Source organism: Myxocyprinus asiaticus, chromosome 1, assembly GCF_019703515.2.
Source record: "Myxocyprinus asiaticus isolate MX2 ecotype Aquarium Trade chromosome 1, UBuf_Myxa_2, whole genome shotgun sequence".
NCBI classification, from domain to species: domain Eukaryota; kingdom Metazoa; phylum Chordata; class Actinopteri; order Cypriniformes; family Catostomidae; genus Myxocyprinus; species Myxocyprinus asiaticus.
The window spans coordinates 9,666,107-9,773,861 of NC_059344.1; the positions used below are offsets into that span (position 1 = coordinate 9,666,107).

Here is a 107,755-nt window from a genome sequence, read left to right on the forward strand (position 1 = left end):
AGCGCATATTATGGCCACATATAGCATTCGTGCATTAACACCATGAATGCAAAAGGTAAACATTACAAATTGCACATCATCTACAGCATACAGTATATATTACTTTAAATCATCACCTAGTAGTCAATACATCTTTACTGATCTCATGTGAATTCTACTCATAGAATGAGGCATTAAGTCATTGATAACACATTTTAATGTCAGATTCGTTGATGTTTTACATGAGTGTGCAGTGGCCTTTAGTGTTTACATGACAAATACCAAGACACCTGTATTAAGCACTAACCACTTGTCATCAGATTACCCAAAACTGATGTTACCTGGTGTGAACAGGGGGCATAGTATCTTTGTGGAGCAATTCTATGCTACATGCAACATCTCTGAACATATTTGTTTCTTATGCTTTGCTAGTTTACTACCCTGTTTTTTGTGTGCGTGTTTTTTTTTTTTTTGTTTGTTGTTTTTTTTTTATTTATTTTTTTTATATTTTTGTTAAAGTGTTTAATTTGATCTTTTCTCCCAACCTTATGCACAGTGAGGACTGTTCATTTATGGTAGTCTGAGAGAGATGCACACATAGTCAGAGAGGAAGACCCTTACAGGCAGGTGCAGAGAGAGACAGTTAGAACATGACAGAGGAAGATAAGATAAGTGTCTTATTCACTCCATGACACAACAACCAAACATCTGCACAAAGCGTAATTTAGTCGTACACTCAGTGGTCAAAGCACAGATTGTATCCTCTAAGCTCTTTTTATGTGCAACAGACCATTAATTTGTCAGTTATGCATTCACTTTACTAATTCAGCACCCCAAAATTCTGGATTATGATGTCAAAATTGCTGTTATCCTAGTGTAACATTTTTGTAAGTCATAATGTCAGAGCCATCATTCTCAAAGGAATTTTTCACTTAAAAACAGAAATTTTGTCATTTTACTCTCCCAAAGTCATTCTTAACCTATATATGCTTTTTTATTTTCTGTAGTATACAAAAGGAGATTTTTTTTTTCTTTTCCCACTGCTCTTTTCAATACAACAACAGTTCATAGTCACCACTGCTGTCAAGTTCCAAAAAAAAAGAAAAAAAAAATCGAGGAACCTTAAAAGTAGTCCATAGGACTTGTGCACTGTAAGTCTTCTGAAGTCATACAATAGCTATGTGTGAGGAACAGAACAAAATTTAAGTCATTGTTTACAACTAATTATCCCCTCTGTCTCATCCTCCTTTTTCAAACAAGCACATACTGTTTGGTTTAGGACACATGAGAACCAATGGCATTTTGCTGCCAATGACATCAAACCTGGTGTGAAGCATTGAGGTGCAGTTTATTTTATCTGACAACGAATAACAGTTAAATGTTTCGCTACAGGCGAAGATTATCAGTAAATAACTCCTTAAGTGTTAGTCTGTTCCTCACCCAAAGCTATAGTATGGCCTCCGATGACTTACAGCACACACATTTTATGAACTAGGCTATTACTTTTATTGGGATTTGTGTGTGTACTGTATGCTTTTTTTGTCCAATTGTATGGAAAAGAGCAACATGAAGATTTTCCTTGTGTGTTTCATAAAACAAATAACAGCATATGGGTCTGGAATTACATAACGAGAGAATTTTCCTTTGATGTGAACTAAAACATTGGTTAAAAACCCTTTTACCAAACAGGAATGTCACATTTTAATTGTAATGTTTTTCTATGCTCTCTCCAAATGAAGGAAATGGCTCAGGAGTCCAACCAGACCCAAGTGCTCTGTGCGACTGGTTGTGGGTTCTACGGGAACCCACGTAATAATGGCATGTGCTCAGTGTGCTACAAAGATTCCTTACAGCGACAGAACAACAGTGGCAGATCCAGTGACACAGGTGAGGCAGACACAAAGCAAAGACTAATTTACAGCTGTTCTGTTTTGGCAAATGCTGTGTTTTAAACACAGGGATTGGGTGGGGGGGGTTCATAGTTCTGTAAAGGCATCAAGTTTTTTCTCTATTAATGTAATAGCTGTCAGAGTGCATCATTCAGTTTTAAATACGGATACTGGTAAAAAAAAAAACGAATAAAATGTACTGATAACAAACGAGAAGTACACAATTTCTAAACTTAAATGTACATTATACGCTATTTACTCCAAAATTTTCATCTGTTGACAAAGTGGTCTGTAAATATATATATATATATTTTTTTTTTACTGACACAAAGAGTAAATATTTCTGTTAATACGCACCATGATCACCCGATGCAAATATGGGCCGATAGTTTAAACTGGCCTCAACAAAAGACATGGGCATTTTGTCGCTCACTTGGTTTCTGTTTTTTGTGTGTGGCACTGCTTAGCCCTGCCCACAGTTCATCACTGATTTCATCTTGCTCCACATAGCTGGAATATCAAAAGCATTCTGATTGGCTTTAATTTGGTCATTTCTCAGCAAGAAAAATGTCACTTTCTTTCTGAACTAAAACAAATAATTACCTGCCACTGAAAAGTTGAGTGTTGAACATTGATGGACACTGCAACATATCTGTCTCTCACTATTCAGATAAAAAAATAAAAAAATAAACTAAACATTATAAGTGAGCGCTGGCTGTTTTATCTTCCATATACTTGAGCTTTTACTTCTGAACAATGAGTAAAAAACAAACACTCATTTGCTCTGTTAATTTTGTCAGCTCTGAAGAGTAAGAAGTTAAAATGGAAGTGTTGACATTTTGGATTTCCTACTCTTTCATTGCCTGCAGTGTCTTCTAGCAAAAGCAGTATTGGAGAATCTATGACGGTACAATCGACGTCACAGCATGAACAACACAGGTATCATTCTCCTCTTTACCAGCCTGCCATCAATTTTCATAGCAATTGCATAAGTTCTGGCAATTCCACAGACTGTTTATTTATGTATAGTTATAAGTGTTTATAAAGATGCATCTCTTCAATTATCCTAAAGGGGCCAGTTACACTTTTGAAACATTTCCCTCTTAAAAGTTAAATCCATTTACAATGTTAGTCAAGGTTTCTTGCATAAAAAAATTGACCTAATTTAGTGACGTGTAAAAATGTTTTTTACGTTTAAAAATTGCAATACTTTCTTTTATCCCAGTTTAATGTGCAGAGACAACTTTAAATACACTCACCGACCACTTTATTAGGTACACCTGTACACCTACTTAAATTGTACACCTATCTAATCAGCCAATCGTGTGGCAGCAGTGCTAATGCATAAAAACATGCAGGTCAGGAGCTTCAGTTAATGTTCACATCAACCATCAGAATGGAGAAAAGTTGTGATCTCAGTGATTTCGACCGTGGTATGATTTGTGGTGCCAGATGGGCTGGTTTGAGTATTTCTGTAACTGCTGATCTCCTGGGATTTTCATGCACAACAGTCTCTAAAATTAACTTGGAATGGTAGCAAAACAAAAAACATCCAGCAAGCGGCAGTTCTGCGGACGGAAACGCCTTGAACCTTGAGGCGGATGGGCTACAACAACAGACGACCACGTCGGGTTCCACTTCTGTCAGCCAAGAACAGAAAGCTGAGGCTGCAGTGGGCCTACCATCTGCTTGTCTCAGCAGAAATCAAGATTTTTCAGACCAGGCAATGTTTTTCCTAATTGTCTACCATCCAGTTTTGGTGAGCCTCTGCCCACTGCAGCCTCAGTTTCCTGTTCTTAGCTGACAGAAGTGGTACCCGGAGGGGTCTTCTGCTGCTGTAGCCCATCCGTCTCAATGTTGGATGTACTATATGTTCAGAAATGCTTTTCTGCATAGCACTGTTGTACCATGTGGTTATTTGGGTTACTGTCACCTTCCTGTCAGCTTGGACCAGTCTGGCTATTCTCCTCTGACCTCTGTCATGAACTAGCTGTTTTCGCCCACAGAACTGACGCTCGCTGGATGTTTTTTTGTTTTTCGCACCATTCTCTTTACACTCTAGAGACTCAGCAGTTACAGAAATACTCATGTCAAGGTCAAAATCACCTAGATCACATTTTTTCCCCATTCTGATGTTTGATGTGAATATTAACTGAAGCTCCTGACCCGTATCTGCATGATTTTATGCATTGCACTGCTGCCACATGACTGGCTGATTAGAGAATTGCATGAATAAGTAGATGTACAGGTGTACCTTATAAAGTGGCTGGTGAATGTAAATCATTCATAGGTTGACTTCCTGAAGAGTGTAATTACTGTGTCATTTTGGTGCTTTCGAAACATCTCTCTGTTTGTTTGAGTAGACCAATAACTTCTGGCATAACCAGTGGCATTAGTTTAAAAAATCTTTAAAAAATGGTATTGGTGCATCCCTAGTTTTTCCCACTGTACCTGGTCTGAGAGGGAGCTTTACTTTGTGAAATACAGTATGTACTATTTAAAGATATATATATATATATACTACTGCACATAAATATATGGCCCCTTTAAATGACTGGGATAAACTTTAAACTTGTTTATACATGACATGCATTCAGACTGTCATTTTACTTAAATAACACAGATCTTCTCTCAGCATCCTCTCCAGTCAGATTTTGTCAACACCAGCAGCAGCTGCGCATAAAGGTGAAGCTTCAGGAGTTGCTCAAGCAGCTCTGAAAACACAGGAAGTACCAGGTACGTTCCCATCTCTCTCTGACCTGTTTATCATGTCATGCCCTGCTCCAAAACTAGACACTGAGCAGATTGCCATGACAGCGAACAAGATAAAAGCTCTGCCCAACACCATACAAACAGCCAGACGGCAGCCTTTTTTTAGTTGCTGTAACTCTTAGGGCTGCTGCTCGCCTTCCATATTCATGTGATTATTTGCTTTGAAACCAGGCCAGTGATAAAACTAATCTTAATCTTGAATTTGGACAAAATGCCTTTGTATTCTCCAAAGCAATTAATAAGTAAGAAAAGTACTAAATTTTTTGATAACTTGTTAATATTTATGCAATGTCAGGGTGTTTTGGGTGGCTAGTAGGGCATTGCTAGTTGGTTGCTATTGTATTGCTTAATGGTTGCCTAATTTTTGACCAAGTCAAAAGAGACCATCCCTTAGTCTCTATGAAATTATATTCTGATGCCTAAATATGTGTGGGGACTTTTTAATTGAAGTCTTTTTTTTTCTTTTTTTTTTTTGCTAGTTTTTCATCTGCCATGTGTAAATTATATTATATAATCTTAGAATATAAACATGATTCTGTATTTGTTTCAAACATTTACAATGTGTAAGCTTTTCTCACCCAAAATAAAGAGGTTACTGTATATCTATTGGGAAAGAATAGTACCACAATTGACATAGGTGGTGCACTTTCCAGGTAAAATGCTGCTTTAAAAGCTTATTCAGTTGGAACAACAAGCCTGTCAATGTTCATGTTTATAATCAAAAGAGTATATGTTTGGTAGCTGTATATCTACTGTACTCTTCTGGGTCTTTTTTGACCCAAACAGAAAATAAAACTTTGAGCCTAATGGGAGGAGTTCTCTTTTTTTTTTTTTTTTTTGAGAGAGAGAGAGAGATGATGGGTTAATGGACTTTATGTGGTGTGGTCAGACAATGAAGCAACTTAAATAAACAACAGTGAGAGACTGTAGTGATAAGTGGTACAACAGCAGAGCCAAAACAGATGGCATGTCTTCAGTGGAGATAAAAAAGGATCAAAACAAGGGACTAAAAATGGTTCAAGGAGTGTAAACCGAAAACGAACTAAAATGTTTTCAGAACGTAACCGAAAACGAGAACTAAGTCATTTAGAATTGTTCCGGAGTGAAAACTATATTTTTAAATGCTGGTAACCAGTTATAATGGTTAATTTCGTTTCAGTAATTTTTTTTCATGAAACCAAAGGTCAATCAGTTTATCACAGTAAATTTATTATCAACTACACCACTTCATGTTGCTCGAAAAAATAAAACATGTGCTTTGATCCTGAAGGAAACTGCTGCATCACACATTTCTTTGCCTAATTGCCTGCTGTGAATGAAGAAATTTTTAACAACTATGTATAATTACTACATATACTCAGGGTTGGGGAGTAACGGAATACATCTAATGGGAATACATGTTTAAAATACAAAATATAAGTAACTGTATTCCACTACAGTTACAATTTAGATCGTTGGTAATTAGAATAGTTACATTTCAAAGTTTTTTGATTACTGAACAGATTACTTTGCATTTTATTGTCATTTAATTTAATATTTAGTCCTTTCAGATGGAAAACATTTATACATATAAATGATGCGATCCAAAGTGCATTTGAACAGCGGTGAAACACTTTCTTATGATGTGTTACATTCATACGAGCAGACAGAGAAGTAAGTTTGAAGTAAGTTTGGAGCAGAAGAAATCGAAATAAACCTTGTGTAAATTGTCAGCTTTACGCTAAGCTAACTGCCCAGGCTATCCATCTCATGAACAGTTAAAACTGCCCCTTTGAGCAATAATTAATGTGCAATACACAGCTTTGTCTTTTTATATTATCCAACACATCCTACCTCTTCTGCCATTACATTCCCTTGCACTGTATATAACAGATTTGTACTTAAATTTGCACTACGTATGTATATATGTGTGTGTGTGTGTGCGTGTATGTATGTATGTGTATGTATTGTCTATTGTGTATTCTATATATACTTTTTTCTTACTTTATATACTTTATTCAATTTTAATTATTTTTTAAAAGTCTTGTTGCTGTTTTTGTATTGTTGTATTGTACTGGAAGCTCCTGTCACCAAGACAAATTCCTTGTATGTGTAAGCATACTTGGCAATAAAGCTCATTCTGATTCTAAAATGCTATTTCTAGCCATTTTACATGCACATGTTACCAGGCACGATCGTATTTTTTTTTAATCAAGAAAATTCACGTTGGATCATAATTTCTTTTTTTCTAGTATGACCTTTGATATTAGGGCAAAAATCATATTCTTGATAATTTTTGTATTGTTTTCCTGTAAAATATCTAAAAATCCTTAAAACAAGATCAGTTTGATTTATCTTGTTTTAGAAACAACACTGCATAAGATATTTAGATTTTTCAGAGAATGTATTTTTAACATGTATTTTGTCTTACTGTACTGGCAGAGTTTTTAATAGTCAAAACAAGTAAAAAAATCTACCAGTGCTGAAGAAGTAATCCAAAGTATTTAGAATACGTTACTAACCTTGAGTAATCTAACGAAATACGTTACAAATTACATTTTACTGCATGTGTTCTGTAATCTGTAGTGGAATACATTTCAGAAGTAACCCTCCCAACCCTCATATACTGTACATGTACGGCTAATCCAGATACAAGGAAAACATTATTGGAGGTCAAAAGTACCTTTTTACCTCTAAAAGCAGTACCACTGTGAAAACAGTGAATCCAAGTCTTCACTGAATTATTGTTAGATATGATGCATTAATACAGATTTTATGCTATCAGGTTTTGACTGAGAAGCAGATATGTAATTAGAATTATACTTGACTGTTAATTAACTGTATGCTTGTTATGATTTCTATGCTGATTAAAAAAAATGTATTGCCTTTAATTTGGGTGAGGCAAGTGTCTAATTTTGGGCTTGTTTTTCCAAACCAGGTTGCTAGTTTCTCTTGCGAGATCTGGCAACTCTACAATTGGTATTTCACCCACCCTTTAGCGCAGAGTACTGTCATTTTAAAAATAACGTTATTAATCATTCTTTTATTTTGCTATAACCGGTAAACTTTTAGAAAGGAGACTGCGAAACTTCTGAACCGGAATAAAAAATAAAAAAAATACAGTTTTTGCTCAGAACGAACCGAAATGAAAATCATTTTGTTTTTAGTCCCTGATCAACAGATGCAACATATCCACAAGTGTGCTCAAACCACAAATGCATAGAGCAGATCCACACATCTGCTTAATTCACAAATGCATTCATGAGAATGCACAAATATAAGCTATACGATGATTTCTTTGCTGAATGATTTCCATTGCTATTCTGTCTTGAAGATGTCAGTGAATGTGCTTTTGAATTTGTGAATCATTTTCAGACTCTTGTTTTGTGGCCTTGATTCACAAATATGAGCAAACTGATCTCCAATGAATGTGTATCGGCCTTCTTCCTTCTTCATCGCAGACTAAAATACCACCACCTGCTGTCCGCTTAGACCAGAGACATTCTGTTTTCTTTTCTCTATTTCCCTCCCCTTGGAACCATTAAGGTGTATGTTTGGCTCTGTTGCGTACATTTGTAGATTGTTGTGTGTGCATTTGTGAGATGTTTTAATACTGTTTTATCTCCAGAGTCTTCTGTTGCAAATGAGCAGTTTGCTTGCAAACAGGCGAGAGGTGAGAATGTGGCAAGTTAAGCTGATGTCTAGTTTTGTCAGTCAAGAGAAAGTTGGAAAATAAAAAGGACCTCTTTTTTTTTTTTTTTTTTTTTTTTGCGATTTTAAAATGGCATTTTAACCAACATGTCTGTCATACGCTGACATGGTGTGTTTGTTTGGATGTGTAGATGAAGTGTCAAGCAGCAGATTGACAAGAAACATTCAGGAGAAAGCTACTACAGACCAGCTGCTTACAGCAGGTATCTCAATGGAGTATAGCATATCAAGAGGAAAGAGAAAACTAGAAGAAACTTCTGTGCAAGTAGACTTTCGACTGTCTGGTGAGTATTGCGATCAGAAATTCCATCTTAGACTCAGATTTTCTTAATGAGGGAAAATATATTCCCTGCTGATCAGTGTCGCATGTGTTGATTTTGATCGGTAATGTCTGTGGAAAGTTTCAGTTTCAAACCAGAAGTCGACCAACTCCAAGATGTTCTTCATGTTTCAGCATTTCTAAATGTTTGACATCTCTGTTGTAACAACCTCAGAATCAGATGCAGTCTCAGAGCAGACCTCTGACGTACCAGACCAGTCAAAACCCAAGAAGAACCGCTGCTTCACATGTCGCAAAAAAGTGGGGCTCACTGGTACGCAAAAATTACTATCTATGTATATTTTATAACAAAATATCATAGCAAGTGGTATTTATTTTAAAGAACTATAGCACAAAGAAAATTATTCTAGTGGTTAAAAATAGAAAAACATGTCTGTAGTTAATGTGATGAACTACACCTGTGGTTACTCTGCTGGGACACCTGTGAACTTGGGGAACTGACTTCATACATCAACTTAAAGACACAAGTTTGTTACAAGTAATTATAAAAATGGTGAAGAAAAGTGATTTTAGTTCTGAGAAAGGCCACTTGGTGTGATATTTTGTTATCTATTGAAATTAAATTCATACTCTGTGTGTGTGCGCGTGCGTGTGTGTGTGTGAGAGAGAGAGAGAGAGAGAGACTTAGTATCCCTAATGTTCAATACTTTTATGGCACCACTGTGAATGTATAGGCCATATACAGGTATACACATCGCTTGAAGACTATGACTCCATTCATAGTGACCTTGTGAGCTAACTTGCTGTCTACTGCCTACAAAAGTTCTAACTGAAATGGAACCGCCTAAGTGAGCGATTATTTGGGATGCTCTCCGTTGCCAGCAACCTGCATCATATAAAAAGGGCTTCTCATGCGAAGCACGCTGGAGACTCTACTCGTGGTTTCATAGTTTGGTGTTAGCATGTAGCTAAGCTAACGCAGCATGAAAATACATAGCATACACAAATATTGGGTGAATTAGTCAGAGTGAACTATTTTTATTGATATTATTCAGTATTGAATCAAATATACCTATAATCAACATTTTCTTTTGCATCGTACACCTGACTTCTCAGTAAAGGATACATGAAGATTTTGGCCAAAAGAAGGTTTCTTAGAAGGTACAGCCTTCACAAATCCTTTTTTTTTTTTTTTGCTAAATGGTAAGCTAAACACTATTAAAGTATGACGACACTACGGTATAGCAGAGACTATTTAGCCAGAGACTGACTACTGGTATTTAAATGAATGGGAGAAATGGGAACAGCCAACTGGTGTTGAAAAGGAAGACTTACCTTAGAAAAGGAAGTCCCACCTTACAGGTAAGAGTCACCTTTTAGATACAGACATCGACTGTCCGTCAACTCGTGAATGCACATGTGCATTAGCTGAATTGTGTGTAAAAGTGTGAGGTTTTTTTTGTTTTGTTTTGTTTTTTAGCATAGTCTGAGCTAAAGAAGCACAAGTTATGATGCCATCATTGTCAGATTTTACTGCTGATTTTAAATATGTTCCTTGATTGTAATCTTGACCAACCATTTTAGAGATTTTGGTCTTTTCCCCATTCAAGCAGATAGGAGCTTTACTTTTATGCCGCTTGTTTACATAAAAAATAACTGCCCAGCCTGCATGTGAGCATTCTAAAGATGGCTGCCAAGCGGATTGACTTGCCTTGAAAGGGACTTTGGGTATAAGCCATCAGACGGTAGCAGCAAGAGCAAGCCATTCGCTGCACAGATCAATTCAGCTTCAGATGAATCGCGCAAGTAAACGTTTAGAGGATGACCGCCTACATATTCGTTTTTTATTTGTTGTTTTTTGCTTGCAGAACAACACATGATGTAATAAGAAGACACTATCAATCCTTGAGATTTTCAACCCAGCATTCACCCTCCTTAAACCACAATGACGGTGACTCTCAAAACTACATTGAACGATTAAAAGAGTAAACATAAATAGTGTGGGGTTCAAAAATCTTGAGTCTGATTCGAAATATAAATTAAACTTGGAAATAGTTTCAGAATTTGAAAAGTGGAAGACATTGGCACAGCCATTAACGAGGTAAATTAAAATGGGACTCCATGTCAGAAAGGTTACTGGCCCTTGCTATATAATGTAGAGACTATGTAAGATTATAATAAATGTGTTATTGGGAATTATATTGCTGTATGTATAATGAAATGTGTAGCATGCAATAGATTAGATTTTAAAGGGATAGTTCACCCAAAAATGAAATTTCTCTCATTTACATGCATCCTGGATGTGTATGACTTTCTTTTGCAGAACACAAATTGAGATTTTTAGGAAAATATCTCCGCATTGTAGGTCCTCACAATGCAAGTGAATGGAGAAACAGAACTTTGAAACTCCAAAAATCACAAAGTCAGCATAAAAAATAATTCATTTGACTCCAGTGGGTAAATCCATAAATTAGAAGTGATATGATATGTGTGGGTGAGAAACAGATCAGTATTTAAGTCCTTTTTTTAACCTATAAATCTCCACCTTTGACCAGCCTCTACCAGTAGGTGACGATTGCACAAATGCCAATTACCAAAACAAAAGAAAAGGAATGTGGAAGTGAAAGTGGACATTTTTAGGAAAAAAAAAAAGACTTAAATATCTATCAGTTTCTCACCCACACCCATCATATTTCTTCAGTAGATATGGATTAAACCACTCGAGTCTTATGGATTACTTTGTGCTCACTTTGTGATTTTTGCAGATTCAAAGTTCTAGTCACCATTCACTTGCATTGTATGGACCAACAAAGCTGAAATATTCTTCTAAAAATCATAATTTGTGTTCTGCAGAAGAAAGAAAATCATACACATACGGGATGACATGAGGGTAAGTAAATGAGAATTTTTATTTTTGGATGAACTACCCCTTTAAGATTTCTTTTTAGATTTGAGTTAATATGTCTTTGTCTCTACATGACAGGCTTCGACTGCAGATGTGGACACTTATTTTGTACCGTTCACCGATACTCTGACACTCACAACTGTAGTTTTGATTACAAGGCTGATGCAGCTGAAAAAATAAGGAAAGAAAACCCTCTCATCATCGGGGAGAAAGTCAAGAAAATTTGAGCTGTGGATTGCAAAGATGTTTTGGCCCTCCCTTCCCCAACACCTTTTTCAAGACCCTTAAAGTTGTATGTGCCACAATTAACCACATCTACGCAAGTTTGTTTAGTGCCTTTTTTTGTTTTATTTGACCTCTCAAATATATTTACTTTAAAAATACTGTGGTTTGTCAACTACTAAATATTTATATAATTGCAGCATTAGGTTAATTCCCTAAATGAGTGTTTTTTCTGATATACTGAGACAACTTGGGTGGCTGTGCATTGTGCAAAGCTTGCATTTTAAAACCATTGCCAGATTTTGCCTTCGTTTTTTGTTTTAGATTCTTGAAATCAGGAGTATAAGCAATACAGTTACAGATATTTACTTTCAATTAAAAAAAAGGTCCTTTTCAACCTTATTTCAAATAAAGGGGCTCATACAAGTAATTTCAAATATACAAACGATTATGCATGTGCGACTGCGTTCTCCAAATTAACACATTTTTTGCACTTCACTACAGACTGTGATTACTTTTTTATTGTTCATATATGAGTGAAAGTTTTATTTATATAGTTCATTTATGAGTGAAAGTTTTATTTATGTTTGTGTGTTCACTGCATTCATGTTCAATAAAATGACAAATCACACTGTAGCAAGGGGTATAGTGAATCAATTCATCTTGCTATAATATCGCTGTTTATTATTATTATTATTAGTCAAATGCTTTATAAGACACTTGCTTTGGAATCTGAGCTCTGAGATAAATGAAATATGACTGATTTTAATACAAGACTGGAATAAATGGTCATTTACATATTACATGCCTCTGTTTACTATCTGAAAGTGTTGCCAAGTCTGCAGGTTTCCTGCCAAATTGGGCTGCTTAATTTGTTGCAGGAAGATATTTTTTTCAGAACTCATAGAGGAATCGTATGATTTCGTTTGAGTTGGCTAAATTGTGGCTAAATCGTAATCATACGAGTTGGGTTGTATGACTTTGTGTAACTTACACCAGCCCATCAGGTGACTCCATCTCCTAAAACTACTTACAATTACTTTCTTCCATCATACACAACATACTCTTTATGCTTCAGATCATGCTTAGGGACTACTTTATGGTTAGGTTTGGATATAGATTTTGGGTTAGGACATAAAATTAATTGGCATGCACACAACGTCTGACCTGCAGAACTTTTGCTTACAAAGGCTAATTTATACTTGCTATACTTTTGTTCTGCCAAATGTGTTCGTTTGGTGATATTTTTCCTGTTCACTCACATCTCTGAAATTCTTGACCTGGGAGAACTAGACTGGTCGAAGAGCATTGAAGATTAGTTAAAACTAATCATGGGTGGGGTTTGGATGTGACTTTTTTTATTATTATTATTTACAATTAAGTGTGCCAGCTGAGGAGTTGTTGCCTTGGTTACTGTCATTAAAATGGATAACTTTGAAGCCTGTCTCTCAGAGATTGTGCAGAAGTATATTTTTTGTATAATTCACAGCGTAAACTCCACAAAGACAGCATCGCCATGACAAATGAGTGGAGAAAGATTCGAGTTTTTAAAAGTGGAAGGGGCTCTGTGACTAGTTTAGTAAAGCAATACAGTGTTAAAAGGGTCAGTCAATGGAGAGAAAACCCTGCATTATAGACTTTATTCCCGCTAGCACCATCTTTGTTTTTTTTTTTGTTTTTTATGGGAATGACAACAAGACTGTGAGGGATATACTTACAGTCTCTTCAATGGGCTGTACTGCAGTTTAAAATATTATTTGGTGGTTAAATCCATATGTTTTGAAGTGATATAATAGGTGTGGGTGAGAAACAGATCAGTATAGACCTTATTTACGCTAGCGGCATCTTTGTTTTTTTTTTTAATGGGAATGACAACGAGACTTTGAGGGATAGAATTACTATCTCTTCAGTGGCACGAACGGTATAAAGCTCATAGATTACATATGTTTTTCCACAGCTCATGTTGTCTGGAGTTCCCCTACGACTCAGTACACTCGACATTGCGTAGTAACGCATATGGGGAGTGCCTTCTTACACAACCTAGTTGAAACCTCTCTACAATAACGCCAATATTCTAATATTGGCTATAGTGTTTGAACCCCGCCTGTTTTGGCGCGAAACTGCCCGCTATAAAAACACCATACAAATTTCCTCAGAATTTCTTCCTTCAAGACAGCGATCTTGTCTAGAAGCCCTCTACCTTCGCCATCCATATATATGAGTCAGTGAGCGGAATTTTTGCAGGAAGACTTTCCGCTCCCCTGCAGTGCTCTGGCGAACATCACACTGCCTCGCCGATTGACGCTTCGCTGGTGAACGGGCCTCAGCAACCTGATTCCCCGCAGCGCTTCGGCAGGGTTTGTGTATCCTTACAAAGCAATTGTAGATTGTGTATTGTATATTGTGTGATATAAATATATATTTATATATCTAAAAGAGTCACTTACGTGTTCGCATCTTTTTAAAGATGTCGTTCCGTAAGTGTTCCTTGTGCAAGAGGCACTCAGTTGGATGCTCCAGTGTCTCCAGCCGGCCTCTTTGGCGGCTCTGTGAATGCTGAGCGTTATGTCGCGACTCAGCAGCAGTCACAGGCTATGAGACACTTTATGCCCAAATGGAGTATATCACAGCCGGTTCACCCTCGCTCTGTTTCGTGCCAGCACCCGACTAAAAGCCCCAAACCTGCTGCCTCACCGGCACCTGCGTATCAGCACGTGCAGAAAAAGCACTCCTGATGGGCACAACCCTTTGAAGCGGAAAGCAGAGCCCACGGTTCCCTCCGGGTCTGCTCCAGAAAGGCTCGATTGGAGACACAAAACACTGTTCCCCATCTCCCCACTATGTTTGCCGGGAAAGGAATATTGTTGTTCACAATATTGTTCAAAATGTTGTTTCTGTGTCTTGCACTCAAATAAATGCAATAAAAAATGCAATAAGTGCAAAAAAGAATACAGCATTCATTGCAAATGCACGAGATGCTCACACATTATCAAAAAAGAGCCCTTTTCCTTTTCAAAGCACAAACATTATGCGCAACCACTTCCCTATAGTGAGCGTCGCATCATATCATACAGTGAGAAAACCAAACTGCCCTCTATCCCATTACGTGGATGCGTGGCGAGCCCTAACAGGTATTTCAGAATGGGTGCAAAAAACGATTGAACATAGTTATACGATCCAATTTGCACGCCGGCTACCCCATTTCAACAGTGTTCTGTCTTCCACGGTTTCACCCAAGGATGTGACAGTGTTACGAGCTGAAATACACAATCTCATCATGAAAAACGCAGTAGAGATTGTGCCAAATTGTCAAGCACAAAAAGGGTTTTATTGCCGTTATTTTCTTGTTCCATAGAAAGACGGTGGACTTCGGCCCATCCTGGATCTGAGACATTTAAATCGCACACTCATAAAGCGCCTATTCAAAATGATTACTCAGAAACAGATCTTATCGCATGTATGCCCACACGATTGGTTTGCATCGATAGATCTGAAGGATGTGTCCTTTCATATCAAAATTGTACGACATCACAGGATGTTTTTGAGATTCGCGTTCAAGGCAACAGCGTATCAATTCAAAGTACTACCCTTCGGACTGTCTCTGGCTCCTTACACATTCACAAAGTGCATCGATGTGGTTCTCGCCCCTCTGAGACTGAGCGGTGTACACATCTTGAACTACCTCGACAATTGGCTGTTACTGCCACAATCAGAGGCTTTGTTATGCCAGCACAGAGACTTACTGCTTCAGCCATTCTACAGTGTCTGTCTCAGTTCAAACTGGGGAGAACACTTCCACTGAAGCTGTTTCAGAAAGCATTGGGATTTATGGCAGCGGCATCTAGAGCTATCGGCTGTATTTCTAGCCTTAAAGGCTTTTCAGTCAGAAATAGCAAACTGTCATGTCCTGGTTCGCACAGACAACATGACAGTTGTGGCATATATAAACCGCCAAGGCGGAATTCAGGAGACTTCATCCTCAAAATGTATTGAGGATTTGAGAAATATTCGGCAAAGCAGAAATCCAGCTGTTTGCCTCAGTGGAGAATACCCACTGTCCCCTCTGGTACTCGATGTCAGGTGGAAAGTGGTGACCACGGATGCTTCCAACACAGGTTGGGGGGCGGTGTGCAATGGACGCCTGACTTTCGGCACCTGGACAGGTACGAGGAGGGCGTGGCACATCAACCGCCTAGAGCTATCGGCTGTATTTCTAGCCTTAAAGGCTTTTCAGTCAGAAATAGCGAGCTGTCATGTCCTGGTTCGCTCAGACAACATGACAGTTGTGGCATATATATACCGCCAAGGTGGAATTCATTCACCACCACTGTTGAGACTGATGCATCAGCTCCTCCCATGGAGCGAGCATCATCTCCTCTCCCTGAGAGCGACATATATCCCAGGCCGCCCATGTCACACCAAGGGGGGATGCCGGGCAAATGGAGACTTCATCCTCAAACTGTATTGAGGGTTTGGGAAATATTCAGCAAAGCGGAAATCGATCTATTTGCCTCAGTGGAGAATGCCCACTGTCCCCTCTGGTACTCGAAGTCCCAAGCCCCGTTGGGAATGGTGCAATGGCACACAAATGGCCAGTGAAACGCAAATATGAGTTTCCCCAGTATGCCTGATTCACTCTGTCATATGCAAAGTCCGAGAGGACAAGGAAACGGTTCTGTTAGTTGTGCGAAATGGCCCAACCAGCCATGGTTTCCGGAAATTATGGAGATGCTGTACAGCTCGCCATGGGAAATACCGCTGAGGAGGGATCTCCTCTCTCAGGCGCAAGGCACAATCTGGCATCCTCAGCCCCAGCTGTGGAACCTGCATGTGTGGCGCCTGAACGGGGCACACTACACACACCAGAACTGACGTGTTCAGTCATGAACACCATTTTACAGGCCTGAGCACCGTCCATGAGACGCCTCTACGCGCTAGAATGGAAAGTGTTCACTGATTGGTGTCTCTTACATGGCAAGGACCCAGTAAACTGCCCCATACATGAAATTCTATTATTACATAATTACATATATACATAATATTTCTTCAAGAGTGATTAGACGCAGTACTCACCCCGTCAACGCTCAAAATGTGTATGGCAACTATATCTGCGTATCACGCACATGAAGCCGGCGCCTCTATTGGTAAGCATGATTTAATCATAATGTTCCTTAAGGGAGCAAAGCGATTAAATCCACCTTGGCTGGCTACAGTCCCAACTTGGGATTTAACTTTAGTCCTAAAAGCTCTCGCAGGGCCTCCCTTCGAGCCTTTGGACTCTGTTGATTTGTGCATGCTCTCCATTAAGACCGCACTACTGCTGGCTCTGGCCTGAGTAAAACAGGTAGGTGACTTGCATGCACTATCAGTTGACAGTTCATGTCTGAAGTTTGGCCCCGGTCTTTCAAGAGCCACTGTCAAACCCAGGAAAGGCTATGTACCCAAGGTCCTAACCACGCCCTTCAAAGCGCAGGTGGTTCACCGTGAGGAACAATCATTGCATTTTTTATGCCCTGTGCGGACACTACATACATACATTGAGTGTACTTGCCAGTTCAGACTGTCTGATCAGATCTTTATATGCTATGGAGAATGCACAAAAGGAATGTCAGTCTCCAAGCAAAGGCTCTCTCATCGGATTTTCGATGTAATTGCCCTGGCTTATGAGTCGCAGGGTAAGACTTGCCCAATTGGTATTAAAGCACACTCAACTAGAGGCATGGCCTCCTCATGGGCATGAACGAATGGTGTGTCCTTACAAGTCATATGTTTTGCAGCAGGATGGTCCTCTCAAGACACATTCGCAAGGTTTTACAACCTAGACGTAACATCTCTTTCTTCACAAGTCCTCTCTGTTTAGAGCACTTGCTATTTATTGGCCAAATATATATTTATGCCCTTCCCTTTAAGTATGGGCTCCCTATCATTTACACAACCGCCTGCATTCAGGCAGTTATAATTTACCATAAAGTCACAAGCGCTTTCATTATAAATAAACTCCCTTCCCGACTGGGTTCATAAGGAGTTAATTCATACTATATGACTATAGTTCATATATTCGTTATGAGTGCTCCCCTCCTGACCAACACAAGGATCACTCACTGCGGCATACTCATGTCGGTCACCGTCCCACAAGACTGCGGCGCCATGTTTCCTCTTGGGGAAGTTATGTCGTGTAGTGCGGCGTGATGGGATTCTGTTCCCCATATGCGTTACTACGCAATGTCGAGTGTACTGAGTCGTAAGAGAATGTCTCGGTTACGTACGTAACCAAATGCTAGCCACACTACAAGACTTGGAGTTCTTGAGGTACGAGCAATGTGCTCCTTGTTCTCAGTCAGAAATTCTGAGGAAATGGTGTTTGTGCACCTGTTTTTATAGCGGACAGTTTCATTTCGCTGCCCCCTTCCGCGTGGCTGGCCCACCGGGAAATGTCCCAGTACTCCCAATGGCAAGTCCGCCACAATCGGAACTTTTCCCGTTATGCAGAGCGGGCCACAAATGGCACCGCGATATGCCGAAGGGGACAGCGACAACTTTTGGGCCAGATTTCTCTTTCTCTCTTTATTATAGACTATATGCCACTAATGCATTTAACATGCAGTGAGTTTACAGGTGAAATAGTGTGTGAGCAGAAACGATAACTGCTGTTAATACATACGAAATAAAAGCAGCATGGTATTGTATGCACTTAAACTACCAAAGAAGCCCCTTTATTTTGTTTGGGCTGTCTTTGCAACGAAGACCTGGCAACCCTGCTTTATGAGCGTATTTTATGCTGAGTCACTTTGAATAGGTCTCACTTTATTTACAAAGTGTACTTGGAGTAGGGAGGATGGAAGGAGAAGCATCTGATTGGCTCGTCGCTTCGACACTGGAGGCGGTATGTTCTGGAAGAGGTTATTCGCGCTGTTGCTTACTCTGAAAAGTATTCCGGAGTACAACTGCAACTTGAAAATGTCTTTCTTAAAAGTGGACGAGAGCTCTGACTTTTCTTATCATAACTTGCCTTACGGAGTTTTTTCCACACCAGATAATGTAAGTAGGCTATAATGCACGGCTGTTTCTGTTTATTCTATTCAGGCAATTACATTACTTTTGTTTGATTTTATTATTTCAGTCTTGTGAAATGAAAGGTTTCAAGTTTAAATCAAGTTTGTGTTTAACTTTCTAAAACAATGTAGCGATGCTGCTCCATCGCTTTTTTGAAGCCTCACAACATCCATCGCTCTGTCTGTCCTGCATGTATACAATGGGATCCAGATGTCTAAGACCACACTGAAAACGTGGGGTTTGAAATCTAATTTAAACCTGGAGGTTTAAAACACAGAAACGTTATGACGTAAAATTAATAAGAAATATATATAAGATTCTGCACTAGTTCTAAGTCACTGATCAAATAAGCAATTATTTACATGGTAAGCCACTGACCATGTTAAAGGAATAGTTCACTCAAAAATGAAAATTCTCTCATCATTTACTCACCCTCATGCCATCCCAGATGTGAATGACTTTCTTTCATCTGCAGAACACAAATTATGATTTTTAGAAGAATATTTCATCTCAGTAGGTCCATACAATGCAAGTGAAGGGGTGCCACAATTTTTACGCTCTAAAAAGCACATAAAGGCATCATAAAAGTAATCCATATGACTCCAGTGTTTTAATCCATATTTTTAGAAGTGATATGATAGGTGTGGGTGAGAAACAGATCAATATTTAAGTACTTTTTTGCTTGAAATTCTTCTCCCTACCCAGCAGGGGGCAATATGCATGAAGAATATGAATCACCAAAAATGCAAGAAGGATGTGAAAGTGATCTGTTTCTCACCCACACCTATCATATCGCTTCTGAAGATATTGATTTAACCACTGGACTCTCATGTATTACTTTCATGCTGACTTATGTGATTTTTGTTGAGCTTCAAAATTTTGGCACCCATTCAATTGCATTGTATGGACCTAAAGAGCTGAGAAATTCTTCTAAAAATCTTCATTTGGATTCAGCAGAAGTAAGAAAGTCATACACATCTGGGATGACATAAGGGTGAGTAAATGATGAGAGAATTTATATTTTTGGGTGAACTATTCCTTTAATTATCTTGTACATAACGTCAGATTTCCTTGCTTCAGTTGAAGCATGCAAGATCTCAATCATATTGTGATAACATGGATCATCAGTTTTTTGCAAACTTTTGGATTCCAAAAGTACTAGTGCATAGTATCATTAAAGAAAAAAGGGAAATATCAAATACATTTTGAATTCCCGTAGATTTTTCAATTCAACAACTTTTCACTCAATTGTTATTCAATAATAATAATTAAAAAAAAGTATTAAATTAGGAAAAATGCAAAAGAGATGCATTTCCACTGTAACTTATATACCATATATGGATATAACAGCCCAGGAACAGAATTGGTGTTGCCATTGGAGACCAAATTTTGGACCTTAGTGTTATAAAGCATCTTTTCAACGGACCGGCTCTTGGGCCCCACCAGGATATTTTTGAACAGGTGAGCTATATGCATTTAGTTTAGAAATGTTATGTGTTCTTCTGCATAGTACAATGCATATATATATATATATGCAAAATATATATATATATATTATTTTCAAAGCCGACACTCAATGCTTTTATGGCTCTGGGTTATGATGCTTGGAGAGAAGCAAGAAAGTATCTCCAGATGCTTCTCGCTGCCAACGAGTCCACACTGCGTGATGACGTCAAGTTAAGAAGCAGGTAAGCACATTGATTATTATTCTTCAAACGTGGAAGAATTAGAGCACTGAAACAAATTCATTCATAAGCAGTTTGAATAAGTTTCAATGTTGGCAGTAACAGGAAGCAGTACAAGATTTAAAAAGCATTTCTGAGAACTGAAGTTTTAGGGTCAGCTCCACTTCCTAGGTCATCATTTCAATTATTATATTAAAAACTAATTCTAAGATCAGCATGATCAAAATGATACTTGTGTTTGTTCCTGAGCACATTTCCAAATTTGCCAGATTAATTGTACATTTATTTATTTATTTCAGGATTTTAAGGAATAGTTTTTCTGTGGAATATAAAGGGAGAATTCATGAAGAATCATCACACAGCTCACTGAGTTTTGTAATGTTGTTGTATGGAAAAGAGCTGTGAAGATCACTCCAAAAATTAAAGAAATAATAAAGCATACAGGTTTGGAATGACATGAGAGTGAATAAATCATTTTTAATGCATGACAGAATTAACAATTTTAATTTTAATTCTGATTTGTTATCTCCAGGGCAGTTGTTAATCAGAGTTCTGCAGTGATGCATCTCCCAGCAGAGATTGGTGAGTATGACAGAGATACAGACAGCTTGTCACTCTCAAGTGACAGCATCTCACAGAGAGTATCTCATTTTGAACTCTTCTCTTACAAAGGGTATCTCATAACTCTTCTCTTTTTTCATTTCTCTTACTCAGTTTATTTTCTATGCAGTGGCTTTTGCTATAGATTTTTTTTTTTTTTTTAACTGTGCTCTTCAATATAAATTTAAAAAGTAATTCTCTTTGACTGGTATATCAATCTGCTGTTGTTTAAGGTGTTAGTCTTTAAGTGGTGCTGAAACTGTACTTTAGAGACTAGTGTTTATGTGCCAAAATAGCCACAAGAGGGCGCTATACTCTTTATTCTTTTACAGCATTCCCATGGTCATGAAAAAACAAACAGGAAATATCAGGGAATTTAAAAGAAAAAAGATTTCCAGACCATGGAAATTTCTAATCAAATTTCAAATCATCAGTATAAAATTTCAGCATTTCAAGTTTATGTTCAAATGTTAGTTTTGTAAAGGAATCTACACATAGGAACACTTTATATTTGTCTACAAAATGGATTTCAAGCATTTAAGGGTAACCTTTCAGATCAAAAAAACTTTTCAATATAATGAGAAATATAAATTAAGACAAAAGTGTCCAAACTTGTGACTGGTATGCTCAGCTGGAAATAATTTTTTATTTTATTTTTTTACTAGAAATGTCTATTTGTCAGTGCAATTTCAGTAAATTATAGATTTATTTAAAGGGGTAGTTTGCCCAAAAATTTAATTTTTCTAATCATTTACTCACCCTAATGTATGCCAGATGTGTATGACTTTCTTTCATCTGCTGAACACAAATTAAGATTTTAAGAAGAATTTCTCAGCTCTTTTGGTCCATACAATGCAAGTGAATAGGTGCTGAAATTTTGAAGCTCCAAAAATCACGCAAGTCAGCATAAAAGTAATCCATAAGAGTCCAGTGGTTAAATCAATATCTTCAGAAGTGATATGGTAGTAGGTGTGGGTGAGACAGATCACCTTCACATTCTTCATCTTGTGTTTTTGGTGATTCACATTCTTCATGCATTTCCTCTACTGGGTAGGGAAAATAATTTAAAGCAAAATAGTACTTAAATATTGATCTGTTTCTCACCCACACTTATCATATCACTTCTGAAAATATGGATTAAAACACTGCAGTCATGTGGATTACTTTTATGATGCCTTTATGTGCTTTTTGAAGCGTCAAAATTTTGGCACCCATTCACTTGCATTGTATGGACCTACAGAGCTGAAATATTATTCTAAAAATCATAATTTGTGTTCTGCAGAAGAAAGAAAGTCATACACATCTGGGATGGCATGAGGGTGAGTAAATGATGAGAGAATTTTTATTTTTGGGTGAACTATCATAAAAAGTCATAATCAAGTAATCATGGCTCACTGGAAAACTCATGGAAATGTATTGGTCAGAAAGTGTGTGAAGTGTGTTTTTACAGTTTATTCTAAATCAGTGTAGATCTAGAGAAGGTGATACTTGAAGCTTCATTTAAATGAGGCTGCAGAGTTTTGGAGAGAGGCTGATTTAGTTACAGCATTTTGACAGTAATTGATTGACATTTTCTTCAGCCAATGAGGAGCAAGAATAGAAGTTCATGGTCCTGGGTTGAATCCCAATTTAATACTGCACTGAATGAAATGTATGTACTGTGCTAATGATAATACCATGCATGCTTTGACACATGAAGACAGTAAACCAGTATTGTAATATACAATTGTATATTGTAATGTGTCCAGTATTGTGATATGTAATATAAGCATAGCAGAAGCCTGAGGGGTTGTGGGCAATATTTGCCCAAAATGTATGCACGGATGCACAAAATATCCACCGGAAATAGTATACCATCTGGGAACCTTTGACATGCATGTCCTGTCTTCTACTCTAGCTGAGACTGGCAGCCAGGGACCTTAGCATATGTCTAATATAGAGAAATTAAGGTTTAAAGGGATAGGTCTCCCTAAAATGTAATTATGTCATCATTCAACCCCAAGTCGTTTCAAAACCACCGAGACACAAAATATGTTTGGCAGAGTGACAGCCTCAATCAACATTCACATTTATATGGGATAAAATATGCAATGAAAGTGAATGGTGAGTGAGGCTAACATTCTGCCTAACATCTATTGGGTTCCACAAAAAAAGAGAGTCAAAAGGGTTTGGAAAAACATTTTTTTTTGGGGTTGAACTATTCCATTAAGACTAGTTGAATGTTTTCATGTCTATCACCTCTTGTGTGCATCCCTCATTAAGTGTTCCAATCATTTCCCATCATTTTTATTTTTTTTTCCTCTGTTCACTCCAATAGGTGACTACACAGACTTTTACTCATCAAAAGATCATGCCACCAACGTTGGCATAATGTTCCGTGGAAAAGAGAATGCTTTGATGCCCAACTGGTATGTGACAGGCTATTAATATTCCTCTCCCTCATAAATGCTAACATCTGAACTAAGTTTGCTGCCATATAAAGTATATTATTTTCATCCATAGCCACAGTAAGGGGCTGTATAGCCAGAGGGAACTAGCTTCCCCAGCTGAGCCTGGTTTCTCCCATGGGTTTTTTGTTTTCTTTTTTTTTTCTCTCAATTAACTTACATCTTATGGAGTTTTGTGTTCCTTGCCACAGTCGCCTTTGTTTGCTCACTGGAAACAAATAGTTTTAAGGCATTATTTTCAATGATGTTTTTCAATGAAACTGCTCAATGAGGGGTCTTAGACATTTAAGACATTACATCCTAATTTTCTGTAAAGCTGCTTCGAGACTATGTTTATTGTGAAAACGCTATACAAATAAAAATAACTTGACTTTATCATGCTGACTCACTAGCCCCTGCTGACTTTATATTTCCTGCATTTTCTGAGTTAGAAACCATGTGTGTTAAAGTTTTAAAGACCCAGCAAAGTTCCTATAAGTTATTCCCAGTGTACGCCTATCAGACTGGCTGTGAAAAACATCATCTAGTAATAACTCTCCCCTCCAATACAGAACTATATTTCTTTCCTCATTTTTTTCTTAAAAGGCCCAGAGAGGGAATTATTCACCCAGACAAGGACTTTGTGGAAATGGAGAGGGACCCGGAAAACAAAATAACAAAATAAGTAAAAAAAACCCCAAAAAACCAATTCTAGTTTCTTGTGAAACACCTCGCTAACCTGAATTCCCCCACATCTTTGTCAAACTGTCAGTGCTTTCAAAATGCCTGTCAGTTCCTCAGGAAAGAATGAGAATTAGTCTGGAAGAAAATCTATAGTTGATTTACAATACATTTACATTTTGCTGCTGGGCTTGAGCTGTGGTTCCATAGACTGGAGTTTGTGGCTTTAATTTGATGTGAAATTTTAAGATGCCTGAATGAGAACTGGATTAACATGTATTCTGCTTGTCTGAAGCAAAGAAAAGATTTGGCTAGTTACTGTAGATTCGATATGGGGTGGCAAATGTAAAATTAAGGTTCCCATGGTCATAGAAAACCTAGTCTCAGACGGTTCGCACATGGACGCCCACACAGTCTATGCTGTAACTGTCAAAGGTCTGGATATGCAAGACTGTAGAAAACCTGGCAATATTAGGGGATTTTTAAATCTACTGGCTTGAAAAAGTCAGGACAAATTTTTTTTTTTTAGTTATGCTCATTTCTAAACTATTTCATTATCTATAAATAGCTTTTTGTGAGTGAAATCTATATGAAATATATATATTTTAAATACTTAAATGGAAATTCTTTGTTCAGTACATTTATCAAAAGATGTGTGAACCCTGTAAAGTTTGCTACAAAAAAAATCTGCCCGTTTTAGCAACAGCAAATAAACTTACTGAAGTACAGCTTTTCACGTATTACTTTATTCAGAATGTAATGTATAGTATTTTAAACATTATACTTAGAGTATATAGTTAGTAGTGCTTGCTAAGTCAAGTATCTTTATTACTATTGCTTATACTTAGGGTTAGGGATTTTAAATAACACTAAGTATTAAACTTTGCCACATAAGTCTTGCACCGTTTTTGCTACGGACATGAATGATACCTCACATCATGAGGAGAGGTGTGTTGTTACCCTGACCACCACATACAACACCCCAGCATCATGGCAGCAAGTTTTGCACAGACAGGCACAGTAAATGTAAAAGTCTACTTTAATCCTTAAATGCATGGGTGTTTCTCCAAACATTATTACATACCTCGACCCGACACGTTTATCTATCACAAATTGATCTACTAAATTCCCAGATATAGTCTCCAAAACATTTTCAAGACAGATAGAAAATAATAGAGAATATATACAGGATATTCTTGATAATGTTTTGAACTTCATGAATTCTCCCTTTATATTCCACAGAAAAACAACTTCAACTTTCAAGATTTCAACTTCCACACTTAAATTACATGAGAGGCAACTGGCTGTCAAACACATACTGAGCTACACATAACACATAAGATGCTCATATGTATTTCCTTCACAACTAAAATAATATCAGTAGTACACCCACATGGCAATAGCCAAATCATACTGTTCATGAGTTGCACTTGCTATAGTATACTTCCATGTTGCTTTTTCATAAAATAGAAATGTCAAATGTAAATCAAGCCATTTACTGAAACATTAGCGGCACCTAGAGCAAGAAATAGCTTGTATAATATGTATGTGAAGATGCAAATGGATACTGATTATTTGCCATTTTTGCACAGAAAATCAATATGACATAGTAGTCATTTGTATGAATATAGCACTTATTTGTTTTGTAATAAACAAAGAAATTTATATGCTGTGATAGTAAACTTATGAAGTAATCATAAAGATATGACACTTTAAAAAAAGTGGCACTATTACATATCTTGGGGTTTTAATGACCCCATACACTATAATTATTATTATTTGTAACACTATTCAAAAGAGGAAGGTTGAGGAATACTAAAGAGATGTGGGCATAACTCAAAATAAATAAATAAAAATGGATGAGGTACTGGGTCACTAAAGACCCAAAGTATGCATTAAAGGGTTAATAAATTAACTATTCAATTTAAAGTTGCACTCAGGTATTTCTTTCCTCATTAAAAAAAAAGTTGACCCCTAAAGTAAATTAATAGCACTTCTTGAAAATATGTTGAAAATCATGTAAACTCAGATGAGATGAAGACTCCAGTCATTGCAGCCTTGCCTTATAAAAGCCTCATGGGGGCTAACATACTAAGATCATATGAACAGCCAAATATTACTTGCTTTATATTAGTAACCCCCTGTAATTGGACACTTTTGCTCACAGAATAATCATGGCTGATGGCAAATTGCACATTTCTATAATGGCATCAGTTACTGAAACTATCGCTTTTGGGTGATATGAGACCATATTTGTGATTCTCCTTGGCGATCTTAACCTGGGATGTTAAAGTTTGGTTTGAAAGTTTGCCATTTGTCATTTGTTGTTGCTAGCACTGCTGAGAATATTTATTTGATCAAAGATTATTTTATGAAAATATTTGTTTGATTATTTCAATCTAAACCAATAGATATTTTCGATCCACTGTGTAAAGGAATCATAGAAAGGTATGATATTCATTTATGAATGGAAAACAAGCACACATTACTTTGTCCCATAGGCTGAGGCTGCCAGTGGGGTATCATGGGAGAGCTTCCTCTGTGGTAGTTTCTGGAACACCGATCAGAAGACCTCAAGGACAGATGAGACCAGACCCAGGTAAACATACACACCCACATACAGACACATTGCTACACATACTGTGTGTATACAGTACATACAGTACCCACCAATGTTTCATATTAACCATTAGATCTCAACAGTAAGTGACAGCCCACTTTTTTAGCATCCTTGGTTTCCATTCAGGTTTTCCATAGGGATTTATGGCCATAAATCAAACCAACGTACTCGGAGATGATTCACAACATTATAACTTTTGATTTGAAGCACACACACACACACACACACACACACACACACACACATACACACAAAAAGACTGTGTAATTTATTATATGGGGGAATTAACTACTCATCCCATGAAGCAGTGGCGTGACTACAAGCAGTGCAGGGTGTGCAGCCACACTAGGGCCCAGGGTAAATGGGGGGCCCGCGACAACCACCCGACCCCTTGAAAGGCAAAAAATGACAGCAAAAACAATTTATTTTAGGATTAGTACAAAATATGTAGAAAGTTTAGGGAGATGGACTTTATCAATTTGCAGTGGTTTATAAGAATGGGCAGACACTGCTTATTTATTATTATTATTTTCACATTACAGTAATAAAAGTAATAAATGTAATTTTTTTTCACAGTACAGTAATCACTATGAGATTTTATTACACTACAGTAATGAGTATGAGATTTAATCGCATAGCAGTAATGAAAATGATATTATTTAGCATTATAGTAATCAGAATGAGATTGTTTTTGTTTGTTTTTTTTTTGCATTACAGTAAGAGAATTTTGGTGAGGAAATGTGCTTAATTGTTGTAAAAATAATTGGACGATGCAAAAAATCCTAATGTTCTTAATAATATGTTTTATTTTATTTATGCAAAATTACAATTTCTGATTTTGGGGTGAAATGTGACCTGGACATTTTTTCATGAAATTCACCTATTTATTTAATCAAGTAAATGCATTAAATTGATTTGCACACATTATTCTCGCCATGAATGAGGTGTTCTGCTTTATCATATAGTACAGTCAGCACAACCAAACAAGGCATGGCCATTTTTCTCATCATAGCAAGAACAGGCTGATTAATAGGATAATGTTTCTAGCAGGACCTCCATGTGGCTGTTGTTTAATTCTGTTGTTTTTCCTTTTGCTAAATGATTGCTTTCACTAGCCGGCACCCACGGTATTATTACAGCCTCGACCGATCTGATGCTGTTTAAAAGTGATGATGATAAATATTATGCAAATACACGCTTTACTGAACGCTGCTGTGTCGTTCATCAAAATAGCTGTCAATTTGTGTTTGTCTTTCTCTCAGCTCAGCCACCTGTGTTCGGGCCAAGCAAGCAGTTAGACATAGAGCTAGAGATGGTGAGTTTATGTTTCATTTGATATAGTTAATTAGTTTAATTATAAAGCATCTGGCTGCACACATGTATGCAACTAAGAGTTATGTAGACCACACTCTTTCCCAATTGTTCCTTTTAACAAGATTAATAATCCCAGGAGAAAAGTCTTTACAATGAATATATTTTGAACAGAAAGTTTTGCACTCAGTTTATCATTTTCTCCTGCAGCAGCACTAAATCATCGAGGGATGGGCAATAAACACTACCAGTCAAACATTTGGATACACCCTCTTCTTTATTATTACTATTATTCATATTTTAGTATAGTCAAGTCATCACAAAGAACACAAATGGAAGTATGGTAATGATATAGTGACAAAAAATATATCTCATATTTTAGCTTCTTCAAAGTAGCCACCCTAAGCATTAACAGTATTAAAGGAGTTCCCATGGCTGTTTTTCCTTCACTATCTAGTCCAACTCATCCATGTAAACCAAACAAAAAAATAAAAATGTTTTGTAAAGAAAGTCGTATATAATATAAATACAATTAACATCTGCTTACAGAGCTAATTTCATGCATTTAAGCATACGTATTTATATCAAAAGCATTTTTAAAATCATGAAAAATTTAAATTCATTCTACAGTGAGTTTTGAGGTGTTTTTCTTCTTCAAACAGAGGAGCCATCATTATGTTGAAACAGCCAATTCAATTAGATAAAAAATGTGTAATGCAAGACATAAAATACGGTATATCTAGTAAAAAATAATCCAGGAATCGGATGTTTTTGTAATTGTCTCTCAGGCGTTCTTTGTGGGAAAAGGGAACATGTTGGGAGAGCCCATCCCAGTGGAGAAAGCTCATGAGCATATCTTCGGCATGGTGCTTATGAACGACTGGAGTGGTAAGAAGCAACAAGACATTTTCTTTTCATTTTTAATGAGCTTTTAGCTTTTTTGCTGTTCATTTAAATAGTCGTGCGGTGCGTGTGACAAATAATTGTTTTTAAAGTACAAATAATCCATAGTTTCTCAATTAATATGATCATAAATACTGCATGTGCAATAAACATTGATAAAGCATATTGTTTAAAATGGTTAAAATGAACGTAAGTTAAAAATTGTTGTTTAAAATAGTTATGAGTCTCATAAGTCTCATGAGTCTCTTTTGTTAATGCAACCTGCTTGTGCACCAGTTCACAAGTCTCAGCTCGCTATTTTTGATTTAGTAAGTGTTAATTTCATCAAATCAAACTGAGTGCTTTTTATTTTAGTGCACTGTATTTTATACCACCTTCTTCCCTTTAAAACCTCAAACCAGTTTTTCATTTTCCAATTTCATTTTCAAGTCCGACATATTGCCAAAGAACATAACTCTTGTTCTTCAGTCTTGTCCTGTTGTCTATACAACAAACACAGTGAAATATTCGATGTAAATCTCAGTTTACAAATGAATCTTTTGAAAATTGTGCCAACAAAGACAAAATAACCCTATATTGCTAGAGAAACCTCAAGCATAACTCTCCAGGTTTCTCTAATCATTCACAGAAGCCTGGTGCTGGAAGCCTGACGTGCCAGTGATTTAGCAGTGTTTCCCAGTCATGCCAGAGTGGCATTTCTGAGCAACAACTGGCTGTCAATTCTTTTTTATATTCCACTTTCCCTTTTCAAACACTCCCACTTCAAAATACTGGCCAATATTGCTTTTTTTATGAGCCATCAAAGAGACTTAGGAAATGAGAAAGTCCTGCAGCAAAAGATGATGGCGAACAGTAATGCTGTGTAAAATGCCTCCATTTACCCAACATCTGTTTAGCTGAATGGCTTTCAGAGAGAATGTTATGTTTGTTTCGGAGTATTAAAGGGATAGTTCACCAAAAATTTAAGTTCTGGCCTACTTTTTACCATGGAACACATAAGATGTTAAGCAGTATGTTAACCTCAGTCACCATTCACCGAAGTGATGCCTAACATCTCCTTTTGTGTTCTATGGAAAAAAGAAAATAATAAGGATTTGGAACAACACAAGGGTGAGTAAATTATGTCAGAATTTTATTTTTGTTTCTTTTTTCTTTAAGACAGGAGGCTAGTCAAGTCATTTTTATTTGTATAGCACTTTTCACAATGCATAACATTTCAAAGCATGACACACTTTTTTTTAATAATTTTTTTTTTATCCCCTTTTCTCCCTAATTCCCACTTAGTAGGTCCTCGTGGTGGCGCGGTTACTCACCTCAATTCGGGTGGTGGAGGACAAGTCTCAGTTGCCTCCGCTTCTGAGACTGTCAATCCGCGCATCTTATCACGTGGCTCACTGTGCATGACATCGTGGAGACTCCGCACGTGGAGGCTCATGCTATTCTCCGCGATCCACGCACAACTTATCACGCACCCCACTGAGAGCGAGAACCACTAATCACAACCATGAGGAGGTTACCCCATGTGACTCTACCCTCCCTAGCAACCGGGCCAGTTTGGTTGCTTAGGAGACCTGGTTGGAGTCACTCAGCACACCATGGATTCAAACTCACGACTCCAGGGGTGGTAGTCAGTGTCAATACTCACTGAGCTACCCAGGCCCCCGCCGACTCACACTTTTTTAGTATTTTATTTTGTCCACTCATAATGGTTCTTGCATCAAAAGCAATCATAATTTAGTATTACACAACCGTTTTCTATCCTCTCTCTGACCCACAGAATTAAACAGGCTGTTTTTGACTTCAGTACGTAAAAAAACCTCTGTTGTGATTGGCTTATGACTTTGCATGGAAAATGAGTAACATCGTTTCCGACAAGTTGCTGAATAGCCGTTGATCTAAATGAGGGAAGTCAAATGTGCTGATAGGTCTAACATCATGACTGTGACACATTATGAAGGACTTTGTGTTGCAGTTTAGCTTCCATTAATTGTCTGGATGGACTGGGGTGGGAGCTTTGTATTGAAAGTTATGTCTAAAATAGTAGATTGAATTATTTTCTTACAACAGTATTATTTTATTATAACAGTTGTTTTTAATTGTCAAAACAAATAAAAACTGTTTAATACAGTAGCGAAGCCACAAACAAGACTCAGGGTGTGCCAAGGGAAAACATGGTGCAAGAAACTGAAGCCTGATAAAGTGACATGTAAGGGATAATGTACAGTACAATAAATAAACCCCTTCAGGGTGATACAAGACCCCTCCGCTTCAGAGTCCCGATCACCCTGTAGGGGTTTATTGTGCGATAACAACTGGCTCACTGTACATTATCCCACTTATTACATGGCTACTAACCAAATAAATAAATACATGGACATAAAATATTGATTTGTGTTGTAATTATGTAATTTAAGATCTTGAATTTTGAGAAATCTCTGAACAGCTGGAATCAACCTCCGGTTTGTGTCGGAGTTCTGTTGGTGTTTACTTTGTAAAAATGACCATCTGACTCCTTAATATTCAGCCTATTGCAAGACTACTTGCCCGATAAATAAATAAATGGACATGAAACATTGATTTGAGTTGTAATTATTTTATTAGCTTACTTGAAGAGATTGCACAGTAGCTGGGTTTCCATCCAACTATTTTTATGCACATTTTGAAATTGCGCATAAGAAATCCTGAGTGGAAACGCTTGATATGCAAATAACCTCTCAAAACTCGCATAAAATTAAATGCGCTAGGAGGAGGTGGATTTTCTAGAGTTTTGCTTTAGATCAAAATGCGCATTAAGGTGACGGAAATAGTTTATTTGCTAAATGATGACACGTTTTAACCATTCATGCACATGTTATGAGTGTACGATATGTGACTGGCCCAACGACAGAGCTTGGCACACAATTCAATGAACAAAGCTCCTGGACATTCAGAAGTGACTAACCCCTAGCTGGTCTTTAAAGTGGGTCCTCACAATCCGCCAGAACAGTTTTAAACGCAGGCGCTTAGGTATTCAGAGGCTGGAAGCGTATGGACATTGCATCCGTTTCAGTCCTCATTATATGAGATTTTTCACTTTTTCTGCAATCTATCCTGGCAGCATTTTAATTACTGTACAATTGCTCCGAGCAAGGAAATCGTTCAGCTGCTCCATCATGACAAGGCGGCTCCCTGAAGATAATGCGCATGACGTAGTGGATGGAAACGTGCAACGATTCATATTTTCTTTAGCCAAATTTTTTGAAATGTGCATAAAAAATGCAAAACATTTTGATGGAAACCCAGCTAATGATCCGAGAAGCAGGAGAGATGGCTTGCAGAACCCAGATGAGCGGTCTGATACGTCTAAATCCTCAGATGTGCGGTTGTTACAGAGCAATATCTGACCACTGGATGGTGCCATTGACCAATCAGAATCAAGTATTCCAGAGAGCCATGTAATAAGTACCATTATCAACCTTTGCGTTAATGTCTTTTTAGCTCTAAATATATAAATATGTATTTTTTATGAAATAATAACTTATTTAAAATAATAATAATAATAGTAGTAATACTTTTGAGATAGGTAAGCCTGTTAATGTATCCAAATATTAGGCTTTATTTTCAGTCATAAAAACTGAAATCAATCACAAATGTATTCAGTTATTTTAGAATGATTCATAATTAGGCTATTTTCCAAAATATGCTGAAGAAACACAATGTACATGGAGGGACAATTTGCACTGTATGGGAATATTGATTAAAAATGCACAAGGTTTTATTCACTGGCTCAACAAAACAAATTTTGATGAGAAATTAATTTGTGATGCTTTGTGGGACAGAAGAACAGCAGTCAGAAGATTGAAAATCTTTACTGAACATTATGTACATGTTGGGAGAACAGGGAGTTTGGTTTATGTGTGACAGCAAAAATAAACAGAAAAATAAAACTAAGAAATGTAACATTAATCATTAACCCAATATATGAATAAAGGATAACAGTGTCTGACGATGTGCACTTGTTTCCTTAGACATGCACTCTCGCAACAGATGCATGTAATCTGAGACAGCTTCTGTAACACAATAACTATTATTATAGTCATTATAATCAATAACTACATTAATTTGTCGATGTGTCAAATATTCATCATCATATGGATGCAAAAAATCATTTGGGTGTGCAAGCTGATGTTTTGGGTGGAATTTGCACACCTGTGGCAGTGCCACTGGTTTACAATGAAAAGTCTAAGGGGCAATTAATGTACTGAAATACATTTTAAAATACACACAAAAGTTTCGAAAGTATAGCCACAAAACTTGTGACTAGTGTGATAAAAGACTAGTGTGATGAAATCAATTACTAACCTGATCTGTGCAGAGTTATTTGAAATTTTGTAACCTCTGCCATGTCTACGTAAACCGCTCATATATTACGCTCTGGAGTACCATGAATACAATCATGTTGAGTGAAACAAACAATGTCTGCAAAATTCCTTGGGCAAAAAAGGTGTGGATGAATGGTGAGCTAGTATGAAACCCGCAAAAATTACTTGCCAATCAGACTCTTTTTCTATGCTGAACTTTATTATATAAAAAAACGTGTAACGAAACTCACCGCTAAAATTATTTCCTTGTCCATTGTGAATATTCAGTTTAGCTATGTACGAAGCACTGCCCACACAAAGGTCACTGCCAAACCAAGCAACTAGCTACAAAATCGCTACGAAAGTACACCAGACTTGAATCCCATATGAGATTTCACCAAAATTCAGAAAAAATAAAACAAATCGAAAATCGGCGAAATTCCTGATTGAGTGTATTTCCATAGTGATTACTGTATTTCACCCATGGAGATTTTGCCAGGCAAAAGTTAATGTGACAAAATCTTAAGGCCACATTCACACTTCTTTTGAAAACGAATTGACTTTGCTATATATTTACACCTCTCAACCACACAAGTATGGCTTTTTCCTCCAGCAGAAATTTAGAATAAATAAAAAAAAAACATTCTCTATTACCCCATACTTGGAAAACAATGTTGCTAGAAAACTTAAAACTGGGTTTTCAAACAAGAACGGATTAGTGTGGATCTGGCTTAAATATCAGCACTGGATTTGAAACACAATGAATAAAGAAATGAGAAGGGCAAATAGGGATGCCGCGTTGTGAGTTTTTGCAGTTAGATTACCGTTGAGAAAGAATCGCAGTTAACCTCCTTTACAGTTATTGCAAAATTTCTTATTATGCAACAGTGCTGGGGCAAAAAAGTTATATCCCAATTGAACGTGTTAGTGAACACGTTTCTTAGGAATACAGTATATGGACTCTTAAGCGCAGCCATACAATAGGAAAACTGATAAATACACAATCAATTAATAGAAAGTACAATAAGAGACGCTCCAACATCAGGCACAACATGCATCGGGTGCAGAATTATGCACTTCAGTGTAACCAGTGCGCGTAGAGTCCTCGCTGCACTTTCAAAAGTGCAGAACTGTAAGATTATTGTGGGTGTGCATGTGCAACATGTAGTTCATGGCATCGAACAGTTTTTTTCTTCTGCAACAGTTTATTAAAGCAATCCGTTGTCTGTCAGGCTCCCCACCATAAAGAATCGGCAACAGACTCCATTCTTTTAATCTGTCTACAACACCTCACAAAAAACATGTGGACTATGTATAATAATAACAGGAACATTGCTTATATCAGGCGATTTAATGTCTGATAATGACTAAAATAGAAATTTATTGTTGAATGCTGTGAATTTGTACACAAGCTGTCACGTTCCGGTCACCTTGTCAGGTTTAGGTTCTACCTGATGGGACTGTGGCAGTATCAGCCTACCTTTGTGTTTTGTGTTCCCCTTTGTGTGAGCGCACGGGTCCAGTTGTTTGGACTGCCATCCGCGCATCACCGCCTTGTTTCTCTCCGGTGATGTCATGGTTTTGTCAACTGGTCAGGTTGGGTTTTGTCTGAGGAGGACCATGATATCATCTGTCTGTCTCGTGTTTTGTGTGGGCGCACGGGTCTGGTGCAAACGGGTCTGGCAGTGGGTTATCGCTGTGCTCGATTTGCCGCTATGTGCCTTCCGGTGATGTCACAGTCATGGCACCTTGCCAGGTTGTGTGTTCATCTGTTTCTGTCAAAACATGTTTGTTTTGTCCTTATGTGTTCAGCATAATCAGCATTTCCATGGAAACTCTGATTATTACAACCTTCAGCTGCGAGCGACACCTTCCCCATGTTTGTTTCTCTTATTTAAACCCCGCGTGTGTCATGTCTGATGTTGGATCATTGTTTACTGCCACTGTGACTATTTACTGTTACCGTGTGTTTGTACTGTCATGTTTGCCACTGTGAGTGTCGATGTGAATGTTTTGCTGCTGGGTTTCAGAAGTGTGGTTACCTTTTGCTTCGCCCGTGATCAGCGCCCATTCGTTGTAGGAGGATTCCTCATTTTTGCCTGCATGTCAGGGGAAACCGTGGCCTGGGATTTACTTTGCTTTTCGAAGAACCTTTGTGTGTTTGATTAATAAATCCAGTTGAACTTTCCCTCTGCTCTTGGGTCCTGTCCTTCCCCACATTCTGACAGAATGATCCGACCATTTATGGACCCAGCGGAGGTGACTGACCTTCACTCCGCCCTCTCGCAGCGAGAAACCCAGCTGAGGCTGCACCAGGATCAGCTCTCCACTTCGAGCTGAGTGTTGGAGAGGATGGCTTCGCAGCTTGCGGTGCTCACCGCAGCGGTTCAGCAGCTCCGCCCAGCTTCTGATCTCGGCTCACCCCAGGACACGCCCCCATCAGTTTTGGCAGCTCCCCATGCCTCCTGGCGCTCAGAGGCACACATCTTTCCACCGGCTCCCTTTTCAGGTGAGGGATCTTGCAGCACCTTTCTGTCCCAGTGTGTGCTGTTCTTCTCTTCGCAGCCCTCTGATTTCCCCACTGAGAAGATGAAGGTAGCTTATACCATCCTGCGCCTCACCGGAAGGGCTGCTGACTGGGGAATCGTCATGTGGGACAATGAACGTCCATGCTACGCCTCATTCCTGGATTTCGGCACAGAGCTCTGTCGAGTGTTCGACCCAGTCACGCTGCAGTGTGGTGATCCGATTACCGCCCGGGAGAGGAGGAGTCAGACACCTGTTTCTCTGCCACAGTCAGTTTCCGCTGCCATGGAGGCTATTTCTCTGCCATTGCCAAAGTCCATGGCCACAAGGGCCGTTCCCCCACAACTGGCTGCACCCACAGCCACGAGGGCCGTTTCCCTACCACTGCCTATGTCCATGGCTACGAGGGCAATTTCCCTGCTGCAGACAGCGCCCACGCTTGTCACGGCCAACGAGCCAGCGCCCACGCCTGCCACAGTAAACAAGCCAGTTCTTGAAGCCTCGTCTGTCCCAGAGCCAGCGCCTGAAGCCTCATCCGTCCCAGAGTCAGCGCCTAAAGCCTCATCCGTCCCAGAGCCAGCGCCTGAAGCCTCAGCCGTCCCGCTGCCAGCACCCAGAGCCATGAAGGCTGTTCCCCTGCTGCCGCTGCCAGCACCCAGAGCCACGAAAGCTGTTCCCCTGCTGCCGCTGCCAGTACCCAGAGCCACGAAGGCTGTTCCCCTGCTGCCGCTGCCAGCACCCAGAGCCACGAAGGCTGTTCCCCTGCTGCCGTTGCCAGCACCCAGAGCCACGAAGGCTGTTCCCCTGCTGCCGCTGCCAGCACCCAGAGCCACAAAGGCTGTCACTGTCCGGTCACCTTGTCAGGTTTAGGTTCTACCTGACAGGACCGTAGCAGTATCGGCCTGCCTTTGTGTTTTGTGTTCCCCCTTTGTATGAGCGCACGGGTCCGGTTGTTTGGACCACCGTGCGCATGTCACCGACGTGTGCTCACCGGTGATGAGGACTGTGGCATCATTGTTCCCTTGTCTGTTTCTGTCAAAAAGTGTTTTTGTTTTGCCCTTATGTGTTTCAGGGGTCGCTGGCATCCTGAGTCAGCGTTTCCATGGGAACTCTGATTGTTTCTGTGGGAACGCTGATTATTACAACCAAGTGACACCTGCCCCATTTTTGTTTCTCTTATTTAAACCCCTGCTTATTTAAGGTGTGGTTACCATCTGCTTCGCATGTGATCAGCGCCCATTCGTTGGAGGAGGATTCCTCATTTCTGTCTGCGTGTTACTTTGCTTTTCAAAGAACCTTTGTGTGTTTGATTAATAAATCCAAATGAACTTTCCCTCTGCTCTTGGGTCCTGTCCTTCCCCACATTCTGACACAAGCAATGCTTAAAATAATGAGAATTTAATATGCAACATCTCGAAGTTTACATGCTGGCATGGCAACTAAACAGATACAAGAGAAAGGACCATCTAGGCAGAGACAGTGAGGTAAGTTACTTCACATCAAACAGCTTTCTATAATGATAACACACAAACAATCACTACAGACTACATTCATTCACTAAACTACCTTCACAATCCAGCCAAGACACGAAACACGAGGGGATTAAAATAAGCAGGAAAAAACAAGGGACAGGTGCCACTCACCAGCTGAAAGTTGGCATGATCAGCATTCCTATGGAAACAATCAGGGTTCCCATGGAAACGCTGATTTTGCGTGCCAGCGGTACCTGAAACACATGAGGGAAAACGTCAACACATGGAGCATGAGTGTCCGGATCACGACACAGACAGAAACCAAACCAGACAGGAAGTCAGGATCCAGACACCATGCTCCTTACATGAAGACCGACCGAAGACACAGCGGTAACTCACAACCAGACCTGTGCACTCACACAAAGACAGGACACAAAACACAAGACAGAACATGGGGCGATGATGTTATGGTCCCATCAGACAAAAACCCAACCTGACAAAGTGACAGGACCATGACAGAATTCATCATGAGTTAAGGAATGGACTGATCGGGGCCTGGGTAGCTCAGCAAGTAAAGACACTGACTACCACACCTGGAGTCGCAAGTTCGAATCCAGGGCGTGCTGAGTGACTCCAGTCAGGCTTCCTAAGCAACCGAATTGGCCCAGTGGCTAGGTTGGGTAGAGTCACGTTGGGTTAACCTCCTCGTGGTTGCTATAATGTGGTTCTCGCTCTCAGTGGGGCGCGTGGTGTGTTGTGTGTGGATGCCGTGGAGAATAGCGTGAAGCCTCCACATGTGCTACGTCTCCGTGGTAACGCGTTCAACAAGCCACATGATAAGATGCATGGATTGACGGTCTTAGACACGGAGGCAACTGAGATTCCTCCTCTGCCACCCGGATTGAGGCGAGTCATTACGATCAAGAACTAATGAAGAGCTAACCTTAACTACTACTGGAATCACATGCATAAATAACGGCCACCTTAATTGCATGTTAGTACATGTTTGATAGTTAATGCATTAATTAACATGTGGGAGTAAATAAATCAAACAGGTTTTATAAGAATGTAAAATACTTCAACCTTGAATTAAAAGTGCATAATTGAATAGTCATAATTAAAATATTTGATACATTTTGCTGTCTGCAGTTTCACTACAAACATTATTGGATGATGCAGGATTATTCCGCCATTTTTTACACGGACATGAAAAACACTAATAATTATCACTAATAATTTAATTTCAACCTGTTTTGCTTGATTCTCCATCCCTTTTCCCTTCTTCCTCACCCTACCACTCAATTTGCTCATCATCCAGACCATAGAAATAGGAAAGAGTGTCCTTGTGTTGCTTGATCAATATTTGGTTTTATTTATTAATAATAATTAATTATTAATATTTGGTCAAAGACAAATTTCAACCACGGTTGACAATAAACTCGTATTGTACTGTATTATTGGTTTGAGCTTCTAAATAGGTCTATTTGTCATTATTTTTCATGGTTACTTTGTGAGTTTTATTAGAAGGTTATTTCTTGATCAGTCCATTCCTTAACTCATCATTAATTCATGCTGAAGTAAGTATTAATTCAGGTATTAATTCATGATTATTCATAACGTTATTATAAAGTGTTACCAATAAGCTCTTACTGTTTTAAAGTCAGTAAAATACTCATAATTAATTTGATAACTTGGACCGTACATTTAACACTGTCATTACTGAAATTTTGTTAGTCCCATTCCCCATTCCCTTGCTTCTGTATACAACAGATTTGTATTTGTATATTGTACATGTGTGTGTGTGTGTGTGTATATATATATATATATATATATATATATATATATTGTCTTATTGTGTATTTCAATATATACTTTATTTTCTATCCACTTTTTATTTTTATTCTATATTTTTATTTTATTTATTATTATTATTATTATTATTATTATTATCTATTATGTGCACTGGAAGCTTCTGTCACCAAGACAAATTCCTTGTATGTGTAAGCATTCTTGGCAATAAAGCTGATTATGATTCTGATAAATACATGGATCAGTAAGTATTAGCTAGAAAGATTGATTAGACTTTTGGGAAAGTTTTCACCTTTAGGATGAGGAGTTCTGGGTTATAAACCACCTTGATATAACTTAAATTAATAAACAAAGATTGCATCTACATGTCGGTGGATGTATATTATGAGCGGGGACAATAGACAGAGGGTGAACGAACTCCAGGGTAAGGTTCCCCCTTAAATGCAAAAGATTTTTCAAACTGCAGGTAAAGTTCACACTCCATAAATAAAAAAAATAAAAACAATACTCCAAAAGAAAGTTTATTGTTATTTACACAGATACCATTACTCATATTGATTATAATTTTAAAGAAGGTAGAGCAAGCATATTCCTGATTTGTTTTGTTAAATCAGCATAACTGCAAACTTGAATCATAAGTAATAAGCAATGTCTTTCTAACGGCAGTAAAGTGAAATTGAAACAACCCCTTGGACCTGCATACATGTTTGTATATAAGTGGTCCCACACCGACATGAATTTGTGATGAAATGATGACTTGAAAAGTTTTGAAGTTTAGAAAAAATCAAATGGACAGAGAGAGAGAGAGAGAGTCTTTTTCACAAGTTCAAGGAATGTGTCCGATTAATTTATTTTCACCAAAGTCATATATCAGCGCTGGCTCATTTCGAGTTTGATGTTTATTGATATAAAAGTGAATTGATGTAGGTTAATTTAAAAAAGAACATTACAACTTGGATGAGTTTGCTATCATGATATTAAATAGGTTTTAATCCAAGAATTACACTAGGTAATTTAATATTTATTTCAAAATGTAAAATAATTTCAGAAATGAAGACATCCCACTGATCTAGAGTCTGCTTTTCCATTCTCACTAGTAATTGAGGTTTGGACTTGTGGTTGGGAAATGGATACTAAACCCAGCGTCATCCCTAAGCGACATTAAGAATTGTATTATTGTATTAATACACACATGCCCGTGGACAGGGGGAGACTAAGCCTTCCCACCTTACACACGGGGACACATCTGTTTGACTTTTTCTTTGCAATTTAACTGAAAATTAGTTGCTCAACAGTGGTACGGCTAGAACGCGTGTCTCAGTGCATGAGAGATTATCACCACCCAATGTCATTCAACGCCACTGATAGCATCCACAAACTCCAGTACTTGATCGGCACTTATTATAACACACACAAACTAAATGAAAACTCCTGTTCAAGAACTGGTGATGTTTCTTCTGCACTAGACACTTACCTGACAAAAGCCATTCCAAAAAGTGGTCGGGACAAAATTGGCGAAGGCAAAAAGTGGTATAGGGACATATTCCACCCATCCCACTGGTAAATTATGCCTGTGCTGTACTGTTTTATGGTCAGATGTGAGAATTTTTACTTCAGGAAATGATTCCTTTAATCAAATTCTTGATTATCATTGAAGTCAAGATTAATTTAAAAAATAATCTTGTTTACTTTCTTAATGCACATTTCTGGTCTTATTGGGCATAATTCACATGTCAGTCCAAAAAAAAAGGTTTATCTTTGTAATCTTTGAAATGATTTTCTTTTTCAACCCGGATCACCAACAGTCAATTCACGACTGATAAAATCAAGTTGAGTGGTGCTTGCTAATGCAAAAGTAATTGCCATATTACTAAGATGTTGTGGGTAATTGCTTACTTGCCAAGTCAAAAGATCCCACCCCTAATTTTCTATGATATTCTGGTCTTACGATATGGCTCAGGTCCCTTAGGAAAATAATAACACACCTCTCCATAACAAGCAGCACGATTTGAGGTACAGTTCATGTCTGTAACAAAAGCCATGCAGGATGGGTTACATGCCGAAATGGGTTTATTCCAATGCCTAACTCTAAGTAAGAGCAATATTATAGTGATACTTGCCTGAGCAATACCACCTAAATACTTTTCTGTCCATTCGGATGATTTTTAAGATAAAATGAATGTTTAATGGTGTACTCAGTAAAAAAAATATTCCTCATAAAAAAAGTTTTCATTCTAAAGAAATTTTTATTTTATTTTATTTTTTTACATATGTATAAAATCATGTACACCAATATGAGATGAAGATTCCAGTCATATCAGTAACATTATAAAAGCTGTATTACTCTACATGGAGAGCGTCCTCTCATGGGGGCTGCCAGATTCTTGCTTAATCTCAGTAACCACCGTTTTGGACACTTCCACTCATGGATTAAGTTAATGGCTGCCTTTGAATAGGTATTAGTAACTGAAAAACTACTACATTTGAATAATGTTGCATCCATGCACCTATGTGTCAGTGTTAGTCCAGACAACATAAATAAAAAAATTACTCCGTACACCTTTAAACATACTCCCTCTTTGTAGTTTTAAAACAGAATAGATTATAATAGCTTTATACTCTTTTATGTTTCCCTGTCATTATTTTTCATTATTTTCAAGAATTTTTCTGTTTTAGCTTGTCCCCACCTAGACTTTTTAAATTCCCTTCTATGATAAATTGTCATTGTTTATTTTTGACATTTTTGTTTTCATAAAAACTTAAATTCATAACAAAAACAATGATTTTTGTTTTAATTCAATGTTAATTGACTGCTAGCAAACATATTGTGTTAGAAAGTCAAGGAAAAAGTTAATTTCTATCACACACAAAATCTACACCTTCACACATTATTCCAAAATACACCGGAAGGTTGATCAAGGCCGTCATCCGATCTGTATTCCAGGACATGTGATAATGATGTTCTACTGTAGATGAAACATAGTATGAAAAAGTTTCATTTTTCAAATGTGCCCCTACTTCACCCATATGTTCCACAGCAAAACGAATTGTTATGAGTATATGATCCATAAGTGAATGAGAAGTAATTACAGTGGATTTCAATCTCTCTTTCCTTTATGTTGCAGCTCGGGATATCCAGGCTTGGGAATATGTTCCATTAGGTCCATTTCTTGGCAAGAATTTTGGAACCACCATCTCACCCTGGGTTGTTCCCATGGAAGCACTGATGCCTTTTGTTGAGCCAAATCCAGTCCAGGTAATTTGGGTCAATATTATTCATAAAGAATGTCAACATTACTGGCCAGTTTTTATAGTACCCCTCTCAATACACAGGCTCTGTTTCAAAACACTAGTGAGCTGCCTTGCTATCTAGAATTATAGCATATTTCTGCAGCCTACCTTTTGGAACAGTCTTAGGTTCTTGGAACAAAGTCACAATGTACTGATTAGTGCCTCAGTAAGGACCATTGAAATGCCTATTATCTTTCGAATAATGGTCATAATTAGAATTTATTCAACTTTGCAGTAATGGGCTTTATTCAACTAACAGTTACAGCCCTGTGGAAGGGATACTTCATCATCACAGAGGGATCAGAGGAAGTATGCAGACTTTGCATTTAATGGGGAAATGAGATGTGCTAAAGGCTTTCAGTTACTATAGCAGCATTCCTCTTTCAATGTAGCACCCAGACACCATGAGCTAAGTGAATGAAACAAAAAGTAATCTTTATTCGCTTTTATGCCTTGATTTTTCAGGGAATTTAATCAGTATACATAGTTTTTTTTCTTGATGAGAATGTTGCATTTGTGAGTTTTCTGCTGTGCTAATGTTTTTTCTTTGCAAGAGTTTGACAGTTCTTGGACTTTGGTGGCAGTACTCTTTAGTATTTTATTTTTCCCAGTAGGGAAATTGTCATACAGTGAGAAGAGGAAAATGGTTGTGTCTGAAATCGATGGATGCTGCTTTTCAGCCTAACCAGTCAATGACGTAACTGACAGTTTTTTGCAATAGAATACCTCCTAAATTCAAGTGAGCTTTAGAGATAACCATGGGATTATTAAAGAGCTTCTCGGTAGAAATGTAGATATGAGTTGAAAAAAATTGACATTTATGATTTAGTTTACTACTTTCAGCCACTCCATCAGCCATTTTTTATTGTTTTTTTCCTCAACCACTAAACCGCACACACAGGATTGTAACATATCATTGGCAGTGAAGGATACATTTATGTTGCCTTCAAAAACTGACCACAGGAAGGCATCTTAGTAGACAGGATGTTACACAAACAATGTTTTAGACGTGCCTGATGCTGTACTTCCTATAAACACTGAGAAAGGCAACATTTTTCAGGTTTCGGTCACAGCAGAAATGTGCGCATGATATTTGCTGGGATTTTTCTGATGTTATTTGTATAATTTTAGGACCCGGTACCTCTTCCATACTTACATCACGATGACCCTTACACATTCAATATCAACCTCTTCGTCACAGTGAAAGGTCTGTGTCTGTTACGTCTGCCTGTTCTTGTACATATGTATACTGTTTGTGTGTATTTATTGACGCTTTACCACAGTACTCACTCTTATTTTCTTGCTCATGTATCATTCCAGGTGAGGGAATGCAAGAGGCGGCCAACATTTGCAAGTCCAATTTTAAGGTGAGAACATGCATTGGCATGTTGCTGTCTCAGTGTTGCCCTCAAACTCATACTGATAACTCCTACTGTTTTCCATTTAGATTTGTATTCATTCCCTTGGAAATATTCAAGCACAATCCAAATCAGGAGCATGAAAAATAAAAAAAATTGCTTGCATAGAAGAGCTGCATAAGGCACTGCAAGTGTGCAGTCCCATTGTACATACTTAAAGCTGAAGTAGCTTTTTCTGTTTTAAAATACTTTCTCCTATCTCAGCTTAATACGCAGAGACAACTATAAGTAAGCCATTAATAGGTGAATTTTCTCTAAAAATTTAAGCACTGTGTCTCTGTGGCACTATGAAAATTTCTCTGTATGTTTTGAGCAACCTGCTTAGACCCCCCTCTAATAACACTACTCGATCAATGCTGTGAGATGGGGTGGAATAATCTCTTTGTTTGACGAATGGCAGATGGGGGGCACATTAAAAAATCTGTTTTGAAAGCACAATTTATTTTTGCAGTTTCATTTGGAGCCCTAATGTCGCAGGAATTACATACTTAAGTTTTAACATGCCGAAAGCAGGCAGTAAAGTACTGTTTATTTGAAAGGGATGTTTGTGTACATTTTGTAGTGATCATGGCAGTAGTAATTGTCAAACCAGTTGTGTGTGGGGTTGGACAGGTAACAACAAAGTAATGTTTATTAAGATATTGTCTAATTCATCTTTTACGCCTTGTAGCCAATGGAGATTTTTTATCATCGCATAAGCATAGTTTTTGGGTGAATTCCTATCTAAAATGATCATTCCTATGCCCTACTCACTTCAAGAGGCAGAGCCCTTGAAGTGGGCATTCTGAAGGGAGCATGGCATTACTGTATGTATGTACCCTTTGGTAACAGTCTTGTGGAATCACTCTTTGTGAAATGATTATTTTTCTAACTTTTGATTGGAATGACCCTTCAAGTGGCGTCCCCTTCCTTCAGTGCTCTTCAAGAGTGCAAAAACACAGTTTGGAAATCACAGTTTGTTTTGTCTTTTTTCAATATTCTGTATACACCCCTACATATTCGTGTGTGTGTGTATGTGGCCTTGCATCTGTCTGACCTCCTCGTAAAGTGCCCTGTGCAAATTGCAGGCTGATCTCATGAAAATAACGTGACTGTGTTGACATTTTTGCAAAAGTACACTACTTAGTTCATTATATGTATCGCGGAAGAAAGCAATTACCTGAGTCAGTGCTTCTGTAGCGACTCCCGAGTAGTGATGAACAGTAAAGCTAAAGCTGTTTAACTTTATTCCACAGCAGTAGAATGGGGTTCACTTAATGAAGATAATGGAATTTTGGTCAAATACATCCTATTTTCTCTGTGTAATAAAGCCGTCTGAGCGGGGTCCCCCCTGAGTATTTCACGGTAGCCGTTGCGTACTCTCCTCCATCATGTTGAATGTTTATATTTCACAATGTGGACACTCAGGTATCCGATAGTATCAGGTAAGCGTATGTGCAATTACTCAGTCAGTTGTGTCTCTCTGCTGTGATAAGCCTAAATGTTGAATCTGTTAGTTCAACTGTATTTCCCAGCTGTGATGTAGTAGTAGTAATCGGAGCGATCATTAAATGAGAGACAATGATGTTGACTTCAAAGAAACCGCTCGCTAACTGACATGCTCTGACTCAATTCATTCTAACTGGCTCATAAAAATTTTCTTTTTTCGCTACCTGCTGGCTTTTAATGTCACAGGGCAAAATGACAAGAAACACATAGTTCTTTTACACATCTGTGCTGCTCTTACACTTTAGTTTAGAATCCCGGCAAGGTTTAGAAACACAAGCAGAGTGATACAAACAGTGAAGCATCCGAGTGCTGATGTTCTGAGACAACATCAGTACTCATGGAAACTCTCTCGTCCAATCAGATTTGAGGACCGGAACTAACTGTTGTATACAAAGCAAATGTTAGATGAGAAACACTTCTGGCTCGCATGTTGATTCATGTGTTCCGCAGGACTTGTACCCTGGTTCTTTGCTTCGCAAGAGCAACACTCTATCAGTTGAGCTATCTCTCTACTTATTCATGCCTGAATAAACTTGTAAATGTAGTTAGTTATGTAATGCAAAAAATGCAATCTTATTTGTTTATGAAGAAATAATCTGCTGTTTTACTGGTGATTTGTGTGAAAGTAAGTAAAAGTTATTGTTGTAGTGCCTCTTGTGTCCATGGAGTCTATTTCGAATTGATTATGGATGTGCAAGTAGATGCAGTGTCTTTTGCTGTTTGGCTGGTAATGTCTTTAGTTGGCATTTATTTATTACCTGTGTATTTCATTTTAAGATAAGTGATGCAATGAGTGGTAGCAGATTGCAGTTGGTAGCAGTTTATTCTCTTTGGAATCCATCCTAAAACACAGATGATGCAGGCAGTGGTTAGTGAGGTTTGCCTCGCAGTCCGCATGGAGGCTTGCGACGGTTAATTTTCAGTTAACAGTCCATCCCAACACCAGTGTGCAAGCAGTGGCTAGTGAAGTATCCCTTGTTGTCCAGCTGGAGTTGGCAGCAGTTCATCCTCTATGACTTCCATCATAGAAGACTGAAATGATGCAGACAGTGATCATTGAAGCACCCCTCACTGTCTGGTTGGCACAGACTACAGTCAGTAGAATTCGCTCAGTCATCAGACATCACAACATCTGGCTGGACTGAAGCTGAGTCTGGCAGGCTCTGGTGTCCTCGGGAAATGTAACGGGAAACAAGTGGAATAAAATTAGCAAAGATGCCATTCAGTTCATTTGAAAGTAGAGTTATAGAATATGAGAAGTGTTTCCGGTTCCTGCAGACCTGACTAGAGCAGCATACCTACAGGTTAGTCTAGACTTAAACTTAGACTGAGAGAGTGTGTCTGAGTCCCAAACAATTCTAGGAAGACTTCTCCAGAGTTTAGTAGCCAAATAGGAAAATTATCTACCTCCTTTTGTAGATTTTGTTATTCTAGGTACTATCAACAGGCCAGAATTTTGCGACCGTAGTGAACATGGTTGATTATAATGCGATAAGAAGTCACTTAAAGGGTTAGTTTACCCAAAAATGAAAATTCTGTCATCATTTACTCACCCACATGCCAGCTAAGATGTGTATGACTTTCTTTCTTCTGCAGAAAACAAACAAAGATTTTTAGAAGAATATCTCAGCTCTGTAGGTCCATTCAATGCAAGTGAATGGTGGCCAGGCCTAGTGAAAAATTAGTTATATTTTGGTCTGTTCTCGCCCAAAACCAACTGGATTGCTTCCGAAGCGGATTATGGAATACCTTTATGCTGACTTCATCTCCTTTTTGGAACTTCAAAGTTCTAGCCACCGTTCACTTGCATTTTATGGACTTACTGATCTGAGATATTCTTCTAAAAATCTTCATCAGTGTTCAGCAGAAGAAAGAAACTCATACACATCTAGGATGGCATGAGGGTGAGTAAATGATGAGAGAATTTAAATATGTGGGTGAACTATCCTTTTAAGTACTAGACCATTCAAAATTTCGTAAGTAATTAATATAATTTTTTTAATTTATAGAAATTGCAATCAGAAATGTTTGCAGGTGTGTTTGCACCATTACCTGCTTTGCGTTATCCCTTTAGTAAACTGAGTGTTAAAACAACTCAGTGTGTGTAAATTGAAGATGCAATGAGTGGGCACAATTCACTCTTAGTGAATTCACATTCAGGTTGGCCTTTTTGTGTTATCGGTTCTAGGAAATCCCTATTCTGTTGCTGCAAAAATGGGCTTTAACAGCAGATAGAAGAAATTACACTGTCCTTTTTTACTGCCACTTACAGAGAAAGCCATTTTCTCAGTTTGTAATAGACAGCAGCTACATATAATGTGTTTTGTTTTCTCAGTACATGTACTGGACCATGAAACAGCAACTAGCACACCATACGGTCAATGGATGCAACATTAGACCAGGCGACCTGCTGGCATCAGGCACCATCAGTGGACCGGTAAGTCAGTGTGCAAGCATGTCACTAATATATTGAATATATTAAAGGAATAGTTCACCCAAAATGAAAACTCTGACATTATTTACTCACCCTTATGTTGTTCCAAACTTGTAAGCTGGTATTTTATGGCTATATTCTAGCCATACAGTAGCTTTGTGTGAGGAACAGACCAAAATTTAAGTTATTCCCTTATTATCTTCCCTTCCGCTGCTGCTGTGAAATCTCATTCTCTAGTATGCAAACTGATGCATTCTGAGAACCAGTGTTTTGTCGTTAGAGATGTCAAGCTTGGTGTGAAATGTCAATGTGCTTTTTTTTTTTTTAACACAGTCACAAATTAGATTTGTATCCTTTAATATAATGGGAAACAGGATCCATAGAACTTTGTCTCACAAAGCCAAAGTATTCACAATAAAGTCTATCAAGACTTTGCTGCTTATTCTGGCCAAGAACCGCACTTAGACAGGAAAAGACCGTCTGACCAAAATGTAAAGTGACCAGCAACAGACTGCTTTTTTACATGATGTTTAGAGGCATGTAAATCTGAAATTGAATTTGACACAACTCAAAAAAACAAAGCATATTATACATTTTCTCCAAAGGACTCACTGTAGCAGCCTGGTATCACCTTACTCCAGTAAATTGCATAAATGCCAGATTTGAACTTCCAGTCTCAGAACTTTTTTGTTTGCAATATGCATCTGAAACGTGTAATGTAATCAACACAGTTAAGCATTGACAGTAATATTGTGTAGTATTGACTGCTCTGTATTTGTTTGTGTTAATGTATGAAGGATCCAGAGAGTTTTGGCTCTATGCTGGAGCTCTCATGGAGAGGATCCAAGACTATTGACCTCGGCAATGGAGAGACAAGGACTTTCTTGAAGGATGGGGATGAGGTCATCCTCACAGGTGGGGTTTTTCAATGGTTTTTGATGGAGTGTGTTGTTGAACCACATTGTTTTGTTTCCAAAATTGTTGAGTAGTCCCTATTAAGTTGCCCTATGGTAATGGATATAACTATATTCTCTTTCTGCAGGTTATTGCGAGGGTAGGGGATATAGAGTGGGCTTCGGTCAGTGTGTAGGGAAGATCATTCCTGCACTGCATCAGTGACATACCTCTCTTCCTCTACATTTTCAGACTCGTATTCACAACCTGTTGAGATCACTTTAATGGAGACCACAGGATCTTGAAGACATATAAAGTCAAACTATGTTGTTGAAACATTGGCACAATAGTTCTTTAAATATTCCTTTTAAAGGTGAAGTCTAATTTTTGCAACATTAGTAGCACCAAAGATAATTGCACAAATAATGAAAATAATGTTTTCGAACATACAGAAGTCCTCCAAGGCTATCTATTATATATACAGTATATGTTTTTATACTGCATTGTTTTCTTGAGGCAACTCAAGAATAAGTCAATATAACTTGTCTTCTAGAGATAACTTTTGCAATCTCAAAAAACAAGTCTCAAAAATTATAATGCAAGGCATTTATGGGCTTCCGTGTGTTTGAAAAGATTATTACTGCTGGTCCACTAGTCATTGCAGAAATGACACACTTCATCTTAAAGTGTTTGAGCTGGTTTAGTACCGTCTCTGTTACCGAAAAATCTCACAATAAAGTTACTGATTCCTTATAAACTGTCTTATGTCATGCTTATATTTGCTCTGAGCTTGCTACTAACATTTTTATTTTCAATAGAAACTGAAGCTTTGTTTCAAAACTAGTGAGCTGCCTTGCTGTCTACTGCCTACATACTGTAGGTAGCTACCTTCTAAAGAAGGATGCTAATGGAATCTTTAATGACCAATTTGGAATGCTCTACAAAGGCAACAAACACCTGCATGATACATATAGCATTCTTCAACCGAAGCTCATGGGAGCCTTGACTCACAATTGATTTCAGTAGAGTTGCCCATTGTTGCTAAGCTAACCATTTGATTGGCCTACATTAAAAGGCATAAAAATACACACAAATATTGGGTAAATTGGTCCATTTTAAATTAGACTAATTAAACTATTTTTTATAAATACTTTTTGGCATTGAATGAATTAAGTACGTTTATAATCAACATTTCTCTCGCTTCATCCGCCATCTTGGATCATTGTTTTTTTCATTAAGCTCACTGCTATGTGATTGCATTCTTTTTGAAGGATACATGTGATGCTACCTTAGACCAAAAGAAGGTATCTTATCAGGCAACATAATCATACTACCTTCCTTTTGGAACAGCCTTCATATTGAGAGCATGCCTATTGCCTTACATAGGCAGCCACTATGTTTTGGAAGAGAGCCAAAGAGAGACTTTGTGTATTAGCAAAGCACTCCATATCATATTGTAACTGGACATGTGATCAAATGTTTATTTACACCACTAACTCCATCACATCACATTTGAAATGCAACATTAAAGGAATATTCCGGGTTCAATACAAGTTAAGCTCAATCGACAGCATTTGTGGCATAATAGTGATTATTACAAAAATGTATTTTTTACTTGCCCTGCCTTTTCTTTAAAAACAAAAAGCACAAATCTGGGTTACAGTGAGGCACTTACAATGGAAATGAATAGCGGCCAATTTTTGAACTTTAAAATACTCACTATTTCAAAAGTAAAGCCATAAGACATTAACAATATGCATGTAAACATGATTTTAGTGTGATGAAATCGATTACTAACCTTTTCTGTGTCAAGTTAAAGGCAATTTTACTACTTAGTTTGATGACGACGTAATGTTAACAAACCCTAATATGACTGAAAAAAATTACAATTTAACTTTACAGCTCAAATTATGCATGAGTTTTAACAGATGAATTAATGTAAGTGCTTTTATAAAGTTAGAAGCTTCACAGTTCTGCCTTTAAACCCTCAAAAAATGGCCCATTCACTTCCATTATAAGTGCCTCACTGTAACCTCGATTTTTGCTCTCTTTTTTTAAAGAAAAGGAGGGACATGTCAAAATACATTTTTGTGGTAATCAACATTGTGCCACAAATGCTGTTGATTGAGATTAACTTGTATTGAACCCGGAATATTGCTTTAAAAATAGAACATACTCCTGAAAGTACTGCTGCAGCAATATTTCTCCTGTTTCCTCTAAGTTACAGGATCTGACTGTAAATGACTGTGAAAAGGTTAAAAATGTGATCTTGCTTAGTCACAAAGGGAAAAATTGACTGACAGGTAAATGCTCAGAACCCAACATGACACTGTCATTAATAAGCCATTCAAAGCTTTTGACTGAAGTGAATATTGGTGTTATTACTTCTTTATCCTGACAGAAGATGTCTAGTCCAAACTGTGTATATCAACAACGGCAGTTCTTAAACTGACTAGACCGTAAAATATTGCCAGGATTTTAGAAGATTTCACAGTAATTTGTGGTATTTTCTAAGGCTAGCATTGCAAATAATATTGCTCACATTAAGGGTTGTGCGTAACCTGCATTGTTTTTGCTACAAACATAAATAATGCCTCAAATTGTGTGGCTTTTTGAGGAAAGATATGCTATTACACTGTAAAAAAAATAAATCCTGTTGTCTTTACAAAAAAACAAAAAAAAAACTGGCAGCTGTGGTTGCCAGAATAATTATGTAAAAAATACAGTAAAACTGAACAACTTTACAGAACAACCTGTAATTTTATCATTTAAAACTAGTTTTTACGGTATGTTTTATGGTGCAGTACCATTGTTTATTTTATTAAATGATAAACGTAATATATTAAACTTCTGAAACTGTAAAAATCTGCTTTTCACTTTATAATGTATTGTTAATCACTGTAGTAATTACAGAAGGGCACATGATGACATGAAGTTCATCAATAGTGGCCGTTCCAGGAGCAATGACCAATAAACATGTAGAGACAGTGCTCAGGGTCACTCACACAAACACTAAACACCATCAGGGTAAAATATGTCAAATTAAAATAATGCAATAAACATTAAATAACTACATCAAATATAACACAGAGAACCCCAAAGTACATAACTGATATTAAAAATAAGAAGAAACATAACTATTCCCATAAAATAATATAGCTGCAAGCGGCAATTCCTGGGCCAAGCAGACCAATGGCAGAAAATGTGACTGCCGAAAATCAATGCTTGAATGCCATATTCAAAGTGGTTTATAATCCATGAACCGAATTACTTACAATGTAATAGAATTTAATTCCACTTTTGACCAATAGGTGGTATTGCGGCCAAATTGATATGGTATTGTCAGGCGATGGTTATATTGGCAAAATATAAAGTTTCATGTTGATTAACCAAAGCATTGAAAAGATGCAGCCTCAGATTCTTTTTGGCATCTTGGCATAACATTCATTGTTGCATTATAGGAGAACAGTTTGGTCTATCAAAAAGCTTTTGATAACTTTTTTGCAAGCATGGTGTAATGATGACGTAGGCCACATTTGGTAAAGGTCTGATGAATGGCCTAGGACTAGTTTGCAAATGTAGACTTTGTTATATAATATCAAATATTTCACAAATGATTTGACTGACACCAATCGTTCTTGAGGCGAAGTTGCTCAAAATGAGGACAGCTATCATAAGATATGAATTGTGTATTTTTGTGAAACACTGCGCTATAGAAAACCATTAACGCACACATAAAATGTAACAGTATCAACCAGTGGCCAATTTAATTGTCAAATTTTGAAAAAGCCTCTTGGGCAAAGAGTCAAATATGTCTACCGCGTTTCATTCCGATCGGCCTTTATTAACCTTGTCTAATAGCTGAATTGGCCATTTTGGCAGCCAATGGCAGCCATGTTCCGCAAGCAGCAATACCGGAGTCAAGCCCTTCATTGGCAGCTTGAGCAAACGAACAAGCATGATGGCAAGTTTCAAGTCAAGATCAGATGAATGCTGTAGGAGGAGTTAGAAAAAGTATAATTTCAATGAAATTCAAAATGGTGGACAGGCAATAGGGCAGACCATGGGAAATTTGCCATTTGGAAATCTTGCTGGCATGGTGTATGGTACACTACAAAGAACAATGGCATGGTAACTTTATGTTACTTGATGACAACTTGGTGTCATTAATGTTCCTTTTATTAGGCTACTATGAAAATTTCTAATACTTTAGAATTACTCTAACTCTAACAACCTTGATTATAACGTTCGGGATCGTTTTAGTTTAGTTGCGTTGCTCGTTTGCGGTTTGTTTACCTACGGTAAATAAAACGGCGCAATGTGCAACGAATTGAAAATTATTCAGAATTGCACACCTTTGTTCTACAGCTTCTTTTTGACTGTCAGATTATGTTTCTTTAGCACTAATTTTCGTGTGCCATCGCAAACAGAGATGAAACATACTGTAAGCAAGCATCTGGACGTATGGATATATATATATATATTACACACAATTCACTCAACGGTGCTGCGGCATCTCGTTAGCAGATTGAAAAAGTTCTGGGTCAAAAGACTACTCTTTGTTCTGGCGGCCATACGTATTATCACTTATTTCAGATGGGCATGCGCAAAATCTTAAGACAGATAGGTGGGCATATGGCGTATGCCCTAGACCAGGGGTTTTCAAACTTTTTGATGCCAAGGATCCCCAAATATGATGATCCTCTTGCAAGGGACCCCCCAGACTGCTATGGGGTCCTTGAATAACGTATAACTTTAGGCTGCACGATAATGGTTAAAATGATAATCATGATTATTTTGTTCAAAATTTTAATCACGATTATTAAATCAAAATTTTTCTGCCCTTTGATTTGTTTTTGTTTTTTTTAATACAGGGCTGCAGGATTTGGACAAAAATACTGTTGCCACTGCTCTGATATCAATTCTAAAATAAAAAAATTACAATTACAATAAACAGCAGCTATCATTTTTAAACAAGGTGTTAAAACTACAAACTAGTAAAGGATTTGACCAAAATTAAGTCATGTTTTGCCCATGCTTTACTTCCGATGTAAGAGTTGCTCTGTAGGGTTTTCATCAGGGGTGTGGCACGAGATCTCGCGATATTAAAACGTGACGATATTTCTCGATGAGGTGAAAAGCTGTCTCACGATTTCAGCATGACAGAGTGTGAGGGTGAAATTAGCATAGAAGGTGCCCCCGCCACTTTTAAATCGTTTGTGTGGCAGCATTTTAGGTACCCGGTGAAACAATAAACGGCGACAGAGTGACAGACAAGACACGAACAAAGGCTGTGTCTCGTTTGGAAGGCTGCGTCCTCCGGAGGTCGCATTTATCGGCCGCATACGTCATCGAGGCTGTATCGTTTCATTTTTTTCGATGACGTATGCGGCCGACAAACGATACACAGCCAATATGTAAGCGCTGTAAGAAAATAGTGCCGTACACCGCGGCTAACACAAGCACTATGCAAAGACACCTACAGAACCACCGCAGCTCTCAACTAAAATCAACCGGGTCTGAAGAGACTGATGTGAAATCATACAGGAGAGAAGCCAGTCAGTTGAGTTTGTGGCAAAAACTTTTACAGTGCTTGCATGTTGTTCTGTCTTTTACTGCATATGATAATTCGTACGAACTGAAGTGACATTCATTACAAGATGATTAGTTAAAACATTTCAATATGCACCTGCATTGTTTTGCATTTTGTGACTTTCAGTCGAATAAAAGACTATTTTTCCAGTCATATACACTACCGGTCAAAAGTTTTGAAACACTTGACTGAAATGTTCCCCATGATCTTAAAAATCTTTTGATCTGAAGGCGTATACTTAAATGTTTGAAATTAGTTTTGTAGACAAAAATATAATTGTGCCACCATATTAATTTTTTTTTCATTACAAAACTAAAATGTATTTAAAAAAAAAAATTTTTTTTTTTAAATTGATGACTTGGACCAAATAATAACGGAAAGCAGCCAATAAGTGCCCAACATAGATGGGAACTCCTTTAATACTGTTTAAAAAGCATCCCAGGGTGATACCTCAAGAAGTTGGTTGAGAAAATGTCAAGAGTACATGTCTGCAAATTCTAGGCAAAGGGTGACTACTTTGAAGATGCTAAAATATAACACAGTTTTGATTTATTTTGGATTTTGTTTAGCCACAACAATTCCCATAGTTCCATTTATGTTATTCCATAGTTTTGATGACTTCACTATTATTCTAAAATGTGAAGAAAAAAAATTATAATAAAGAATGAGTAAGTGTTTCAAACCTTTTGACCGGTACTGTATATAGTGTTAAAATATCGTCTCATCTCGTTCTCGTGAACCCAGTATCCTGTATCGTCTCGTCACGTGAGCTAAGTGTATCGTCACACCCCTAGTTTTCACACTTAAGTTCTCTTTTAAAAATAATGTATTATTATCATTATTATTATTATTATTATTATTATTATTATTATTGCAATATACAATAGTAATATATGTAATAAATTAGCAGGCGGAAATGCCATCCGGTCTCAAGACTTTATTTTGACAAAAAAAAAAAAAAAAAACAATAATAATAATAATAATAATAATAATAATAATAATAATAAGGAAGTGTGTATGTGTTGTTTCTGTTGACAGCAGCCCAGACAGACTCTGGTGCTCCATCCAGACATGGTAAAATGCTCCAGTCTTGGTCCACAAAACCCCGGTGTCATGGGTTTATTTTAGATTTTTAAACACTTGTAATGGCCAAACATACTTAAAATTACATTTGCGATTTAAGTAAATACGGAGCGTTTTTTAACGCGGTCAGCGCACGTTAACCAAACCAAACGAACCAAACCGAACTCAGAGCAAAGCTGTTCTGAACTGCTGTACAGTACATAATGAGTGATGGAATAGGACTGCTGTAATATTACGTTCACACCGCAGCTGAATGTGGCCCATATCTGATTTTTAACTCACATGTGACACAGATCTGATAATTGGTTGATCGTGTGAACAGCCAAAAGCGCTTTGAATCTGACATTTTTAAATCCGATCTGGGCCACTTTCATATGAGGAAATAAATCGGAAACTTATCTGATTTTTTCCAATGTGTCTTGGGTGTGAACAGCCAGGTCAGATTTAATGTGACTTTTACATTCAACATTTATACGCTTGATTTCCAGCGTACGACTGTTATATTTATAAACTTTTAAGTGCGAGTTATATCTGTCTAATTAATGCATTTCACTAATTAAAACAGTGATTCGTTTGTATGGCACGTTAAATATGCGTCTGAAAAGATACAGATGTAGATTTGTATAGCTAACAGCGCTCTTTGCTTGTCACTCGCTCAGAAAACAGAGTTTCTGTATTTCTCAAACAGTATCAAAAGACGAATGCAAGCTAGTCAATGGAAATATTAAATAAATAAAGATAAATCTTCTTACCTTACAAAAAAATGCTGTTTTTTCCTGCTGTCTTTCCATTTTATGGTGTGTTTCGCTCGTATCCGAACGGTGTAGTTCAAGGCAGTGTAAATGATTCCATTGAACATGGTAGTGCAGTTGAATCTGAGCCAGGTAATCCAACGGACTCTGAGACTGCATGTTCTTCTGACACTACATACACTGATGCAGATATTCCAGATGATAAGGCACATGTAATTGAGCAAAAATTAACTGCAGTGTTTCTAAAACTGGAAAGTATTTTTCATGTTCCAAGTGCTGCAGTTAGTGAACTGCTGGAAGAGCTCCATTATTTGTTGAGCACTGCTTCTATTTGTAATGCAAAAAATGTGATACACGAGATACTGTATAGACATAACTTGCATATTGACCAGTCAGTCACTGAAGAACTTGCATCTGCTGTGTGTATCAACAATCCAGTTTCTCATGCAATTGGTAAAGGTAGTCCACTTGGCACATCATTTAAACACCAAGCTTACTACAAAAAGAATTTTAAAGTTGTTGAACCAGTAGATACATATTTTGAGTAACAATTACATCCTTGACACAACTTTAGATACTCAAACCATGTCAGAAGTTGGACAAGAAAAAAATTATATATGCATCTTATTGTGATGGTATGCATTTCAAGAGCAAATCATTTTTTAATCATGTAGTGAGTTGCGAAAATTGCTGAATTTGTATGTGGGTGATTTTTAAATTTTCAACCCGCTTGGCACTTCCAGAAAAAAGCACAAAATCTGTGCTGTATATTGGAATCTTGGCAATTTACCACCAGGTGAAAGTTTCTCACTGTCTTCCATATATATGGCACTACTTTGCCGATCAGATGATGTTAGGACCTATGGATATGAAAAAATCATTGAGCCCTTGCTGCGAGATCTTTCCACATTGGAAAGCCAGGGAATTTTTATTGCACAGCGTGGTTGTTTCATTAAAGGCACAGTGCAGACTGTCATTAGCAGACAATCTGGGAGCACATGGAATTGTTGGCTTTGTAGAGAGTTTTTCCGGTGAATATGTGTGCCGGTTTTGTACTGTGAAAAAGTCTGAAATTCAGGAGAAGGAAGTGAGTTCTGATGATTTCACTCTCAGAACTAAAAAGATGCAAGAAGTGCATGTCAGGTCAGCAGTAGACACTGAAAAGGCTTGTTGTGATGTAAAAAGTCTGTCTGCACGTCTTTCCCGTTTCAATGTCTGTCCTGGGTAACCACCCGATATTGCTCATGACATATTTGAAGGCATATTACAAATGGACAGACAAAATGAATCGCCCTCATACTGTTCCACATACTTTCATGTCCAACAGAAGCATTGGAGGCAATGCTCATGAAAAGAGTCTTTTTTGATTACTTCCATTCTTGGTTGGACAGCTGGTACCTCCAGATGAGCCAGCTTGGCAGGTCCTTATGGAGCTTAAGGATATTGTTGTGTTAGTTGTGGCACCAGTGCAAACAACAGAATCAATTGCCTTCCTTAAAAGCAAAATTTGTGATCATAGGTACAGGTTGCAAGAAGTTTTTCTAGTCATGAAACTTTTGCCAAAACATCATTACGTGGAACATTATCCAGAGATGAACAAATTCTTTGGCCCTTTAGTAGGGATTTGGACACTGAGTTTGAGGCAAAGCATCACTTTTTTAAACAAGTTGCTCGTTACTCACATCACTTTAAAAACATACTCTTGTCTCTGGCGATGAAACATCAGTTCATGATGGCATATCACTTGGAGTCAGCTACCATTGAAAAGGCTAGCATGATTGTGTCAGCTGTCTCAACTGTACCTATTGGTATTTTGAATCAGGAAGTATTTAATACTCTTAAGCAAACCTATCTTATGTCACTTGTGTTCATCTTGCAAAGAATGTGTCTGTTGATGGAGTAAACTACAGGAATGGCATGATTGTTGTTTGTGGCCTTTCTGGTAGCTTGCCAGATTTAGCTGAGATTGTCCAGATGGTTGTAGTGGAGAAGAAATGAGTGCTTGGTATTGGGAGCATTTAAGAGCTTTCGAGTTGTGCCCCATTTTGCAAGTTTCTCTCATTCATCATAATGCCCTTGCCGACCACTACCCACTGGCAGATTACCACATTGGAGGACGGCGAATGGTGACACTTAAAAGATTCATAAACACAAGAGGTTAGATTCAGTATGTTTTAATGCACTATTTAAGAACACACAAGTTTAAAATTTGTACTTTTGTACAGTCAAAAGTCTAACGAAACTAATTCATAGAGAAGTAGCATTTACTGTACTATAAGTTGTTTAGTTTTTGTGCAGTCAATTGTCCAGCAGCTAATTTAATATGTATTCTCTGTCTCTTAATTAGATTGAGTAAAGATGAGTGTGAAGCTCAGAGTTATTGTGGAAGAAAATGACTTCAGAAGATTGGACCTCTCATTGGGGATGCCAGACAGTGTTCAGAATTTACATGATACCGTTCGTCAAGTATTTGGTATTGAAAGAGACTTCCGGATTCAGTACATGGATGTAGACTTTAACAATGAATTCATGAATCTGACATCAATTCAAGATATAAAAGACAAAAGTACCATCAAGTTGATCTACTTGGCAAATGACTCTCATTATCTGAGCCCTACCTGTCCAATTGAGCATTCTCAAAGTGCTTCCGAATTGTTTAGAACATCAAGTGAATGCGCAAACCCTTCCTCCTCTTCTTTATTGTTTTCCTCTGGAGGAGATTCAGTTGACACTGTCATTATACCAAGATCTGATGCTGAACTTCAAGTATTACGAGTACAGACATTGGCCACAAAAATTCCCCATTCCTTGTTTTTCATATGATGTTGAAGTGCAGATGTCTGAAGATGAGTCCAGGGCTCAAGTCTGGAATCTTGGAAAAGCTGGCTGAAGATATTTACCAGTACACTGCATACCCATATTATCCCCAGATAGATGAGGTTGCAAACGCACTCATTGAAAAGTTTCCATGTTTGAGAGAAAAAGGATCGATGAAGGGCTATAGTGGGTGGATATTCAGCCTCAAGCACAAAATGGAAAACTACAGGACAAAGATGCGCAACACTGGTTGTCCCTAAGTCACTCTTAATTCACTAAAGAACAAGCTCAGGGATGAATGCTTTCCAGCCAAACATGTGAAGAAACCAAAAAGAGCAGAAGGGAACTTTTGCCCTGCTAATTAATCCTGCTGGAGAAACAGATAAAAGCCTTGAAAAACTGAGATGTGAGCTGCTGATTGATTTCGGACAGAGGAACAGAACATCAGCAGTAAAAGAAAAGATGTCCAAAACATTCTACTACAGAAGAAGGAATGTGGTACAGAACAGTCCAATGATTGGGGACTTTAAACTCCAGTGGCCCACACTTTTCCAGGTAGAAGAGTTAAGGTCATGTTTACTCTTTCCTCATAAACTTTCCTTTTATATATGTGCACCTGGTGCTACTGTTGATGCTCTCCTTATATCAAGCGTTAACATTAGATTAAGTCTTAAAGTGGATGATGGGATGATTGGAGAAGGGTTGGTTTGGGGTTGAGCAGAAAAATCCTTGATATAAGAAAAGAGATGAGAGAAAGGTGACACACTCATGACTGACCACAATGTGTTATCGCTGTCATTGTCTATATCTATACTTCTATGAATAATAGATTGGTGCTGAATTACGGCACATTACTACCAACCCCCTTGAAAACACCTTTATGGTACAATTGGACAAATATCTTCCACAACTTACTTCTGTCCAGAAAAAAAGGTGTTTCTGGACAGAAAATGGACAAATATTTCAGGACTTTACAGGAGGTATGTATACTTGTGCTGAGTATCATTTTTTGTTTTGTTTTTTCAAAAGGTACCATTAATCAACACAGTGGTGTCAAATTTATACATAAGGTAGTTATGTGAGTTCTTTAAATTTTTCTTTATGCCAACACTGAGTCTGGATTGTATGCTTAAAGGTAAAGTAATAATCAAATTTGTAATATTTACAGACGAGTGATGTCCATCTTAAGAGAGAAGCTATCATCAAAGCTCTTTGCCTCTACCTTGGTGAGGATGAGGGATGCCTTGTGAAGGAGTACATGGTAAGTGTGTTTGAATTGTGTATCTTAAAGGAATAGTCCACCAAAAAAATTAAATTTTGTCATCATTTACTCACCCTCACGTTATTCCAAACCCGTATGACTTTTGCTCATCTTCTGAACACAAATGAAGATATTTGAAGAAAGTTGTCTGCCGTTTGTTTCCATTCAATGAAGGTGAATGGTGACCAACACTTGTACGCTACAAAAAGATATAAAGGCATCGTCAATGTAATCCATGTGACTCATGTGGTTTAATCAAAGTCGTCTTGGGTGATTTGGTTCCTGTGATAAAACACAATGGAATTGAATCACCTAAGAAGACTGATTAAACCACACGAGTCACATGGATTACACTGACGATGCCTTTATATCTTTTTTTGGAGCGTCAAATTTTGGTCCCCATTACCCTTGAGTGTATGGACTCAAACGGCTGACAACTTTCTTCAAATATCTTCATTTATGTGCCAAAGATGAACAAAAGTCATACAGGTTTGGAAAGACATGAGGGTGAGTAAATGATGACAGAATTTACATTTTTGGGAAGAAAATAATGACAAATAAAAGAGAATGTTAGTGTATGTCAGTGGACTTATCTGAAAGGATTTGTTTGATACAAGCTAACTTGTAGCCTTTTCCTGTATTGAAGACCCAAGGAAAACAAAATTGTAAAAAAAAAAAAAAAAGATTTACAAGATTAAATAACATACTCGTATGCTAAAAGATAATGTCAAAAGAGATACTGTTTGACCCTCACTGCTCTTTCAGCAGTGCAGCCCAGTCCACAGAGGGTCCTCGCATCAGTAACACGAATTTGTCAAAATTTGCATCCTTAGGGGAGATCTTTCCTTGTGACATCTCTTTGTTCCAGCTCTTTTTGGAGACACCTCGTTCAAAAAATTTATTTTGTAAGCAAATGAATGTGAACCACAATAAAATAATGGTTTATAGCTTATCAATTTAAAAATCGGCAGCCAATTACCAATCAAAAAACAATGTCTAATAACAGTTTCTTTTAATTTAAATATAGGACATCCAAGAAGATGATGTTTTGAAAGACTTGGCAACACCACCGTGGCCATTTATATCATCTGAAAGGAAGGAGGAGATCTTGGACACTATGAGGAAATTGGAATTTTTGTTGATGGGGTCATTTTGGAACACATCTGATCTGTAGCACAAGCCTGTGCAGTGATGCTGGGTGCAATCTATGCGCTTAATTTGGCATACCCAAAAGAGCTCAAATACTACTATGAATTCATACAGAAAGTCCTTATGCAAATGGTTTCTGAAAGGCTCTCCTCTAAAGTCCAAGGACTGAAAAACAAAATAAGTATAAGGCTGTAGTTTTGCTACAGGCACTGATGTTCATGCTCCTATTGAGATTTCAGTTCAGATGATTGTCACAGCCTGGAACATTGCACATTTCCTTTTCAAGAACCGTTCAAGAAATTTATTAGCGTTATAATTTTTTTTTATTATTATTTTTGAATATGTATCCTTTGATTATTGTTTTTTTTTTTACAAATGTGCAATTTGTTGCTTGAAATGTCAGCACTTTAACTGTTGCATTATAAAAGAGTATTGTGGCTGGTTACTTATGTAGAAAATTGTAACAAGCCTATAAAATGTTCCTTTTTAAATGAGTTTTAAAATTTATACAGATGTTGGAAGGGTTTTTTGACAATAAAGTTATGTTATTGTGTCATTTTTTAAAGGCATTCAATGGCCTCTCATACTGTTAATTAAATACCACTGTTGACATTATCTAGTAGATTAACCCTGTGAAGGCCAAATTTTAAAATAAATGAGCAAAACATTTTTTACCTTTCAGATGTTATTGTAGGAGGCCTCTGATGCAGAAAAAAAGGTTTTAAATTTTTTTTACGTTTTAGTACTTTTTTAATGATAGGTTGTAATATTACAACAGTGGTCAGGGAGGGCAGCAGAAATCCTGTATTTGTACTTGCATTGTCTAAACAAATATACAGAACAACTAAGTGTTTGTTTGCACAGTTGATTGCTTATGTAGCCCCATAACTGTATATATCATGAATAATAAATCACACAACAGTCATATTTTTTATTAATTGTTATTTATTAAAAAAATATATAGGAAAACAGGAAAACATTTTTTTACAAACTGAACTTAGACTTAGTCTCAAACTTCAGGTATGGTAGTCCCAAAGACAGTCTTGTCCTCCAAAAAACAAAGACGAACATTGCACTTGCGGCATAGAGTATTGGTGTAGCCAGTTTTACAGAGTCTGCAGCGTCCTCTTGTTGTCTTCACTGGTAAATGTGCAACCATATCCCTGTGCACGTCCACGGGGGGTGTGCAGATGGCCTCTAAGCTGGGGTCCTGTTTGGTTCACTTACATCTGAGGACGGTCTCTTGTGAGCATTAAAAAGGCTCCTTGATGTCACCGTCTGTGTTACTGGGCTGCCACCGGCTGAAGATGGTTGCCCTCTCTTTGGTTTAATTGGAGTTGTGTTCACCTGAATTGGATTAGAACAGAATCAATTAAGATGTCAAAAATACATTAAGATACAAGTCAGATATGTTATAAACAGTGAAATATTAAACATATTACAAACAGTAAATAGCAAAAATGCATTCTCACCAGGATAAGAGAATCTGCTAGTTCTGCCTGAAACTGTCTCCTTTTCAGCATCTCTTTTGGCAAAATCTTGAGCGCTTTGCAGTCTCGCTTGTAGAGGAGCCAGGTGTTGATCACATCGAGAATAATGGTGTGCCAGAAGATGTACAGGTACCACCGTTTCGATTTTATGCGGAACTTATTTTTGCTAGCAAATGAATCCAATAAATCCACACCTCCCATGAATTTGTTGCAAGTTCCCACAAGGTGGCTTTGTCCCAGCGTTTAATTTTCTGCACAGGTTCTGGACCAGCAAAGGATGACACAAGTGTCACCGCCCTGTTGTCAAACCATTTGACAGCACAGATGTTGTGGTTCCCCTCGACTCTGAAGTCAAAGCTTCCTCTCCCACTCTTCTTCAAGCTCTTCTCGTCTGCAAGGTTACAGTTGGGTAAGCGTACCTGTCTGGCTGTTCCCACATAATGAATTCCACGACGAAGGAGCTGAACTACCAATGGGATGCAGGTGAAATAGTTGTCTGCATAGATTTTGTAGTTCTGCCCTTCTGGAAGTGTGGAAGCAAGCTTCATCACAACATCCCCTGACAATCCAAGTTCAGATTTGGCTCGATGTCCATTGACACTGCCTTGGTACACCTCAAAATCACACACCATGCCAGAGATTCCACTTCTCACCCATAATTTGAACCCCCACACTGAATTTATGCTGCTGAATTTCCCCTTGAAAGAGATCATCATCTCATCCACAGAGTTGTGTTCTTCCGGTACAACCTGCAGTCACTTCTCTCTGAATGAGTCGAGCCAAGGTCATAGTTTCTAAAGTTTGTCTGTCTTTTCTGTCTCTGGCACTGTCAAGTTGTTGACAAAATGTAACGATCTCAGCAGTTCTTGGAATCTGCTGCATGAAATCACATCTGAAACTTGGTTGTACCATAGGGCTGTCTCCCAATACATACTGACTCCAGACATTTGAACTAGGCCCATCTTCAAGTAAATTCCAATCACTTTCTCGATTTCTTTTTTATTGGTGTTAACAGATCTTCCAGTCTTAGGAAATTTGTACTCATTTGTGTTTTGTGTCAGAGCCTGAAGCATGTCTTCTGACATGTACCTCTGGAAGTACTCCAGTGGTGTATGGATGGAAACATCACCATTGGTGACATCTGGACCAGAAAAATCAGTATTGGGACTGACAAAATCCCTTTTCAGCCAACGATACCGGTCACGGGGCATGGTCGGTTTCTTTAGTTGTAGCTCAATGTCCTCATAATCATCGTCTGGGCAGTCAGTGGGTTCAGTGGGTTGTTGGTTTTCTTTGTCCACTTCACCGGCATCTTCATCTGTTTCTCTATCACTTGCATCACTGTCGTCTGAATCCAACTCAAAGTCACTCTCTCCGTTTTGGATGATAGCAAGAACATCCTGCACACTATACACAGGTCCATTCCTTGCTGGTGGCATTCTAAATTGGAAAAGTAGTAATTATTTAAAAACTATTCACACAATATTCACAAAATATTGTATTATTCACTCCTAAATCATTCCAGAGCATTAATTCCAATGCAACAACCTTCACCTAAATCATTCCAGAACAACAGCCATCAGCTAAAACATTCCAGTACATTCAGAACCATTTAGAATATTCACACGTATTCCCACCTGGCCCAGGACAATGCAACAACCATCACCTAAATCATTCCAGAACATTCATTCCAATGCAACAGGCATCAGCTAAAACATTCAGAACCATACAGAATATTCCCACCTGTCCCAGGACAATGCAACAACCATCACCTAAATCATTAATTCCAATGCAAGAGCCATCACCTAAATCATTCCAGAACCTGTTTCTGCCCAACTATTTCTGACTAACAAACAAAGCCCAGGGCCAGTTCAATGTATTTTTGTTACTGACAAGATACAATTTTAAATACTGCAACCAGAAATTATTTACTGACTGATTCAATCCTGGCCTAAACTCAATTTGAACAAAGAAAACACACATTTTCACAAGCCCCAGAATTATGCTACAACTATCCTCTAAAACATTCAAAAACCTCCAGAACCTGTTTCTGCACAACTGTTTCTGACTAACAAACAAAACCCAGGGCCAGTTCAATGTATTTTTGTTACTGAGAGATACAATTTCAAATACTGCAACCAGAAATTATTTACTGACTGATTCAATTCTGGCCTAAACTCAAAATTGTAACAAAGAAAACACACATTCTCACAAGCCCCAGAATTATGCTACAACTATCCTCTAAAACATTCAAAAACATCCGGAACCCTCAGAAACCTTTGTTTCTGACTAACAAACAAAGCCTAGGGCCAGTTCAATGTAATTTTTTTACAACTAGAATGTAGTATATATTCAATTCAGGTCTAAATTCAAAATGTTAACAAAGAAAGCACATTTAGAACTTAGTTATAGTGAATAATCAAAGACATTATATCTCTATTAGTATTAGTTTTCCATTTGGGCACATATGTGAGAAGTGCAATGTAATATTACACTTATTATTTAAATTCCACCATACGAAGGCAAATGACTACATAAAAATAATTTATCTATCAACGGTCTTTCACTCGCGGATATATTATCAGATAGGCATGTGTCCTATCTGCGTTAAAAACGGATAATACAATTTTGAATTATAATTTAATTAATTATTCATACTATGAACATGCCGGAGTTTATTATATGCATGCTTATGAAGTGTTATAGCATGTGGGTCAGTTTAAGAGTGTTGGCTATTCAGACCAGTGTCTGATATGGGCTACATTTAAAATGTCATGTGAACAACCTAACAAAAAAATCAGATTAGATTAAAAAATCAGATCTGGGCTACATTCAGCTGCGGTGTGAACGTAGCTTAACACCGTGTTTATTTGCTGTCTAATCTTAATGTTAAACGGGTCTCAGAACATTTTGAAAGACACCAGATTTTCATCCTACCTCCGTATACAGTCTCCGAAGGCAGCATTTTCCATATTTCTGATGCGAGCCAAAGAGTGGATTTTAAAACATGCAACATGTGAGCGGTAACTTTTATATCTTCTGGTCATGATCCGATTGGATGATGGCAGGACATTCAAGCATACAATCCATGGTAATGCCCATGATTGAAAGTAGTCAACCATTTTATACAAACAGTGAAAATTGAGTAAAAAATTCATCACGTAAATTAAAATGTCCATTATCAATAAAATATTGATTATAAAACTTATTTTATCAATCAGCATCGACGTCTTGAGGTCCCTTCTATTCTGGTGAAACTTCCACGTTGTTTGAGCCCACCCACGAGTCTCTTTGTGATTCACAGGCAGAGCTGTCAATCAAACCAGATGAAAGGCTCCAAGGCCTCTCCAAAATGTGCATTTGCTGTTTCAGTCAATAGATCCAGCCAATGGATCGCTAGTCAAGATTTGATTGATAGGTCATGTAGCCACTGGTATGACATTTCTATGGTTACAGGGGTTGACCTTGCTCATTCCAGAACAGTGAGGTCTTTCTAGTGTTTGTTTGGTTAGAGAACCTAAGGCCACCATTACGCTCTGAGATTTCTTAAGTTTCTGATGACTAATCGGAGCCGAAATCTAAAATTTTCGCTGCTTCTTTCAATGGATCTATGCAAAAACATCACAATCTAGCTAGATTTGAGTACTTTGGATTAAGTTCCATGCAGTTTTGAGGAGGAATAAATGCTAAACCGGCAGGAGCGCATATTTTTGTTTGGACTCATAGTTTTTTCACTGCATCCGACAAACGACAGAAGATAGACCGGAAGTCATTCAATTCCAATGGAAAGTCACACGGGGACTGTGTGAGGTTCCAACCGTCTCCAGATGCGACATTTTCGGATCCGATTTGAGCCTTGGCTGCGTTAAAATATACGACCGCCCGACCGGAAGTGATGTATTCATGCAAAATTATCAGCGCGAAGTGAGAAATATCAATAGATTTTGTCAAACTTTTTTCTAAATGCCTGCTACTTCTGTCTTTTGGCCAATTAATAATGTAGAAGTCAGAAATGATTGCTGATTGACATTGCAAATATCACAAAAAGCTTTTGGAATTACAGTAAACGTGTGATTAAATGTGAACATGTGTCATTTATTTCTGCACACACAAAACCTACATATTTAAAATCACATCTATGAATTTCTGATTAATATTTGCTGAATTAGGGTTGTTGCTGTTAATTATTATATTATTAACTATAAAACAGTAATAATGATAAAATATAGCTACAAGCAGCAATACTGGGGTCAAGCCAATTATCGGCAGCATGAGCAGCGAAAGAAGCATCATAACACATTTTAAGTTAGAATTCTGATGAATGTTGTAGGAGTTAAAGATAAAAAAACAAACATCTATGGCCATGTTTCTCAAGATACAATACTGTTCTATTTGCATGTACTAGTTGCACATTAAAATCTCTATCATCAACAGAACAAAAGTGCTTGCTCTTTTGGCTATTAGTACATTGATAATGAGCATATACTCAAGGTTGTGCAGAGGGTAAGTGCAACATTGCACACTATACATTGTTTTGTGTATTCTGAAGCACTTTGTAGGATTTTTTGGATCCTTTGTTTACTACAGGGCATCCAGAATTCACAATGATCCCCCAGGGCAAGGTCCTAAAATATTTTCATTTTACTAAGCAAATGCAACAGCCTTAATTCCTCTTTGGTATTTTTTTTAAAAAATAAATTTGGTACTTTCAAATTTGTTTGTGAAACAGTTCTAAACAACAAAAATCTATTTGCTAATATTTTCAGGCATGGTCTGCAAATAATCAGCAGATTTCAATTTCAGGTTGATTTGGACAAAATAGCAACAACAAAACGTTTACATAAATTCATGGCCAACCATGGTATCATTGCTCTCTGCATGACCCACACAATCTAACAAGACCAGTCTCACAAAAATGCAAACCATACAGCCTCAAGTCCATTTTGGTGTTCTCAATGTCAAATTTGTTGATGATTGGCCAGTGGCTGCCATGTTTCTCAATATATGCAACTGTCCTCATGATCAATGATGGCAACTCCCAAAAAGACACTGAATGCAAGACCAACTGGACCAATGTTTCTATATTTCGAGCCACTTTCATATTGTTCCCTGTTGTAGTGCCACCAAAAAGCCAAACCCCACAACTTTTTCTGTGTGTTGTCAGGTTGAGCCCTTATATAAGTGTGTCAAGTTTTGTGAAAATATCTCATTTTCACTTAAGTGTTACATCAATTTATGTAAAAGCAGAGACCACTTTTAAAATTCATCAGCCTGTTTTTGGCATTTACGAGCAAAATTTTGCCATGTTCTCTTTTAACTATAGAAATGTACTAATGATGCTTCTTATTTTGGTGGTTTCATTCCGATCGGACAAATGGCTTTGAAGCAATTCGCTAAAGTATTTTCGGAACTATTTTCGAAGTGGCAACAGGCCATAAGGCGAACCATAGCAAATATGATAACATTGCACTCGGCAAGTCCTCCCAAACTTAAAGAGAACAGTCCTGTGAAAATAGACCAACGCCACTAAAAGTTATAAGCTCACAAAGTGGTGCCGGACCCAAACTTCTCAGGCACCTTCAGGGCATGGTCCTGATGACACATACAAAGTTTCGTAATGATATGCCAATGCATTCATAAAATACAACATTTTGCGACAAAATTCAAAATGGCCAATGCCCAAAATGGCCGACATGGGAAAATTGGGTGTGTTTCACTGAATCTAAAGAGACCTGTTTTATCATTTTTGGCCAAAGCATTCAAGAGTTATAAGCCAAAATAGCATTTTTTTCTATCTCCTGACCAATAGGGGGCAGTGTGGTGAAGCGCTGCAGGTGACCTCAAGGCATGATGACGATGAAACATACCAAGTTTCGTCACAATCTGTCAAAGTGTTGCAGAGATACAGCATGAAGTCCATTTTGGCGTGCTCGCCGTCAACTTCGTGATGCCATTTCTCAGGAATGATTTCAAACATCGAAAAAAAAAGTGATAACTTTTTTGTTATCAGTTTTGGTGGAAATCAGACAAAAATTGTAGGAGTAGCGAAAAAACGTGTTTCCTTAAAATTCAAAATGGCGGAAATTGAAACCAAGGACTTGGCGTGAGCTCAGGAATCAGGAATTTTGTCTCTAGGACTTACAGTTCAAAAGTTATTAGTGTAAACATGAGTGACATTTTTACCTGTTGGTGGCACTAAAGGGTTTGAGTTACAGACTCCAAATTTGCTGTGGTATCAAATCAGACTGTCCTCTAACTGGGTGCAAAATTTCATAACTTTCCTGTGAACGGATCTATGGGCTGCCATAGACTCCCATGGCAGAAAAAAAAGAATAATAAGAACACTAACGATTACAATAGGGGTCTTCGCTCTTTCAGGGCTTGAGCCCTAATAATTCTGTTAATAATAAATACTGAGTGAATATTAATCCTGAATTTTATTGAATTAATTAATCTGCTCAACAAAATCACACACAATAATGTCATTCTGAGGTAAACCATTGTTGTGAGCAAAATTACAATTCATCACAACTGCCACTAGGGGGAGAAAAACGACAGTCGTATGCAAATGTCAGAGACAGTGAAAAGGCGGCTTCAGGCTACATGCACATGCGTTGATTAGTAAGTGAATGAATGAGCTCTTTGGATCATGTATTATTTATTTGGTGATGTAAACAAACTATTATATAATTTATGGCAGAAAGATACGCTATGTTTGTTAGAAATGTGAATAATTACTGGCTTCCACTGCTAACAATACTTACACTGTAACCATGCATTATAAATATAATTATAATAATTGTAATCTGTAATTAATTTTATATAATGTTTTGCAATAAAATAGTGTCCTCATGTCGTTTGAGTGGTGTTTCTGAAATTAGTTTTTCAAAAAAATTCTGAAATTACTTTTCATTCTTGCACCAATGGAGTTCTGATTTCATCCTGTGGCCACTTTAATAAAATAAAATTGAAAGTGCAGTGCATTTTTATTTCAATAAACTCAAACTTCTATAACTTTTTTTAAATTTCACTTAAATAACTGATTTCACTTGCACAGTAATCTCCCATGTTTCTTTAAAAAAAAGTCCATAAATAGGTCTGTAGACCCAGTCATTTAAATATGAGTATGTCACTCTTGGAACGTTGCGGAGATATAGGCTAACAATTGATTTGGAGTGCTCGTTGTCAAATTTTTCGTGAGTTATTCGAGAACGGTTTGGTCTTTCAAAAATCTTTGAACATCTTTTTGTCGGCATGGTCTAAATTTGATCTGAGCCAAATTTGGTGAAAAACGGACAAACTGTCTAGGAGGAGTTAGAAAAAGTAGGTTTTCAGTTAAATTAATAATGGCCGACAGGAAGTTTGGCCGACCATGACAAATGTGGTATTGTTAAACTTGGCTTGACCCAAGAAATCTAACAAGACCAGTGTCATACCAATGGGCTAAAATTATCAAAAGTTATTAGCATTTTTATGTTTCGTTATATTTTTTGACCACAATCTAGCAATGTCCTGAAACTTGTTGAGCACCTTCAGGGCATTGTGCCGATGACACATACAGATTTTCGTAATGATATGCCAAAGCGTTTGTAAAACACAACATTTTACAACTAAATTCAAAATGGCCAACACCCAAAATCGCTGACATAGGCAAAATTGGTAACATTCGACATGGTATGCCCTGCAGAATCTAAAGAGTTCAGTTTCATGATTTTAGGACAAACCGTTCAGAAGTTATAAGCAAAAATAGCCATTTTTTAATATCTCCTGACCCATGGGGGCACTGCGCCGGAACGCTGAAGGTCACCTGTGGGCATTATGGCTATGACACATACCAAGTTTCATCACAATCCGTCAAAGTGCTGTGGAGATATAGCCTCAAATTCAATTTTGCGCGTTATTCGTTGAATTTGTTGAACCGCCATTCAAAAACGGTTTGGTCTATCAAAATTCTTTTAATAACATTAGGAGTGTCTCCAGACGATGCACGTCAATTTTCATGCAAATTGGACGTACGGCCTAGGACGAGTTCGGAAAAGTAGGTTTTTCTGAAAATTCAAAATGACTGAAAATCTAGCCGACTCGGCATGAGCTCAGGAATCAGGGGGAAAATAATATTGTCTCTAGGACTTACGGTTCAAAATGTATTAGCACAAACATGAGTGAAACTTTGAACTGTTGGTGGCTCTAGAGGGTTTGAGATAAAGACTACAAATTTGCTATGGTATCACTTCTGACTGTCTTCTACCTGTGTCCAAAATTTCATAACTTTCCCAGGAACGGTTCTATGGGCTGCCATAGGAAATGTATACATAATAATAATAATAATAATAATAATAATAATAATAAAAAGAACACTAACAAGCACCATAGGTGCCTACGCACCTTCGGTGCTTGGCCCCTAATAAAAAGAACACTAAAAATAATCCTAACAAATACAATAAGGTTTCAGCACTTCGGGCTTGTACCCCTAAATATAGCCGCAAGCAGCAATCATCGGGGTCCAAGCACACATGGACCTTATTCACAGTAGCCCCATATTTGGTTTTTGACAGGATGAAAATGAGAGTGTGAAGGACAAACTAACATAAATGTGATGTTTTGGAGATGAATGCAGGAATTGTATTTTTTGGTTGCCAGGATGTAACTGTTATCAAAATGAATGTCTAGTCATTATGTTGTGTTACATGAAACTTGGATGTGGGATATTTCTACTTGATATCTTTGATCATAATGGCATTTAATTGCATGATGGTCATAACTTGGAACAATCCTGTTAGCTTAGCAGGTGTTAGACTGTTATTAGAGACATGTCAGAGCAACCATATTATAAATGATGCTGCAATGCTCGCATTTGCATTACAGGTACTTATAGAAAGAGTACAATGTAGCATGATTAGAACACTTGATTAGAACAAATGTTTGTTAAACAAGTGTTATCATCATGTAATGCAGAACTTTGCTTCACAGAGTGATATTTTTTAAACAAAGGTCAAGGTATAGTACCAAGTTTGTGTATCTTTCTGATTTTGGAATGTTTGTGTGATGACAGGCCTCTGCGTCTTGGCAAAAGTAGAGTGCAATGAAGTCTAACATCTTGTGGTGTGCCATTGCACTTTTCCTAGTAGGAAGGTGAAATTATTGGTTTATTTTTATATTATGATATTTATGATATTTTAGTCTGCATGAATAAAAATAACAAGCAGCAATAAATTAAAGTTAATTACTACAGGGTGGTTTATAGTAAGCAGATAAAACACTGAATTTTTTTTTTCCAGTGTGGGAACGCACACTCTGTAAAAACAGTCAAATATGTCTTAACTGAAAACAGGTGAGACAAAAAAATTAGGATATGATCAGATAGGATCTGTTTATTAAGCTTTGCAGTGCGAGCGAGTACTGGTGTCAGGTTACATCTGCACCAAGCACTTCTTTGTCAAACACTAATTAACCTTTTCATATTCAGGGGTCCGTTCTTCGTATGTCGCTAACTCAGTCAGCTGGATTTTATTATTGACGATTTGTCATGATCTTGGATTGTTAGGTTCTTCGACGCTCATCCTGGACTTGCTGTCATAGCAACAGGTCCGTAAGCTTAAACCTGCTCAGGAGCAGGTTTATTTCATGTAAACAAGATTAGATTGCGGCTTTATAAGCTGAGGTGATAAGCGAAGTCTGTAACAGCCATGTCTTGTCTGTTTTTACGACAGCAACCTGTTGCAGAAGGTGCAAGGATAATTCGCAAAGCTTTTCGAATTAAATTGCGTATTGCGGGATAGACAGGATCCTTTAGCACAGCACGATGCTATACTCTTTGAGAGATATCAGTTTTCTCGTGAGGGTGTCATTTACATTAATTTGTTGGAACCACATATTAAATGTTCGACTCAGAGTCGGGCTTTAGCCACAGCACAAACTGTGTGCATTGCCCTGAGATTCTTTGCAAGTGGCGCTTTCCTTTACACTATTGGAGATGCGGAGAACTTGGTGAAAAGTGCTGTCTGTCGTGCCATTCGCAAAGTTTACCTGGTGCTCAAGCAGTTTTTAGGGGTTTTTGTGGTATTTCCAACCCACTTAACGCCCCAGGTTATAAAACAGAATTTTTTCGCCATTGCAGGTACATTAAAAATTGTTAATGAAGATCATGCAATCATGACCATGCCAATAAGTATGACTTATGTGTCCCCCAGGCTTCCCTAATGTGATTGGTGCCATAGACTGCACACACATCCCCATCAAGGCCCCACCAGGCCCCAGTGAAAGAGATTTTGTGAACAGAAAAGGGGTTCACAGTGTAAATGCGCAGGTAAATTACTATTAGGATTCTTAATATTCCAGATTAGTAATATATCAAAAAGGAATGTTATATATATATATATACACACACACACACAGTTGACGGACTAAAATCTCTTAGATGGTGTGTGACTCTATGTGCCATATCACAAATGTGGAAGCAAAATGGCCTAGATCTGTGCATGACTCAAGAATTTTCAGAGTCACATTCATGCACATTATTTGAACGTGGTAAGGGAAAATATAGATGTCAAGGTCACTGTATTACATACACTTATGCTGGGCCTAACAAAACTGCATTTTTCCATTATACAGGTGATTATGACAGGATCCTGCTTGGAGACAGGGGCTATGCCTGCAGGCAGTATTTTATGACGCCATTCCCTGACCCAAACCCCGGACCACAAACCTGTTACAATGCAGCTCTAGCCAGGACAAGGGCACGCATTAAAATGACCTTTGGGCAACTAAAGTGAAGATTTTAGTGTCTGAACAGTCTGAGGGTTGCACCTGACAGGGCCTGTGACATTGGGCCTGCATGTGCCGTATTACACAACATTGCCACCATCAGAAAGGAGAGAACCCCTGTGGTGGAGGTGCAGCCTGATGATCACCTCCAGCCAGTGCACTTGGACCAACCTAGTGGCAGAGCTGCACGAGACAGAATTGTGGAACACCATTTTTGATAAGTTTAATAAAAGACAAGACAAATATGCTTAGTCTCTTGAGAGTTTTATTTCAATTATTCTTTGTAAAGGAAAGTAATCAGTCATCTTTTGCCTGCAATAAGAGATATTATGTAAGGTCAACAATAGTACTCTGTGTGAAATGGTGTATTAGAGCTGCTTCAAAAGGAACTTCAGAGTAAGTGCTATCTCTAGTGCCAGTTTCTTCTTCTTTAAGTGATCAAGTTCTATTTCTCCCCTTCATTTTTGTTTTTTTCAGGGAAAAAAAGACTGTTGAAGACTCCGTTTATATAGGGAACGGATGTCACCCTGTGCCATGTGGACAAAACAATGAACAATACATGCCTCATGCAACAAAAATAAAAAGGAAAAGTACAACACCTCCCACCTCTGTATCACTTCTCTGTGCAGACTCTTCTGTGGGCCTTTCTGTGGATGTGGACTCCTGTAACTCATATTGCAGTCAGAAATAATAGGTACATGAGTATATATAAATTAAGTCAAGTTATTTATGCACTTACAGGTACTTCCTCCAAAGGACAGTCATCTGAGAGGGTTTCTTCACTGTCCTGTGCAATGAAAACAAATGGGCATTACAAAGTGTTGCGCTTTCTTCCCTTTTGATGTAAAAAGTCAGAAAAAGTCCACTTACTGCACATGCTTCAGCCAGCACTTGCTTGGGAACAGGTAAAAGTGTTGGTGTATTATGTAAAACAACACAATGTCATTACAATGAACCACTGTAAAAAATGTGATTAATAACTCATGGCAACATATTTTTACATTAACTCTAAATAAGAGTTAACAGTTCACTTTAAGTTAAAGCAATTCATCACTAATCAAGATTTAACATAGTTGAAATGACTGTAACAGCCATTTGGATTATACTTAATTTAATGCAGCAACAAATTATTTTACAGTGTACTAAGAGAATTGAAAGCTCATTTACCAGTAATGAAGATGTTGCTTCTACTGGTACCTGGATGTGGGTCTAAGCAAGAGCTGCCCCCAGGGATGCCCTCCACAATGGGTCGGTTCACATTCAACCCAAGAGCCAGCTCTTCTGCCGGGGTATAACGTGGGGGTGCAGGACCACCACCTGTTTTTTTTGTTTGTTTTTTTTTTTTAGCCTTTTTCTTGGTTGCTGTTATAAACAGAGAAACACATAATTTAACAGTGTCTTTTTAAAAGAGACTAAGAAAAGTATAAGTAGTAAAGATTACCATTTTGTAGAATATTCTTGTATTTCACTTTTACTTGTTCCCATGTTCTAGTGGGTCACATGGTGGCTCTGACATTAAATATGATAAACAAAGTAATTATGAAATTATTAAAATACAAAAATATATACTGTAATAAGGGATAAAAACATCTAACATGGTCACCACTTACACTTTTAATTTGTTTGCTACTTTTTGCCAGCCCTCTCTCCTGGCTTTTGCAGACTTTGAGGTGTTCCCTGGCGTTTTAATTAAACCCTCAAATTCCGCATAACCTTCGAGCAATAGCTCTTGCTCTGTTGCGGAGAAAAACTGGGCGCGCTCTTTGGCCATGGTGACCAGCCATTAACAGCTTTGCTGATCAAGGTTTCTACTATCGATACATATCCCCTTTTAAACCAATGCATGAACGTGCAATTATCCCAGACAACTCAATCCAGGGATACTAGTCATAAACAACAGGTGTGTTCTTAGAACCTAATTAGCCAGATCATGATTAGCACAATGATGTCATCTTGGATGTGTCATTTTATCTTGGATGTAATTAGCGAGGTACGAAGAACGGACCCCAGATCTAAAACAAATAATAAACTTGAGAAGACATAAACACCTTTGATGATAAATAAATGGGAAATCCATTGAGTGTGTAATGTTGCAGAAGAGTGATTCGTTCATTTTGTGTTGGCCGCGCATGCGCATTCACAACCTCTGTTCGTTTGTTACGTGAAAACCGCATAGGCGCTGTTCAGGAAACAAATGATTAGTTCACCTCTCGAGTCTTCTTGTCCAATTCGTTTATTCTTTTGTCACGTGACAGCCGTATACGCTATGCACAGCGCATGTGTGCCCCTTCAGTGCCTGGCCCCTAAAAAGAACACTAACAGAAACAATAGGTGCCTACGCACCTCCGTCATCATCTTAAAAGTAAGAAGCACAGAAACAGATCACACTGCATTGTGGAACATAAATGTACAGCAATTAACAGCCAGTGATTAACTATGTAATTTACTTTTTTTTTCAACATTCAGTTAAGGGTGTGGGGAAAGCTAACATATCATGATGCTTTCCAGACATATGTTACAGAGTGAGACAGTTAAATAAAGCAAATAGCTGCAGCCCTGTTCTGCATGTGCCACATTTAAACTGACAACTCAACAAAAGGAATTTATATTATAATATTTATAACACATAATTGTTCTAAATATTTTTATAAAAAGTTAATTTTGGAAAACCACTTAAACAGTTGAGATAGACATGGATTAAGACTTTCAGTAAAATGCATCCGTTCTGGTATCTTCTTGTGACCTGCTAACAGATGGTGCCGAACCTTTGGAGATACACTGTTGTGTGGAAACAAAGGGGACGTCTGTGAGTCATTTAGACAGTGTAGGTCAGATGGCCACTGGTTCCGTGCTGGCATCCATGACTCCTTCAGCGTAGGTGTGTGAGGATGTGTATGTCTATTGTGTCTGAGTACGTGTATCAGAGGGTGGTGTGGAGAGCCTTCTCTCACTGTGGCAGTTTTTTAAAGTTTTTATAGGTATACTCCCGACACGAAGGTAGTGAAAGAAATATTTATTATGAGTGTCATTAATTCAATGCCAAAAGTACTGATTAAAATAATTCAACCTAACCATATTTGATTTTTGGCACTACTCTGACTAAGGTTCATAAGCTTAGCAATCAATTTTTTGGTCATGTCGTCTGTGAGGAGCGCTATTTCAGGATGTGTGTAGTTACTGCCTGTTTATTTACAGTGTTCAGATTGATCATTTCAGGTTCTATTTCAGATGCTGCCTTAGAAGGCAGCTGCTTCTGTAGGCAGTAAACATCAAGGCAGCTGACTAAGTTTTTGAACAGAGTCCATAACTCTATCAGTGTAGGCAGGGCCGGAGTGGGATGCATATTCTGCCTGGGATGTCATGTCCAAGTCAGCCCACACCCAAAAGAGTGGGTTGGAGGTGAAGATGATAACAATAAAACAAGATCACAGCAAAAATATGAAATATATGTAATTACTTGAAAATTATTTAAGCTCTCCATGTCATTATACCACATACGGCATTCACAAAGATTTTCACTTTGTCATAAGACATCATTGTATGTGTTGTAAAAATAAGTGAATGTTAAAGGGATATTTGATCATTTCCTCACCCTCATGCCATCACAGATGTGTATGACTTTCTTTTGCAGAACATGAATGAAGATGTTTAGAAGAACTGTTGGTCCATTCAATGCAAGTAAATGAGAAGCAGTGAGAAGCAGATCAATAATTAAGTCATTTTTTACTATAAATCTCCACTTTCACTTTCATAAGCACTCTTCTCTCTTAAGAGTTCTTCTTCTGTTTTTGGTGATTTACATAAGCATATCGCCCCCTACTGGGCAGGGAGGAGATTTTATAGAAAGAAAAAAAAAACTTAAATATTGATCTTTTTCTCACCCACATATTGCTTCTGAAGACATAGATTAAACCACTGGAGTTGTATAGATTACTTTTATGCTGTATTTATGTGTTTTTGTACCTTCTGAGTTCTGATCACCATTCACTTGCATTGAAAGGACAAAACAGAACTGAGAAATTCTTCTAAAAAGTTTAATTTGTGTTCAGTAGAAGACAGAAAGTCATACACATCTGGGCTGGCATGAGGGTGAGTAAATGATGAGAGAAATTTCATTTTTGGGTGAACTAAGTTTATTTTACAGACTATCTAGGCACATAATAACACTATAGAACTGTAAATGTTTATAACTCTTTCAAGATGTACAGGCTCACACTTTAAATAGTCAGTGCTTTGTATTTTAGATAATTAAAATAGCAACAGATCCAGTGAAACAATTAAGGTTGAGTGATTGTTTTTACATTTTTACATGCCATTCAAAAACGTGCTATTTTACAGTGATAAGAGTGAAATAAAAGACTAAAAATAACACATTTGTGCTTTTCTTTTACTTGGAATGTAAATGTTCAGGACAAAGGCAAAATGGTTACTGTCTCTTTAAGAGCGTTATATCGCATTATACAACATTGAAGGCACTGTGTGCAGTTTGTTTCGTTGAGTTTAATCTTTTGAGAGCTGTAAAGTCCCATTATTTTCGTGCCGTGTTGTGCTGTTGCATCTGTATTCATTTACTTTAAGTATTCTGTTATTTTGTGACAAAAAATAATTTTGCTATTATCATTCTACACCAATAGGGAAGAGGATTTCAGAGATTAATTGATTGAGATTGTGAGACTGCAGTCAGTATTAAACTTGTGATGATCTTGTAGGCTACTTGAAGCACGTTCATCCATTCAGCTATTAGCCTATCTGTTCTCCATGGATCGTCCGTGATCCTTCCCGCGCTGTCAAGTGAAGCGGCGCAACATCAGTTCCCTATCTGTCACTCACTTGACGTTGGTGTCGATGTAGTGACACTAAGGGTCACTCTTGGGAGCCTGAGACACCTCTGGTCTTTGATAAAAGGCCAATGAAAATTGGCGAGTGGTATTTGCATGCCACTCCCCCAAACATACGGGTATAAAAGGAGCTGGTATGCAACCACTCATTCAGATTTTCTCTTCGGAGCCGAACGGTCATGCTCACTGAGCTGAATACTACTGTTCATTCACCTCTGCTGGATCTGACGGCGCATTTCAGCGGCTTCTCCCTCCTCTGCACTGGTGCACTGCAGAGAATGCCCCTGGGCGCTTCGGCAGAAAAACTAGAGAGTATATTTTCTGAAAGAGCATTTTTCCCCTCTAAAAGAGTATATATTTCTCTAAAAGAGCGCACACACGGAACGTCTTTTTAAAGACGCGTCTTTTTAAAGATGCTTTTCCGATTGTGTGTTATTCCTGGTTGTGCTCGTTATCTCTCGCCTTCTAACGGTCACGATCACTGTCTTTTGTGTCTGGGCACTGCTCACGCGGAGACAGCGTTCGTGGATGGTCATGTTCTCATTGCGAGAATATGTCCATGGCAACGTTGCGGTCGCGGCTCGCCTTCGTAAGAAAGCGAGCCACCCCAGAGGCTCCCGCCTTGGTCCTTTTACCCACGGGTTTGAGGCCAACGCGGCTAACACTGGGGGCGATTTGGGGACCCCAATGGGACCGCCTCCGCCGGGTATCCCCCTGCGGACCTCCCATTCCCCAGCAAGCTCGTCTGCCCCGATCGGGCTTCCGGGTGAGTCCGCCGGCTCGTCTCACGGCGAGTTTGACCTCTTATTCGGAGCCAGCGAAAGTGATGAGCTCTCGAGCGCAGCATCGGAGAGCGGGCTCGTCCAGTCGGAAGCCTCAACTGGGCTCCTCCCTTCGGGGTCGATCGCCCAGTCACAGGCTGATGCGGAGATGACGACATGCTTTCCCGGGCAGCCGCGAGCGTCGGTTAGAGTGGATTTCACCGCTCTTCCCTGAACCCTCGCGGCTCGGTGATTGGTTCCTGGGCTCGCGGCGCCACTCAAAGCCACACCCCGCCCCATTCCTTTCTTCCCGGAAGTGCATGAAGAGCTGACAAGGTCACGGGAGGCACTTTTTACTGCCCGGTCCCGATCTTTTCAGCTTCCCCGCTCTCACTACCCTCGATGGTGGGGCGACCAAGGGTTATTCGGCAATCCCCCGGTGGATAAAGGTGCTCACGGTGCACCTATGCCCGCAGAGTGCCGCTACCTGGCACGGGTGCCCAAAGCCCTCGTCCAAGGCCTGTAGGTTTACGTCGTCTCTGACGGCCAAGGCCTACGGTGCCGTTGGACAAGCCGTCTCCGACCTGCACGCCATGGCTCTCCTGCAAATCCGCCAAGGCGCTAAAGGAATTGCACAAGTTCCGCCCCGGGATTGGTGCAGGAACTGCGCTCGGTGACCGACCTCGCTCTCCGAGCGACGGAGCTCACGGCGCGGTCTCTCGGGCGGTTGATGGCCACACTAGTGGTCCAGGAGCGCCACCTTTGGCTCAACCTGGACGAGATGGGTGAGGCCGACAAGACACGATTCCTTGCTGCCCCCATTTCCCAGGCGGGCCTATTCGGCGACACCGTCGAGGACTTTGCCCAGCAGTTCTCGATGGTAGAGCAGTAGATGGATGCTAGCCAGAATATCCTGCCCCGGCGCGGCTCAAGATCCCGCACCCCATCTACTCATCGCCAAGGGCATCCCCCTGCGGTGACTGCACCGGCTCCGCTGCAGCCCGCCTCTTCGGCCTGGCAAGCACGTGCTAGTTCAGACAGACAGCATGGCAGCGGTAGCATATGTCAACCACCAAGGCGGTCTGAGCCCACCGCAGGAAGCAGACGTCACCCGTCTCGCGGCTGCCCAGAACCCGTGAAAGGCTTCAAAGCGCCCCTGAGACGGGCAACCCAGGGACAACGAAACCCGCTGCTCTGGAGCTGGTAAGCAGATCTTCATCTTTTTGTTACCATTTGCATTTAATTGCGATGCATGCCCAAGTGGCTGCAGTACACAAGAGCTCAGCAAGAGTGGTTTCCTTGTTCCCTGGGTCACGTATCCGGTGTGTACGGCTGACATCACAACCACCGTCCACCACTCCATTTGGCAGGTTGGCGCTCCAGCGGCGGTCTCCCACCCTGAGCGCCCAGCTGTGGCACAAATCCGCCCCCGATGTGACAGTCTCCAAGGGTCACGAGGACAGGCCTCTTCCTCCCCCGTCCCAGGCTGTTCCGGGGGTGATCACAAGGAGCCAGGTAAGTGCTTCGATGTCCTCGGACTCAGCACGGCCACGACACAGGTGTGGCACCTCGAGCTCCACCCCCGTCGGTCACCGAGCGCAGTTCCTGCACCAATCCCGGGGCGGAACTACCCTTGTGCAATTCCTTTAGCGCCTTGGCGGATTTGCAGGAGAGCCATGGCGTGCAGGGCGGAGACGGCTTGTCCAACGGCACGCGATTCACGGCTGCGTGATTCACTTCACCGGGCATCTGCCCAGGTTCAGCGGTGTCCACTTCACCTTGGTGAAAGACGAAAACGCTGCTACCTTGCGCGGAGATCGCTACCCTCCTATGGAAGGACGCGATAGAACCTGTCCCTCCAGCCGAGATGAAGAAAGGGTTTTACAGCCCCTAATTCATTATACCGAAAAAAGGCGGTGGGTTGCGGCCAATTTTGGACCTGCGAGTATTGAACCGGGCTTTACACAGACTCCCGTTCAAGATGCTGACGCAAAGACGCATTCTAGCGAGCGTCCGGCATCAAGATTGGTTCACGACGGTAGACCCGAAGGATGCGTACTTTCATGTCTCGATCCTTACTCGACACAGACCCTTCCTGCAGTTCGCGTTCGAGGGTCAGGCGTATCAGTACAAGTCCTCCCTTTCGGCCTGTCCCTGTCTCCTCGCGTCTTTACGAAGATCGCAGAGGCTGCCCTTGCCCCCTTAAGGGAGGTGGGCATTCGCATTCTCAACTATCTCGACGACTGGCTAATCTTAGCTCACTCTTGAGACGTGTTATGCGCACACAGGGACCTGGTGCTCTCACACCTCAGCCGACTAGGGCTTCGGGTCAACTGGGAAAAGAGCAAGCTCCTCCCGGTTCAGAGCATCTCTTTTCTCGGTTTGGAGTTGGACTCAGTCTCCTTGATGGCGCACCTTACGAACGAACGAGTCGGTGCTGGCCTGTTTGAAGGCATTCAAACAGAAAACAGCGGTTCCACTGAAACTTTTTCAGAGGCTCCTGGGGCATATGGCATCCTCGGCAGTGGCCACCCCGCTCGGGTTGATGCATATGAGGCCACTTCAGCACTGACTCCAGACTCGAGTCCCGAGATGGGCATGGCGCCACGGGACACACCGCGTGGCCATTACATCGGTCTGTCACCGTCTTTTCAGCCCTTGGAGCGACCTCTCATTTCTACGAGCAGGTGTTCCCCTAGAACTGGTCTCCAGGCACGTCGTGGTCACGACAGATGCCTCCAAAACGGGCTGGGGCACTGTTGGCAACGGGCACGCAGCCGCCGGCCTCTGGATGGGTCCCCGGCTGCGTTGGCACATCAACTGCCTCGAGTTACTGGCAATTCTGCTCGCCCTGTGGAGGTTCCGGCCGTTGATCCAGGGCAAGCACGTGCTAGTTCAGACAGACAGCACGGCAGCGGTAGCATATGTCAACCGCCAAGGCGGTCTGCTCTCCCGCTGTATGTCACAACTCGCCCGCCATCTCCTCCAACGGAGTCAGCAGCACCTCAAGTCGCTGCAAGCCACTCACATCCCGGGCAACCTCAACACTTCGGCAGATGCGCCGTCACAACAGGTTACCCTCAAGGGAGAGTGGAGACTCCACCTTCAGGTGGTCCAGCTGATTTGGAGTCGATTCAACAGGCACAGGTGCACCTGTTCGCCTCCCAAGAATCCTCCCCACTGCCCGCTCTGGTACACCCTGACCGAGGCCTTCCTCGGCATAGATGCGCTGGCACACAGCTGGTCCCCTGGCATTCGCAAATATGCGTTTTCCCCCAGTGAGCCTGCTTGCACAGACCCTGTGCAAGGTCAGGGAGGACAAGGAGAAGGTCGTCCTGGTAAGCACCCTACTGGCCCGCCCAGACGTGGTGCTCGGACCTCATGCTCCTCGCGACAGCTCCCCCGGGCAAATTCCCCTGAGGAAGGACCTTCTTTCTCAGGGAAGGGGCACCATCCGGCACCCGCGCCCAGACCTCTGGAATCTCCATGACTGGCCCCTGGACGGGACGTGGAAGACCTAAGCTGTCTCCCACCTGCGATGGTAGACATGTTCACTCAGGCTAGGGCTCCCTCTACGAGGCGCCTGTATGCCTTTAAGTGGCGACTGTTCGCTAAGTGGTGTTCTTCCCGTCGGGAAGACCCCCAGAGATGCGCAGTCAGATCAGTGCTTTCCTTCCTGCAAGAGAGGTTGGAAGGGAGGCTATCCCCTTCCACCTTGAAGGTGTACGTTGCTGCCATAGCAGCACACCACGACGCAGTCGACGGTAAGTCCTTAGGGAAGCATAATCTGATCATCAGGTTCCTAAGAGGCGCCAGGAGGCTGAATCCCTCCAGGCCATGCCTCGTTCCCTCATCGGACCTCTGTAGTTTTTCAGGGTCTACAGAGAGCCCCCTTTGAGCTTTGCAGTCAGCTGAGCTTAAGGCACTCTCCTTGAAGACTGCCCTTCTGACTGCACTCAATTCCATCAAGAGGGTAGGTGACCTGCAAGCGTTCTGTCAGCGAAATGTGCCTGGAGTTCGGTCCGGGCTATTCTCACGTGAACCTGAGACCCCGACCGGGCTATGTGCCCAAGGTTCCCACCACTCCTTTTAGGGACCAGGTGGTGAACCTGCAAGCGCTGCCCCAGGAGGAGGCAGACCCAGCCCTGTCGTTGCTGTGTCCGGTGCGCGCTTTACGCATCTATTTGGATCGCACGCAGAACTTTAGATTCTGTGAGCAGCTCTTTGTCTGCTTTGGTGCACAGCAGAAAGGAAGTGCTGTCCCCAAGCAGAGGATCGCCCACTGGCTCATTGACGCCATAACTATGGCATATCTCGCCCAAAACATGCCGCCCCGGTAGGGCTACGAGCCCATTCTACCCGTGGTGTAGCGGCTTCTTGGGCCCTGGCCAGAGGTGCCTCTCTAACAGACATTTGCAGAGCAGCGGGCTGGGCAACACCCAACACCTTTGCAAGGTTCTACAACCTCCGGGTGGAACCGGTTTCATCCCAGGTAGTGGCACGCAACACAAGCGGATAAGCCCGGGATAGCTGGCCGGGTGTATCGCTTGCACATAGCGCCTTCCACCTCCTTTTGTGCTGAAGACGTGTGCTGTTAATTCCCAGTAGTGTTCACAAAAGTTGTTCCCTGGTTGACTTCCTCCGAGCCCTGTGGCAGTCGAGTTTTCAGAGAGACTCGCTGCCGGCCCAGTACACGCGCTAACTAAGAGCCCGGTTCTGGGGTAGGTGCTCCGCATGTGGCGGTTTCCTGTAAGGCTAACCCCATGCGATCTATATCTTCCGCTAATTCATTTCCCTGCTGGCAAACTGCGTCTTCCTTGGGCAGAGCCCCTCTGCCCCAGTCTCCATGTTGTAGTAACTCCTCCCCCATTGGGCAGGATCTACCTTGAAGGCTCTCCACATGGTTGGAAAGACCATGTGATGTATTCTTCCACTTAAATATCCCCCCCTCTCTTGGGGCGAGGTGTGGTCTCCGCGGTGTCCTCCCCTTGGGAGGGACACCCCCCGACTAGACCTGGCGGCCCAGTCGGATAATCCCCCTTCTCTTTTAGGGAGTGGAAAAGGAGAAGGGGAAAGAGGCCACGACTGGGTTAAGCCTGTCTCTATCTCTGGGTAGTCGACTTGTCCCCAAAAATGGCCGTTCAACACTCATAACTGTGTTGGGGGAGGTTACGCGTCGACCTGGTGTGCTGGCTATGAGGCACACAGCAAGTCTACCCACCACACACCGCCAGTTCACGTAACACAGTTCAGCCTAGTGGCGTTTTGTATAGGGACCCCTAGTGTCACTACATCGACACCAACGTCGAGTGAGTGACAGATAGGGAATGTCATGGTTACTGGTGTAACCTCCGTTCCCTGATGGAGGGAACGAGACGTTGGTCCCTCCTGCCACAACGCTGAACTACCCGCTGAAATGGCCGGAACTTATATCAGCTCCTCAGCGTAAAACCTGAATGAGTGATTGCATACCAGCTCCTTTTATACCCGTATGTTCGGGGGAGTGGCATGCAAATACCACTCGCCAATTTTCATTGGTCTTTTATCAAAGACCAGAGGTGTCTCGGGCTCCCAAGAGTGACCCCTAGTGTCACTACATCGACACCAACGTCTCATTCCCTCCATCAGGGAACGGAGGTTTCACCAGTAACCATGACGTTTTGTCTCTCACAGGCTACTCTCTCATTTGTTCGGGTGTGAGATGATAAAATACAGACTGCATCCGCTATAATACGGAACGCAATTCTGATCCTTTAAATACCGGATGTTACGGACTGTTGGCAATTGTTATGCGACATATGATGAAAGTTTGTCAATCAACATGCGGACCTAACCGGCCCAATTTTTGACCGGCCTAGCGGGAATTCTCCCGATCTTCCCGATTGCCACTCCGGCCCTGAGTGTAGGTGTATATGTGGGTTAGGAAGTATGTATCTGAGTATCATGTTCCTACTCTGTCACTTACTGTGTCTCTCTCCCTCTGTGATCAGACGTGTATTGATGTATCTTTCTAGCCTTACAGTTGGACATTTCTCTGTAGAGCTTGACCTTAAACTCACTGAAGGAGAGAGAAAGAGATGATACTGTATATCTCTGAATATAGTGTGTCCTACTCAATCTAGAATTACAACCCTGCACAACTGGATACTGATCACAAGGAATATTAGAGTTCAAAATATTTGCAATATATTAGGACTAAAAAATGTTTGGTTAGACTCTTATAAAAAATAAGAGGTCAGAACCATCAGGCACAGGAACAGTTTTTTCCCTCAGGCTATCCATCTCATGAACAGTTAAATTGCCCCATTGAGCAATAACTATGTGCAATACACAGTTTAGTCTTTCTTATATTTATCCAACACATCCAACCTCTTCTGCCATTTCATTCCTCTGAAAATAATTAAATAAATAAACATTTGCACTGTACATAACAGATTTGTATTTGCACTGTACATAACAGATTGTAATAGATTTGCACTACCCATGTGTATGTGTGTAGGTATGTATGTGTGTGTCTGTATGTATGTGTATAATTAGTTTTTATTTTTTATTTTTTATTATTATCTATGTCTTGCTGCTGTTTTTGTATTGTTTTTGTATTGTTGTACACTGGAAGCTCCTGTCACCAAGACAAATTCCTTGTATGTGTAAGCATACTTGGCAATAAAGCTCATTCTGATTCTGATAAGTCTTTATATGTAATGCATCATAAAGGCATTTAGAATCAGCATGAAATGAAAAACACATTGCCGAATGTATTGTGCACAATTTATCAATGCATGTTATTCCTAATAAAAATAAATGTTTGTCTTTCTAATCTTTCAACAAAATGTAAAAACTTGTTCCACCTCTTAAACGTTTTTCCTTTTCAGATGACATCACAAATCCCTCTTACGAAACCCCTTAACCCCTCCCCTCTCACCACTCGATGGATCAAATCACATCCTACATTTTTTCTCATTGAATATACTGCTTCACTCTGCAGTACATCAGATCACAAGCAAAAGAGGTTGCAACGTCATTTTTAATGTTGACGTGTGTTGTCATGTATGAAATTGTGTAATGTAACGTAATGTGAATGTAATTTAAGAGTACTCATAATGCCTTATTATACTTATTGTAATCCATTGTATATTTTTATTACTGGATGGTTACAGCATTTGACAAAACATGAAATTTGGTGTTGACCATGTGCCTATTCACTAATTTTTCTATGGCTTTTAACCAACTGGTGTCAAGGTAATTTTTGGTGGAAGTCAGTTCCCTTCAAGTTCACACAGAGGTCCTACCAGAGTAACCACAGGTGTGGTTTATCACATGAACATGCTTCACTGAAGTTTGACAACCAGAAAGTGTCCACATACTTCTGGCTTCATTTTGAACTATTGTTTTATCATTTAAAATCGAACCGACCTATTGTCGTGAAATATTTTGCTAAAAAAATGCAAAAATCAAAACATTTTGCTTAGTTTGATATTTTGCTATCTAATCTAATGCAATAACATTAATCTGTTTTGGGCCAATGAATATACAGGCTTTATATAAAGTGTTACTAAATATTCCAGTACTTTCATAGATGAGATTACTAATTGTTCAAGATTCAATCAAGATTCGTCAGACCACGCGATGTTTTTCCAATCGACTACCATCCAGTTTTGGTGAGCCTGTGCCCACTGCAGCCTCAGTTTCCTGTTCTTAGCTGACAGTAGTGGTACCCGGAGGGGTCTTCTGCTGCTGTAGCCCATCTGCCTCAATGTTTGACATGTTGTATGTTCAGAAATGCATTTCTGCATAGCACTGTTGTAACATGTGGTTTTTTGGGTTACTGTCACCTTCCTGTCAGCTTGGACCAGTCTGGCCATTCTCCTCTGACCTCTGTCATTAACAAGCCGTTTTCGCCCATAGAACTGCTACTCGCTGGATGTTTTTTGTTTTTTGCACCATTCTCTATATACACTCTAGAGACTGTTGTGCTTGATAATTCCAGGAGATCAGCAGTTACAAAAATACTCAAACTATCCCATCTGGCACCAACAATTATGCCACGGTCATTGAAATGTCCTGTGGCTACTGCTATGAACTGTATTAAAAGTCACCCTCAACAATGGTACATAATGACTGTTAGTGTAATTCAATAGATGTGCTGAGAGCTTTTACCCAGCTGCATCTGATTAATTACGGTTCAAATGTTACTGTGCCTCTAAAGTTAATAGAAGTATTAATTTGTGTTTGTTCTTCATTGCCAATGTAGCAGTACTGTTATCGTTTGTTGGTGTGTGTGTGGCCGAAGGTTGTGTCAGTACACAGCTAGACACATCTTAGAGCTTTGCTGAACACTGGTGTAAATACATCCGGTAATTAAGTAATGAATTTAATATTTACAATTTAAATATGTTATGATACACAATGGAGAGTGAAAGGGCCATTCCTACTGTGTCCCCATCATCTATATCTTAAAATTTTAAATATATTATTAAAATCATGATTTTCAATATTTATCTTTTACCACAATAATACCATTAAGTGGACATCATTTCACTACTTTAATCTGAGTGGATGTTGACATTTTTGCAAAACTTTCAATTTATTAATTTTTTTTCTTTATCTAATAATGTTTTATTAAAACCTGTGTTCTGTGGAATATTGTTTTTATTGGTAAGAAATTTGAAAGTATTTTCTCTAACCTCAATTTCACACCAGGAAGTAACGTCATTTTTGGTGGAAAAACAACAGCACACATTTCAGTAAACATTAGCAATTTGATTAATTCTGTGGTGTTTTGTGGTATTAGTTGATTTGTCTCATTCTAAAACATTCTATCCTATTTGATTTAATTACAGAAATCCATAGGCCTTTCTTAAAATCAAGAAAGAGGGTAGAAAGCAATACAGACAACTGTATCAAATACTGGGAAACAAATGTACTTGTGTAAATGCAGAATGTATTTAGGTATTGGTGTAGTATACACTTTCATACTTTAAAGTATTTCAAAATGAATTATTTGGGGGCTTACTTCTTTCAACCCTAGAAGTGCCCCTGGACAGAAACTGTAAACACAGTCTTTGCAGAAGTGTGTATGAGATCCCAAAACAAAACAATGTTATTCCTCAAATTTTAAACTTGGAAAAGTACAGCTTAATCATTTAAACAATTTAATTTGCATCATGAACCACCTGGTCCAGAGTTGTAATAATGTCTTTATTTCTCTGTATTTCAAATCTGGATTCCAGTTTATCATGCCAACACTTGCTTCTTGTAAAAATCCCTCTTTGTATCTGGATAAAGCCTACAAACTCTGTTTCGAATGACCTCATAATACTAAAAACTGAATTGAGTAACATAACAGGACTTTAAAAAAAATAAACAAACAATAATTGGGGGGGGGGGGGGGATATATATATATTCTATCCAAACTTTTTATAAGAGTTAAGTAAAATGTTGGTGGACCTGCCAAGAAAATTATATGTAGTAGCATTTAGATAAATTCAACAGCAAATAAAAGGCTGATCAATCACTCAGCACTGTGGGAAATTAACACTTACGTTAGAGGAAATGAACTTGTGGTGCAAGATGGTCCACAATTGTTCTCACTTAGCTGAATCATCAGGTCATTTTATGAGGAAAGGTAGTGATGTGGGACCTTTCCAGGCAAAAATCCATAAACCTATTTTAAATTAAAGTGATCATGTAGATAAACAATCCAACATCAACCACATGTGCTGTCAGCACTTTCCACAAATAGGGTACACAATAAAACCTGAAACTTTTAAGAAATTAAGTGAAAAATTGTGAAAGGGTGTGCTTAATGTTCAGAAAGTGTTGCTCGTCAACCTAAATAGGTCAAACTAAATATTATATGAGCTGTTTTATTTTCTATTCTTTTATCTGAGGTTTGCATTTTTTGCAAACTCTTAGGGACATAACATACAGCTTGAAACCCTGAACTGGGTGATTTAATTTTCTTAGTAATAGGCATTAAATAAACATCAAATCACATTAAAGAAAGAAACATACCAGAATGGGTAAGGGTTTCAAATTTAGCCTAAATTAGGCTGTAACTCAGTCAGTTTGGGAGCAAATGTTGGTTTGTAGTTATTAATAGACTTATATTTCACATAAATTAGAGGGAAAAAATTATAGCCAACCCTATGGCAGAGAAGGACCAGGTAGTAAGTCAATGGTGCAGTCATACGGGCGATGCGGAGGAAGAGATGCAGCTTGAGACTTGCTATACACTGTGCTTGAGTCGTGGTATGTCAATGGCACCTCAGCCAAATCGACCGGCTTGTCCTACAACATAGAATGAGAAAAAAAACAGGAGAGACAGCAGAACCAAGATAACTCCAAGATAACAAAAAGAGTTTGTGTCACACTCACCAGTAACCTCTTTTCTACTGGTGAGCACTAGCTCTTACTGGATTGGCAGCAGAGAAGTGACCAGCTCGGCCACAGTACATGCACAAGCTCTGAGACAGGCATAGCTGTTTTTCTTCTGGTGACAGCTGAGCTCTTCCTATCTGTATGAGTTCAACCTCCATCATGGGTTCGAAAGAAACTGGTGGCGAGGGAGACAGATGGGCCACCGGGTGATGTTAGTGGATGATGATAAGAGAGGCAATTATCCACTCTGATGGCATGGTCTACCAAATCATCAAACCATTCTGTATGCTGTGACGCTGCTTCCTGTTTCTGTTGCTGCTGGCGTATATCTAAAGTTTGTAGCCTGCTTAGCATTTTCTACTTTTCTATTCTCAGCATTTTAGTCTTCAAACACTGCTAATTTACCACGTACATCCATTTTTCCTTTTTCACCTTCCATCGCGATTATGCTGCATACCAGAGGAATCGAACAATTCTACGCAGAACGACTTGTAAATCCACACACACTGGTATTCCCATAAGCCATTAAACGTCTTTGGCACTGGCATCTATGAGTGTGTGCATAGCATTAACTGTCACAAAACAAAGGAAGTTTGCCTGGGATAGCACACAACCTGCATTTACACCCTCTGAGGGATTTTCTCCTTATATATGCTGAAGCTGGGAGACATTATCAGGAACCATAGAATTAGTTGTCACTGTTATGCAGACAACACCCAACTTTATATTTCTTTGAAACCTGACAAAATGTTATAATTTTCTAAATTAGCAGTGTATAAATGATATCAAAGATTGGATGACTAGAAAACATAGGTACTAATTATTGGAACAGAAACCTCTAAAAACAAGCTGCTGAAATGTCATTTGACTCTCGATGGATGTACTGTTACGTCGTCTTCTACAGCAAAAAAAAAAAATAGGCGTTATATTTAATAGCAATCTATCCTTTGAAAAACACATTTCCAATGTTTGTAGAACAGCATTCTTCCACATCATAAATATTGCTAAGTTACGACATATGCTCTGTTTCTGATGCCGACTAGATTATTGTAATGCATTACTGGGAGGATGTCCTGCAGGATCAATAAATAAACTTCAATTGGTTCAAAATGCAGCAGATAGAGTGCTGACAAGGACCAAGAAATATAATCATATCAGCCCCATTTTCATATTAGCCATCATTACATTGGCTACCTGTTAAGTTTAGTATTACTTTAAAAATTGTTAATTACTTACAAAGCTTTAAATGGTTTAGCTCCACAGTACTTAAGCGACCTTCTATTACGCAAGAATCAATCACGTTCATTGCAATTGTAAAAATCTGTCCTGTCAATAGTACCTAGAATAGGATGTGGATCATTTTCCTATTTGGCTCCTAAACTATGGAATAGCTTTCCGGGCAGTGTTCAGGACTCAGACACACTCTCTCAGTTTAAGTCTAGACTAAAGACTTATCTCTTCAGCCAGACATACACCTAATTTATCCCTCAACTCATAGTTATTCTGTATAAGTTAGGTCTGCCAGAAACAGAAACACAGCTAAATAGCCAGAGGTTACCTGACCCTGCCAAATTCAGCTTCAGTCCAGCCTTATGTCCCACTCCCACTGCTACTGTATGTGTTGCTGAGTAAAGAATTTTTACTGCAGCCTGTGCCAATCAGACAGTGAGGGGTGCTTTGATGATCAATGACTGCATCACTTTAGTCTTCTATGATGGACTTCACAGAGGATGAACTGTCCACTGCATGCACCTCGGGCTTAGGATGGACTTCACCAAAATGAACCACCAAGCCACCAGCCGGACTGCGAGGCACACCTCGTTGACCTCCGCCAGCATCATCATAGGATGACCAAGACACGCTCTTAAAATGGAATACATAGATGATAAATTAATGCCAACTAAAGCCCTCATCATCCAAAGACACTGCATCTAGATGCACTTCTGCAGTCAATTCAGGATGGACCTCATAAACATTGAATCATTATTCTTAGCGTTCATAAATCCTTTAGTTTTAAACATTGCCATGAGGGCAGGAACCAGTAGAGCCGCAGCAAAAGGCAGAGAATGCAGGGCAAGAGAGTCCAACTAAAATAAACAAAAGATAAATAACAAACTGAGAACCCAATCATGGCAGGACAAAAAACAGTGAATATACAAGACAATCTAGCAACAAGACCAAACAAACACAGAGATTAAACAGGCCGGAGAAAATGAACAACAGCTGCTACTAATGATTAGTGAAAGAGCCTTGCCTAGCAACGCCGCCCACAGCAAACACGAGACACCAGACACACAAGGGAAAACAAACAGAAACCACATGAACACACAGAGCAAACATGGTAGGAGATCTGGACCATGACAGTTGAACCCCAATTTTTCACACATCAGACTGAGAAACAACTCTCGAAATGGGTGGGGAAATATGTAAATATGTGTGCAGGTATTGTGGGCAGGAAGAGGGAAAATGGAAGGGGTTCAAGAGCTACTTCCAAACACACACACACAAAACAGAGATGGCTGCTGAACCTCACATTATGAGCGGAGATGAAAACAAAAGGATTACTCAACGGTATGCAGTACCTGTACTTCTGTAATTTAGTCTACAGAGTACTGGCAGCTTTTCTTGCGTACCACCACTTCTCAGAGTACGATGTAATGTCTTTATTTAATGTAAGCAGGGGTGTAAAAAGTACTCAGAAATTATACTTAAGTGAAAGTATGAATACTGAGTGAAAAGTTTACTCAATTAAAAGTCCAAGTATCTAGCCAAAAACATACTTGAGTGAAAGTAAAAAAGTATTCACATTAAATTGTAATTAAGTATTAAAAAGTACAAAGTAACTTTTTTCCTAACTAGAATTAAATCAAGAGAGGAGATTATGTGTGAGAGGATGTTGCTAAATTAGATTGGTTTGCTAAGTCGCCTTTTTAATGTCTCTGATGACTGTCATATTTCTACACCAGTGGCATTGTAACGTCATAGAATCATGTTACAATGACAACAATGACTTTTATCCCCTTTCATTAAAATCATGAGTAAAATTACAGATAATCAGTTCCTAAACACTTTTCACTCTGTTCCTCACACATTGCTATCTTATGACACCTAAACCATTTTACTATAGCACATTGTTCATTTTAACGTTTGCATTACATAAGCAACTACAGTTAAGCTTGTTTAAGTGTGAAATTGCACGCAAATTGTGTGGTAGCTCAACTGATAGAGATTAGATTAGACAGTTATTTATCCCTGTAGCAGTGAGTAGGTTAAACTCTTTATAGTTTTAATCATTTAATTATTTTATGGTTTACTTGAAGGAGTTAAGTGTTTGTGTATATCCTGATGAATCCATATTGCTTTTGACCTGAATATTGATTTATTTTATTATTATTTTGTTTTTAGTTGTTTTCTTTTGGTCTCATTGATTGTGCGTATGGGATGTTTTTAATGTGACACTTTAAATTTAAATTAAATTTCCCCAAGGGATAAATAGTAATAAAACTGAACTGAAACTGAGAGTGTTGCATATGCAGGGTTGGGAGGGTTACTTTTGCAATGCATTCCACTACAGATTACAGAATGCATGCTGTAAAATATAATTTGTGACGTATTCCATTAGATTACTCAAGGTCAGTAACATATTCTAAATACTTTGGATAACTTCTTCAGCACTGGCAGATGTTTTCACTTGTTTTGATTATAAAAACTATAAAAACTCTGAAAAACCTAAATATCTTATGCAGTGTTGTTTCTAAAACAAGATAAATCAAATTGATCTTGTTTTAAGGATTTTTAGATACTTTTACAGGAAAACAATAAAAAAAATTGTTATCAAGAATATGATTTTGGCCCTAATATCAAAGGTCTTACTAGAAAAAAAGAAATGATGAACTAACGTGAATTTTCTTGATAAAAAAAATATGATCGTGCCTGATAACGTGCATGTAAAATGGCTAGAAATAGCATTTTAGCTTGGCGTAAAGCTGACAATTTACACAAGGTTTATTTCTATTTCTTCTGCTCCAAACTTACTTCAAACTTACTTCTCTGTCTGCTCGTATGAATGTAACACATAAGAAAGTGTTTCACCGCTGTTCAAATGCACTTTGGATCGCATCATTTATATGTATAAATGTTTTCCATCTGAAAGGACTAAATATTAAATGAAACAAATGACAATAAAATGCAAAGTAATCTCTTCAGTAATCAAAATACTTTTTGAATGTAACTGTATTTTAATTACCAATGATTTAAATTGTAACTGTAGTGGAATACAGTTACTTATATTTTGTATTTTAAATACATAATCCCGTTACATGTATTCCGTTACTCCCCAACCCTGTGCATATGCAATACAAAGGACTGGGGTACGAGTCCTGGACAGCACGCAAGTCAACACGTGAGCCGAAAGTGTTATAGAAGCACCACAAAATGACGTGGTTGCTTAAAAAAAATAAAATAAATAGTAATAATAATAATCTCACATTTGCTTTTTATGAAACTATCGGTTAGGTTTAGGTTTAAGATTTAGGGTAGGGAGGTGGGTTTTGTTGATTTAAATCCCGATAGAACATTAACCTTAAAAACCTCATCTGTTCAGAAGAACATTTCACTTGGTTTTAGCATCACACAGAGGACATTTCACTTCGGACGTGTAATAAACCACATATTTTTATTTTGTAAAAATGTTGTCACAGTCACGCAATGTTCGTTGAATGGGAGAAGGCACTAACGAATTGCAATGTCAGAGCCCCCATTCCCTTGAGACATAGAGAAAGATCAAAAAAATTCAAATGAAGCTTTAAAGAAGGTTAGTAATGTTATTGGTTTTGTGAATTTCTTCTGAGGTTTGCTACCAAATCTTGCTGTTGAGCAGATGGATGATTTCAATAAAATTCATAATTAATATTTACTCAGATTCTATTATTTTTATTATCATTATTATTATCATTATCATTGCTGGTTTTATAGTTGTTATTATTATGATTAATATTTGCCTTACAACAACAATAATAGGGAGTAGAAATTCTTAGATATGATTTAAATATGTAGGCAAGTGTAGAAATAAATTACATGTACACATTTAATTACAAAAGCCTTTTGTTTATATATATATATATATGTGTGTGACGAAGAGGAGGGCGTGGGTGGGCCATAAGGACGGACGCCTGGCGCTGAGTTGCCTCAATCAGCCGGCAGAGGGATAAAGAGGAGCCGCAGATGCCAGTTCGGGAGAGAGAGAGAGAGATGCACACAGCCAAGTATCATGTGCATTCTGCATTGGGCCAGGAAGGCCAACAATGTGAGCGTCACACGGAACTGCGTGTGTGCCAGTGACTCTGTGCTGGAAAACTCTTTTATGCTGTGTTTCAGTTGGAAGTGTAAGAGATTGTTCACCTGGTTACCGCTTCCTCCTTCGATATGGAAGGTAGTGATCTGCTACAATATATTTGCAACATGAATGATCACTTTTGACTTCATAACTGTCCAATCTGTAGAAGTAGCAGTCTTTTAGAATAAAGTTTAAGACAAAAACCGTCAGTGTTTCTCACTTCGTGCTCATAGTTTTGAATGAATACATCACACTTAGCCAGGCGGTCACATTCACAAATATTTCAATGTATCCGAAGCTCAAATCATATCTGAAATTCTTCCTCTGCAGATGGCTGGAACTCCACACAGCCGCTGTGCGACACACCACTTGAAATGACTGACCTCTGGTCTGTCATCTGTCGGATGCAGTGAAAAGGCAAAAGAAAATTACTTTTCAAATTTAAATAAAATTGTAAGGAGTAAAAAGTATAATTTTTTCTTTGGAAATGTAATTAAAGTAAAAGTATTCCATTTAAATTGTACTTAAAGTACAAATTCCAAAAAATAATACTTACATGGGGTAACCTCCTCGTGGTCGCTATAATGTGGTTTGTTCTCGGAGGGGTGCATGGTGAATTGAGCGTGGTTGCCGCGGTGGATGGCGTGAAGCCTCCTATGTCTCCGTGGCAACGCGCTCAACAAGCCACGTGATAAGATGCGCGGGTTGACTGTCTCAGACACGGAGGCAACTGGGATTCGTCCTCCGCCACCCGGACTGAGGCGAATCACTATGCGACCACAAGGACTTAGAGCGCATTGGGAATTGGGCATTCCAAATTGGGAGAAAAAGGGGAAAACCAACACTCCTTTGAGAGCTTTAAATGAATTCACTGATATTTATTACAAGGAGTGTTTCGGGTTTAATACACATGCAGTAAGGCACACACAATATAAGTAAACATGTCTGATACACAAAACATATACACTCTGTTTTTAAAAGTATAGCCACAACACTTAAGCATAATACATTTTAACATGACTGTAGTGTGATAAAATCGCTTACTAACCTTGTCTGTGTAAAGTTATCCAGTATTCCAACTCCACTGTCATGACAACGTAACACAGGTAAACCATGAGCGTAAATACCGTACACTTGATGTAAAGTAGATCAAAAATAGAGCTAAAAAGACCTTGAGTTTCAGTTTTCATCTCTGTCTTCTGTTTTTGAACAAGCCGTCATGTTATCCGGTTATGGTCAGACACACAGCGAGAAGATGTGATTGGTGCCATCTAAACAACAGCCTCCACAAATAGGCCTACACCTGGAATACACCGCTGCTTCATGTTTGAACCGCTACAGCAGCCGGCCAACAAGCATTCCCGCTTTGGTGTGGTTATGAAGTGGACTGTGGTTCATTCTGACGTGTGATTTCAGTCTTATCATGTCCATTATCCGACCCACAGAGAAGAAGCGATGGAATCAGCGCTTGTAACAGCCCTCCCTAACAAACATTGTGTCTGGAGTGTGACTAGCACAACTGCAACCAAGAAATGCTCGCGCTGGTCCAGTTGTGGACTGCGGTGTGTTTTGTGGAGTGATTTCAATCTGACCACTGCGTTTAGTCTGCTCTCATGTCTGTTCCCTGAATGCTGTGGAAGTCTCACGTCTGTGGAACAGCTGTTACATCCACAGCTGCTGTAATGTGAGCTCATGCATGAGTCAGTGCTGTTATTGGATGGAAAAAAACACTCCGAATCTGGTAATGTAAATACGTGCTGTCCTACCAATCATAACTTAGAGTTTACCTCTTTACCTCATTTTTGGGACGTTGCTTCAAGTTTTGGGAGGTTGCTTCAAAATAACCACTTTCCCCTTAACAATAAACATGTGTGCTATCATTGTTTTCAGTGATGTGCAACTTGTATATATCTGTTCACATCTAAAAACTTAGAATGCTGAATTTTCCCACCTCCTACTAGGAAATGACTGGAATGCCACCCAAAGTCTTCTTCTTCTGTTGGTTTTATTGGCGGCTTACTCCTTATGAGGATTACCGCCACCCACTGTGCATTATATATATAGCATGGGAGATGAATCTACACTTCATATTCATATGAAAAAAAAAAGAAACAAACAAAACAGCTATCTGGACCTGCAAGTTCAGCTCCTCCAGCATCCACACAGAGTTCTACCAAGCCTAGAGCTGAATATTTCAACCCCACATATGCTATAGCCTACACCCTAAACCTGATTCATATACAAATTTGAAAGGAACCCTATAAACCTGTGTGTCCCTTACTTCTGCTCCCAGAATATTTGTCATACTTATTGGATTGTTCTTTACCTCGATACATGCTACTGTTTCTAGAACTCCACACCTATCACATAAACAATTACCAACTTTCCCCATAATTACCAAGGTTGAATTGAACCCTGTATGCCTCAGTCTTAACCTGGACAACCAAACCTCTTCTCTTATGCTCTCTCCAACCCATCATACCCTCATTACTAATGGCATTAAAGAATAAAAACCTCTACCTGTGCTGCTCTTATCCCATCTTTCCTGCCACTCATTTATTAATTTGTTCCTTAATATTGTTTTTATCTCGTTTTTCCCCATCAGCACTTTAACATATATTACTTCTCTACTTAATGCTTTTTTAGCTAGTCTATCCACCACCTCATTCCCCACTACCCCAACATGTGCAGACACCCAGCATAACTGCACCACCACACCAACCTCCTTTAATCTATACAATAATGTGTACATTTCCATTAAAATATCTTCTTTGTCAGGTCTTGCAGACAATATGCTTTTTAAGGCAGAAGAAGAATCCGAGCATATTACTACTTTATCAGGTCTGACCTGTTCAATCCACTGAAGTCCTATCACTAATGCAGTTAGTTCTGCACTATAAACAGACAGGTCATTAGATAACCTTAAACTGATTCTTCCTTTAAACCTAGGGACAAATAATCTTATACCTATATTTCCAGATATAGGCATTTTGGATCCATCTGTAAGCACCTGTATGTATGAATAAAATCTTTCACTCAAAAAAACCATTCACCTCACTTCCGACACTACCCTCTTCTTTAATCTTTTCCCACCCCTCTAATAAACAGGAAACGGAGTTTCCCAATGTGGAATACCAGATATAGGCACCGCAGGACAGATTTCCAAGCTTTCCATCCAAAACTCTTTAACCCAACACCCACATTTCCATCCAAAACTATTTCCCCCATTTAACCTGTATTCCCAGCAGTCCTCCAAGACTTTACGGGTACAATGCTTGTTTACTGCTCCTTGAAGACCAACCAAATAAGTTGCTGCCAATTTCTTTCTTCTCAACACAAATGCATCTCCACCATTTCTACACCTACTGCTTCTACAGGTGATGACCTAATTGCTCCACAACATAATCTCAGAGCTCTGGACTGAATAACATCCAATCTTTTCAGGACTGATTTGGCTGCTGCTCCTAAAAAAATACAACCATAGTCCAAATATTACCTTATTAATGCTTGATACATATTTAATAATGCACAATGACTGGCACACCTGAGCTAAATTATGTCTAACATCTGTCTCTAATTTCAGTGAGCACGGGGAGAGCGGCTTAAAAGAGCCACACCGCCAGCAGTCGGGGAGAGAGAGAAACAAGTGTGCAGCATGGTCAAACTGTTTCCGTTACATGTTGAAGCTATTGAGTGTTTTGTGAAGAAGTTTGTTTATTTTTGAGAGTGAATTATAGAACTGAGTGAAACCCTGAAAGAGTGAATCTGTTGCACAGAAGAGAATAAAATGCCTTCTTGAGAAAAAAACCTTGCTTTTTGCCTCCTTCCATTGAGAAGTGTTACAGACTGCTTTACATTTCGCTTCTATTTTTATAATATGCATCTGCCATATTAACCTTTCATCAAACCACATACCGAAGTACTTAAATACTGACACTCTTTCTAAAGGTTGATCATATAAATTCAAAGCAATGTGTTCTTTAATCCATTTTCTTGTGAATATCATATAGTTTGTCTTTGCTACTGAAATTTTTTAACCCCCAGTCCAAAGACCAATTCTCAACCAGTTGCCTCCTGCACATTCCTGACAACAATATTAAGATTTCCGCCTCTTTTCCATAAGGCTCCATCATCTGCGTATAAAGCCTTTCCTATATCTGATTTAACCTTATCATATATGTCATTAATCATCAAGTTAAGGAGGACTGGGCTTACACTACCCTGGGGAGTACCATTCAAAATATCATAAGGTCCTGATAATTCTTCACCCATACTTACTTTAAAAGTATGCCCAAATAAAAAGTCTAATACCCAACTTACCACCATTATCAACTTTGTTTAGTTTAATTAACAAGTCCTCCCAGTCACGTGATGCTATGCGAGCAGCAGACATGTGAGCGATAAGCTCTGCACACTTTGCTAGTTTTTAAATTATTTTCATGTTATAATCTGGTGAGATTCGATACACCCAGCTACATATTTGTTCTTTGAGTTAAACATGGCAAAGAAGTCAAAATCCTCGGGCTCTGGAGATATTAAAAGACACTTACGTGCTCAAGCTGAAACCTCTGATGGGCCTGCGGACAAGGGACTCGGTCTGAATGGTGCGGCTAGGGAAATCCAGCGTCAACTGTCCAACATGTCTGTGATGCGGACGAAGGTTGTTGCTGACTTGGAGGATCTCGCTGTAATACATCGATTGATTATGGCGATGGAAACAAATATCTCTGAGTTGGTTACAAGACTGGCAGATGTTGAGAAACGGACCGATTATCTGAAGTCAACGGAAAGGGAATTATCCATTAATTCAGTTCTGACAGACAGTTCTGTGAATGAATCTACACGTTCTTTGTGTTTATTCTGCATATTGGCTGGGGTTTGTTTTACAAAGTATTTTCTGTTATGTAATTTTGCCTTACAAAATTTGTGCAGAAGCACTGATTTTGAGCAATCTGATGGCAAAGTTGTTGTGGGTGCTCTCGTAGGCGTACATGGACCTTCTGAGTTTAGAGGAATTGACACCGGTTGGCGCTGTCGTACGCAGGGTTAATGCGCATGTTTTTCTTTTTTCTGTTTGTTTGGTTCAGGGGGAAGTTCGGGTTTGATTGTTGCACTAATTTTGAAATGTGGTCTGTATAATCTTGTTTTTGACACACAATTTATTTTTTCTATTATATCAAAATGTCAAATGTTAATATGACTGGGTTATCTTTCTCCACGTGGAATGTGAATGGGTTGGGGCACCCCATAAAAAGAAGGAAGGTTATTTCTTTTCTTAAGCATAAGAAATGTGATAAAATGTTTTTACAAGAAACACATCTTTCCTTGCAGGAAGCTGAAAAATTTGGGAAGATATGGGGTAGGCATATTTTCTTTAGTGCTGGCTCAAGTAAGAGCAGGGGAGTTATTACATTGATAACTAAGCATCTACAATTCAAATTTCTCAAACAGATTAAAGATAAATAAGGGAGAATCATTAATGTTTTAGCAGAAGTTCTGGGGCAAAGGTTGGTTTTGGCTAATATTTACGCGGCTAACGTTGATGATCAGTTGATCAGTATCCTCATGTTAGGAGGATAATATTGGGAGGAGACTTTAATCTTTTGATGGACTCAGTCCTTGATCATAGTGAAGCAAAAGTGTGTAATCAGAATTAGAATCAAAATCAGAATGAGCTTTATTGCCAAGTATGCTTACACATACAAGGAATTTGTCTTGGTGACAGGAGCTTCCAGTACACAACAATACAAAACAGCAACAAGACTTTTAAAAAATAATAAAAAATTGAATAAAAAAAGAAATAAATATTGAAAAGAAAAAAGTATATATAGAATACACAATAGACAATATACACACAAACACACACACACACACACACACACACACACACATATACATACACATATATATACATATGTACATACAAATATATACATATATATATATATATATATATACATATACATATACAACTGGTCCTCAGTATCCTCTGTGAGCGTGGTTTGCGAGGCACTTAATGTGGTTCTCAGGGGTCGGATCATTCAGTATGCCTCATTCACCAAAAAATTCAAAGCACGAGAACTCGTGGAGTTGGAAGGGAATATTAAAAGTGCAGAGGCAGAGCTGAAGCGCCGAATGTTGTCTGATGGCCTCAGAGAATTGACCCGATTGAAATATAATATATAATATATGAAATATCAGATATAATACTATTTTGTCGCAGAAAGTGGAGTTTTGGTTATTCAGGGCAAGATAGTCAGACTCTGAGTCGAGGGACAAAGCAGGGAAGCTTTTGGCTAGATATACAAAGCAGAGAGAATCTTTTTCTACCATTCCCTCAGTGAAATCTGCTGGTGGTGACATTTTTACCTCGGCCATTGATATTAATAATCCCTTTGAAGCGTTCTATCTTGATCTTTATAGTTCCACGTCTTCGTTTACTGATGAAGATATTAGAAAATTTGTGGAACCATTAGAACTCCCTAAATTGACGACTAAGCAAAAAAATTATCTTGATTCTGAGATAACCTTGGAGGAGCTTGACGAAGTAAATAAGGTCTTACCTGCAGGCAAGTCTCTGGGGCCAGATGGCTTTGCCACTGCATTTTTTTTTAGATCTTATGCTACAGAATTGGCTCCACTTTTGTTAGAAATTTATATGGAATCATTAAAGAAAGGAAAGCTTCCCCCAACCATGACACAAGCCTGGATCAGTCTGATTCTTAAAAAGGACAAAGATCCATGCGAGTGTAAAAGTTACCGTCCAATTTCCCTGATCCAGCTAGATGTAAAAATGTTGTCAAAAATTTTGGCTAACCGATTAAGTAAAGTTATGACATCTCTTATAGATCAGGTGGGGTTTATTCGGGGGCCGTAGCTCTTCTGATAACATTGGGCGTTTCATCAATATCATGTGGTCAGTGGCGAATGATCAGTCTCCGGTTGCTGCCATCTCATTTGATGCCAAAAAGGCATTTGATATGGTAGAATGGGATTATCTTTTTAAGATTTTTGAGATGTATGGGTTCAGGAGTACATTTATTTTATAGACACCCTGTAGCGGCAGTACAAACTAATTATTTTACTTTGGATAGGGGCACCCGGTAGGGCTGCCCTCTTTCCCCATTATTGTTCTGTCTTGCTCTGGAACCATTAGTAGCCGCGATAATAAAGGAAGAAGATTTTCCAGGGGTGGTGGCGGGAGGTGTGGCTTTTGCTTTATGCAGATAATATTTTATTATTCATCTCCGACCCCACTAGATCTATGCCTTGCCTCCACAGAATGATCAATTCCTTCTCTAAATTCTCGGGATACAGATTGGTCAATTGGTCTAAATCCGAAGCTTTGGCTCTGACAGCGTACTGCATGGTAATTACTTTTCAGCAAGGCGCCTTTCAGTGGCCCAAACAGGGCATTAAATATTTGGGCATTTTATTCCCAGCAAATTTATGTGATTTAGTCAGTTCATTTTGACCCTTTAATAAAAAATGTTTTGAGTGATGTGAAAAGGTGGGCTTTATTACATTTATCTGTGATTGGGAAGGTTAATGTTATAAAAATGAATTGTATTTCAAAATGTAACTACCTATTACAGTCTCTCCCCATTGAAGTTCCCCTCTTTTATTTTAAACAATTTGATAGTATAGCTAAATCCTTTATCTGGAATGGTAAACGTCCTCGAATGCATTCTAACAAGTTACACAGGCCAACTGACAAAGGTGGGTTAGGTCTCCCCCAAATTTTGTTTTACTATTATGCTTTTGGTCTCAGACATTTGGTGCATTGGTCACTTCTGCCTGAAAGAGTTCCTCCCTGGCTCTTTATTGAACAGGAGGTCCTTGCCCCTATCTTGCCATTGCAATGTCTTTCTACCAAGCTGCCCAGAGAAGTAAAGACACATTCCATTATCTCACATATGCAGTTAGTGTGGATAAAAGTTTCCCACGTGCTCAGTTCAGATATTTACCTGAACGTTGCCACAAGTATTTGGTTAAACCCTAAATTGTGTATTAACAAATCCCCTTTTTGCTGGACAGAATGGATTGAGAAGGGAGTTGCTACGCTGGGTGAACTGTATTAAAATGGAGCATTGAGATCCTTTGAAAATATTATACAGTGGTTTGGGATTCCCAGATCTCAATTCTTCAGGTACTTACAGCTGTGCCATCTACTTTGTACCACCTTTGGGTGTAGTACGCAGCCCCCTAAAGCTGCAGACACCCTTGAGATGGTACTGGCATCTTTTGGAAGGGTCACGAGGCTTCAGCGTACAATATCTGGCTAATTCAGAGTCTAGGGGACAGGGGTTTGACATCTCTTAAGAAGTTATGGGAAAGAGACTTGAATTTAGTACTGGAGGATGAAGAATGGGGTAGGATTTTTAAAAATGTCAAGTATATGTCTTGGGGTGCAAGTATGGGCCTCATGCATTGTTTTTATTGGACTCCCTCTAGATTGCATAGGCTTGGTCTTAAAGATGCACCCACCTGTTGGCGATGCCGATCAGCCCACGTTTTTTGGTATTGTACTAAGATTCAAGAGTTTTGGTCGAGGGTTCAGAGTTATGTCTGTGAGATCCTGAGCACTCAGATTTCATTCTACCCCAGACTTTGTATTTTGGGTGATGGGGCGGGGGTTAAGGTAGGGAATACACACATTAAAAACTGGGTCCTTACCAGTGTGATGATCGGCAGGAAAGTGATCCTTGGGGGATGGAAGTCGGTTGGTGCGCCCTCATTTCAAGAGTGGTGCACCGAATTGGGCAGAGTGTTGGCCTTTGAAAAGATGTCGCATAGACGGCTGGGCAGCTTGGGTGCCTTTGACAAGAAGTGGGGCATGTATTTGGCCTTCTTAGAGGGTTGCCAGGGAGGAACAGTGGAGAGGGACAGTTTAAATAGTGTGTGTGTAATTGATTGATGTGTGGAACCCTTTTTCTTTTTCTTTTTTGTTGGGCAGTTTTTTTTTTTTTTTTTTTTTTATGTCAGTGAGAATTTTCTTTGGACTGTCTGCTTGTATATGTGTCTGTTATTATTCGGTGTCTGACCACTGGGATGTGTGTTGGGTGGGGGGGAGGGGAGGGAGGGAGGGGGGTATATTTTGTTGAAAATTGATTCTGTGTTTTCATGTGCTGTTTGTGTTGATTTGAGTTTGGAATCAATAAAAATTATTAATGAAAAAAAATGAACAAGTTCTCCCTCCACAACGTGTCATAAGCCTTCTCTATATCAAAGAACACTGCAAATAAAAACTTTTTCATTAGTAACGATTTTTTTATTTAATTCTCAGACAATATCAGAGTATCCATTGTCGATCTTCCTTTCCGGAAACCACTCTGAAAAGGTGTAACTAACTCCTTTTTCTCAAGATAATAACTGAGCCGTTTAACTATCATCTTTTCCGTTACCTTACATAAATTATTGGTAAGAGCAATAGGTCTGTAGCTGCTAGCATTTGTAGCATCTTTACCTAGTTTGACTACTGGAAGCACTATTGCACATTTCCAATCTTTAGGCAGTATACCTTCATTACAAATTTTATTATATACTACCAACAATAATCTCAAAGCTGATACTGATAACTCCTTTAATATTTTATAACTAATCATATCTTGACCCAGCAATGTGTTTTCTGAATTATTTATAGCAATTGATAATTCAAACAAATTAAATTCATCATCCATTATATTATCAAACTCTTGACTTTTGCAACATACATTATTATGCAAATTCAGGACTTGCTGTCTTCTTATTAGAAAAGTATCATTTAGATTTCCAAGACTATGAGCTTTAGCAAAAGAACGGGCCATGATTTCCTTCTCTTTATTTGAAACGGCCACCTCTCCACAGTCTTTTTTAGGAGTCTGGATACCTCCCACACCATTCATCTTCCTAATCATACACCATACTACATCCATCTCAGTGTCCCTCCCAATTGAGTTACAAAATTTCTACTAAGCTTCTCTTTTTGCACACTTAATTATCTTTCTGACATTTGCTCTTTTCATTTGATAATCTACAACTGTATCTTGTGAAAGTGTTTCCTTTAACATTTTAAAAGCCTTATTCCTTTCTTTTATTGACTTTGAACACTCCTCCATCCACCAAGGAACATTTCTACCTTTAACTTTACATTTTAACATAGGAATTGACTGATTTGCAGCCAAATATATTCCATTTACTACTTTATTATAATTTTCTTCAATAGTACTATCCAAATTCATGTTACAAAATATTTCTTCACAAAGCATATGAAATACCCCCAGTTCGCTTTCTTATAGTTCCATCTTATCACCATAATTATTAGTATGCTGTTGTACTTTCATCTGTAAATCACATGACACTGGGAATTGATCACAACCCATATTATTATCTACAACTGGCCATGTACAATTGCCAGCTAATGTTGCTGATACTATTGTTAGGTCCAGGCCGGATGACCTCCTCTGACTATATCCATTCTAGATGGTTGTCCATCATTCAGACAAACCATCTCACTCACTTCCATAAATTCTTATACTATCTCCCCATTTTTATCAGTATCCTTACTACCCCATAAGCTATTGTGAGCATTAAAATCACCACATACTATAACTTGGACACATCTCCAATCGCTGTTATTAACAGATCCATACTCAGATCTGTACAAGACTGTATCAATTAACAATCTTTAACCTATTTTGTAATTCTATTATTTCTACACTTACACTCTCAAGACTACTTTCACTAGATATATTTCTATATACTACTTTTTTCTTTTTCTTTTTATAAATGTAGCACATCTACCTCCTCTCCCATTTTGTCGATCTCTGCTTACCACTTCATATCCAGAGATTTTAAAACTTAAGGACTTGCATAGCCAAGTTTCTTGTACACATATTATATCTGAGGGATCTGTCCGTTTGCGATTAGACTCCTAGCATTCCACTGAAGTACTGAAAATGACATCATATAATGCTACTCTGAGAGGCCTCAAGATATGAAGACTTACTTTCCTGTATTGCCCCCTCTTTAGATGTTAGCATTGCATGAATCTGTTCAGCCGAAATTCCATTTAAATTGAGATATCTAGCTGCACATCCTACCACTACCTTCAGCTCATCAGATTTCCTTTCCACTTGTGTTGTTCCATTTATTACTGCACAAATGAATGCCACAAAGTCCAGTTTCTTCACAATAAGGGAGTCTGCTGAGTTTGTTTCAGATGATTCTACTTCACTCACTGGTTTGTCTTTATAAGCCAGTTTACGATTATCTTCAGGGCCGACTGGCCATCGGGAGAACCGGGACTTTTCCTGGTAGGCCGTCCACGAAACGGGGCCGAATGGGCCGCGATAAGCTGAAATGGGCCGCCGCGTTACGCAGAACGGTCCACAAAACGGCACCGTGATGTGCTGAAGGGGGCAGCGATATGCAGAAATGGACAGCAACTTTTCAGCCAGTTTCTATGTAAAATCCTGGGCCAATTTCTTTTCCCAGTCTGCCCCTGATTATCTTCATATCTATTCTGCCTCTTCTCTTCTTCCATTTCAGTACTTCATTTGACTCTGCGAGCAGCTTCTGCATAAGTTAAGTTTTGTGAGATCTTCACTTTTTGAATTTCCCGGGCCTGCTATTGTACTGGACACCCTACATATGCAGCGCTATGTCCACCCCAACAGTTGCAGCACCTTACTTCAGCTCCCTCCTCACAATTTCCATACTCATATTCACCCCCAAACTTTGCACACCTCATTTTCCCTTTGCATACAGCCGCAGAGTGACCCATGCGCTGACAGTTATAACAACGAAAAGGCGGAGGAATATATTCCCACACCGGAAAGCTAATGAACCCTAATTTCAATCTAGTTGGCAGAAGACTTTCATCAAACTGAATCACCACTGAAAGGCTCCCTCATTTTTCTTTATCCACCCATTTCATTAAACTTCTGACTAAAGTAACTTTGCCCCCAACCAAATTTTCTCTGATATCATCCATAGTAACACTGAGAGGCTCCTCAGAAATGACCTCACTCTTTTTCTCTCACACTTCCTTGCAAATTATTTTACCACCAGCTAGTGTCTTAATTTTCATAGTCTTAGCTTTTAGCTTGTCATCATTGCATTTAATTAATACCCTTCCATTTGTGAGACATGCTGCTTATTTCACCACACCTATTTCACCTTTGACAGTCTAACCGGGTGCATGAATCTTTCTGCTTGTTTAACGAATGTTATCATAGCTTTAATATCCCTCTTCTCAACCTCATTCACTGCACCCTTCTTATCCCTAGGCCCACAATGAGGACTTTGTTCTAAATCATATTCATCTCCCATGCTACTTGCTTTTTTCCACTTGTGGTAGCGTACTTCCTGAAACTCAATTTCTTCACACCTCCAAACTCTGATTCTGCCATCTCTTCGGGCTCGATTGGTGATCCTTGTGGAAAAAGTCTCACGTCCGATTCGACCACGGTGTTTTCTTATGGATCTCCAGCTTTTTACACTCCGTTGACTTGTTCAGGCACGAGACAAACTTAAATACAAAACAAATTTACGTGCGTTTACAGCAAACACAGACATTCTGAAATTAAGCCCATCTCTATCCAAAGTCGGATTTCACCGTCAAATATAGGCGAAAAGTCACGTGAGGGGAGACGTTGGCTCTGATTAGCGGTACATCATTCAATACGCTGTCAATCAATCAATGCGATAGTGCCTGCCTCTCATGCCCTCATATTCACAGAGGGTCTCTGCAGATCGCTATGTATGGGACGAACTGATAGAAGTGGAGAAACTATTTGCACAGAAAACAACTAACTGACAAAGACAACCGCACTTTTGGTCACATCCAAATCAAAATGAACTT

The 107,755-nt window shown here is 39.0% G+C and overlaps 3 protein-coding genes and 1 pseudogene across 8 annotated transcripts in view; 3 read left to right on the forward strand and 1 right to left on the reverse strand.

The window, feature by feature from the left end:
* The window catches only part of zfand6 (zinc finger, AN1-type domain 6), a 19,843-nt gene extending 6,755 nt beyond the window's left edge, over positions 1-13,088 (forward strand). Inside the window, exons 1-8 of one of the 6 annotated variants that reach the window (XR_007898661.1) lie at positions 520-653; positions 1,719-1,866; positions 2,738-2,807; positions 4,492-4,604; positions 8,462-8,614; positions 8,825-8,923; positions 10,479-10,561; positions 11,594-11,726. Coding sequence is in view for 5 of the 6 variants with exons in the window: in XM_051712248.1 (XP_051568208.1) it covers positions 630-653; positions 1,719-1,866; positions 2,738-2,807; positions 4,492-4,604; positions 8,462-8,614; positions 8,825-8,923; positions 11,594-11,742 (756 nt within the window). In the remaining variant the exon portion in view is untranslated. Of the gene's footprint in view, positions 1-519; positions 654-1,718; positions 1,867-2,737; positions 2,808-4,491; positions 4,605-8,461; positions 8,615-8,824; positions 8,924-10,478 lie in introns of those variants that run through there. The other 5 variants (XM_051712280.1, XM_051712256.1, XM_051712248.1 and 2 more) reach the window with 5 other exon arrangements.
* Positions 13,089-18,539: 5,451 nt separating this feature from the next.
* fah (fumarylacetoacetate hydrolase (fumarylacetoacetase)) lies at positions 18,540-49,445 on the forward strand. The gene is made up of 14 exons (XM_051702338.1): positions 18,540-18,775; positions 20,141-20,251; positions 20,357-20,478; positions 21,008-21,057; positions 23,393-23,483; positions 26,684-26,781; positions 28,065-28,117; positions 28,902-29,001; positions 42,289-42,419; positions 43,586-43,661; positions 43,775-43,821; positions 47,696-47,797; positions 48,592-48,709; positions 48,837-49,445. The coding sequence occupies exons 1-14, from the start codon at positions 18,623-18,625 to the stop codon at positions 48,911-48,913; spliced, it is 1,329 nt and encodes a 442-aa protein (XP_051558298.1). The 5' UTR covers positions 18,540-18,622; the 3' UTR covers positions 48,914-49,445.
* A 12,929-nt stretch (positions 49,446-62,374) lies between these two features.
* Positions 62,375-65,891, reverse strand: LOC127442736 (uncharacterized). The gene is made up of 3 exons (XM_051700916.1): positions 65,771-65,891; positions 62,816-64,273; positions 62,375-62,690 (listed from the first exon to the last, which is right to left on the reverse strand). Exons 1-2 carry the CDS (start codon positions 65,878-65,880, stop codon positions 63,628-63,630), a joined length of 756 nt encoding a protein of 251 aa, XP_051556876.1. The 5' UTR covers positions 65,881-65,891; the 3' UTR covers positions 62,375-62,690; positions 62,816-63,627.
* Positions 65,892-72,519: 6,628 nt separating this feature from the next.
* LOC127447926 (putative nuclease HARBI1) lies at positions 72,520-73,824 on the forward strand (annotated as a pseudogene).
* The last annotated feature ends 33,931 nt before the right edge of the window (positions 73,825-107,755 follow it).

Bases quoted from the DNA above. Each gene is read 5' to 3' on its own strand.
- fah (XM_051702338.1), top strand. From the start codon at position 18,623: ATGTTCTGGAAGAGGTTATTCGCGCTGTTGCTTACTCTGAAAAGTATT. The intron at 18,776-20,140 runs GTAAGTAGGCTA...TGGATATAACAG, and splicing joins TTTTTTCCACACCAGATAAT to CCCAGGAACAGAATTGGTGT. The intron at 43,822-47,695 runs GTGAGAACATGC...TTGTTTTCTCAG, and splicing joins TTTGCAAGTCCAATTTTAAG to TACATGTACTGGACCATGAA.
- LOC127442736 (XM_051700916.1), bottom strand. From the start codon at position 65,880: ATGACCAGAAGATATAAAAGTTACCGCTCACATGTTGCATGTTTTAAA. The intron at 64,274-65,770 runs GTAGGATGAAAA...TTTCCAATTTAG, and splicing joins TTCGGAGACTGTATACGGAG to AATGCCACCAGCAAGGAATG.